Source organism: Aegilops tauschii, chromosome 6 (genome assembly GCF_002575655.3).
Source record: "Aegilops tauschii subsp. strangulata cultivar AL8/78 chromosome 6, Aet v6.0, whole genome shotgun sequence".
NCBI lineage: Eukaryota > Viridiplantae > Streptophyta > Magnoliopsida > Poales > Poaceae > Aegilops > Aegilops tauschii.
Genome location: NC_053040.3, coordinates 18,102,325 through 18,246,503, shown reverse-complemented (window position 1 = coordinate 18,246,503; position 144,179 = coordinate 18,102,325). Strand labels below are relative to the sequence as shown.

Sequence of the window (144,179 nt, the reverse complement as noted above, 5' to 3'; positions counted from 1 at the left end):
GGAGGATCTTCAACATAACCAGGTTCCTAGTCACAAATCTCATCTCCTTGCAATTTACATTATTTTCCTCTCGTTTTCCACTCCCCCACTTCACAAAAAATTACCGTTTTACTCGCCTCTCATTTTCTGTTCGCCGTTTTCTTGCCGGATCTGTTTTTGCGTGCATCATTGTTTGCCGCTATGGATAGTTCTTCCTATATTGCTTGCACTCCTGAGGACGAGGTCCTCTACTTTAAACAAAGAGGAGGAGAAAATTTAAAAGATGCTTGGTATAGAATTTGCAATGCTCATAATAGATCCATCCGTAAGCAATCTACCGTTGTGCTTTTCCGTTGTTTTTATGTTCGCATCACCACTTGGTATAGATTTGTCCTTGATATGATTACTGGTGGAAATTTGTTAATGAGTCCTCCTTTTGACGCTCTTAATGCTATGGGAAACTTAGTAGGCTCACCACCTCTTATGTTCAATGAAACAATTTTGACTCTTGAGCATATTATGGAAAGACTTGATGCTATTGAAAACAAAATGCTCACCGAAGATCATGTGGAAATTATATACAAAAAGATGCATAATTTTGCTACTAATCTGGGGTCAAAAGCGGGCGATATTTTTAAGTTGTTAAAAGAGAGGGGTACCTTAATCCATGAAAGAATAGAAGAAAGTCCGTCTCAGATCGATAAATTGAAAGAAATCTTTAGTAATCTAAGCACGGCTTTTACTACCACTGAAATTGTTGAGGAAACTCCCGTAAAGAGTAATAAATCTAGGAACAAGGGTGCATCTTCTAGTAATAATGATAAAGGAGACCTTAAGATGATTAGCATCCATCCGGATTTTGTTGAAGTGATAAGAGATCCTTTTTGTAGGAATGAAATATTTAAATTTACTCCAAGGACTATTGCTATTGAAGGTCTTTATGCTAAATCTTTGAAGGATTCCAAGTGTTTGATTGAAGAGTCGGACAAAAATGACAAAACTTAGATCCTTGCTTTATGCCTAGCTAAGGGCGTAAAACGATAACGCTTGTTGGGAGGCAACCCAATGAATAAAATTTAGTTTTACTTTTTGCTTTCTGTTCTTGAGTGTTAGCACAATTATGCTACTGTTATGATTGTGTTTTTGTGTTTTAATTAGTGTTTGTGCCAAGTAAAGCCTTTAGGATCTTCCGGGGTGATAGTTGTTTGATCTTGCTGAAAGAGACAGAAACTTTGTGCTCACGAAAATAATTATCGTAAATCACAGAAAAGAGATTTTTCCCTGATTCTTTTTGCATAATATTAATATGCAAATTATGCTGGTCTTCCTAATTTGGTAGAAGTTTTGGAGTTACATAAGTATTCGAAAGTTCCATATTACTACAGACTGTTCTGTTTTGACAGATTCTGTTTTCTTTGTGTTGTGTGCTTATTTTGATGGCTCTATGGTTTTCTTTGATGCGTTTTTGCTATAGAAAAGTTGGAATACGGTAGATATAATACAAAACAAAATAAGAATTGGTTTGACACAGCACTTATAGTAGTGGTTTGCTTTCTTTTACTAATGGAACTCACAAGGGTTTTGTTGAGTTTTGTGTGATTGAAGTTTTCAAGTTTTGGGTTATCTTACGATGGATGAAAGAAGAATATAAGAGCCTAAGCCTGGGGATGCCCCGGCATCCCAAGCTATTATCCAAGAATGAGAAACCAACTAAGCTTGGGGATGCCGCCGAGTGGCATCCCCTCTTTCTTCTAAAGACCATCGGTATTTTACTCGAGACTATATTTTTATTCGTCACATGATATGTGTTTTGCTTGGAGCGTATTGTATGATATGTGTCTTTGCTTGTTTTTTTTTTGTGTTTTAAGTCATCAATCCGTGCTGGGCACACCTATTTGAGAGACCCAAAATTATGTCATGACTTGTTAGAATTGCTCTCTATGCTTCACTTAAATTTTTATGAGCAATGGACTTGCTCTAGTGCTTCACTTATATCTTTTTGAGCACGGTGTGCTTAGTATTTTGAAGAAATGCTCTCTTGCTTCACTTAGATTTATTTGAGATTTAATAAAACTTTGAAGAAATTCTCTCTTGCTTCACTTAAATTATTTTGAGAGAACTAAAAAATGTTATGCTCATGATCTTCACTTATATTTGTTTGAGCTTATGAAAAGCAACACATGAAAATTAGTCCCAAAGTGATAGATATCCGAGAAGGATAAAGAAAGAAGAAAATACATGTCATGAAGATCGTTGGACAAAATAAACTTGATTCTTAGTAATAGTTTTGAGATATGATGATGTGATATGTGAGTCATGTTGGTGTGTAATTGTGCTCTTGTAAGAATATTGGTGTTAAGGTTTGTGATTCCCTATGCATGCATGAAAGTCAATAATCATGCAATGAAAATTATATCCTACTTGTGGTGCATTATTCGGTGTTAATTATTCCTAATGCTTGCTTATGAGATTATTCGTTTCTTGGTTGGTCGCTTCTCACTCTTTTTGCTAGCCTTCATTTTGCACCAAGTATGACCTCTACTTGTGCATCAAAAATCCTTTAATCCAGTTTTGCCACGTGAGTCCACTATATCTACCTATATGCGGTATTCTTTGGCCGTTCTAAGCAAATTTGCATGTGCCATCTGTAATTTTCAAAATGAACTTCTCTTTTGTGTGTTTGTTTCGCTCGCGAAACGATAACGGGTAGCTAATATTTTCCATGCTAGATGTGTTATTCTCACGATGAGTGCTTATTCACTTGTCATTGCACGAGAGTAAGGCAAAGGTATTAGGGATGCCCAGTCCCGAAATACAAAAATGAATTTACTTTATGCTGTCAAATAATAAATTCCTTGGAAAATGTTGGTATGGAGGGCACCCGAGGATACGGCTAGCCATGGAAAGTGAAAGTTATGGTGGAAAAAGGAATAACCTTTATTTTCTGTTTGGGAACCGCCTATGATATATCTAGCATGGAAAGTGTTGGGATGCTCCAAGTCATTTTTGTTGGTGGGATGGATACACCTCCCAAAATGTTTTTATCTCTATTTTTTTCGCTTTGATCTCTGGGACCTCTACAAATCTCTACTTCCCTCCGCGAAGGGCCTTTCTTTTACTTTATGCAATTTTTATTTTTGAAATTGAGTCTCCATCCTCTCTTATAAAAGCACCAACTAGGGGACAATATGATCGTACTTAAGTATTGGGTGTAGCTAATATTCGAGTGTGTTTCATGAATGGATCAATGTTTGAGCATGATGGGCTAGGGATAACTTGTTTTAGCATTGATATTTTGAAAGACATGGTTGCTTGTTGATATGCTTGAGTATCTAAATTATTATGTCAAAACTAGACTATTGCTTTGAATCTCATAAAAGTCCAAATGTCCATGCTATGAAGAAAAGAATATGATATGACATGATAAATAGCACTCCACATCAAAAATTCTGTTTTATCACTTTCCTACTCGAGGACAAGCAGGAGTTAAGCTTGGGGATGCTAATACGTCTCCAACGTATCTATAATTTTTTATTATTCCATGTTGTTTTATTATCAATCTTGGATGTTTTATAATCATTATATAGTCATTTTATATCCTTTTTTGGTACTAACCTATTGACATAGTGCCAAGTGCCAATTGCTGTTTTCTGCATGTCTTTTACATCGCAGGAAATCAATATCAGACGGAGTCCAAATGCTACGCCAATTTACGATGATTTTTTATGGACTAGAAGGAACATGTTGGGCCCTGGTTGCACCTGGGGGGAGTCCCAAGGAGGGGACAACCCACCATGGCGCGCCAGGAGGCCCGGGCGCGCCCTGGTGGGTTGTGCCCACCTCGGGTGCCCCCTGGACCGACTCTTTGCTCTATAAATACCCCAATATTCCAAAAACCCTAGGTGAGTCGACGAAATTTGCATCCAGACGCGGTAGAGTCCAGAACCACGAGATCCAATCTAGACAGCATCACGGAGGGGTTCACCACTTCCATTGGTGTCTCTCCGATGATGCGTGAGTAGTTCTTTGTAGACCTTCGGGTCCATAGTTAGTAGCTAGATAGCTTCCTTTCTCTCTCTTGATTATCAATACAATGGTCTCTTGGAAATCCATATGATGTAAGTCTTTTGGCAGTGTGTTTGTTGGGATCTGATGAACTTCGAGTTTATGATCATTTATATCTTTTTATATCCATGAAAGTTATTTGAGTTCTTTGTTCTCTTATATGCGTGATCTCTTATAGCCTCGTATTTCTTCTCCGATATTTGGTTTTTGTTTGGCCAACTTGATCTATTTATCTTGCTATGGAAGAGGTGCCCGGTAGTGGGTTCGATCTTACGGTGCTTGATCCCAGTGACAGAAAGGGAACCGACACGTATCTATCGTTGCTACTAAGGATATAAATACGGGATCCATATCTGCCGCAATAGATAAACGGATCTTGTCTACATCATGTCATCATTCTTATTGCATTACTCCATTTTTCCATGAACTTAATACACTAGACGCATGCTGGATAGCGGTCGATGAGTGGAGTAATAGTAGTAGATGCAGGCAGAAGTCGGTCTACTAATCTTGGACGTGATGACTATGTAATGATCATTGCCTGGATATCGTCATGATTATTTGAAGTTCTATCAATTGCCCAATAGTAATTTGTTCACCCACCGTTTGCTATTTTTCTTGAGAGAAGCCACTAGTGAAACCTACGACCCCGGGGTCTTCTTTCTCATATATTTGCCTTCCGATCTACTTTTTTCTTGCGTTTATTTTTAGATCTATTAAACCAAAAAATACAAAAATACCTTGCTGCAATTTATTTGTTCCGCAATCTATTTATCCCATCTACAAATTTACCTCACGTCCTTTGCCTATCTTGAGGCACCGTACCCCGAAAGGGATTGACAACCCCTTCAACACGTCGGGTTGCGAGGTGTTGTTCTTTGTGTGTAGGGATTGTTTACGTTGTGTTGCTTGGTTCTCCTACTGGTTCGATAACCTTGGTTTCATATCTGAGGGAAATACCTACCACCGCTGTGCTGCATCATCCCTTCCTCCTTGGGGAAATACCGACGTAGCTTCAAGCAACTTCAACGAGCGATGGTCTTTTCCTACCAAGCTATCCCCCTAGGAGCATGTGTGTAGTACTTTGTTTTGATAGCTAATAGATTTTTGAAATAAGTATGTGAGTTCTTTATGATTCATGTTGAGTCCATGGATTACACGCACTCTCACCCTTCCACCATTGCTAGCCTCTCTAGTACCACGCAACTCTCGGCGGTGCATTACACCCACCATATACCTTCCTCAAATCAGCCACCATACCTACCTATTATGACATTTCATAGCCATTCCGAGATATATTGCCTTGTATCTTCCACCGTTCCATCAAATCTTTGTTCTAAGTATCGAGTTGTAATTCTTGAGTTGTAAGTAAATAAAAGTGTGATGATCATCATTATTAGAGCATTGTCCCATGTGAGGAAAGGATGATGGAAGCTATGATTCCCTCACAAGTTGTCATGAGTCTCCGGACTTTACAAAAAAAGAGAGGCCAAAGATCCCAAACAAAAAAATGAAAGAAAAGAGAGAAAGGACAATCCTACTATCCTTTTACCACACTTGTGCTTCAAAGTAGAACCATGATCTTCATGATATAGAATCTCCTATGTTGTCACTTTCATATACTAGTGGGAATTTTTCATTATAGAACATGGCTTGTCTATTCCAATGATGGGCTTCCTCAAATTGCCGTAGGTCTTCGTGAGCAAGCAAGTTGGATGCACACCCTCTTAGTTTATTTTTGAGCTTTCATACACTTATAGCTCTAGTGCATCCATTGCATGGCAATTCCTACTCACTCACATTGATATCTATTGATGGGCATCTCCATAGCCCGTTGATACACCTAGTTGATGTGAAACTATCTCCTTCTTTTTTGTCTTCTCCACAACCACCTTATTCTATTCCACCTATAGTTCTGTATACATGGCTCACGCTCATGTATTGCGTGAAAGTTGAAAAAGTTTGAGATCAAAAGTATGAAACAATTGCTTGGCTTGTCATCGGGGTTGTGCATGATTTAATACTTCGTGTGATGAAGATGGAGCATAGCCAGACTTTATGATTTTGTAGGGATAACTTTCTTTGGCCATGTTATTTTGAGAAGACATGATTGCTTTATTAGTATGCTTGAAGTATTATTGTTTTTGTGTCAATATTAAACTTTTGTTTTGAATCTTATGGATCTGAATATTCATGCCACAATAAAGTAAATTACATGGATAAATATGTTAGGTAGCATTTCACATCAAAAATTATGTTTTATCATTTACCTACTCGAGGACGAGTAGGAATTAAGCTTGGGGATGCTTGGTACATCTCCAACATATTTATAATTTTTGATTGTTCCATGCTATTATATTATCTATTTTGGATGTTTTATATGCATTAATATGCTATTTTATATTATTTTTGGGACTAACCTATTAACCTAGAGCCTAGTGCCAGTTTCTATTTTTTCCCTTGTTTTTGAGTTTTGCAAAAAAGGAATATCAAACGGAGTCCAAACGGAATAAAACTGCCACGATGATTTTTCTTGGACTAGAAGATACCCGTAGGACTTGGAGATGAAGTCAGAGGAATTCCGAGGCGGCCACAATCCTTAGGGGCGCGCCCTAGGGGGTGGTGCCAGGAGGGCTTGTGGGCCCCTCGGAGCTCCTCCAACCCTAATTCTTGGCCTGTAAATTCACAAATATTCTCAAACAACCAGAGGCATCCACCAAAATACTTTTCCGCCCCTTTAACCTTCTGCACCCATGAGATTCCATCTAGGGGCCTTTTTTGGCAACCTGCCGGAGGGGGATTCAATCATGGAGGGCTTCTACATCAACTCTATTGCCCTTCCGATGAAGCGTGAGTAGTTTACCTCAGACCTACGGGTCCATAGCTAGTAGCTAGATGGCTTCTTCTCTCTCTTTGACCTTCAATACAATGTTCTCCTCGACGTTCTTGGAGATCAATCCGATGTAATATTTTTTTGCGGTGTGTTTGTCAAGATCCGATGAATTGTGGATTTATAATCAGATTATTTATGGATATTGTTTGAATCTTCTCTGAATTATTATATGCATGATTTGATATCTTTGTATTTCTCTTCGAATTATCGGTTTGGTTTGGCCAACTAGATTGGTTCTTCGTGCAATGGGAGAGGTGCTTAGTTTTGGGTTCAATCTTGTGGTGTCCTCACCCAGTGACATAGTAGGGGTAGCGAGGCATGTATTGTATTGTTGTCATCAAGGGTAAAAAGTTGGGGTTTTCATCATATTGCTTGAGTTTATCCCTCTATATCATGTCATCTTACTTAAGGCGTTACTCCGTTCTTATGAACTTAATACTCTAGATGCGTGTTGGATAACCACTATTAGGGAAAACCTTATACACAGAATCTTAGCGGTAGCGCGGCACAAAAAGAAGTGCTACTGCTAATTAGCAGTACCGCGGGTACAGAAAACTCGCTACTGATACAAATATAGCAGTAGCGCGTGCGGGCTAAACCGCGCTGCTACAAACATCGACCGACAGTACCCACCAACCTACATTTAGTAGCAGCCCGGTGTCACGACACGCGCTACTGCGAATGCAATAGTAGTAGCGCGCTTTTCACTCCGGTCGCTGCTGCTAATTTTGAAATTGGCCACACGGTTGGCCCCGCTTAGCAGTAGCGCGTGTGAGAAAAGCGCGCTGCTGCTACGCTTTTATCAGTAGCGCGTTTTTCCTCCCGCGCTACTGCTAAGACGCAGCACACCACCACCTTTTCCCACCCGTCCTCCCCTCCCCCATCTCCTCTCTCCCCTTTCCCCTACCTCCCACATCCTCCTTCTCTCACTATTCTTCTTCCTCAATACTTCTCCCCCCATTACTCTCCCTCTTCTACCTACCTTTCTCTCTCTTCATTACTCGTAGCTAACTACACCACCTCCATTAATGCATCTCCTTTCTATTTTTCCTTCCCCTCCACTAGTTGAAGTTGTCTCCTCCCAAATTAGCTAGCTAGGTAGATGTAGCATTTAGTTAAGTGACCTATTTGCCCCTTAACTAGATCTATCTTTGTCAAGAAGAGCTTTGTGCACTTTTGATCTCCCTACATCATCATCTCCACCGTGTGCTCGATCTCGAGATAGAGGTGATTAAAATTTCATGCTTTCGCAAAATGGAAATATGTGTATGTGCGTGTGATATGATAATTGGGCGATAAGATGGAAATTGTGTGTGTGGCATGAGTTGAAGCCAAATTATGCTTTTGAGTTGCCTATGTTTTGCAAAAATGTCGATTTATTTCTGTTTCAGCGAATTCCGGGCAAACTCTAGATCTATATGTCCTATTTTTAGGGAAGGTCATCCCGATTTTTTGTATGACTTTGATGCATGCACGCATTTTTATAATCAATTTGTTTATTATTACCGTTTAGACGTTCATGATGGTCAGTGGAACGATGGTGGACAGGTGGTTGCGGTCGGCAGTGCAGGACATGAAAGAAAATAACCGGACAGAGGTTTTATGTCCGTGTCAAAAATGCAAAGGAATAGTTTGGCTCGACCGCTATGACGATGGTCGTGTCGAAGCACACCTGCTCATGACGGGTTTCATGGATGGCTATACTCGGTGGATAATTGAAGATGAGGATGACGATGTTGAGGACGCCGATGGGGCAGGCAATGACGAAACGAGGCAAGACGAAGAGATGATCGATAATGGCGCGGGGAAGAGGCCAGACATGGCGACGGAGAAGGGGCCAGACATGGCGGAGGATAAGTGGCCGGACATGGTGGCGGAGAGAACGTGGACTCCACGCAACAGAGTTCGTTGGTACTAAGTTCAATCGTGCGGGACCCTCATGTTCAAGCACTGCTTCGCAAGGAGACGAGTACTGAGAGAGCTTCTTCTAGAGAGGAGGCTAAGCTGGAGCAACTGGTGGTAGACTCGAACACTCCATTGTATGATGGTTGCAATCCTGAGGTGACCCGCTTGAGTTTCACGCTCCAACTCCTGAAGACGAAGGCTAAAAACAAATGGACCGACACTAGCCTCGATGAGCATCTCAAGTACCTAAAGGATGTTCTTCCCGCGGGGAATCTATGTCCTACTAGTGTTGATGAGGCCAAGAAGATCGTGTGCCCTCTTGATCTGCCACACGTTAGATACCATGCATGCATCAACGATTGCATAATTTATAGGAAGGAGCACGCGGAAAAAACAAGCTGTCCGGTGTGCAATGCTTCTCAATAAAGAAGGCCGGGAAGAAATGTCCCCAGAAATTTGTATGGTACTTACCGATCACTCCCCGTCTCCAGCGGTATTTCATAGATCCCAAGGAAGCAAAGCTAATGCACTGGCACGCGGAGAGGAAGAAGCCCGACGATGGAGATGATCCGAAGCTGAGACACGTCAAGGATGGAAGCCAGTGGAGAGCGTTGAACATCTTCTATTAGTATTTCAAATGTGATGCAAGGAACATCGTGCTCGGCGCGTGTACCGATGGCATGAATCCGTTTGGCAACCAGAACACCAACCATAGCACATGGCCCATGTTTGTATGGATGTACAACCTCCCCCTGGTTGTGCATGAAGTCGAACTACATTCACATGAGCATGCTGATTCAAGGGCCGAAACAACCAGGAAATAATATTAATTTGTATCTGGGGCTACTTCAAGAGGAGTTAGACACGTTATGGAAAACACCGGCCAAGACATGGGACACCAGCAAAGGCGAGTATTTCTACATGATAGCCGCGCTGATCACGATGGTGCACGACTATCTTGGTTACGGATATGTCACAGGCCAGGTGTGCCATGGATATTGCAGATGCACGCGGTGCATGGATGATACGATGTCTCAGCAGCCAACGTCAAGGAAAGATGGCGGGTCCGGGAAAATCGTGTACATGGGGCATTGATGATGGCTTGAACAGGACGACCGGTGGAGAAACTATGGAGATCTATTCAATGGTCACGCTGAGCATCGAGGACCTCCACGTAAGCGGAGCGGCGCCAAAATCGATGAGCTGTTGAAAAACTGGAAGGAGTGCCCCGCGCGGGGAAAGACGATGAAAAAGGCGCCGGAGCCGCTGCTGAAGGTATGGAAGACGATGTCTGTGTTCTGGGACATGGAGTACTGGCACAAACTTGATACACCTCATTGCCTTGATCAAATGCATATATGTAAGAATGTCCTTGAGATCTTACTCGCGACACTGATGAACATGCCGGATAAGACCAAGGATGGGCCGAAGGCAAGAAAAGACTTGCAAGATTTGAATATCAGGGAAGATCTGCACATGCCGCCCCATAAAAAGTCAGACGAGACGGAGATAGAGGTGCGGGAGAAGAAGGGCAAGAAAATAAAGAAAGAGGATTATTGCCCCCCTGCTTGCTTCATCTTAAGTCAGGCTGAGATCGATCAATTCTTTAAGTGCCTTACCGGAGTCAAAGTTAGTTCCGGTTACTGTGGCAAGATAAGAATATATCTAGACACGGACAAGAAAAGGTTCAGCGGGATGAAGACCCATGATTGTCATGTGATGATGACGCAGATACTACATGTTGCCCTTAGAGGGATAATGGACAAGCACGTCCGTGACATGCTTATTAATTGGTCTCTGCAACTTTTTCGAAGTCATCTCTCGAAAGTCGATCAGTGTGAAGCAGCTCCGAAGGCTACATGAAGAGATCGTTGTGATACTGAATGAGCTTGAGATGTACTTCCCGCCCACGTTCTTTGACGTGATGGTGCATCTGTGTGTCCATATTGTGGACAACATAATAAACCTGGGGCCGTCATTCCTGCACAACATGATGCCGTTTGAGAGGATGAATGGGATCATCAAAGGATTCGTTCGTAACATGTCCTCTCCGGATGGAAGCATCGTCCAGGGCTATCTGACACAAGAGTGCATCTCTTTCTGCGAGAATTTTCTATATGGCGCCGACCAGCCACCTGGTGTTAGTGTTGGTTTGCCCGTTAACAAGCATGATGGGAGGCTCGAAGGAGAAGGTCACTCCAATGGTCGCAGGGAACTGCACGTGGCATACTCAGATCGACGCAGCGACTTTGACAGAGCAAACTTGGCAGTGCTACAACACCTAGACGAGGTAGATCCTTTCGTGGAACTGCACAAAGAAATTATCGCAAAGAAGTATCGTGACTGGGGGGTATGCAGGACGGACGCCGAAGTTACTAGAGAGCACAACTCCACTTTCCTGCATTGGTTCAAAGAGCATATTATTGCTAATCCCCCGGAGGAGGGCTCTAAGGACGGATTGCTCATATACGCCATAGCACATGGCCCCTCGCCCAACCTCCTAACCTGTCAGGCATACGATATCAACGGATACACGTTCTACACGGAGGCCAAAGATATGGACAGTGATGATCAGAACTCAGGGGTGACGATGGAATGCATGACCGGCAGCGACAACGGCGCAACTGAAAGATTTTACGGAACGGTCGAGGTGATCCGGGAGCTTGACTACTCTGGACTGCACAACACGACGATGTTCCGTGTCAGATGGGCTAAGAATGTCGAAAGACAAAACCGGAATTTCACTACCATGACTATACCCGACTCCAAGAGCGCTACCGTGAACACTATCGCAAAAAACGAGCCATGGGTACACGCTAAGCACGTGACACAATGCTTCTTCATAACGGACCCGCGCAATCCCAGCCGTGTTGCCGTGAGGAGAGGCAAAAGGAACATCATTGGAATGGATGGAGTCGCCAACGAGGAAGACTACGATCAGTATGGCAACCCAATGAGGGAAGATGACGACGATGATGAAGTATATGTCAAAATAAGAATCAGTACTACATTACCTAAGAAAAATTGTACTCCATAGAAAAGGCAAAGTCACAATGAGGGGCTCAATTATTCTTCAACGAACAGGAAGGGAAAGAAGCTGACTCAAAAAACAAAAACGTCAACACCGAGGAACCGTATGTTATCGGTCAAATGATGTAATATATATGTTCCTATTTTGTATACACACTTAGCAATTATTATGCATGGGTCCAATGATGTAATATATATGTTCCTATTTTGTATACATATTTAACCATCAAATGATGCAATATATATCGCCTTCCCTTCATTCACTGCTCTCGAAAAAAAAAGTGAGAGAAAATAAAGGAAAAGAAAATAGAAGGAAACAAACAGGAAAACTGCTATATAGGTACTGGTTATAGCAGCAGCGCTTCTGTGAGAAAAGAGCTACAACTAGTCAAGATAGCAGTAGCGGTTTCTACATAAAACCGCTATAGCTACCTGGAGTAGCTATAGCGCGTTTTGTCTAAACGCGCTACTGCTATTCCCACTTAATCCCCAAAATCCCCACTCCACTCTTCATCCCGCCTGTTTTCCCCAAAATCCCCACACTCTCTCTTCCCCCGTCGAGCCACCGGAGCCCTGCCCTCGCCGCGCCCCTGCGCTCGCCCCCGGCCCCGACCCCGACCCCAGCGCCTGCTCCGGCCCCGGCCCCGACCCCGGCGCCGGCCCCGGCGCTCGCCCACGGCTCCGGCCCCGACCCCGACCCGACCCCTCCCTACCTCGGCCGTCGTCGGGCCTGCACCCTCTGTAAGCCTCCCACCGCTCCTCCTCTCTCTGGTAGCTAGGTTCTTTGGTTAATTTACTTAGTTTTTAGTTAGGGCAGATGGTTAATTAGGTTATACTAGGTTTTTTCTTCAAGTTCTATATTTTTCTTCCTTTTATATGCAAATTTGAAGTGGACATGTGATATGTGGACATGTGATGTTTTGGACATGTCATATTTGGAATTTGGACATGTCATTTGGACATGGTGATTATGTGCAGGGTAAATGATCCGAGTGGCCTATGTTACGCCGGAATGTTGATTCATTTCCGTACCGGTGAATTTCAGGCGCTCGATATGTCCATTTTTTAGCAAAGGTCATGCCGAAATTTTCCGTGAATTTTGGCATGATTTGTGCTATGCCGCTACCGAAAAGAAGAAGCAGAGGATACGAAAACCTAACAAACTAGGGATTGGACGACTGGTGATCACAAAGATGGCACCTAGCAAGTTTAAGCCATTAGAGCCGGAAGAACCTCGCAAGTGCTATGGGAACCAAGTAGGATGCATCCTACGAGAATGCGCGAGCATCAACGGCGATGACTTAAGGAGTAAAGAACATTTGACACAGTTGCTCCTGACGAAGTTGCATAAGAGATTCAAGTTCCCCGACCAGGATGATAACATAGAACAACCATGGGATGATCCGAAGATGAAAAAGATTAACAATCACGCCATGGGCATGTTCAGCAATGATTTCGCCTCCTAGAAAGGGAGGGTGAAACGAGCTATTGAGGCTGAGGAACCCCTGTCCAAGATTTTGGAGGAAATCCGACACTTACGGAAGAGGAGTTTGAAAAGTTCAAGGACACTTGCGCTACCGAGGCAGCCAAGCCTAAGGCTGCGAAATTCAAGAGCCTTCAGCAAAGGAACACGGGGAAGCATCGCCTCGGAAGCCGTGGCTACCTCGGTAAAAGGCCCATATGGGATAAGGAGGACGCGGAACGTGAAGCCGCGGGTATCCCAGACCCCTTCGCGAAGTTCACCAACCCCTTGGAGCGTGACTTCATCAGGGCCCGCTACAAGTGGGACAAGGAAAAGAAGGTTTTTTATACGGACTAGATCACGAGGAGATTGATTAGACTACTGGTAATTATTATTTTACCACCTTACACTACTAGGGAAAAGCCTATACACAGAATCTTACCAGCAGCGCGCTTTAAAATAAGGCGCTGCTGCTACGTAGCAGTAGCGCGCGCAAACAAAACTCGCTACTGAAATAAATATAGCAGTAGCGCGCCCCGCTCTAAGACACGCTACTGCTATAATTCCCACGACGCCGCCGCGAGGCTAGTTCTGGCAGCAGCGCGTTATCACGAAGAGCGCTACTGCTACGGATCATAGCAGCAGCGCATTTCACCAATAAGCGCTACTGCTAAGTTTACTAAAAAAATAGTCCCACCTCGCTCCGTGAAGAGAGTTTGTACCACCTTAAATATGTTACTTCTCAAACTTCCACAAGCACTTGGTCTTCATTGAACTGTATGTGTAGACTTTGTGGCCGCAATATGAGTCTTCACCAGTTCCTAAACTGGTGAGGACTCATATTGACAAATCAGATTGTGCACAAAAAGATCATTGATGATCAATGTATTTTTGATGTCTATTTTTACATCCTGACACATAGCAGTAGAGCGTTCTTTGTGAAAGGCGCTACTGCTAGGTCGTTTAGCAGTAGCGCCTTTTGGTATAGCGCGCTACTGCTAAGCCATTCCATCTCCCCCTAGATCTATCCGATCCACTCACACTCACTCGATCTCCCCCTGAACCCCCACGCCGGTCCTTCCCCGTCGCCCCTCGTCTGATCTGCGCCGCCGTCACCTCCTCCTCCTCGCTGGACTCGGTACCGGCCTCCTCCTTCGTCCTCCCTCCACTCGCCGCCGGCCGGCCCCTCCTCGCTCCGCCTTCCTCCTCCGTCCTCCCTCCACTCGCCGCCGGACGGCCCCTCCTCGCTCCGTCTTCCTCCTCCGTCCTACTCTCTTCTCCCTCCTCGAGTCGCCCCTCCTTCTCCCTCCTCCCTCCTCCATCGACAACCCCTCATCCCTGCTACATTTTAATTTAGTAGGCTAGTTGATTTAGTAGGTTAGTTCATTTAGTTGATTTAGAACATTTTGATTTAGTTGATTTAGTAGGCTAGTTGATTTAGTTTATTTAGAACATTTTGATTTAGCTGATTTAGTATGCTAGTGGATTTAGTAGGCTAGTTGATTTAGTTGATTTAGTATGCACCATTTTATTGTTATTTTTTCTGTACATGGATAGGTAGGTGCCAATTTAGTTAAATTTGCCACTTGTTTTTTTAATCAATTATCTTAGGCAATAGGGGACAAATGAGATGAAATGTCTTGGTAGGTGGTACCCTTATTTGGTAGATATTTGTGAAAAGTTTTTTCGGCAATAGGTGCCACCGAAATGCTTTGTCCATAAAATTGCTTCTCGCGGAAGAACCAAAAATATCACATGCTACTGTTTTTCTTTCCTGTGAAGTGAATCGTTAATCCTTTGCTCATATTGCTTTAGGAAAATGGCGCCACCACCACCACCACTATGTCGACTGTGCAAGTCAAGGTGCGCCAGCAGCCTTGCAACTAGCAAGCTGTTCGGCATCTCCTTCCAGCCGAGTTTTCGTCATGCGGCGGTAAGAAATTAGATGAAATGTAACAACTATTTTATTTTTAGTGTTGGCATTACTGCATTGTGTCATTTTGCTTTTTTACACAGATCGTCCCATGCAGTGTGAGGTTGAAATTCAACAAGCTGACAGGAGACACTGTGACATTTGAGGCTCCTGGGGGGCCGTACACTATGGAGGTCGAGAAAGGACGCAATATGTCGCAGATTTGAGGAGATGGATGGGCCCGTTTCCTTGCCCGCATGCGTCTTACTGGTGGTGAGTTGATCAGCTTCTCCTTCAGAGCAGAAATACCCAAGTTGGCTGTCATTTATCTCAACCTGGTGGAAGATGATGAAGATGACGAAGATGATGAAGATGATGAAGATAATGAGGACCCACTCGATGAAGATGATGAGAACTCACTTCATGAAGCCATCATAGCTCAATGAATGAGGCTGAGCGAGGAGAAGGTGTGCAACCTATGGGACATAATTCCGCCACGTAATGACTTTGTCGGGGTGCCATTCGTGACCCGCTTGACAAGTACCATGGTCGATCGGCATGAAATGGTATGTTATACGTACTCACTGTAGTAATTTGATGATATATATATGCTTTATTGTTATACTTACAAATGCAAATTATCCGATGATATGCTTAGTGAATCCGATGATATGCTTAGTGTAGAGTCCAATGATATGCTTCGTGGAATCTAGTCGATGATATGCTTTAATGTAGAGTCTGATCACATGCTTATTAGTGTAGAATCCAAGGAACTATTACTAGGGTAGATAATCCATATATACTTATTAGTCGAATTCATGATTAGCTAGTACAAATGCGTAGTACTGTGTCTTTTGATAGTGTAGAAATCTAGACTTAATAGAAATATATTTGCAAGAGTATGTGCGAGGCTATTTATTAATTGATATGTTTTTCTTATTCAGAAATTGCCAAAGAACCTCTCTGTGAGTTGTGGTATCGAGCCTGATGAAGAAGGCTCAGCTGGACTACGCCTTACCGCAAGGGGCTCCGTCACCACCTGTACTTACCGCAAGGACACAGACGGTCGCACACACTTAAACTCGGTTGGGTGGAAGAGATTCCTCGTTGGCAAGAATCTTCGTGTTGGACAGGCCATCCTAATTACTATCAAGAACACCCACCGCCCAGGCTCGAGGATGATGATCGTCGTCGATATCATCTAGAACTACATATGTGTGTGTGGCTATATCATCTAGAACTACATATGATGATCGTCATCGATATCATGTAGAACTACATATGATGATCGTCGTCGATATCATCTAGAACTACATTTGATGATCACCTTGTACTGCTTGAGGATGCATGTTGAGTATATATATGAAATTGTTATCTAGTACTCCCTCCGTTCCAAATTACTCGTCGTGATTTTAGTTCAAATTTGAACTAAAACCACGACGAGTAATTTGGAACCGAGGGAGTACTACCTAGTACCTATAATCCTTTATGAAATTCATATCTAGTAGTACCTAGTATCTGGAAATTGCAGTTTGTTGAAGCTGAAACGGGGTAGGAAGCGGGGGCAAATGATGGAAGATATAGCAGTAGCGCGGGGCCAGGAAATCGCTACAGCTAATTAATAGTAGCGCACTACGGAAACGCGCTGCTGATATAGTCCATAGTAGTAGCGCGGGTACAAACCGCGCTACTACTAACAGTTAGCTGTAGCGCCTTATTGGTAGCGCGGCTGCCCACGCTGCTGATAGCCTCAAAACCCGCGCTACTGCTAGGGTTTTCCCTAGTAGTGCTACATTTAGCTCCAGATCTAGTCGACTACACATTCCTAAACGGTTCACGTTTCTTCTGCAGGAGAAGCAACACGAGCTTGCAGCCGAAAGCCCTACTTCTCCGATGAGGCCCAAGTGGGACACCCCTCTCAACCGGGCCTTGAACGAACTTAAGGGACTCCCTTTGGGCCAGCGGCCGCAATATGGTCGTGTGCACGGCGCTGGAGACGGCGCCACATGGAAGGTGTTTTACAACGAGGGCCCGGAGGCCAAGAAGCAGAAAAAGAAGTTTAGTCAGGCGGACATCGATGAGAAGGTGAAGCTTGCGGTCGAGAAAAAAACAGCCGAGGACGCGAAAAAATAGCTGAGGAAATAATTGAGTTGCTACAGCAGGCAGTCAATGCAGCTGTAACTGCCTGCAGAAATGATTTTGCTACTAACTTGGTTCCAGCTATCATCAACTGGACGAAGGAAAATCCAAAGAAGACGGTACATGATTTCCCGTTGCCCAGTTTCATCGCGAGCAACTCCGTGAACAACAACGCCACCGCACCATCACTTGCTCACGCAACCGGGCCTCCTCTCGCACTCGCTCCTGCTCATAGCAGCCCGTCCTCAGTCTCTGGCGCGCTAGGTGGGCCTTTGTCTTTGGCTGAGCTCGACGCCATCACGGTAATTACATGTCGCACCAACATATATATATATATATATATATATATATATATATATATATATAGAATATTCCATTTTTGTTGCCTTTCGGATGTTTTACGCCACAGACATGTGTTTGCAGGCTGAGGAAACCCCGTGCACCATACTCTAGTTGATCAAAGGCCAGAAGGTGCACGTGGGAAAGGGGGTGATAATGAACCCCTTGCAACCCACGTTCCACAACAAGCCGATCCCCGCTGGGCACTTCAGGGTTAACATGTCTAGTGCGAAATCGGGGCACGAGGATTTGCCTCCTCTAGTATAGCATGTGGGAGAGGATGACGAGACACCCCCCCCCCCCCCCCCCCCCCCGCGGATTGGAAGCTGCAAGGGTTGGGTGTTGCTATGGCCGAAGAATCTTCTTCGTCTGGAGCCGGCCGAGAGCACACCAATAACCACACATCAACAAGCATGTGCGGAGACCACCACCCCGCCTATGTAATTACCAGCTCCTGTAGTGCCGGGTGAGAGCAGCGGACGACATGATGAAGGGGGTGCAATAGTACTGGCTGATGTAATCCGTCCTGTAGAACAGAGAATGGATGATGAGACGGAGGTCGACCCGATGGCTTTCCTCAATACAAACGCGTATGAGTGTGACTTAGATATGATGAGTCAACCATATGACGAATTGGGCTATCAGCATGCTAATGAGGATATGGATGATCTGCCCGGGCAGGAAGGTCGTAGCAGGGATTGCAAGAAGTCTCTCTTCATGAAATCCTCACAGGACACGCCTGAAGATACCGCCTCAACACTGGCTCAACTAGCCGGGGTCGTACAGTGCTTAGCCTGGCAACACTGGGGCAGGGGTTAATGAAGGGTCTGGAAGGTGTGCCCAAGTAAAAGGAGAGGAAGAGATCGGGGAAGATAGCTGCCTCCAAACAAGCCTGAGCACATAGCAGGCAGACGATGGATTCTGAAGAGCGTGTACCCGGAAAGGTGCGGCCATGTTCCATCTCACGGGCCAGCCGATGCTACCACCGAAACCGCTGGAGGCACTATCAGGGGATCTCAGGAGACTGCACGACCATGTGCTGTTGACTGAGAAAAGCCTACTAGCCTTGAAGGATCCAGGATATCCGACATACGCGGCTCGTGTGCCTGAGGGGAAGTGCTACGTCGACACACGGCCCGCGGAGGTGTTCTTCCTGCGGTTTGACCATATCTTTGAGATGTTTCTGACAAGGCGGCTCGATTTTACAATCGTCTGCCTTTTTGCGCTACATATGAGCTCCGTCATGAAGAGAGAAGAAGTCTCGCAAATCTGTGTGGCGGATCCGTACTACATGCACGAGTCTTTCTTGAGTCTCAGCAACTTTGAGCGTGAAACTGCTAGGGCCTACCTCCAAAACTTTATGGTACAGAATAAGGACCAGGAAATTGTCCTCCTGCCTTATCATCCAAAGTAAGTCAGTTCCGGACAACCCTTTCGTATATTTCAATCATTCCTTCTCGCTGATATGGAGAATAATTTGAGGTGTCTTTTCCCCACAGCAACGGGCGCGCCGTCCTTATCGGTCTTTACCTGCGAGTCTCCCACGCCGTGTATTTCGACCCTTCCAGAGACTACGAGAAGAAGGACTACACCCACATAATGAATATTCTAGATGATGCTCTCCAAGGCTTCAGCATTAGAGGTGGCCACGTGCAGATCAGGAAACAAAGGAACAAGAAGATGGGTTTCGCGCATAAAACTAACTTCTGCTGCATCCATGTCCCAAAACCAAGCAAGAAAGATGGATTCTACATCCTCCATCTCATGATTGAGTTCAGCACGGATCACCAAAAACTTTGCATGACAAGCAGAAATGATGATCATATCCACAAGTGGGTAGAATCTCATGGAGAAGTGGATTATAAACTTAGAGATGACTTCTTTCGCATCCAAAGGGACATTGCGACGATCATCATGAAAGAAGTCGTCGATGAGAAGGGGATGTTCCACCACGGCCCTATATCGCGAGTTGACGTCCGAACTCGCATAGGCATGCAACGTCATGACCTCACGTCGTTCAAGAAGCTAGGGTCCATCCTCGATGATATTGAAGGATGGAACTTCTAGTGATTTACGATGCCGATGATGATGATATGTGTCGGTTGAACTTGTATACTTTCTGTAGCGATGAAACTTTATGATGTCCACGGTCCCTGCCGAACTTACGTAACGCTACTTTGTTAGTTTGGGTACGATGACCTGCATACCTCTAGTTAATTAGTTTGCGTACTGTATGTTGCATCCAGTTGCTAACCCTTTCCTTTTCGTGTTGCTCTAGTATATTTTGTTGCATATGATTGTAGATCCTCTTGATGAAGATGCATCTCTAACAGGTACCTAGCTTCTTGATGGCGAGATGGCAGTGCTATGTCGTGTACAAAGGGAAGGTTCCGGGGGTGTACAACGAGTGGCTGGAGTGTCAGGCGCAAGTGAATGGGGTCTCGGGCGCCAGCCATAAAGGCTTCAAAAGCAGACAAGGAGGAGAAGCTAGTTACTTGAGGTTCACGCTAGCGCGAGAGAGGACTCGTAACCGCTGCCTCATGTACTGCATAGTTCCGCTCTCACTCGTAGTGATAGCTCTTCTCGCGTATATCATTGTTTAGATGGATGACGTTGTAGTTGCAAGTATTCGAGACTTGCATGTATCACTATTTTCGAGATGATGACGAGATACCACTTTGTGTTGGATGATGATTATGATGAGACTATTTGTATGTATATAATATGATTACATTTGTGGTCTTGCAGCCATTTGTATGTGTATCATGATGACATTTGCATGTGCTAAAGATTCTTGTATAAAGCATGTTCAAATACAAAACAAATATGCAGAAAAAAATCAAAAACTACTAAAATTAGCACTAGCGAGTGGAGAAAAGTTAGCAGCAGCGTGACAGTAGCAGTAGCGTGTCCAGGCAAAGCGCGCTAGAGCTATTAGCAGTAGCGAGCTTCCATGCAGCACGCTGCTGCTGCACTTGTATAGCAGTAGTGCGGGCGTGCACGCGCTGCTGCTACGGGTTAGCTGTAGCGCCTTATTAGTAGCGTCGGACCCCGTGCTACTGATATACCTAGAACCCGTGCTGCTGCTAGGCTTTTCCCTAGTAGTGAATGGTCGATGTGTGGAGTAATAGTAGTAGATGCAGAATCGTTTCTGTCTAATTGACACGGACGTGATTCCTATATTCATAATCATTGCCTTGGATATTGTCATAACTTTGCGCTTTTCTATCAATTGCTCGACAGTAATTTGTTCAGTCACTATATGCTTTCTTTCAAGAGAGAAGCCTCTAGTGAAACCTATGGGCCCCAGGTCTATTTTCCATCATATATTTTCAGATCTATAAACCAAAAAACCCAAAAATACCTTGCTGCAATTTACTTGTTTTTTTACTTTGTTTTACGTTTTACTAATCTTTTATATCTATCTCTATCAGATTTCACCTTTGCAAGTGAGCGTGAAGGGATTGACAACCCCTTTATCGCGTTGGGTGCAAGTGTTTGATTGTTTGTGCAGGTGCATAGATTGGAGACTTGCTTGTACCTCCTACTGGATTGATACATTGGTTCTCAAACTGAAGGAAATACTTATCTCTACTATGCTGCATCACGTTTTCCTCTTCAAGGGAAAAACCAACGCAAGCTCAAGAAGTAGCAATGTATCCATCAGATTTTCTTTTAATTCTAAAGACCCACTTGCAATCAATCGCGTATTTACCTTGACATGCCGGAACTAGGTGCCAAGTTTTATTTTTCTGAAGCGCCATGTACTCCTCTTTCATAGCCTTCTTCCACCATGTATCACTCAAGGATTCTGCAATACTAGTTGGTTCATTTGTGGTACAAGCAAGACCAAATTTTACTATGCTTTCATAATTTTTGGGTTGAGTTACTCCCCTTTGAAGCCTTGTCCGTAATGGTGAAGAAGCTGGCACATAGGATCCAGATCCCACAGCAGAGACAGCCGCGGACCCCGAAGGAGATCTGTTGGGCTGGGGCGACACAACCTGATCTTCTGTGGGTGCAGCAGGCGCTGCACGAGAGGAGCCGGCGCAGAGGATCCCGCACCAACCTCCACATCCGCAACAGACTCATGATGGGCGGATGATGGGGTGGCCCCAACTGGATCAGCGCAGGACCCCATGCCTTAGACTAGCCACAGTGGGAGTAACTTCAGCAGTAACTTCAAGTCCAACTCAGCAAATTTGTCTATGTGGCAATGAGTTAATGAAGAGAGATGTAGTTCTAGTAACTTAGCTAGTTACTGTAACATCACACATACCAAAGCAAGATGAGTCTATAGCATAATAAATGAAGTATTGCATGTTACCACACATATGTTACTTCCCATTATAGAGGTAGTAACATAGAGTAGTAACATGCCCATGTTACTACTCTATGTTACTACCCATTGTGGCTAGTCTTATATACCATCTAAACGGGCAATGAACGTCGTACCTCGTTGGAGGCGACGGTTTCGTGTTATATACGCAGGGGCGTATCCCTGAGATACGCATACAGGCAGTTTAGGTTACATCTTGAGAATCAAGTAAAGAGAGAAGATAAAGATGAAAGATTTTACAACAATATTGTCTAACTCTATCTCTAACTAAACTAGTTCGGCCCATGTGGGACCATTGCGCCTACCATATCATGTTTAACATGCGTGTACAGTAAGGTTCCCATTTTCAGTATGTTAGCTGCGAGAATCTTGTCATGGAGTAGAAGCCAACATGAGTGAGGACGTGGTAGATTGTTGGGAACTTCCAGACACCTCCCATGCTTAAGATAAAGTGATTGATAAGCCAAGAACACGAGGTGGAGATGCAACATGTTGCTTGGGCAAGGACGACAGTTGTATGTGAGCGCAACTCTTGATAAGTGATGCAGAAGATGAGGTATATATGGCATCTATGTACAAAGTTAAGGATATCTCTCTTATAATGGGCAGTAAGGGAGGCAGGTGACCAGATGAATCTTTCATAAATAAAGATAAATAGATAGATCGGATAAACACAAACCATCCTATATATTAAGACTCCTATTGCGACGAATCTTATTAAGAACCCAAGATTTCAATGTTGATAGAAAAGATATGCTAATATATGTAAATAATGTGTAGTGTGGGAGGCAGGTGACCAAATGAATGTTTCATAAATAAAGATAGACCGCGGACAATCTTTTTTGCTATGTGTTACTCCTTTAGAAATGAATGAATTTGCAATGATCAAATTGTGTGTCCGTGTGCACATATAGCTAGTTGTCATGGTCATGGCAAATTTACAGGAGCACAAACATAAAACTGGAAGCATATGCCTGATAAAGGACCTAAATCACACAACGGATTCATATGCCACACAAGGGACCTTAATTCAGAAATAGTATTAACACAAATCATCATCAACATTTATACAGAAGTGCGAGTAATAGTTTAATTATTATTACAATAAGCAGCCCATAGCATACAAATCACACGCCACAACATTACACAGTACGAACATGCATGTAAGCAGCATGAACACGCATGGTGCTCTTTATTCATTTCTCTATTCTCTCAAAGCATTTAATCCATCTCAATACCTGAACTGGCACATGTGTATGTGTGCAGAACAAAATATGAAAACAAAAACTAAAGGATGCTGCAAAATAAAATCAATACATCGATAGATTGATATAGTGTCCAGACAGAGCTAATATATACTCCCTCCCTCCCAAAATAAGTGTCGCTGATTTAGTCCAAAGTATCCCTCTTTGTACTAAATCAGCGACACTTATTTTGGCACAAAGGTAGTAATTAGTATTAGCTCATAGTAATTTGCTCAATCTCTCTTGTAGGAAATCAATACATGCACACTCGCTCGTTCTTGATGGCTCGTCATCAGCACACATGTAGAGTGACACCGGATACATTCATGGAGGCACTTTATTCCTTTTGAGTAAGGAATTGTAGCATGGGCAGGCAATCTTTTCGATTCAAGTAATGCTGTTAGATTGGATAATGCTGGCATGGGCACACCAGCAGGATAATTGGTGCAGTTAACAGCACGCACAAAAACAGCACGCCAGAAGGATAAAACCCGAACAGTAACACATATAGGAGGCAGAGTGATGAGCTCGCCAGTCGCCACGGCGCCGCTCGGCTTCAACGTGGCCCTTCACATCAGGCCTGGAACTCAAGGAATGACTAAAGAATGCCACCATGTGATGAAAACGCCTGGGGGATACGATCGTGGCTTTCCAGTTGCTTCACACCTTCATGTGCCCTTTCTTTCTTTTTCTTCCTTCTCTTCTACTGGGAGACATCAGAGTTCATACAACGCACGGCTGCCAGAAACACAACTCAGTGTGTCAGCTAAATTGCTTGAATAATTATAGCATGAAAAAAAATTGTAAGAAAAAAAGAGGCGAGAAAACCATCAGGCAGGCAATGTTTTGCAAAATAAAATGGGAGCCTAAAACATTTAACTAACATTAAGTATGAATATCATGAAAATGAGTTACCAACTTCTCTGAACAGCAGAGGCCGGGATATTCCTCCTTTTCGAAAAAAAAACTTCTCTGAACAGCTAGGTATAGCAGGGATGCTCATAATTGGGTTGCGATTACAATGAATTCACGAATATGTACAGATTTACTTAACAAACACTCCCACATCTAAACAGGAATTGGCTTTGACTTGATTCCAACTAGCAATTACTGCTTCAGATCCTCTCAAGTTAGCAGCTATCATGTTCTGGTGAACCTGATGGTACAAACACGATTAATCTTCTAAAGATGAAACGTCATCATAGCGTTACTTTCCGTGGATAAGTATCCTGTCTGACGGTTTCTTGTCTTTTGCTTTCCAGTGGTGTTGTCATTAGGAAGGCCAATCAGGATAATGTGTTAGACTCTACCGGCATGCTGTTAACTACGGCAATCAAGAGGATAATGCTGTTAGCTGCAGCGAGGGACTGCTGTTAGATCTTACCGGCATGCTGAAGCATGGCTTTTCTTTTCAAGTCTTGTACTATGTGCGCACGCCTCATTTTGACTCTGGTAAGAGTATGTGCTCTAAAATGAACTTCACGGGCATTGCGACCGCCTGGCAGACCTACCGAGCCAGCCGGATACAGGATGGCTTGCCGACGAGCTGTCTGGAGGGCAGCGACGCGGACGAGCCAATGGACGACAAGCCGGCACCACCGTCCTTGCTGTGCTAGGTCGGCATCACCATGGGTGAGGCACAGGTGCACTTCACCGACATGGCAATGGAAGAGCGGGAGGTGGTGTACCGGCAGGTGCATGTCAACCAGATGTACAACCTCTGGCTCCTCGGTGAGCACCGGCTCGCGGAGGATCAAATCGCCGGCATGGGCATCATGGCGGATGTGGATGACTAGAAGGTGCTGCTCCTGTCCTACCGCATAGCCCGGAACTCCGTTGTGAGCAATGGCGACTCTGCGTCTGACAAGACGAGAGAGAAGCTATGTTCGCAAAGATCGATGTGGCGGAGGAATTTGACGATGGCACCGATGACATCATCTGCTTTGTGTCGGCCACGCGCCGCTGCCACAACGATGAGACTCGGACGTCCACGGCCGCCACCGATAGCGAAGATGAGTATAACATGGTAGGACGCCGACCCTTGAGTCCTAAGAAGGCCACTGCAACCGTCTTGTCGGGCCTCACAGTCGGTGAGCTTGCCCGCTTCATGGAGGCAGAGGCCACTACTCTTCCCCTTCTGCTGAAGCTAAACTTGGTGGGCTCATCGCCGGCCAGTGAGCTTGCCCACTTCGTGGAGGCAGATGCTATTCTTCCCTTCCTGCTGAAGCTTCACTTCCGAAGACTTGTGGCCGGCCGGAGAGCTTTCTGTCAGGCATGGGGAAGGCATGTCATGGAAAACAGGCAGCTCCGATCATTTAGACTAGGTGAGAATAGGGTTTAGTTGAAATATGGTGAAAATGTAATGAATGTGCTCCGGTATAGATAAAAATCATCCGGTTTATGTAAAAAAAATCTAAGTTTGAAAAACAGTTGTCCAGTTTGTTTAAATTTGCATCAAATGTGACCTGACGTTTGCAGTGACCTTTGGATGGCCGGCTCCGTATCAGTGTCCGAACCCTGACTGGATAGGTTCGCGGACGGATGTTGTGTCAATTTTAGGGGTCTGTGTTGGAGATGCTCTAACTGCTAGATAGATTATTATGTAGAATATTCTAATATAATCCTAACAGTCATCATAGCCTAAATATGACGTTAATATTTTCTAACTATAAATCAAGGAATGGATGTAGCTGAAGCGCGAGATGCGTCCTCGACTGTGCCATCTCAGCCACACCAACACGGTGTCTAGGTGCAGTAGGCCACAAATATGTGTCATGTATAAAGATCAATCAGCCTGCATCAGAGGAACCAACACCATATCGGTTTTAAGCATAAGGATATATAACTAGCAATTGCTGTATTTTGTTCTACATTTACAAAGCTGGTCTATCTCACTTTACTGATTCTATCCTTGTAACGAGTAGCAGTGACCGATCTTGATCATCCATGTAGGCAAAGGGAGCCTCAAGATTGATAGCCACGGTTGAGGCATTAGGTGCGCGTGCCAGAAGATCCTTGCTACCTCAACATGTTAGGTATGAGGATCCGTTTGTGGATGAGATAGATCGTTGGGAGCTTCCTGGCACCTCCCATGCTTAGGATACAGTAATTGATAAGCCAATAACACGAGGAGGAGATGTAATGTGTTGTTTAGGCCAGGAGGAGAGTTGTATGTTGTGAGCGTAACACTTCACTAGTGGCATGGATAGAGGAAGTATATATGGTATCCACATACCCAAGGATATGTATCGTTTCTCTCTTTATAATGGGCACTTGGGCAGTACAAGGTAGGCAGGTGGCTGGATGAACCTTTCATAAATAAAGATAGACTTGGATAATGTCGAATGTGGTGTCAGCACAGACCTTAGGGATTACATGTCCAAGATTTCAATTTTGATAAAAAAAACCTAAAATACGTACATAATAATCACGAATAACATATATGAATGCTGGCATACAGAATGTTGATTTTGTTAATGCTTTGGTACAGTTTATTTCTCTCTCCATCATGAGCCAGAATGTTGCATTTCGTTGGGGCAGAGTGCAGATAACTCAGCAGTCGACAACGATTACATCACGTCAGGAAACATTGTCGTGATAGCTAACGAATGAACGGCGCGATCTCCTGTGATTTCCTGAACCATGAAAATCATGCGGCAGTTTTGTTATAGCTAACGAATTAACGCAACTTTTTTTTTTAGAACGAAGGCTCAAGTCGAGCCCGACTTTGAATTAACAAAGCCATCAACCGGCCAGGATTACAGCAGCAACCCAGTAACAGGAACAGAAGAACAAAACAGCTAAGAGATACATAGTGCTCTGCAACAGCTAGCTAGCTTCATACAACCCACAAGCAAAGATGAAGAAACTAAAGCCCGAGAGCAGCTTGGAGAGGATGAAGCACTCCACCGATCGCAATCCAACTCTCAGTGACACCAAGAAGGCCTTGAGGAGACACAACTAGCAGATTGAAAGTAACATAGTCAGCTCCAAGGGCTGCGGCCAAAACGGATACGACCTCCTCCATCTCTGAAAGGGGCTCCCTGCCCCCTCGCCTGGCACGAGGCGCCGATCCGTCAAAATATATAGACGCTCTCCCTAGAGCTAAGATGAGTAACCGCCACCGTTGCCACCGGGAAGACCAAACCAGAGCACCGCCAACATGCAGCTCTGAGCTCAACAAAGGGGAACCTGGGCACTGAGAGGGGACTGCACACGAGGAGAAGCAAATGCACGGCGAGACTGTTGATGACAAAGCTGCAATGAAGGAAGCCCATTGCGGAGCAAAACACCGCCGACTCCAACCCAGCAGCCGCCAAACACCTACCAACGAAGCGAGCTCGCCAACGCCCCAAAACTCACCAAAGGCGGCACCTTCATGAAGGTGACGACGCCACGGGCGTCGCTGCCGCCCAATCCAGAAGGATTTTCGCTTTCGCCCGATAACGAGCAGGGCAGTAAGGCAAAAAGGGGGAGGGGAGTACCAAAACGGCGCCTACAGGTAGGGGATGGCGCCCGCGGGCGTCGCCGCCGTCGTGGCCGGCTGGATCGGCCTGGATTTCTCCGGGCACTACACCGCCCCCATCCCCATCTTCAAACCCGGCGCCGACAGCCAGGGACGACCGAAGACCGGATCTGGAGGGGGGCCCGCGCGTTGGAGGCGAAGGCGTCAGATATGGACGAGCGCACCCACGGCCCGGCGTCCAGCAGCCTCAACCCGCCTCCGCCTTGCCGCCCGCGCGGCCAAGGCAGCCGGCCAGCACCCGCGACCGCCGTTGGCCGAGGACGGCGCCGCGCCACCACCCGAGGCCGCCGCCTCGGCTCCGGAGGCCCCCGCGCGCGACGGAGCGGGCAGATCCCTGCCGCCACCTTCCCCGGCGGCCGCGCGGCGTGCCGGCGACCCCCTCCGGTGGCGACGAGGTAGAGGAGAAGGGGGAGGGAGGCCGGCGGCGGGCTAGGGTTGTCGCCACCCGAGTCACCCCTGCGGGAGCGACGCGGGGGGCCAAGGGGAAGTCTGTATCTACCGAATTAACGCAACTCAGAGTGCAGATAACTCAAGGAAGGAATAAAGAATGCCGTCACGTGATGAAAGCACCAGTAGGATACGATCCCTATATTAAGACTCTGGCTTTCAGTGGCTTCACACCTTCATGTGTCTTTTCTTTCTTTATCTACCTTCTCTTCCAGTGGGAGACATCAGAGGTCATACAATGCACAGCTCCCTGAAAAAGAACTCAACACGTCAGCTAAATTTCTTGAATAGCTATAGCAGGAAAATAAAATTTGTAAAAAAGAAAGAGAGGAGAAAACCTTCAGGCAGGCAATGTTTTGCAAAATAAAATGGGAGCCTAAAACATTTATAACCAATATTATGTATGAATATCATGAAAATGAGTTACCAACTTCTCTGAACAGCTAGGTATAGTAGGAAAGCTCATAATCGGGTTGTGATTATTATGACTTCGCGAATATGTACAGATTTACTTAACAAACGCTCCACATCCAAACAGGTATTGGAATTGGCTTTTACTTGATTCCAACTAGAAATTACTGCTTCAGATCCTCTCAAGTTAGCAGATATCATGTTCTGGTACGCGAACCTGATGGCACAAACACGATTAACTCTTCTAAAGATGAAACTTCACCATAGCATTACTCTCCGAGGATAAGTATCCTGTTTGGCGGACGATTTCTTGTCTTTTGCTTTCCAGTGATGTTGTCGTTAGGAAGGCCAATCAGGATAATGCTGTTAGATTTTACCGGCATGCTGAAGCATGCCTTTTTTTTTTTCAAGTCTTGTACTAGGCGTCCACACGTCAATTTGACTGTGGTAAGATTATGTGGTCGAAAACGAAATCCACTCGTATGGCTATATGAAATAATGATATATACAAGTATACATAACTTAAACTACTTTAATACTCTTTCTCATGTGAGATTTATTATTATTCATGACCTTTACAAGGGAATGGTAGCCTCATACATAAGTTGGTTATCTAACGGGATGACATGACAGACAACAAAGCAAACTACGCAGATTTATCTTTTCCTTTATATCCCTGTGACCACTGAATGCAGCAAGCAAAGAACCTGATGTGCAGAAGCAAAGAATTCACAGCTTTAGCTTTTGAGAGGGAAAGCAAAGAGAAAAAGCAAAGCATACGCATGGAAAGCAGGTAATGTATATGCATAGGCATGGGCCGATGTTTCCCATGCTATCTAGCTAAGCTTGTATCCATTCCTCAATACGCGAGGGCGTGCGACTTTCAGTTTGCTTCTGTGGCGTGTGAAGGCTTGTGCCACCGCAGCAATTAACCAAGGTAACTACATCAATCCTCTGTATATATTAGCATATCTTCCGATTGATTAATTTACACCTTCCTTTGAACAAAGCATCATGTTATAACTTCTCCAAATGCTGGCGTCCATCTCTTGTGCTTTATTTAGGAAAGGAAGGAAATTGGATCCCGAGAATGCTGTAGACTGATCTATGGGTTAATTAGAGATTCCAAACGGAGCTGCTGATGTTTGAAGGATTGATTTGATTCATCATGCCTGCACCGGAGGTGGTCCATCACTCACCTAGAACTTCAATGATTTATGATGCTGATTTGTAACTTGGTTTCATTAGCTAGCTACTGAGTAGTGAGCTAGAACTTCATTAGTAGTATTCATTCCTAGGAACTTTTCCATTTTTGGTCATGCTGCGCCTTGTAGTTTGAAATGAAAGAATTAAAGAAAGAAGGCTAAAGTGATAAACCTCATTTTGATATCTTTATTGTTGATTGAACATTGCAGGAGATCAAGATCCACGCAAAAAACATCGATGCTGCAGCAAGAGAGATAATTGGCATTTTGGAGGATACAAGCATAGGAAATGTGATCTTCGTCCGTGGTTGGCGTGGATTTGGGGCATCAGCGGCACTCAAGGCAGTAGCACAACGCCTGAAATCATCAAAATCAACGTTTGGCAGGGTTGTTCACGTGGACTGCTCGTTGTGGAAAAGCATGAGGGCCCTGCAGAAGGCAGTCGCGGACGAGCTGGAGCTTCCGCCGTCGGTGATGGCCATCTTCGATCGGCAGGACGAGGAGGATGATTTCAGTGGGATAGACGAAGGCTCTCGAGGGGTGATACCAGATATCAGAACAGAAATCTTCAGAAAGCTTGCTATCAGTAAATTTGTGGTGATATTTCACAATGGGATTGACAAATACATTGATCTGTACGAGTGTGGTGTTCCAGTAATACCAATTTTGAATAATAAGGTGCTGTGGACCTGGCATGGGAGGTTTCGACCCGATTTTTGTCTCGAATACACAATGGAGCAGCATACTGATGTTGTTGTCAATTATTCTCATAATGATTGGATCTGTGGCAAAGCATTACTGGAAGAGGCCAAAGAGGTTGTTACTTATATGGGTATTCCAGAGCCTTACATGAACCAAGTGATAGTTGAGAAGTGCTTCCAGTACATATATGCACTGGGATCTGGCAGGAGCCCCTACTTTGGAGAGTGGCGGAACCATGCTTCAAACTACTTGGTATACGATGGGATTATACAAGGGCAAGGTGATACATCAGCATGGGGAGCTGCCGATGCTCTACAAAGGAACATGCATTTAGATTGGTTGTTTCTGATGTCCATTGGTGATGACATTCGTCGCCACCTTCAGTGCAGGCTTCATGACCGTTTGGTTTTGTGGGAACACAAGGATGACGTGCTACCTGATGAGACTGGCTTGTTGCATTCTGAGGCGACAACCTTTTTCATTGTACCAGCTAATAGATACGGCACGAGGATGACAACATTACGAGAAGGCATATTCCAACACTCACACAGCAGCAAGCTGCGCGTGTTACATCTCTCTTGGTGCGGCTTTAGTTTTGAATCCCCTCCCTTCCTTTGCTGCAGCCAGCTAAGATTCCTGCAGCTAAATGAATGCAGAAATATCCCATCTAATAAGCATCCAAGCCACAACGAAGACCTGTCATGCTTCCAGAAGCTATGGGTGCTGCACCTGAGGTATACAAACTGGTATCGATTACTATCAGAAGAGATGATGAACTTTATGGCTGACCTCAGGGAGTTGTATGTACAGAGAGTCAAGGGTTGGAGCATAAGTGATTTACGTGGCAGGGGACCTTCCCTTGTCAAGGTCCATGTACAATCTGACTACTCAGAAAGAGTGCCTGACCTGCGAAAGGAATACTACTTGCCTGACCTGTCTACAAGCTTCCTTAAGACAGTCATCCTTGTCGATTGTGTTATTGTGCAACAGGTTGTCTCCGGCATGCTTCCCCCATCACTCGAGTCATTCACCTTCGTATGTGATTATCATTCACCTTCCCCCATCATATCTAGATTTTCCTTCCAGGGCTGTTCTCAGTTGAAGAGTATACTACTGAAAGGGTATCTAGTGTCACTCAAGGAGCTGGACCTCTCAGGCACAGCAGTGAAAACCTTCGACCTCAGAGAAGTGAAAGCTCCAAACCTCCAGCGTCTCATCTTGCTGGGCTGCAAGAAGCTCTGTGCAATATTATGGCCACTAGAGAACAGAAGGACAAATGTCTTGAAGGTACTGCACATCGACACCACACGATCTACATCACCTGGCCAAGCTAATTGGGAAGAAAAACCCAAGGACCAAGCGATCTTCTTGTTGCTACTGCTACTGAACTGGGCATCAGTCGACATGCGTCCTTTGATTTTAAATGGTACATCTCTCCAAGGGATACAAGGATCCTTAGGTCGCTTGAACCGGTTAAAAATATTGAGCACAGTCATGTATATATGGAAATGGGTTCATCTACTACAAGTAGTGCTACTGTTGGTGACAATGAAGCTGCTCAAGGAATCCGGAGTCTGCGCAAGCCTGATAATTATTTATATGCAAGTGATGCCTTCATTCAGAGCGACCTACAAGCTGGCACCGATAATGAAGGTGTAATCAGCTGGATGTGGGATTGCCCAGCTATTCCTACTCCAACGGCTCAGGACTTGTATGTTCACTTACAAGATAATCAGGGGATGAAGAGGGGATTACTGCAGCAACAACAGAGCAACATCAAAAGAATTAATATTAGTGCTGATTCACCCTCTCGCCGCGTATTTAATAATGCTTGCATGCTTCACGTGCATGATAGTTTGTCCATCACTTGCATCACATGCCCACAAGGTTCATACTGGAGGAGCCTTGAATGGTGCCGAGTCGAGAGGTGCCCCGAGCTGCTTACTGTCTTTCGTACTGCCCAACAAAGCAAGGGCGATAGCTTCTGTCATCAGTTGAGCACATTCTGGGCATCTCAACTCTTGAAGGCACGCTACATCTGGTATTGGAGTGCAATGCGTGTGTTCTCCTCTGTAAACATAGTATTGTTGCACCTGGACTACTGCCCTAGGCTCAGACATGTGCTTCCCTTGTCCGAGTCTGTGGACACTTTGCCTTGCCTGGATACCCTGGAAATTGTGTGTTGTGGAGATCTTAGGGAGGTCTTCGCTTTTTTCCCTAAGCAAAAGGAGCAGAAAGTTATACAGTTTCCCAAGCTAAGGCGCATCCACCTGTATGAGCTTCCCAGCCTGCGGCGCATCTGTGGGAGCAAGATGTCCGCGCCCAACTTGGAGACCATCAAGATTAGGGGCTGCTGGAGCCTCAAGTGCCTTCCTGCTGTCAGCGGAAACAACGAGAAGCTGCCTAGTGTGGACTGTGAGAAGGAATGGTGGGATAACCTGGAGTGGGACGGGGTGAAGGCGAACCACCACTCTTCACTGTATGAGCATAGCCACTCATCATACTACAAGGCCCAGCTGCCAAGAGGCACAGTTTTAAGGTGACATACATATGGCCCATCTCTCCTTTCATTGATAACTCGATTATAGTGCCAGCCAACATAATTTACCGTCCAATCTACACTATTCTAGTTCTGATATTATGTGTCTGTGGTGAATCAATCATCTCATTGACGATTTGTTTTTGCTGCATCGTAGGTAATCAGTTCCTTCCATGGGTCGATCTCTATGCGAGTGTCGATCCTGTCATCCTGTGGGCTTCCTGGACATCAAATGTCTTTGTTGCGATGTATGGTTCATGTTGTTTTCCCTATTTCATGTTGTTTTGGTTGGTTTGGTTTGTGCTTTGCGTATGCCCTGCCGAGGTGGAGCACCTCTGCAGCAGCGTGGATCTGCATTGCCGTGGTGTGGTGGTGCATGAACAAGTTTGGTTTGATTTGATTTGATTGGTTTGGTCAGCTCTGCTCAACTGAGCCACTGCGCATCAAAGTAAGCATACATCATCTGGTTGGATAGATGATGTATGTTACAAGCTTTGAGCAAGATAGAAATGAATAAGAGAGTGCATTCAGCCTGGGCAGTGTGACTATGAGCACTCTGCCTGCTCAAGCTGCTTAGATGCTGTGGTGCGGTGTGTGGGATGATGTGGTGTGTGATTTTCAGCCTGTGTGGCGTTGTGCTGTGGTGTGTGATTTTTCAGCTACGGGCTGATTACTGTAATAACAATTGAGAATTATTGCTCCAACTTGCGCATAAATGTTCGTGATGATTTGTGTTAATCCACTACTTGATTAAGGTCCCATATGCAGCATATTATATTAATACATTGCTTGATTAAGGTTTCTTCTCTCGCAGATGTTTGCATTTTTGTTCAGTTCGGCGTGATGTTTTTGTGACCTTGTTATGGTTAGGATAATGGGGTTTCCTACTTTTCTGCTAGTGTGAACTGCCTGCAAATTTTACATGATCATTACAACTATATGCACACATAGTTTATCATTGCACTCTCATCTGCATGGTGATCCGCGCCTTTGGGTCGATAGGTTCATTCACATTTTATATTCTGTATTTCTTATGCTAGTTATTCGACTATGTAGATAACACTTATTTGAATTAGCTTCTATACTAAATCTGACACATCATTTTAATAAATAAATTTTATCCAAAAATTACATCCTAAAAGAATGGTTGAACTTTGATAAAAAAAATTATATAGATGAACTAATTAATGTTATCTATAAACAGCATGCAAATGAGTTACCAACCTCTATAAGCAGCTGAAGGAAATATGCCCTAGAGGCAATAATAAAGTTATTATTTATTTCCTTATTTCATGATAAATGTTTATTATTCATGCTAGAATTGTATTAACCGGAAACATAATACATGTGTGAATACATAGACAAACATAGTGTAACTAGTACGCCTCTACTTGACTAGCTCGTTAATCAAAGATGGTTAAGTTTCCTAACCATAGAATGAGTTGTCATTTGATTAACGGGATCACATCATTAGGAGAATGATGTGATTGACTTGACCCATTCCGTTAGCTTAGCACTTGATCGTTTAGTATGTTGCTATTGCTTTCTTCATGACTTATACATGTTCCTATGACTATGAGATTATGCAACTCCCGTTTACCGGAGGAACACTTTGTGTGCTACCAAACGTCACAACGTAACTGGGTGATTATAAAGGTGCTCTACAGGTGTCTCCGAAGGTACTTGTTGGGTTGGCATATTTCGAGATTAGGATTTGTCACTCCGATTGTCGGAGAGGTATCTCTGGGCCCACTCGGTAATGCACATTACTTAAGCCTTGCAAGCGTTGCAACTACTGAGTTAGTTGCGGGATGATGTATTACGGAACGAGTAAAGAGACTTGTCGGTAACGAGATTGAACTAGGTATTGAGATACCGACGATCGAATCTCGGGCAAGTAACATACCGATGACAAAGGGAACAACGTATGTTGTTATGCGGTCTGACCGATAAAGATCTTCGTAGAACATGTGGGAGCCACTATGAGCATCCAGGTTCCGCTGTTGGTTATTGACCGGAGACATGTCTCGGTCATGTCTACATAGTTCTTGAACCCGTAGGGTCCGCACGCTTAACGTTTCGATGACAGTTATATTATGAGTTTATGTTTTGATGTACCGAAGGTTGTTCGGAGTCCCGGATGTGATCACGGACATGACGAGGAGTCTCGAAATGGTCGAGACATGAATATTGATATATTGGAAGCCAATATTTGGATATCGGAAGTGTTCCGGGTGAAATCGGGATTTTACCGGAGTACCGGAGGGGTTACCGGAACCCCCCGAGGGTTAATGGGCCATAGTGCGACTTAGTGGAGAAGAGGAGAGGCGGCCAGGGCAAGGGCCGCCCCCCCCCCTTCCTTCTTCTCCTCCACCTCTTTCCCCCTCTTCTCCTAATCCAACAAGGAAAAGGGAGGGAGTCCAACTCCCGGTGGGAGTAGGACTCCTCCTGGCGCGCCCCCTCCTGGAAGGCCGCACCTCCCCCCTTGCTCCTTTATATACGGGGGCAGGGGGCACCCTAGAGACACAACAATTGATCGTTTGATCTTTTAGCCGTGTGCGGTGCCCCCCTCCACTATAGTCCACCTCGATAAAACTGTAGCGGTGCTTAGGCGAAGCCCTGCGTCGGTAGAACATCATCATCGTCACCACGCCGTAGTGCTGACGAAACTCTCCCTCAACACTCGGCTGGATCGGAGTTCGAGGGACGTCATCAGGCTGAACGTGCGCTAAACTCGGAGGTGCCGTGCGTTCGGTACTTGATCGGTCGGATCGTGAAGACGTACGATTACATCAACCGCGTTGTGCTAGCGCTTCCGCTTTCAGTCTACGAGGGTACGTAGACAACACTCTCCCCTCTCGTTGCTATGCATCACCATGATCTTGCGTGTGCGTAGGAAATTTTTGAAATTACTACGTTCCCCAACAGTGGCATCCGAGCCAGGTTTTATGCGTAGATGTTATATGCACGAGTAGAACACAAGTGAGTTGTGGGCGATACAAGTCATACTTCTTTTCAGCATGTCATACTTTGGTTCGGCGGTATTGTTGGATGAAGCGGCCCGGACCGACATTACGCGTACGCTTACGCGAGACTGGTTCTACGGACGTGCTTTGCACACAGGTGGCTGGCGGGTGTCAGTTTCTCCAACTTTAGTTGAACCGAGTGTGGCTACGCCCGGTCCTTGCGAAGGTTAAAACAGCACCAACTTGACAAACTATCGTTGTGGTTTTGATGCGTAGGTAAGAATGGTTCTTGCTAAGCCCGTAGCAGCCACGTAAAACTTGCAACAACAAAGTAGAGGACGTCTAACTTGTTTTTGCAGGGCATGTTGTGATGTGATATGGTCAAGACATGATGCTAAATTTTATTGTATGAGATGATCATGTTTTGTAACCGAGTTATCGGCAACTGGCAGGAGCCATATGGTTGTCGCTTTATTGTATGCAATGCAATCGCCCTGTAATGCTTTACTTTATCACTAAGCGGTAGCGATAGTCATATATGCATAAGATTGGCGAGACAACAACGATGCTACGATGGTGATCATGACGGTGCTTCGGAGATGGAGATCACAAGCACAAGATGATGATGGCCATATCATATCACTTATATTGATTGCATGTGATGTTTATCTTTTATGCATCTTATTTTGCTTTGATTGACGGTAGCATTATAAGATGATCTCTCACTAAATTTCAAGATAAAAGTGTTCTCCCTGAGTATGCACCGTTGCCAAAGTTCATCGTGCCCACACACCACGTGATGATCGGGTGTGATAAGCTCTACGTCCATCTACAACGGGTGCAAGCCAGTTTTGCACACGCAGAATACTCAGGTTAAACTTGACGAGCCTAGCATATGCAGATATGGCCTCGGAACACTGAGACCGAAAGGTCGAGCGTGAATCATATAGTAGATATGATCAACATAGTGATGTTCACCATTGAAAACTACTCCATTTCACGTGATGATCGGTTATGGTTTAGTTGATTTGGATCACGTGATCACTTAGATGATTAGAGGGATGTCTATCTAAGTGGGAGTTCTTAAGTAATATGATTAATTGAACTTTAATTTATCATGAACTTAGTCCTGGTAGTATTAGCATATCTATGTTGTAGATCAATAGCTCGCGTTTAGCTCCCCTGTTTTATTTTTGATATGTTCCTAGAGAAAACTAAGTTGAAATATGTTAGTAGCAATGATGCGGATTGGATCCGTGATCTGAGGATTATCCTCATTGCTGCACAGAAGAATTATGTCCTTGATGCACCGCTAGGTGTGACAGACCTATTGCAGGAGCAGATGCAGACGTTATGAACGTTTGGCTAGCTCAATATGATGACTACTTGATAGTTTAGTGCACCATGCTTAACAGCTTAGAATCGGGACTTCAAAGACGTTTTAAACGTCATGGACCATATGAGATGTTCCAAGAGTTGAAGTTAATATTTCAAGCAAATACCCGAGTTGAGAGATATGAAGTCTCCAACAAGTTCTATAGCTAAAAGATGGAGGAGAATAGCTCAAGCAGTGAGCATGTGCTCAGATTGTCTGGGTACTACAATCGCTTGAATCAAGTGGGAGTTAATCTTCCAGATAAAATAGTGATTGACAGAATTCTCTAGTCACCATCACCAAGTTAGTAGAACTTCGTGATGAACTATAATATGCAAGGGATAACGGAAACAATCCCCAAGCTCTTCACGATGCTAAAATCGGCGAAGGTAGAATTCAAGAAAAACATCAAGTGTTGATGGTTGACAAGACCACTAGTTTCAAGAAAAGGGGCAAAGGGAAGAAGGGGAACTTCAAGAAGAATGGCAAGCAAGTTGCTGCTCGAGTGAAGAAGCCCAAGTCTGTACCTAAGCCTGAGACTAAGTGCATCTACTGCAAAGGGACTGGTCACTGGAAGCGGAACTACCCCAAGTGATTGGCGGATAAGAAGGATGGCAAAGTGAATATAAGTATATTTGATATACATGTTATTGGTGTGTACTTTACTAGTGTTTATAGCAACCCCTCAGTATTTGATACTAGTTCAGTTGCTAAGATTGGTAACTCGAAACGGGAGTTGCAGAATGAACAGAGACTAGTTAAGGGTGAAATGAGGATGTGTGTTGGAAGTGGTTCCAAGATTGATATGATCATCATCGCACACTCCCTATACTTTCGGGATTAGTGTTGAACCTAAATAAGTGTTATTCGGTGTTTGCGTTGAGCATGAATATGATTCGATCATGTTTATTGCAATACGGTTATTCATTTAAGATAGAGAATAATTGTTGTTTTGTATACATGAATAAAACCTTATATGGTTACACACCCAATGAAAATGGTTCGTTGGATCTCGATCATAGTGATACACATATTCATAATATTGAAACCAAAAGATGCAAAGTTAATTATGATAGTGCAACTTATTTGTGGCACTGCCGTTTAGGTCATATTGGTGTAAAGCGCATGAAGAAACTCCATGCTGATGGGCTTTTGGAATCACTTGACTATGAATCACTTGATGCTTGCGAACCATGCCTTATGGGCAAGATGACTAAGACTCCGTTCTCCGGAACAATGGAGCGAGCAACTGACTTATTGGAAATAATGCGATCCGATGAGTGTTGAGGCTCGCGGCAGGTATCGTTATTTTCTCACCTTCACAGATGATTTAAGCAGATATGGGTATATCTACTTAATGAAACATAAGTCTGAAACGTTTGAAAAGTTCAAAGAATTTCAGAGTGAAGTTGAAAATCATCGTAACAAGAAAATAAAGTTTCTACGATCTGATTGTGGAGGAGAATATTTGAGTTACGAGTTTGGTCTACATTTAAAACAATGCGGAATAGTTTCGCAACTCATGCCACCCGGAACACCACAGCGTAATGGTGTGTCCGAACGTCGTAATCGTACTTTACTAGATATGGTGCGATCTATGATGTCTCTTACCGATTTACCACTATCGTTTCGGGGTGATGCATTAGAGACAGCTGCATTCACGTAAAAAGGGCACCATCTAAATTCGTTTGAGACGACACCGTATGAACTGTGGTTTGCCAAGAAACCAAAGTTGTTGTTTCTTAAAGTTTGGGGTTGCGATGCTTATAAGAAAAGGTTTCATCCTGATAAGCTCAAACCCAAATCGGAGAAATGTTTCTTCATAGAATACCCAAAGGAGACAGTTGGGTACACCACTACTGAAATTAGCTTATTTGTCGACTGCCAGTTCTTTGTCGTCTGCTAGCTGACGGCAAAGAAGGTCTTTGCCGTCCGCTTACAAAAAACGGACGGCAAAGAACTAGCTGATGGCAAAGAAGGATTTTGCCATCAGCCAGTTCTTTGTCATCCGCTAGCTGACGGCAAAGATTCTTTGCCGTCAGCTGGCTGACGGCAAAGAGAGAGGTGGCCCCACTTACGAGCTGATTAGATAAAACTTAACGGCTCCCCTCTTTGCCGTCCGCTAGCGGACGACAAAGAGAGAAAAATAGCGGACGGCAAAGCACGGCGGACGGCAAAGACCTAACTTAACTAACCTAACTAACGGAAATAGATATGTGTTAGTGTTCAATTGTTTGTGTTAGATTTAGGTCTAGATATGTGTTAGTGTTAGTGTTAGATTTAGTGCTAGATATGTGTTAGTGTTAGATTTAGTGCATGGGTTTTAGATAATTAGTTATATTATTAAAAGAAGTAGAAAACAGATGAAAAAAGAAGAAGAAGAAGAAAAGAAGAATATGTAGAAGGGGAAGAAGAAGAGAAGGAAAGAAGAAGAAGAAGAAGAAGAAGAAGAAGAAGAAGAAGAAGAAGAAGAAGAAGAAGAAAAAGAAGAAGAAGAAAGGAAAGAAGAAGAAGGATAGAAGGAAACACCCCGACCCCCTGACCCCGACACCCCGACCCCGACACGACACCCCGACACCCTGACCCCCTGACCCCGACACCCCGACCCCCTGACCCCCTGACCCCGACACCACACCCCGACACCCTGACCCCGACACGACACCCCGACCCCGAAACAGCACCCCGACCCCGACGCGGCACCCCGACACCGACACGACACCCCGACCCCCGACACCTCCCGAAAAGGTGCTCTTTGGCCTTCCAGAGGCCAACGGGGTCATATATTTGTTATGAAAAACATCATATATAATTGTGTTGATCAGGTAGATTTAAATGTGCGGTTGTTTCATCGCTGCGAGGTTTGGTGTTCGACGACCTCCCCGTGCGTTTGACGAGCTCTGCCCCTTCGTTCGTGGGTGAGCACAAATGACATGTCCTCCTCCCCCCTTAATTATTTGCTCTATTCCGGTGTTCGTGCGGATGAAACTTGATAGCTAGCTATATATCTGTCTTGAATCATCAGTATGCGTAACCAATATGTGTCTCCCGTTCGAAAGCGTTATAGTTATAAATATGCATGCATTTGCATATTTATAACCGTGATTCTTTCGAATTGTCCAACGCTATCCATGGACAGCCCGAGTATGTGTAGATTGGGTTCGTTTTCCCATATGCTTTGCTCCGAATCCGACGCATAAATTTCGTTAGTGCCTCCCCTGTTGTTCTCCGGGTACACATCCTCTCTGTTTATTGCAGAGACGTGTATCAGGAGAATAGCGGGGAGGTGCTGCCGAAATTTTGCGTCGGATCCGGAGCATAGCATGGGAAAATGAACCCAATCTACACATACTCGGGTGGGATTAGAACCTATCATTACCTATTAGAGTGTAGGTTGCATGGACGTAATAAAATTGACAAAGTAGATCAACTAGTGAATATATACATGGTGAATTATATATATATATATATATTTGTTGTGTGTCCAGTAGCTCTGAAAGTCAAGATGAGTGATCGTGCGTGGATGTACACCGGTCACACTGGTCAGAACAAATGGAGCACTGAATGGTTCACAAAAACCAAGGGGTTTGTGCAAGCCGCATTTGCAAATGGCCAGAGGAAAACCTGGTGCCCCTGTTTACGGTGTGGCAATTGGGAAAAGAGGACAGAGGCTGAAATGGGCAAACACCTGCAGAAGAGTGGTTTTACGCCCGATTATACTGTGTGGACATATCATGGTGAGTCTGCCCAACGTGACCGAGCTGAGGTGGATCGTCGTCGCACCGACGAGCATGGTAATGATGCTCGGGATTCGGACGAGGAGATGGAGGAATCTGCAAAGGCCTTCAATGAAATGTTGGAGTCTTCAAAACGTCCGCTCCACGAGCACACTGAGCTTTGTCAGTTGGATGCCATCTCACAAGTAATGGCTCTGAAGGCTCAGTTCAACTTGGGCAGAGAATGCTACGACGCAATGATGACAGTATTTGGACGCTTTCTACCCAAAGGCCATGTAATGCCTGCAAACCTGTACCAGTCGGACAAAATCCTCCGTGCACTGAAGATGCCCTATGAGAAGATACATGCCTGTGAGAAAGGATGTGTCTTATTTAGGCTTGACTATGCGGACTTGAACTATTGTCCCATTTGCAAGTCTTCCAGGTATGTTGTGGTAGACAACGGTATGGGTGAGAAGACACAGACCAAAATCCCCGTTAGTGTTCTTCGGTATATGCCAATCATACCAAGACTTCAACGTCTTTTCATGGTCGAAGAGACGGCCAGACAGATGACATGGCACAAAACGGGCAAAAGAACCGAACTAGATGCATATGGGAATCTGATGATCGTACACACATCGGATGGTGTTGCGTGGAAAAAGTTTGATGAATTACATGCTGACAAAGCGGCAGATCCAAGGCATCCTCGAGTCGGCATCAGCACAGATGGGTTCAGTGTGTTTGGTCTGACGGCAGCCCAATACAGTTGTTGGCCCGTATTTGTCTTTCCACTCAATCTCCCCCCCCCCTCCCCCGGACAGATTATGCAAAGAAAGAACATTTTCCTGGCGTTGATAATTCCAGGGCCCAACTATCCAGGGAAAAATATGAATGTATACATGCAGCCGCTTAAGGACGAATTGCAAGAAGCCTGGGATAATGGGTTCAAGACATACGACGCCTATAGCAAACGGAACTTCATAATGCGTGTCTGGTACATGTACTCGACGCATGACTTGTCGGCGTATGCGCTATTCGTTGGCTGGTGTGTGCATGGAAGGTTCCCGTGCCCCACATGCAAGGGAGCTCTTGAGTTTCGTTGGCTTCAGGCCGGTCGCAAGTTTTCTTGCTTCGACATGCATAGACAGTTCCTGGATCCTCGCCATAAGTTCAAGAAAGACAAGAAGAACTTCATCAGAGGTAGAGTTGTCAAAAACTCTGCACCACCTGCGTTGACAGGCCAACAGACCCTGGATCAGTTAAACGCTCTCGAGCCAGATCCAGAGCGTTCAGGGTACTTCAAGGGGTATAATTCTAAGCACGCCTGGACTCACAAGACATGCTTATGGGATCTGCCTTACTTCAAAGACCTCCTTTTGCCCACACAACATCGACGTGATGCACACTGAGAAGAATATCGCCGAGGCACTTTTTGGTACATTGTTGGGATAGATGGGAAGTCAAAGGATAATACTAAGGCTAGAGTCGATCTGGAGGCGCTATGTGATAGGCCGTTACAAAACATGAAAGAACCGAAAGGAAAGCAGAACTGGACGAAGCCAAAGGCATGGTTCAATCTTGGAAGGCCAGCTATGAGGGAAATTATCTTGTGGGTGAAAATGCAGTTGATGTTCCCCGATGGGTATGCAGCGAATCTAAAGAGGGGAGCGAGTCTTGATAAACTGAAGATATTTGGTCTCAAGAGTCATGATTGGCACATATGGATTGAGCGGGTAATGCCGGTGATGTTGCGTGGCTTCATCCATGAGGATGAATGGCTAGTACTGGCAGAATTCAGCTATTTCTTCCGTGTTCTTATTGCGAAAGAACTATCGCCTGGCGTGCTAGAAGAAATGGAAGAGTTGGCGCCGGAGTTGATCTGCAAGTTAGTGAAGATCTTTCCACCGGGCTTCTTTAATCCAATGCAGCATTGGATTTTGCATCTCCCGACCGAGGCAAGATTGGGGGGGCATGCAAAATCGTTGGTGCTACCCAACTGAGAGGATGCAGAAGACGCTTCGAGAAAAATGTAAAAATAAACGTAGAATTGAAGCATCGATGGCTGAGGCATTCATCACTGAGGAGGCGGCAAACTTCGTGACAGCACACTACGAAGCCAAAAATCGTCATTTGCATAATCTGAAGCCTCGGTACAATGCTGACGAACCTCAAAAGGGTGGATCCAACCTCAGCATATTCAAAGGGAATCTCGCACCAGCCAATGGTTGGAAACCAGTATCTTTGGATAACAAAGAATGGCGGACCATTACGTTGTATATCTTCAACAACCTGACAGAAGTGCGGTCGTACATCGAGTAAGTTCTCGGTACATTGTTTCGCAACTTCTATTTCCTTTGAACTGCTCTTATTCCTGGATATTTCATACAGTCGATACGTCGCCATATTCTCGTATGGAGCGGTGATCCAAAAGGACTCCGTCGACGAGTATGAGCTTCTCGCAAAGCAAGGAGGCGGCTATCCCGGTTTCATCTCTTGGTTCAAACAAACGGTAATTTCTATTAGACCATTTCATTTCATTCGCTAATTTCTGCCTAATGCAACAATCCTTTCGTATTAAACTTGTAGGCTAATTCAGAGTCTATGGACGCCGAATTGAGACAAGTCGCTAATGGTTTTGACTATAAGGTCCGTTCATTTGACAAATACGACATCAACGGGTATCGCTTTCGTACCTATGGCAAAGAGCTATCTATGGCCGACCGAAAGTCTACAAATTGTTGTGTATCTGCTATCGGCGAAGGAGGTACCGAGTATTATGGGAGAGTTGAAGCAATTTATGAACTTCTATTCTATGGTGACAACCCACCGAATGTCGTACTCTTCAAATGTTATTGGTTTCAGCCGAAGGAGACTAGAAGGACTCATGAACATATAGGGCTAGTTGAAATCAAACAAAGCACCCATTTAGATGTTCCTGATGTCTATATTACGGCTCAACAGGCGACCCAAGTATTCTATCTACCGTGGGCCTGCCAAACTAATCCAAATCTGAAAGGTTGGGATGTTGTTTATGAAGTGCCGCCACGTGCTAGACTATCTCCCCCAAAGGAAGAGGATTATGAACCTCACATTAACCAAACACATATGAAGGAGAATTCTTCCAAGAGACACGTCTTTCCAAAAAGCGTTTCAAGAACCACTACACTTCACCCCAAAACATTGAAGTAGACAGCGACAGTGAATCCGACATCAACCCAGAGGAGGAACAAGAAGAGCCGGAACAAGAAGAGGTTACTGCTGCGGATGACCTGTCAATGCTTGACCGATTACGTCAAGATGGCCTTCCACATGTTGATGCCACTGAACCCTATGAGCCCGTCATTGATTATAGTGATGATGATGATTATGCATTTATTGATGATAGTGATCGAGATTATTAGTAGTGTCAGGTATTCAATTTTTTTATGTTGTACTTGATGATGGTACACTTAAGTGATATACATATTATTATTCATGTCGGTATTTTGTTATGTTGTACCAATTTCGTTTACTCTTTGTCATGGCAGGTGTTGAAAGATGGTGGGCGCTGGTCGGGAGCGCTCCGAGGCCCCTTCTTCGTCGGCGCGTGGTGGGAGGTCTTCCATTCCACACGCACCCATTTTACCTTAGTTAGCTCATAAATGATCCATTTTACCCAAGTTAGCTCTAAAATAACCCATTTTACCTAGACTAGCTCCAAAATGATCCATTTTACCTATGTTAGCTCTAAAATGACCCATTTTACCTAGGTTAGCTCCAAAATGACCCATCTTACCTAGGTTAGCTCCAAAATGATGCATTTTATCCAAGTTAGCTCTAAAATGACCCATTTTACCTAAATTAGCTCATAAACGATCCATTTCACCTAGGTTAGCTCACAAACGATCCATTTTACCTAGTTTAGCTCCAAAATGACCCATCACACCTAGGTTAGCTCTAAAATGATGCATTTTACCTAAGTTAGTTCATAAAACGATCTATTTCACCTAAGTTAGCTCATAAATGATCCATTTCACATAAGTTAGCTTATAAATGGCATATACTTCTTCTTCTAGTCACCTTTTTCTAACTTTCTTATTTGCCATTTTGCAGATTTCATTCACTTCACGGAAGCTAGCTTGCTATGATGGAGTGCTTGTTTTTTCTTTCATTCTCCTCTAGTATTCTTCTAGCTTGCTATGATGAAACTTGCTATCTTGACGAAACTTTATATGTATGCACGATGAAACTTATGTGCTGGATATGTCATATGTTTGCTGTTAAATAGCCCTGTGAAATATATATATGTCATATATTTGCTATGAAAATTGATGGATTAAAAAAAACAGAAAAAAAGAGGCACCTTTGCGTCAGCCGCTGATGGCAAAGGCTCCTTTGCCGTCTGCCGCGGACGGCAAAGAAGCCACGCGGCGGCCACCTGTGCTCCCTGGGAGCTGACCCATTTGGTCAGTTTGCCTACAGCGGCGGACGGCAAAGGCTTTGCCTACAGTGGCAGACGGCAAAGGCTTGTCCCGCAGTGACGTCCAGCTGACGTCATTCGGCGGACGGCAAAGGCCGGATGCTCTTTGCCGTCAGCGGCGGACGGCAAAGGCTGCCGTTAGCCGCCTAACGGACTAACAGCGTATTTATTGCCGTCGGCTTTCTTTGCCGTCAGCCACTGATAGCAAAGGCCCCTTTGCCGTCCGCTTCAAAAAGCAGACGGCAAAGAAGCTCTTTACCGATGCCTACTTTGCCGGAGCCTTTTGCCGTCCGCGGCAGACGGCAAAGGCCTTTGCCGTCCGCAATCCTTGCCTTTGCCGTCTGCCGTGGCAGACGGCAAAGTAGCTGATTCCTGTAGTGCACCTTCTATCACAGATCCGAAGGCAAGATATTCTTTGCTAAGAATGGATCCTTTCTAGAGAAGGAGTTTCTCTTGAAAGAAGTGAGTGGGAGGAAAGTAGAACTTGATGAGGTAACTGTACCTGCTCCCTTATTGGAAAGTAGTTCATCACAGAAATCTGTTCCTGTGACTACTGCACCAATTAGTGAGGAAGCTAATGATGATGATCATGTAACTTCAGATCAAGTTACTACCGAAGCTCGTAGGTAAACCAGAGTGAGATCCGCACCAGAGTGGTACGGTAATCCTGTTCTGGAGGTCATGTTACTTGACCATGAAGAACCTACGAACTATGAGGAAGCGATGATGAGCCCAGATTCTGCGAAATGGTTTGAGGCCATGAAATCTGAGATGGGATCCATGTATGAGAACAAAGTATGGACTTTGGTTGACTTGCCCGATGATCGGCAAGTCACAGAAAATAAATGGATCTTCAAGAGGAAGACGGACGCTGATAATAGTGTTACTATCTACAAAGCTAGAGTTGTCGAAAAAAGGTTTTTGACGAAGTTCAAGGTGTTGACTACGATGAGATTTTCTCACTCGTAGCGATGCTTAAGTCTGTCCGAATCATGTTAGCAAATTGCCACATTTTATGAAATCTGCCAAATGGATGTCAAAACTACATTCCTTAATGGATTTCTTAAAGAAGAGTTGTATATGATGCAACCAGAAGGTTTTGTCGATCCTAAATGTGCTAACAAAATGTGCAAGCTCCAGCGATCCATCTATGGACTAGGTGCAAGCATCTCGGAGTTGGAATATACGCTTTGATGAGTTGATCAAAGCATATAGTTTTATACAGACTTGCGGTGAAGCATGTATTTACAAGAAAGTGAGTGGGAGTACTACAACATTTCTGATAAATATATGTGAATGACATATTGTTGATCGGAAATAATGTAGAATTTTCTGTAAAAGCATAAAGGAGTATTTGAAAGGAGTTTTTCAAAGAAAAACCTCGGTGAACCTGCTTACATATTGAGCATCAAGATCTATAGAGGTAGATCAAGACGCTTGATAAGTTTTTTCAATGAGTACATACCTTGACAAGTTTTTGAAATAGTTCAAAATGGAACAGTCGAAGAAAGAGTTCTTGCCTGTGTTACAAAGGTGTGAAATTGAGTAAGACTCAAAGCCCGACCACGGCAGAAGATAGAAAGAGAATGAAAGTCATTCCCTATGCCTCAGCCATAGGTTCTATAAAGTATGCCATGCTGTGTTCCAGATCTATTGTATACCCTACCACTGAGTTTGGCAAGGGAGTACAATAGTGATCTAGGAGTAGATCACTGGACAGCGGTCAAAATTATCCTTAGTGGAATAAGGATATGTTTCTCGATTATGAAAGTGACAAAAGGTTCGTCGTAAAGGGTTACGTCAACGCAAGTTTTGACACTGATCCAGATGACTCTAAGTCTCAATATGGATACATATTGAAAGTGGGAGCTATTAGCTAGAGTAGCTCCTTGCAGAGCATTGTAGACATAGAAATTTGCAAAATATTTACGGATCTGAATGTGACAGACCCGTTGACTAAAATAATCTCACAAGCAAAACATGATCACACCTTAGTACTCTTTGGGTGTTAATCACATAGCGATGTGAACTAGATTACTGAATCTAGTAAACCCTTTGGGTGTTGGTCACATATCGATGTGAACTATGGGTGTTAACCACATAAAGATGTGAACTATTGATGTTAAATCACATGGCGATGTGAACTAGATTATTGACTCTAGTGCAAGTGGGAGACTGAAGGAAATATGCCCTAGAGGCAATAATAAAGTTATTATTTATTTCCTTATTTCATGATAAATGTTTATTATTCATACTAGAATTGTATTAACCGGAAACATAATACATGTGTGAATACATAGACAAACATACTGTCACTAGTATGCCTCTACTTGACTAGCTCGTTAATCAAAGATGGTTAAGTTTCCTAACCATAGACATGAGTTGTCATTTTATTAACGGGATCACATCATTAGGAGAATGATGTGATTGACTTGACCCGTTCCATTAGCTTAGCACTTGATCGTTTAGTATGTTGCTATTGCTTTCTTCATGACTTATACATGTTCCTATGACTATGAGATTATGCAACTCCCGTTTACTGGAGGAACACTTTGTGTGCTACCAAACGTCACAACGTAACTGGGTGGTTATAAAGGTGCTCTACATGTGTCTCCGAAGGTACTTGTTGGGTTGGCGTATTTTGAGATTAGGATTTGTCACTCCGATTGTCGGAGAGGTATCTCTGGGCCCACTCGGTAATGCACATCACTTAAGCCTTGCAAGCATTGCAACTAATGAGTTAGTTGCGGGATGATGTATTACGGAACGAGTAAAGAGACTTGTCGGTAACGAGATTGAACTAGGTATTGAGATACCGACGATCGAATCTCGGGCAAGTAACATACCGATGACAAAGGGAACAACATATGTTGTTATACGGTCTGACCGATAAAGATCTTCGTAGAATATGTGGGAGCCAATATGAGCATCCAGGTTCCGCTATTGGTTATTGACTGGAGACGTGTCTCGGTCATGTCTACATAGTTCTCGAACCCGTAGGGTCCGCACGCTTAACGTTTCGATGACAGTTATATTATGAGTTTATGTTTTGATGTACCGAGGTTGTTCGGAGTCCCGGATGTGATCACGGACATGACGAGGAGTCTCGAAATGGTCGAGACATGAAGATTGATATATTGGAAGCCTATATTTGGATATCGGAAGTGTTCCGGGTGAAATCGGGATTTTACCGGAGTACCGGAGGGGTTACCGGAACCCCCCGGGGGTTAATGGGACATAGTGGGCCTTAGTGGAGAAGAGAAGAGGCGGCCAGGGCAAGGGCCGCGCGCCCCTCCCCCCTAGTCCGAATAGGACAAGGAGAGGGGGGCGCCCCCCCTCCTTTCCTTCTTCTCCTCCACCTCTTTCCCCCTCTTCTCCTAATCCAACAAGGAAAAGGGAGGGAGTCCTACTCCCGGTGGGAGTAGGACTCCTCCTGGCGCGCCCCCTCCTGGCCGGCCGCACCTCCCCCCTTGCTCCTTTATATACGGGGGCAGGGGGCACCCTAGAGACACGACAATTGATCGTTTGATCTTTTAGCCGTGTGCGGTGCCCCCCTCCACCATAGTCCACCTCGATAATATTGTAGCAGTTCTTAGGCGAAGCCCTGTGTCGGTAGAACATCATCATCGTCACCACGCCGTCGTGCTGACGAAACTCTCCCTCAACACTCGGCTGGATCGGAGTTCGAGGGATGTCATCGGGCTGAACGTGTGCTGAACTCGGAGGTGCCGTGCGTTCGGTACTTGATCGGTCGGATCGTGAAGACGTACGACTACATCAACCGCGTTGTGCTAACGCTTCCGCTTTCGGTTTACGAGCGTACGTAGACAACACTCTCCCCTCTCGTTGCTATGCATCATCATGATCTTGCGTGTGCGTAGGAAATTTTTGAAATTACTACGTTCCCCAACAGCAGCTAGGTAGGAAATTAATTAAGATCATAGTCTGTCTGTAATTAGCATGAATTCATGAATATGTACAGATTTACTTAATAAGCACTCCACTTCTGGAGTGCATATAATCCAGGATGCAACATTTCGGATTTCAGTGTATGAACCGGCTGCTTCATAGGAAAAAGGCCAACGATTTAAAGATTTACCTGACAGGCTTGTCACTTCACATGTACATCCATATGCTCCAGAATGCAACACTTTCTATTTCAGCGATAAATTATGTGGACTTACAATAAGTAACAATAAGTAGCCAACTATTTCAGTGTGTAAGTAACAATAAGTGTTTGTGTGGTTGTTAATCGCCTTGAATCTCCTTGCATAGTTAAAATGACAAAAAATTCACAACCCAAGTAGCCAACTAGCCTAGTATCTTCTTTCTCAGGCAGTGACCATACCAAAAGACTAGCAGGTTGCTACAACTAAGTAAATGAATACACACATGCATCAGAAATTGCTAAGTAAATGAACACATTAATGAAAAAAGATCAAGCACAGACCTAATGGAACAGGCACAGGTATAGTTGCAAGACGGGGCGTGTGCCAACAAGCCTTCACTTCCGCACTCCACACTGCCAGAGCAGTCCACATTGGCGGGTCGAGCTCCGGTCCGCTGCTGTGGAGCCAGCGCCCCCGGGAGACGGCCGCGCGCAGAGAGAGACTTCTCTGTTCTCTCGCCTGATGCATCGCCTCCTTGATTTCAAGCCACCTCCGCCTAACCGACACCGCCGGCTCGCCTCCCCCACCTCCAGCAACATTTGGCCTGGATCGGCCAGCTGCAGCTATTAGGCGGTAGCGGCATCAACTCCAGGGCAGCGGCGAGGGCGATAGGAGAAAGGCGGATCCAAGAGTGACGACAGAGCAACGGCTTCGTGTTCAGTCAACAAATCCATCTGATCTGAATAGACTCATAGTTTCTTTGATTCGTGGGATAGAAAAACACACGAATAGAAGCAAAAAAAAAAACCGCAGAATTGCCCTGAATTACACAAAAACGTTGCAGAGACCAAAACATAAAACTGCGAGCGCCCGCCAGAAAAGGGACCTTAGTAATCAAGCAATCGATTAACACAAATCATCATCGATATTCATGCAAGAAATCGGACTAATAGTTCAATTATTATTACAACAATCAGTCCATAGCTGACAAATCACGCACCACAACACAAATCACACAGGAGTAGCATGCATGTATGTAAGCAACATGAGCAGGCGGGTTGCTCATACTGCCCAGGCTGAATGCACTCTCATTTATTTCTCCATCTCGCTCAAAGCTTGCAACATGCATCATCTATCAAACCAGATGATGGATTCTTATTTGACGCGTACGTGGCGAGCTGCCCAAACCAACCAAATCAAATCAAATCAAATCAAACCAAACCAAACTCTGAGGGTGGCACCGCCAAACCATGGCAATGCAGATCCATGAAGCTGCTGCAGAGGCTCGGCACCTTGGCTTTGCAGATGCAAAAGCGCAACCAAACCAATCAAAACAACATGAAGTAGCTAGGGAAAGCAACATGAAACGATACACTGCAGCAAAGACATCCGCTGCGTAGGGAGCACCACAGGATGACAGGATCAACGTTCATGTCCCATGGAAGGAACTGATTACCTAAGGTGCAGCAAAAACAAATCGCCAGTGAGATGATTGGTTTACTACACATAGTAGATAGCATCGGAACTAGAGTAGTATAAATTAGAATACTGAAACATGCTGGCTGGCAGTGGCTCTCTAAGAGAGCTAGCGATGAAAAGAGAGATAGGTCATATGTATCTTACCTTAGTACGGTGCCTCTTTGTTGTTGGGCCTTGTAGTATGACGAGTGGTTATGCTCATAGAGTGAAGGATGGTGGTTCGCTTCCACCCCATCCCACTCCAGGTTATCCCACCAATCCTTCTCGCAGTCCACACTAGGCAGCTTCTCATTGTTTCTGCTGACGGCTGGTAGGCTCCTGAGGCTCCAGCAGCCCCTGATCTTGACGGTCTCCAAGTTGGGCGCGGACATCCTGCTCCCACTGATGTGCTGCAGGCTGGGGAGCTCATACAGGTGAATGCGCCTTAGCTTGGGGCATCCTATAATTCTCTGCTGCTTTTGCTTAGTGTCCAAAGCGAAAACCTCCCTTAGATCACCGCAACACACAATCTCCAGGGTATCCAAATGAGGCAAAGTGTCCACAGACTCGGACAAGGGTAGCGCATGTATGAGCCTAGGGCAATAGTCCAGGTGCAATAGTACTATTTGTACAAAGGAAAATGTACGTATTGCACTCCAATCACAGATGTAGCATGCCTTTGGGAGTTCAGATGCCCAGAATGTGGCCAACTCATAACAGAAGCTATCACCCTCACTTGGTTGGGGGTATAAAAGACAGTACTTAGCTTGGGGCACCTCTCGACTCGGCACCATTCAAGCCACCTCCAGCATGAACCTTGTGGTTGTGGGCATCTGATGCAAATGACGGATGAGCTATCATGCAGGTGAAGCATGCGAGCATTGTTAACTATGAAACCAGGGAAAACAGCGCTAACATTAATTCCTTCAGTGTTGCTCTGTTTTTGCTGTAGTAGTCCCCTCTTCACCTCCTGCTTATCATGTATGTGAAGATACAAGTCTTGGGCCCTTGGAGTAGGACTAGCTGGGCAATCCCACATCCAGCTGATTGCACCTTCATTATCAGCGCCAGCCTGTAGGTCGCTCTGACAGAAGAGATCCCTTGCATATAAATAATTATCAGGCTTGCGCAGACTCCGGATTCCTTGAGCAGCTTCACCGTCACCAACAGTAGCAGCAGTTGTAGGAGATGAACCCATTTCCATATATACATGACTGTGCTCAATATATCTTTTAACCGGTTCAAGCGACCTAAGGATCCTTGTATCCCTTGTGCAGATATACCACTTAAAGTCAAAGGACGCATATCGACGGATGCCCTGTTCTTTAGCAGTAGCAACAGGACTAGATGATGATCCCATAGCTGCAATAGGTTTCTGGGGTTTTTCTTCCAAACTAGCTTGGCCAGGTGATGTAGATTGTATGGTGCTGGTGTGCAGCACCTCCAAAACCTTTGTCCTTTTGTTTTTCGGCGGCCATAATATTGCATAAAGCTTCTCACAGCCCAACAAGATGAGGGATTTGATATTGTTAATTTCCAACTCTCTGAGGTCGAGGGTTTTCACTGCTGTGCCTGAGAGGTCCAGCTCCTCGAGTTTCTCTAGATCTCCTTGCCATAGTATACTCTTCAACTGAGAACAACCCCGGAAGGAAATTCTAGATATCCTAGGGTAGTCATGATGAGTATAAGAATCACGCAAGAAGGTGAATGACTCAACCGATGGGGGCATCATGCCGGGGACAACCTGTTCCACATGAACACAATTGATAAGGATGACTGTCTTAAGGAAGCTTGCGCTAGATAGGTCAGGCAAGTTGTGGTCCTTGGTTGGTAAGTAGCAGCCTTGTTCCTCTACGTGGACCTTGACAAGGGAAGGTCCCCTGCCACGTAAATCACTTATGCTCCAATCCTTGACTTCTTCTACAGTCAACTCCCTGAGGTCAGCCATAAAGTTCTTCATCTCTGCTGATAGTAATCGATACCAGCTTGTAGACCTCAGGTGCAGCACCCATAGCTTCTGGAAGCATGACATGTCTTCGTTGTGGCTTGGATGCTTATCAGATGGGATATTTCTGCAGTTGTTCAGCTGGAGGAGTCTTAGCTGGCTGCAACACAGGAAGGGAGGCGATTCAAAACTGAATCTGCAATGAGAGAGATGTAACACACGCAGCTTGCTGCTGTGCGAATGTTGGAATATTCCATTTTGTAATGTCGCCGTTCGGACAAGGTATGTAGTATCTGGTACGGCGAAGAAGGATGTCACTTCAGAAAGCACTATGCCAACCTCATCAGGTCGCAGGTCCCAGCGGTCATGAAGCAGGTGACGACGAAGAACGTCATCATCAGTGCGGAAACGAAGCCAATCCATAGACATGTTTCTCTGTAGAGCATCGGCAATTACCCATGCTGATGTATCGCCTTGCCCTTGTATAATCCCATCGCATACCAAGTAGATTGAAGCATGGTTCTCCCAGTTCACCCACTTGAACCCGGGAGATCGAGATCCCAATGCACAGGCGTACTGGAAGCACTTCTCAACAATCATATGGTTCATGTCAGGCTCTGAAATACCCATATAAGCGACAATCTCCTTGGCCTCTTCCAATAATGCTTCGTCACGGATGCAATCGTCATGAGAATAATTGACAACAACATCAGTATGCAGCTCCATCTTTTCACGTTCCTCGAAATCTATGTATTTGGATTGAAACCTCCCGTGCCAGGTCCACAACACCTTATTACTCAAAACTGATATTGCTGGGGCACCACAAGACTCGTACAGATCAATGTATTTCATGCTCCCATTGTGAAATATCACCACAAATCTGCTACTAATGAGATTTCTGAAGATTTCTGATCTCATATCTGCTATGACCCCTCGAGACCCTTCATCTATCCCACTAAAATCATCCTCCTCATCGCACCAATCGAAGATGGCCATCACCGACGGTGGAAGCTCCAGCTCCTCTGCGACTGCCTTTTGCAGAGCCCTCATGCTTTTCCACACTGAGCAATCGACATGGATAACCCTGTCAAACTTTGATTTTGATGATTTCATACGTTGTGCTAGTACCTTCAGTGCCGCTGATGCCCCAAATCCATGCCAACCATGGACGAGGATAACATTTCCTTTGCTTGTACCCTCCAAAACGCCAATCATCTCTCCTGCTGCAGCATCGATATTTTTTGCTTGGATCTTGATCTCCTGCAATGTTCAACAATAACAATATCAAATGAGGTTCATCACTTTATCCTTGTTTCTTTAATTCATTCATCTCAAACTACAAGGTGCATCATAACAAAAAATGCATGAAAAAGCTCCTACGGAGGAACACAACTAATTAATGAAGATCCTGGTCGGATGAGCTCAATATCTAGAGGAACCAAGTAAGTCACAAATATGCAGCATTAGACACTGAAAATTGAAGTGCATGCATGCGTGATGAACTACATACCTCTGGTTTAGGCATGATGAATCGAATCAATCCTTCAAATGTCAGCAGTTCTGTTCGGAATATCTAACCCATAGAACAGTCTACAGCAATATCCAGATCCAATTTCCTTCCTTTCCAAAATAAAGCACAAGAGATTGACAAAATCATTTGGAGAAGTTATAACATGATGCTTTGTTCAAGGAAGGTATAAATTTCGAGAAGCAATTAAACAATCTGCAGATTGCAAAGGATTGATGTAGTTACCTTATCACTGTTTTGGTTACCAGTCAAAATTTCAAGATTTCCCATGATTACCGCATATTTCCATGCCCCTCGGTAAATCGCCATACCGAGCAAAAAGTACGTAGGATCTAATTAATGCCATGAGAGTTGTTTCTGGCGTGTTGGTAGCAACCTAGTTCCTGTTTTGAGAGGTCTCTGGTTCGAATATTCGTTCATTCACTTATTTGAATTCAAAATTCAACTACAAAATTCGCTCGAAATATTCTTGGTTTTTCTTGGTATTTCTCGGTAACCGTGGTAACCACATTTACCAGTCCCCCTCAGTAAAATTGCCTCATTCGGTAACCATAACCTTGACCTTGATTAACTCCTGCAACGACCTCACGTAGTGATGATAAATATAAGCTCAACTAGCTAGCATGGGAAACGGCCCATGCATATGCAATGCATACACATTAGCTGCTTTCCTTGTGCTTGCTTTGCTTTCTCTCTCAAAAGCAAAAGCTGTGAATTCTTTGCTCCTACACACCACATCCATCATCAGATTCTTTGCTTGCTGCTTTAAAGGTCACAGGGATATAAAGGTAAAGACAAATCTGGGTTGTTTGCTTTGTTTGACCAACTTATGTATGAGGCTACGATTCCCTTGTGTAACAGGCAGTGTGGTTTTCGGCATAGAGGCTGCACCTAAAACATGATCCTAAATACTTCCTTTTTCATATAGATACTTCCATGAATACCAATAATAAACTCGTGTGAGAAAGAGTTTTAAAGTAGATCAAGTTATATAATTTTATTTATATAGCCATAAGAGTAAATTACATTTTGGACCACATAATCTTATGGTCTTGCCACAATCACAACTACTTGAAAAGAAAAGGCATGGTTCAGCGCGCCGGTAAAATCTAACAGCAGTACCTTGCTGCACGTATATCTTTATTGGCCTTCCCTAACGACAACATAGATTATCACTGGAAAGGAAAACACAAGAAATGGTCCGTCAGGCAGGATACTAATCCTCGGGAAGTAACGCTGTGCTGAAGTTGCATCTTCACAAGAGTTAATCCTGTCTGCACCATCAAATTCACCGGGAGATGATATATGCTAGCTAAAGAGGATCTGAAGCAAATACAGACAGGGTGCCAGAATCATCGGTCGGCATTGTCACACAATTATTCCCCAATTCTTCTCCTAACAAGCCTGCGTTATATTAGGAAAGTGCAAGCTTTGTCAAACGCTGGACAAAATTAAGCGCTACACATAGCTAGCTGCAATAGCAGTAGTACGTAGCTAGCTATTAGCTAATGTGCATTACGACGCCAAGGAAGCATTTACTAAAAAAAGCTGATTATAATGTATGAAGGCAAATTTATGGAAGGAAAATCAGTTTTTTGTTCTTGGAAGCAGGAGTAGATTTTAAGAGGAAACCTTGACTACTACTTCCTTCAGCTCAGCATGAGGGTGAGAACCTGCATCTTAGTACAGGAAGGAAGCCATGCCTTTTGGGAACTGTTGGAACAAGTGATAGCATGCTGAGCCAGAGGTCCTGCTGGTGTTGTTTGTTACCTTATAGGGGCGGATCCAGTGGGGGTGGCACCTAAAATGCAAAAATTATTTGACTGTATACTCCTAGTTAGGCTAATCTGGGTGTATTACATACAAGTGCTCAAATGTGGGAGTGTCACGCTTGTCACCCCCTGCTATGAAATTCCAAATCCACCACTTTTGAGATGGAAAACTTTGGATATGTAATATCTAGCAAGTTGTGTTGGTCACATCTGAAGGAAGTCAAGAAGACAGTATCTTGTTTGTTATATTGATAGAAGATGGCTCCAATATGAGGATGGAGTGGACTCAGATATTCTACTGGAAACAGCAAGTGTAGTTTCATCACTTCCAGCTTACAGAACCGAATTACACACCGAGCACCATTGTAGGCAGTCATGATCAGAATTAACAACAACCCATTCAGCCTAAAAATTTTACCTGCAGAACAAGGACAAGGAAGATGCCAGCTTTGCAACACTAACGCAATGCAATTATATCCCCTGTTTCGACGCCGGTATTGAGCCGAAGTAAACTTGAATCGAGTGGCAACATGCACCAAGACAACTGACGAATTGCAAGTTTGCAACGAACCACAGAATGTAAGCAAGGCGCTAACATGGTGACATGTGCAGGATCTGAATGCTGACTGCACAGGATAGATACTGTGCGTTTGGGAGTGCAGGAATTTTACAGAGCATGGTGGTGGTAGCACAGGGAATTTCAGAGAACATGGTAGGGCTGCATACAGAATCACAGAGAAGGTGGTTACGCAGGTTGCTGGCTCGAATTAATCTGCAACAAGAAATAAGGGTGAGGATTTGAGACCTTGTTGCTGCTCTAGGGCTCAGGAGGGGGAGGGGGAGGGGGAGGCGGCACGGCCGTGGGAGATTGGGAGGCGCGATGAGCGGGTTCGGGATGGAGGGTCGCTGCAGCGAGGGGGAGGTAGGCCATTGGGAGGAGAGAGGGTGGGGTGAGGGAGGCCGCCATCGGAGACTGGGATGAGGAGTGGGGATGCGCCATGGGACGGAGGGGAGGGGAGCTGGAATACGAGGAGGAGCGGGGCCGTGGAGAAGACGGCGGGTTGAATCGTTCGCCGTGGTGGGCTTCTCTGGTGGCCGCCGCCCGTCGGCCTCCCCTCGCGCCGCGGAGGCGGAGCTTGTCGAGTCGGGAGGAAGAAAGGGGGAAGAGATACAAAGACCTTGCTAAAATGCACGATTAAGGGCTCGTTTGATTCAAATAAATTCTATATGATTTTTGGAGGATTAAAATCCTTTGGAATTTTTTCTACTATATTTTGTCCTTTAAATCCCATAAAAAAAATTCCAACAAAATCTTTTGTACTATATTTCATAGGAAATCTAACACCCACTCCAACCTTTTTTTTAAGTTCCTTTACTTTTCTCGTGAAATCAAACACTCATTGCTAATCCTATAGGATTCAAGTGGGCATGGCACTTCAATCCTATAATTTTCCTATTCCTGCGTTTTCAAAATCCTGTGAATCAAAGAGGCCCTAACGGTTAACCTCCGAAAAAGGGTTTCCCCGCTTTGTATTACAAAAGCAACCACACACCGATACTCAAAAGCGAACAACGGCGGATCAACAAAAACGAAGAAGCCTCTCGACCGTTGCGCCCACTGGAGATCTCCCATCAAGCTCCTAGACTCCCAAGCGCCGGTACCAATCAACACCTCCAAGAAGGGACGTGACGATGACGACGCTACTGCCATGGGTTTCTCTCGGTAAGCAGCAAGGAGAAAGGAAGGGTAGCCCCCGACGCCCTCCAGGAAGGTCCGGTGCCACCCTCAGGCGCCACTGCGTCGGCGTCAGATAGGCCGACAGGGATTTCTCCCGATCCCAACCATCACCCAGGGCGCTCCGGAGCACTCCACCATACCGCCCACCACCCTGCGCAAGCACGATCTTGAAGCCATCCCCGTCGTCTCACCATGGCACCGCGAAGGGGAGGCCTGCACAGTGAATAAGAAGAGTCGGGATGCGGGGCAGCAGTACCGTCGGCCTGCGGGAGGGCTCGACCTCCACTGTCAATGACGGTACCCGACCGGACGCGTCAGCAGGAGCAAACTAGGCCCATGAGCCCACAGGCCCGACCGGGCTCTGAAATGCCCCTGAAGCCCCCGCTGGTGCGCCGCAAAAGAGCATGCAGTTGGCGTCGCCACCCCCTATCCGAGCTTCCCCTCCATACCGCGCAGGAGACAACAAGGACGCGTCGGAGCTGGCCCGCTAGAACCCAGATGGGGCCCTACGGGCCTAGATCTGGGGCGGGGACGCACCGCCAGCCATCCTGTGACGCCCGACCGGACCCGCCGCCAAGGGAAGCGCCACCACCACACTGGCCGCCGGGCTGCCGTCAACCGAGCTGTCGCCCCATGCCCCGGGAAGAGGAGCTGCACGTGGGTAAAGGAGGACCTGCCGCCGCCAACACCACCCGGGCCAGATCCGGGGGCGGCCGCCGACAACGGTGGGAGGAGAGTGAGGCGGAAGGGGGGTGAAGGGAAGGGTCCGTGCGCCTCCCAGGCCGCCCCCGAGGAGGCGGCGCTCAAGCATGGAAGGGAGAGGGGGGAGCGTCCGGGATTCGATTAACGGTTAACCTCCCTGGTTTAGCTATCAAAATCAGCTGTGTTAATTCATGCTTAAACTGGGTTGAACGCATGTCTTCTCATCGAACCCAAGAATAGGCATCCTGAGCATCAACATAAGAAAATTCACTTGCACACGCTACGTGATATGGTTATATGCAGGCCAAAGGTTGAGCAAAAGAACCATCAATTTGAGAAAAGCCATAAAAAAAGGTCTTGATGGACATGGATCTAGCTTGGTGTCAGTTGTTCATGGAGTAGAATGGTGGGCACTGGATGATAAGATCGCACACCGTGAGAAGGCCTTGTGCTCTAGCTATGTCTAGCGTAAAAAAGCGTGTTACATTAATTTTATGGAGGGAGTAAGAAAACGGTCAAGAGTCACAATCAAGCCCCCATACAATCCGAGTTAACAAAGCGAGCAGGAGCAAGGTCATGCCTTGGTCTACAACTTTAAGCTCCCAGAGTTTGAGCCCTGACGTTAACGAGGTTCTGAAAGCACGAGACTCTGGGAGAGGTGGCGGAGTTTGAGCGAAATGTAAGAGGGGGGCCAAGACTTGAAGTGGGACAAATTAGAAGGAAAGGAGGGGCTAATCTCTAGTTTTTTTTTTTAGGGAAAGCAGAGCTTTATAAATTAAGGCATATCGCCTGAGACACAAACAGCCACTTGGGGCGGTACATCAGAGTTCCAACTAATGCTGTTATCGGGTAAACACAAGCGACCTATAACTGCTAGTTCATGGGCTACAGAGTTTGCTTCTCTTTTACAATGATGGACTCTTTGCTTGGAGAACCACATTTTGAGCTGGAATTTGATATCCTCAATGACAGCGGCATATGATGATGACTCCACTTTCCGTAGATCAAGGGCTTCCACAAGCTGAAGGAAATATGCCTTAGAGGCAATAATAAAGTTATTATTTATTTTCTTATTTCATGATAAATGTTTATTATTCATGCTAGAATTATATTAACCGGAAACTTGATACATGTGTGAATACATAGACAAACATAGTGTCACTAGTATGCCTCTACTTGACTAGCTCGTTAATCAAAGATGGTTGAGTTTCCTAGCCATAGACATGAGTTGTCATTTGATTAACGGGATCACATCATTAGGAGAATGATGTGATTGACTTGACCCATTCCGTTGGCTTAGCACTTGATCGTTTAGTATGTTGCTATTGCTTTCTTCATGACTTATACATGTTCCTATGACTATGAGATTATGCAACTCCTGTTTACCGGAGGAACACTTTGTGTGCTACCAAACGTCACAACGTAACTGGGTGATTATAAAGGTGCTCTACAAGTGTCTCCGAAGGTACTTGTTGGGTTGGCGTATTTCGAGATTAGGATTTGTCACTCTGATTGTTGGAGAGGTATCTCTGGGCCCTCTCGGTAATGCACATCACTTAAGCCTTGCAAGCATTGCAACTAATGAGTTAGTTGTGGGATGATGTATTACGGAACGAGTAAAGAGACTTGCCGGTAACGAGATTGAACTAGGTATTGAGATACCGACGATCGAATCTCGGGCAAGTAACATACCGATGACAAAGGGAACAACGTATGTTGTTATGCGGTCTGACCGATAAAGATCTTCGTAGAATATGTGGGAGCCACTATGAGCATCCAGGTTCTGTTATTGGTTATTGACCGGAGACGTGTCTCGGTCATGTCTACATAGTTCTCAAACCCGTAGGGTCCGCACGCTTAACGTTTCGATGACATTATATTATGAGTTTATATGTTTTGATGTACCGAAGGTTGTTCGGAGTCCAGGATGTGATCACGGACATGACGAGGAGTCTCGAAATGGTCGAGACATGAAGATTGATATATTGGAAGCCTATATTTGGATATCGGAAGTGTTCCGGGTGAAATCGGGATTTTACCGGAGTACCGAGGGGTTACCGGAACCCCCCGGGGGCTTAATGGGCCATAGTGGGCCTTTGTGGAGAAGATGAGAGGCGGCCAGGGCAGGGCCGCGCGCCCCTCACCCCTGGTCCGAATAGGACAAGGAGAGGGGGGGCGGCGCCCCCCCCCCCTTTCCTTCCTCTCTCCCTCCTCTTTCCCCCTCCACTCCTAATCCAACTAGGAAAAGGGAGGGAGTCCTACTCCCGGTGGGAGTAGGACTCCACCTGGCGCGCCCCTCCTAGCCGGCCGCACCTCCGCCCTTTCTCCTTTATATACGGGGGCAAGGGGGCACCCTAGAGACACAACAATTGATCGTTTGATCTTTTAGCCGTGTGCGGTGCTCCCCTCCACCATAGTCCACCTCGATAATATTGTAGCGGTGCTTAGGCGAAGCCCTGCGTCGGTAGAACATCATCATCATCACCATGCCGTCGTGCTGGCGAAACTCTCCCTCAACACTCGGCTGGATCAAAGTTCGAGGGACGTCATCGGGTTGAACGTGTGCGGAACTCGGAGGTGCCGTGCGTTTGGTACTTGATCGGTCGGATCGTGAAGACGTACGACTACATCAACCGCGTTGTGCTACCATTTCCGCTTTCGGTCTACGAGGGTAGGTGGACGACACTCTCCCCTCCCGTTGCTATGCATCACCATGATCCTGCGTGTGCATAGGAAATTTTTTGAAATTACTGTGTTCCCCAACAGTGGCATCAAAGCCTGGTTTTATGCGTTCATGTTATATGCACGAGTAGAACACAAGTGAGTTGTGGGCGATATAAGTCATACTGCTTACCAGCATGTCATACTTTGGTTCGGCGGTATTGTTGGATGAAGCGGCCCGGACCGACATTACGCGTACGCTTACGCGAGACTGGTTCTACAGACGTGCTTTGCACACAGGTGGCTGGCGGGTGTCAGTTTCTCCAACTTTAGCTGAACCGAGTGTGGCTACGCCCGGTCCTTGCGAAGGTTAAAACAGCACCAACTTGACAAACTATCGTTGTGGTTTTGATGCGTAGGTAAGAACGGTTCTTGCTAAGCCCGTAGCAGCCACGTAAAATTTGCAACAACCAAGTAGAGGATGTCTAACTTGTTTTTGCAGGGCATGTTGTGATGTGATATGGTCAAGACATGATGCTAAATTTTATTGTATGAGATGATCATGTTTTGTAACCGAGTTATCGGCAACTGGCAGGAGCCATATGATTGTCGCTTTATTGTATGCAATGCAATCGCCCTGTAATGCTTTACTTTATCACTAAGCGGTAGCGATAGTCGTAGAAGCATAAGATTGGTGAGACGACAACGATGCTACGATGAAGATCAAGGTGTCACGCCAGTGACGATGGTGATCATGACGGTGCTTCGGAGATGGAGATCACAAGCACAAGATGATGATGGTCATATCATATCAGTTATATTGATTGCATGTGATGTTTATCTTTTATGCATCTTATCTTGCTTTGATTGACGGTAGCATTATAAGATGATCTCTCACTAAATTATCAAGGTATAAGTGTTCTCCCTGAGTATGCACCGTTGCGAAAGTTCTTCGTGCTGAGACACCACGTGATGATCGGGTGTGATAGGCTCTACGTTCAAATACAACGGGTGCAAAACAGTTGCACACGCGGAATACCCAGGTTAAACTTGACGAGCCTAGCATATAACAGATATGGCCTCGGAACACTAAGACCGAAAGGTCAAGCATGAATCATATAGTAGATATGATCAACATAGTGATGTTCACCATTGAAACTACTCCATCTCACGTGATGACCGGACATGGTTTAGTTGATTTGGATCACGTGATCACTTAGAGGATTAGAGGGATGTCTATCTAAGTGGGAGTTCTTAAGTAATATGATTAATTGAACTTTAATTTATCATGAACTTAGTCCTGGTAGTATTAGCATATCTATGTTGTAGATCAATAGCTCGCGTTTAGCTCCCCTGTTTTGTTTTGATATGTTCCTAGAGAAAACTGAGTGGAAAGATGTTAGTAGCAATGATGCGGATTTGATCCGTGATCTGAGGATTATCTTCATTGCTGCACAAAAGAACTATGTCCTTGATGCACCGCTAGGTGACGGACCTATTGCAGGAGCAGATGCAGACGTTATGAACGTTTGACAAAAGCTCGGTATGATGACTACTTGATAGTTTAGTGCACCATGCTTTACGGCTTAGAACCGGAACTTCAAAAAATGTTTTGAAATGCCACGGAACATATAAGATGTTCCAAGAGTTGAAATTGGTATTTCATACTCATGCCCGTGTCGAGAGGTATTTGACCTCTGACAATATTTTGCCTACAAGATGGAGGAGAATTGCTCAGCTAGTGAGCATGTGCTCAGAATGTCTGAGTACTACAATCACTTGAATCAAGTGGGAGTTAATCTTCCAGATAAGATAGTGATTGACAGAGTTCTCTAGTCACTATCACCAAGTTACTAGAACTTCGTGATGAACTATAATATGCAAGGGATAACGGAAACGATTCCCAAGCTCTTCGTGATGCTGAAATCGATGAAGGTAGAAATCAAGAAAAACATCAAGTGTTGATGGTTGACAAGACCACTCGTTTCAAGAAAAGGGCAAAGGGAAGAAGGGGAACTTCAAGAAGAACGGCAAGCAAGTGGCTGCTCAAGTGAACAAGCCCAAGTCTGGACCAAAGCCTGAGACTGAGTGCTTCTACTACAAAGGAACTGGTCACTGGAAGCGGAACTGCCCCACGTATTTGGCGGATAAGAAGGATGGCAAAGTGAACAAAGGTATATTTGATATACATGTTATTGATGTGTACTTTACTAGTGTTTATAGCAACCCCCAAGTATTTGATACTAGTTCAGTTGCTATGATTAGTAACTCGAAACGGGAGTTGCAGAATAAACAGAGACTAGTTAAGGGTGAAGTGACGATGTGTGTTGGAAGTGGTTCCAAGATTGATATGATCATCATCGCAGACTCCCTATACTTTCGGGATTAGTGTTGAACCTAAATAAGTGTTATTTGGTGTTTGCGTTGAGCATGAATATGATTTGATCATGTTTATTGCAATACGGTTATTCATTTAAGTTAGAGAACAATTGTTGTTCTGTTTACATGAATAAAACCTTCTATGGTCATACACACCAACGAAAAGGGTTTGTTGGATCTCAATCGTAGTGATACACATATTCATAATATTGAAGCCAAAAAGATGCAAAGTTAATAATGATAGTGCAACTTATTTGTGGCACTGCCATTTAGGTCATATTGGTGTAAAACGCATGAAGAAACTCCATGCTGATGGGATTTTGGAATCACTTGATGCTTGTGAACCATGCCTCTTGGGCAAGATGACTAAAACGCCGTTCTCCGGAACAATGAAGCAAGCAACAGATTTGTTGGAAATCATGCATACTGATGTATGTGGTCCGATGCGTGTTGAGGCTCGCGGCGGGTACCGTTATTTTCTGACCTTCACAGATGATTTGAGCAGATATGGGAATATCTACTTGATGAAACATAAGACTGAAACATTTGAAAAGTTCAAAGAATTTCAGAGTGAAGTGGAAAATCATCGTGACAAGAAAATAAGGTTTCTACGATCTGATCGCGGAGACGAATATTTGAGTTACGAGTTTGGTCTTCAATTAAAAAAATGTGGAATAGTTTCACAAATTCGTGCCACCTGGAACACCACATCATAATGGTGTGTCCGAACATCATAACCGTACTTTATTGGATATAGTGCAATCTATGATGTCTCTTACCGATTTACCACTATCGTTTTGGGGTGATGCATTAGAGACAGCTGCATTCACGTTAAATAGGGCACCATCTAAATCCGTCGAAACGACGCCATATGAACTGTGGTTTGGCAAGAAACCAAAGTTGTCGTTTCTTAAAGTTTGGGATTGCAATGCTTATAAGAAAAAGTTTCATCCTGATAAGCTCAAACCCAAATCGGAGAAATGTGTCTTCATAGGATACCCAAAGGAGACAGTTGGGTACACCTTCTATCACAGATCCGAAGGCAAGATATTCGTTGCTAAATTTGGATCCTTTCTAGAGAAGGAGTTTCTCTCGAAAGAAGTGAGTGGGAGGAAAGTAGAACTTGATGAGGTAACTGTACCTGCTCCCTTATTGGAAAGTAGTTCATCACAGAAACCGGTTCCTGTGACTCCTACACCAATTAGTGAGGAAGCTAATGATGATGATCATGTAACTTCAGATCAAGTTACTACCAAACCTCGTAGGTCAACCAAAGTGAGATCCACACCAGAGTGGTACGGTAATTCTATTCTGGAGGTCATGTTACTTGACCATGACGAACCTACGAACTATGAGGAAGCGATGATGAGCCCAGATTCCGCGAAATGGTTTGAGGCCATGAAATCTGAGATGGGATCCTGTATGAGAACAAAGTATGGACTTTGATTGACTTGCCCAAATGATCGGCGAGCCATTGAGATTAAGTGGATCTTTAAGAGGAAGACGGACGCTGATAGTAGTGTTACTATCTACAAAGCTAGAATTGTCGCAAAAGGTTTTCGACAAGTTCAAGGTGTTGACTACGATGAGAGTTTCTCACTCATATCTATGCTTAAGTCTGTCCGAATCATGTTAGCAATTGCCGCATTTTATGAAATCTGGCAAATGGATAAACAAAACTGCATTCCTTAATGGATTTATTAAAGAAGAGTTGTATATGATGCAACACTACAAAAAAAAGACACATCCGTGACATTTTGGGCCGAACGAAAAAAAATTCTGTCATACATATGACACTTCTACGACGATAATTGTGACAAAACCCGGTATCATCATAGATGTGGTGGGCTCCTACTTCTATGACAAAAAATCATGATAGAAAATGGGCTTTTCGTCCTGGGCGGGCCGGAGACGCAGCTGCATGACATTCTTTGGGCCGTCCATGACGGAAAAAACCGTGGTAGAAGCGAGGGGGAGGAAAATTTCGGGGAGTTCCCGGTTACGGTGGGAGGTCGGGGGCCGAGTGATGCGCGTTTCTCTTGTACACATACGCGCGTGTGTGCGAGGCGTTGGCTCTAACTGAACCCGAGCAAGGCGTTGGGCTCTAACTGAACCCGAGCGATTGCACTGCAGGCTACGCGTTACTGAACCCAAGCGATCGATCGATGGCTCTTAAATGAACCCGATCGAGCGATTCCTTCGCTACTGCTGCTAACTGAAGCCGGTCGATTGGATGAACAGTGAGCGTTGCGGGGGGGGGGGGGGTTGCATGAACAGTGAGCGGTGGCGTTGTCTCTGGATGAACAGGACCCCGTGGTGTGGAGGGCTGGATGAACAGTAGACGGTGGAGGGGTGCCCGTGGAGGGGTGGTTGAACAGTAGCCGGTGGAGTAGCGCGCGGTGGAGGCTGGATGAACAGGAGCCCGTCGAGGCTGGAGGAGGTCGACGGTGGAGATCAACAGTATCCCGCGGAGTCCCGTTTTGCGGTACGCCACACCCCTCCCGATGAACAGGACCCCCGTTTCGACCGTAGGAGGTCCGTTTCATCCGTTTTGCGATACGCCACACCCCTCCCGATCAACAGGACCCCCGTTTCGACCGTAGGAGGTCCGTTTCGTCTGTTTTGCGGTACGCCACACCCCTCCCGATCAACAGGACCCCCGTTTCGACCGTAGGAGGTCCGTTTCCTCCGTTTTGCGGTAGGCCACACTTCTCCCGATTAACAGGACCCCCGTTTCGATCGTAGGAGGTCCGTTTCCTCCGTTTTGGGGTACGCCACACCCCTCCCCATGAACACGACGCATTCCGTTGCCTCCCCATGAACACGACGCATTCCGTTGCCTCCCCATGAACACAACGACGACGCTGTTTCTCCGTTCCGACCCAGCCATGTACACGAGCCCTCGCCGTACGTATGCGCGAGTAGGCGTTCGAGACCCTGCCCGTATGTACGTATGTGGCCGTATTTTCTTTCTTGCACCCTGGCCGCTGTACGTACATGTACATGCTACGTGCGCGCCTCTACTACGACACGTGCGCGCCTCTACATCGACCAGTATATATGTACGTACATGTTCGCGACCAGAATGACAACGCTACGTACGCTTTGACCAGGTGGGTCCCGACTGTCAGGCACTTCCTTGCCTGCGAAGATGTAGCTGGTGGGTCCCAGCAGTCAGGGGGGCGAATCGTTTTGGGTTTTTTTTGCCCGGAGGCACTTCCTTGTGTGCGAAGATGTAGCTGGTGGGTCCCAGCAGTCAGGGGGGTGAATCGTTTTTTTTTGCCCGGACGCACTTCCTTGAGTGCGAAGGTGTAGCTGGTGGGTCCCAGCAGTCAGGGGGAAATGTTTTTTTCGCGAAATACGGTGGCCCGTCCGGTGGGTCCCTGCTGTCAGGTGGAGGATTCATTATTTTCCGCGTAATAAGGAGGCACTTCCTTGCTGCCGCCGTGGACCCAGCTGTCAGCCTCTCCACGTATAGTCCACGTCCGATGGAAGTCGTTCCTTGACCACGTTGACCACGCCGCGCCGAGAGCACCAGGGCGGTGGACGACGGCGAGGCCTAGGAAGGGGACGACGCGGAGCCGGTGAAGACGCGGCAGTGGATGCCCACGCATAGAGGAGTATGAGAGTTCACTCGTTCGGCTGCGGTGTGAGGCTGCCGTCGCCGCAGGGCCTGGCCAGCGGTGGGAATAGTAGGGGGCGGTGAGGCCTCCGCGGCAGCACAGCCGTCCACGGGAGGCAGGAGCAGGCGGCACGACCGGAGCTGCTTTGGGCGGCTGGAGCAAGAAGAACAGAGGTTGAAGAAGCACTACGGCCGTTGGATGGAGATCGTACGGTCACTGGAGCTAGAATCGTTCATATTGACTAAGTTGACAAAGCCCTCCGTCCCCGTCAACTTAGTAGGCCCACAAGTCAGCCTCCCACCAAGGTGGGTTCCAGCTAGCAGGGGGAGTATTCATTTTTTTGTGCGTAATAGGGAGGCACTTCCGGTGGGTCCGAGCTGACAGCGGGGAGGGGGCGTTTTTTTCAGGAAATACGGTGGCCCGTCCGGTGGGTCCCAGCAGTCAGGGGGGAAACATTTTTTTCGCGAAATAAGGTGGTGCGTCCAGTGGGTCCCCACTGTCAGGTGGAGGAATAATTATTTTGCGCGTAATAAGGAGGCACTTCCTTGCGGCCGCCGTGGACCCAGCTATCAGCCTCCCCACGTACAGTACTCTTCTGATCGAAGTCGGTCGTTGACCACGTTGACCACGCCGCGCCGAGAGCACCAGGGCGGTGGATGACGGCGAGGCCTAGGAAGGGGACGACGCGGAGCCGGGGAAGACGCAACAGTGGAAGCCCGCGCGGAGAGGAGTACGAGGGTTCACTGGTTCGGCTGCGGTGTGAGGCTCCCGTCGCCGCAGAATAACAGGGGGTGTGGGTGAGTGGAGGGATGGCCTGGCCAGCGGTGGGAGTAGTATGGGGGCGGTGAGGCCTCCGCGGCAGCACAGCTGGTCACGGGAGGCAGGAGCAGGCGGCACAACCGGCGCTGCTTTGGGCGGCTGGACCAAGAAGACCAGAGGTTGAAGAAGCACTACGGCCGTTGGATGGACATCATACGGTCACTGAAGCTAGAATCATTTATATTGACTAATTTGACAAAGCCCTTGGTACGCTCCAACTTAGTAGGCCCACATGTCAGCCTCCGAAACGGCGCGTCCCAGATGTCAGGGGGAGGAATCATTTTTTGGGCGGCCGAAGCTAAGAATATCCGAGATTGAAGAAGAAGCACGGCATCCGTTGGATAGACATCCAACGGCCACTGCTGCTAGAACCGTGTGTTGACTATAATAAGTTGACAAAGCCTTCCATACGCGTCAACTTATTTTTTTAGGGGACGCGTCACTTAGTAGGCCCACAAGTGTGTGGCAGAGAACTTATAGCCCATTTGCATTTTGTAAGAATGTACAACCCATTTTTGAATTCTAATGGAATTTACAACAGCCCATTTACAGTTTGTTAAAAGTACAGCCCATTTTCTAGCTAGGACAACGATTAATAATTCCAACCAACCGTTGAAGACAGAATTCAATAAAATTTCCCACATTTTGATGGGATCCAAAATATTTTTAACCCGAAATTTCTAGTCAGATTAAATATAAATTTGTATTACATAAAAATCCAACGAAACATTGCGCGCGCAACAATGAAAATTTAAGATTTTCAAAATCCATAAATAATATTTTATAAACTAATTTTGTGTTTGGTGCATTTTTTTATAGTTACTGCCCAGTTTTTATAATTACATCCTATTTATTATTTTTTAAACCCATTTTCCTGTTAAGCCTCATGCATCCCTCCTAGGAAAGATTTGCAGCCCAGCGGGGCGGAGAATAACAAGTTGACCTTGCCTGGGTATTCCTCAAAAAGACGTATAGCTGGGCTAGCCATTTTCATCTTGAAAAAATTAGTATCTGGGCTGGATATTTGGCTTGGGCTAGACGGGCCACAGCCCGCCAAGTTAATACCCTGCTCTCCTCTGAACAACAACGAAATCATCGCCAAGAAAAACTCTGCAGTGCTCACGCCTCAAAAACACAAATACTACTCGAGCTGCTTGGTCCCAGCTGTCGGCCGCACCTTGTGCAATTCTCTTGTTTATATTGACTACATAGGTTGACAATGGTGTGGGACCGTGATGTCAGGAAACCAGGAGAAAGCAAAAAAAATATAGTTGTACATAATAAGGAGGCACTTGCGTACGTACGGCTATGGCCCTAGTGGGTCCCTAGTGTCATCCAGTCAAAATAAAGTCATCTCCTGAATCCTCATGTTCGTTGACGATGTTAACAATGCTCGGCGCCACGGCGAGTGCAACAACTTGAAGGACAACGGAGAGGGCCTCGCGGGCCCTACGGATGGTCTGATACAGCGCCCGCTGCTCATTCAGGAAGCCAGGATCATCGGACACCTATGAGCACCTTCGAGAAACTGAGACGGCATGAAATGGTAAGGCCGCGCTTGGGAGCTCTGGTTTATTTCAAACCTGTATTAACATACAAGTGTAATTTACTCGTCATCGGAAACAGCGCGTAAAATACAGGCGTAATGAAACCGAGGGCCCGAGGTCTGTAAGTAAAACCGACGGGTTACGCGTGTAATTTGAGAGACCAGTGTATATTTTACGAGCACTGCTATATGGACGACATTACCAGACGATACATGCACAACGTGCGTATCATGCCATCCATGGGCAAGCCTGAAACAGCAGCTAACGGCTGGATTAGCAATCGTCCGTGTGTCGTTCAGCGTTTTTATCGTGTGTGAAGTACTTCCGATATTTTACTAGTCGAAATCGACCAACCAAGCGCCTTCGCCCGAGACCATCTGCTTTAATTTACAAGCGTCAGTTTTACAAGCGATTTTGGTTGGAAAACGACGATCCAATCATGGCCTAATATCATGAGTTGGTCAGAAGATCATATGGTTTCACGTCTAACCTACCCGACTTGTCGTATAGGCTATGAATGAAATATCAGACGATGAACTTCTTAAGCACGGAAACAACAGAAGAGGATGATCTTCTTAACAAGCAAATCACTGGCATTAGATCGACATGCAAAACAATACGAAACATTATTCGCAGGAGGCACGGTGAACAGCTCGTGATGCCGCATGCCACAACATTCCAAGCTCAACTTTGCAATCAAACACAAGGCCTGGCATTACATAGACAATATTCAGAACAAACTCTTAACACAGGAATATCTCAGCAGAGTAACTATTTACTTCTAAACTGAACACAGGAATAGGAAAAAACACTCGATGGTGCTCACAGCAAGGGCGTCCCACTCAAAAATATCAAATGCATGTCTTCTGGCTAACATCAATGAGCAAATTTTGACAAGGTTTTCCAATTCCAATATATTAAACTAACGTCTTCTTACTAACATCAATGATTAAACTTTGACAAGCTTTTCCCATTCAAAATATGTAATGCCTATGATCGTGGAGTCATGTCGTAGCTTCTTGTACTTGTTTGGGCACTTTTTGCCCAGGGCACTCCACGTGTTGTTAAATTGCCAATGGTCTCTGCAGACTAGTCATGTCACCGGTGTCTAATAATACTCTGTAAAGCTTCTCGGTCATTCCTTCTGTAATGTAGCACAAACAGTGACTGCTTCTTTCTGCAAAGTGGAAGGACCAACTGGACCCAGTAATGCAGCAGTTTGCCTTGGACACATTGGCTCCTTTTGTGCAGTTCAACTAAAATCGAAGTCGGAATAAAACCGAGCTTTAATTTTGATATCCCTGTAAGCAACAATAGGTATAAGAGAAACAATTACTGAGAAATAACGGTTGATGACTTGTACCCCCAGAAGAAAAGCATCTACTGATCTACTTTATCTTAATGGGAAACAAAGCAGGAGAGTAGCAATTCTCCATCAGTGTGATTCATTCATATTGACTGAGACATTATCTTAACAATGCCTTGTTTCAACATGTATAAAGAACGACAAAGCAGAAAAGTACCATTCCTAAAACAATGCAACTGATTCATTTTAACAGAGACATTATCTTAACAATACCTTGGTTAAACATGTAGAAAGAACTACAAAGCAGGATAGTACCATTCCTAACAAGTGTTGCAGTTTTGAACTAAGATTCAGTAGTTAATTAATTCTGAGAGTGGCATTGCTTAATTTTACCAGCGGCAATAGATTAACGAAAAGCATAAACAGTTCCAGGGGAGAGTGAGCGCAACAACAGTATGTGCTTCCATCTACTTATAAAGGGGGTGATGCAGAGTTTGTTGTAACAAAGCAACAAGCATCATGTCTGGGTTGGTCCCATTTTTGTTCACTACTTAATGGGAAAAGACAGCAATACAATAGCTTCAATTCAACATTTATTTAAAACAGTACCAATACAAGTAGCACAACATCTCAAAGCACACTGCACAATCATGTGGTGAAGGCCTGTACTGACCTTTCATGAGACGGACAAGATAAAATACGAATCTGCCAACACGAATAGGAAATCCAATCTCGTTTTGTGCAGTTGCACTGAAATCAAGCAAAGTGTTTCGCGTAGCGAAGCAAAATGTCGCAATAGCAACAAGTTGAATAGAAATCCCTGTTTAAACAAAGGCAAAAAAGGAATCAATTACTAGCTAATAAAGGAGGATGCGGCCACAAAAATGGTAATCCCGCCAATCCCTAACAAGTGTTGCGGTTTTGAAATAAGATTCAGTAGTTAATTCTGAGAGTAGCATCAATTACTGGCTTATAAAGGGGGTGATGCTGAATTTGTTGTAACAAAGCAACAAGCATCATGTTTGGGTTGGTCCCATTTTTGTTCACTACTTAATGGGAAAAGACAGCAATACAATAGCTTCAATTCAACATTTATTTAAAACAGTACCAAAACAAGTAGCACAACATCTCAAAGCACACTGCACATCATGTGGTTGAGACCAAGATTTGAAACAACTCGCCACGAAGACTGTAAACAAATCTCGATCTCCTTTTGTGCAGTTCCACCATAATTAAGCAAAGTCACCGGTGTGACATTCAAGTTGAACTGCACAAAACACTCTTAAAACATAAGTGTTTCGAGTAGCGAAGCAAAATGTCGCAATAGCAACAAGTTGAATCGATAGCCCTGTTTTAACAGAGGCAAAAAAGGAAACAATTACTTGCCGATAAAGGAGGATGAAACAAACGATGACAGAAAGAAGCATCTAACTTATCTGGGATGGAAAACAAAGTAGGACAGTAGCATTTCTAAAACGGTTGCATTGATTCATATTAACAGAGACATTCTCTTGAAACAATATTCATTAAAAATGTAATTTACTCAGTTGCATTGCTTCAATTTTCCGGCGGCATTCTTAGATTAACAACAGCAAAATAGCTGTATGGGACATGCCAGCACCATGTGCGTCCACACGTATAAATGGGTGATGCAGAGTATGTAGCCAAGCAGCATATATGCGCTGGTCCCATATTTGTTCTCTTTGAACCTTCTTTCTATGTGAGGGCAGCAAATCTAGTCCTGCACAAACTACCCGACCCCCCAGTTTCTTTCCCTTTTCAACAAAGAGATTGGTTCCTTACAGATGTGTGTACTGGGTTACCCCCTTTTTCCCTTTTCGACCTACAAAGCGGCTGGATAGCCAGTCTATACTACTTCCGCCCCTCCTTTCCTCATTGAACCACGTCCTAGATTCTTGCTCCTGCCCACCGCACCCTTCTTTCCTCTTTGAACCAAGACCTAGATTCGACTACAGATCGAAAAAGATCCACATGCAGCTAGAGCAACGACGGTTTCAAAGAAACTTATACCTTAGGGTCGTCGGGATGTGGCAAGGCGTGCGGCGGGAGGCCGGATCTGCCCACACTACGTACGGCAGCGAGGAAGAAGGGGTCGGTGGCCCTCCCGCACAGGCGCTGGGTGAAAGAGAACAGCGCAGCCGGCAGTGGATTGCCTCCCTCGCCGAAGGTGATAGAGTGAAATCTGCACCTCCTCCCCTTCCCGGTGCGACCGGATACGGACGCCTCCTTCACCAGCTGTGAGGGCGGAGAGAGAGACAAGAGGCCGATGCAGTCTTGTTTAGATCTGGTGAAGAGAGGGTGAGAGACTGTGAATATAGCAAACCCTAGCAAATGAACGCTGAGCCTCCAGCGTGTAACATATATGGAGAGGGTGAGAGAGCGAGACGCGAGAAACTCTATCAAACAAGAGGCTATAATGGAGTAAAAAAATCTCTCCATAGCAGTGGTTTTAAATAGAATACGCGCGTTCTCCGAAAAAAGAAACGAAAACTGGCGGACAATTTTTTAAGGGTCTGTCTAGGACACATCTAGATGTGACATAGTTATGTCACATCTAAGTTGATGTCCACTCTGTTTGTGGTCTATTTTTTTTCCTAGTTTTTTTTTGTTTCTTGTTGCTACATTATATACTTGTGGGAGCTTAGATGTGATATCCTTAAATAACATCTAGATGTGAATTAGACAAACTGATTTTCTAATGTACCAAGAAAGAAAACTCGATCAAAAACACGCCCCCGCTTCCAGGTCGCGAGAGTTGTCGCGCACACACACATAGACATAGACATGCATATCCGTGTTTACGTAAAGTTCCATTTCCATCTCCATCTCCAATCATATTTGTCCAACTGGCACATTATTTACGTTGTTAATTATATACGCAACAATATTAACGTACAACATCTCTTGTTTGCGCACGTCCGGACCGCTGCCACGGCCGGTCCTGACCAACCCGAACCCTCTTCATCACCCGCGCGTGCTTCCCGCCCGAAACGGTCAGTGCCGCATTCATGCCCGGCTAGAGCGGACGCGACCTCTCACTGGCAACGGCATTGAAGCGGCGCGCCGGCCGAGAGAGCGTCGCCCGCGCCGCTTCCGGGTGCACGCGGCTGCTCCGCGTTCAAAGGTCGCAATAGCTGGCTACAACATGCATGTAAAAAGTTCTTGGGAGTCCGTGCTACAGCTAGCTGTCCTCCCCCAACTCGTCAATCTCTTCCAGTAGTGCTAGTACTCCATGGCGCGATCCATCGACAAGCAGGCGGGAAAGTTATCGTATACTCGGTTTGCGGTGAGTGGCATGCCGAGCGACCGTGTGGGGTCGAGCCGTGGAGGAGGGTGAGACACGAACACGACAGACGTGATTTAAACGTTGGTTTTGCTCGATGGCGCGATCCAACGAAACGAAACGTTGGTTTATCTCCGTTTCCATTTTTTCTCCGGAAAAACGGAAACTTTCCACTCCATTTTCATTCCTATTCCAAGGTTGCCCCGTTACAACATTCCATCAAATACAAAGGAAAACTAACACGCATGCTGATGCATCTCAATGATTCACAGATCATAGCCAATATTTACTTCACAACTAAAGAAAAAAGTTGTGAGAGCGTGTACGAAAGAAAAACAACTGATGGGGTCACTACGACTTAAACCCTAAACCCTAAACATGATTTAATTTCCTGGCCAGGTAGAACCTGTCGAAGGAAAGACGGCTGGCACCCTCGGATCATACGATGCTTTTGTGCAGTTCCACTAAAATCGACCTAAGCATCCCTGATGGCAAAGATATTGAAGAAGTGTGATTAGAATTATAGTACTGGCACTAGTTCATGAGACATAAACTCATCACAAGTAGAAGCCGGTAGAAGTAGAGAAAGATCGACATGGAGATGGAGCTACGGCAGTGGAGCAAGCCGGCTCCAAAAGGAAGATGGACTACCTGGGACGTCGGGCTGTAGCTAGAAGGGCGGTTGGGATGCGGCGTCGACCCATACCGCGGTGACCCCCGATTGGGACGCACCGACTGTGGGTTTTCTCCCTCGCCGATGTTGACCGCGTCTACGCAGAACATTGTTCCCTTCCCCCAGTTGCGGGATCAGGCCCGTCGTTCTATGCTTGTGAAGAGAGCAACCTAAGCAAGCAGGCTTGTAGCTTAGGCTCCTGCTAGTGTATATATAGTGGTTTTCTTTTTCTCTCCATATCAACCATTTTATATTGCGTACGTGTTATTCAAGAGTGAAATGATGGTTGCTTCTTCCGACTAACTTACTGTGTGATTTGACTGCTCCTTAGTGGCCCCTACACGTACTCCCCCTACGTTTATGCAACAGTCACACGTACACATGGACGCGAAAAGCGCGCGACGCCCTAATGCATGCATGTCCGAGCACACGACGGAACACACACGGTCACGCTCAAGTGCTCAACCTACACGTGCATGCACACACACATACTCAGTCAGGGTGAGCTAGTGACCGTATAAACACCGGAAAATATATATATTGTGCGCAATGAGCATATTATGAAGTCCACTGACCGTATTTTTACAAATATAAAGTGACAGACAGTGTATTTATCTCGTTTGAAATTAAGCCATATTAACCGGAGAGGAGGCAGTATGAACTAGCATTACTTTGTTGTGTCCCGTCAACTTGCCGAACGAGGAGAAGGTTGCAGGACGGGAGAAGCTTGCGCGCGGTGGCTCGCAGGACAAGGAGAAACTTTTGACTAATGCAAGCTCTCCCTCGCTCAGGCGGTGGACGTGCAACAGTTAATTCGGTGTCGGATCGCCAGAAGCATACACTATACTACTAGTGCTATTATTGTCCGACTTTCCGAATAGGCGAACAGCCAAGCGCAAAGTTTACTAGTACTACTACTATAGTCTATAAAGGTATGTACTATACTAGTACTAGGAACCAGATGGAGGAGCGTCTGCACTCTTACTATAATTTTAAAATGTGATAAAGCAATCTTCAACACATTTGGTTCTCTTCGAGGGTTCTTGCATGTGATAATGGAAGTTGATTGCATGGAACACTTGCCACAATTCTCGCTTAATTCTGGCTCATATCCTGTTACAAATAGTAGCGCTCGGTAATATTTCCTCTTTTTTTGTTATTCAGCATGTAAACAGGTCAGCAAACCTTGCGGCGCATCTTCGTGCGAACCGTGCTTGCTGCACTTTGAATGTGGCCGAGAGCTGGCTTGATGAAACACCTCGCTTCCTACTTCTTTTTTTGCGGGGTACCTCGCTTCCTAGTGACCAGTGTCTTGGCGGATCGTCCTAAGAATGCTTATATATGAATAAAGCTCTCTCATTTACCCGTAAAAAAGATTAAGCCATATTAACCGGAATGGAGGGAGTATGGACTAGCACTACTTTTTGGTGTGTCCCGTCAACTCGCAGAACGAGGAGAAGCTTGCAGGACAAGGTGAAGCTCGCTTACGCCTTTTGACTAATGCAACCTACCCTCGGTGGACATGCATCAGTCCATTCGGTGTCAGATTGTCAGAGGCATACACTGTAGTACCCAACATGCGGAGTACCATCATTGTTCGACTTCACGAAGAGGCGAAGAGCCAAGCGCAGTAGTACGAGTAGTACTACTACTAGAACCGCATGGTGGAGCGTCTGTACTCTTATTTTTTTATCTCTGATAAAGTACACGTTTATTCCGGAGAAGGGCGGAAAACGGCAGCCCAACATGTAATGAATGATATCGATCAACCAACCATGCTCGAATATATCTTGGCCTCCGTGCGAGCCCGTCTATGTGTTCTCACTCCTCGTCTCTCTCAAGGAACGGCGGGTTGGCTCTTTGCCGTCAATTGAGATCGGTTTGCTCACACTCCTGTCCCACATGTCAGTGATATGCCAAGAGGAGGTGTGTTGACCGACTGGCCATACGCGTACTTGGTTTTGCACCTTCATACTACTCCCTCCGTCACAGTTTACAGGGCGCGCTTCATTATGATGCATTTCTCTCAATGCATTTCCACCACCAGAGAGACTTTAGACGCGTTTGGTTTAATGCTCAATTAATTAGGGCGTGGTAACCGCAATCAAGTCCACAATTTTCTCTCCATGTAATGTACTACTACGGAGTGGAGTAAGTGCATGCATGTGTGTACCCGGGGTGGAAGCACTGCATGCATGTGTGTACGCATTATTCCCTCTAGAAATAGACGCCGTGCTATAACTACCAATGCTATTTTTCAGGCCGATCGCTAGTCGCCTTGGTCCCATAGATTTTTTTTTCTTTTTTCTAAAGCGCGTTGTATAAACAGTGACGGATGGAGTAGTATGAGCGGATTCAAAGAAGAGCGTATTGATGGTTGCTTCTTCAGAGCAACTTACAGTGGGAAAGGTGGGGCTTATGATTTGACTGCTCATTACTCACTATTAATGCGGCGCAACCACCGGGCTGAGTCTCCCATGCGGTTGTGCACTACCCCCTCGGTTCTTAAATATACTCCGGAGTATTTGTCTTTCTAGAGATTTCAACGAGTGACTACTCAAATATTTGTTTTTAGAGATTTCAAATGGACTGGCACATACAGATGTATATAGACATATTTTAGAGTGTAGATTCACTCATTTTGCTCCGTATGTAGTCACTTGTTGAAATCTCTAGAAAGACGAATAGAATATTTAGGAACGGAGGGAATACACATACGAAGCAAAATGAGTGAATCTACACTCTAAAATATGCCCGTTTGAAATTTGTAAAAAGATAAATATTTAGGAACAAAGGAGTATAATTTTGTGCATGGCACATGGACCCGGATGATGAAGAGGCTTCTGGTAATGCTATCAAGCTTCCATCATTTGTTTACATAATTGACGTACTATACAAATAATTTTCGAGCGACATGAAAGTGTACAATGGTGTGAGCTTTCAGCTTTTGTTTCGCGTGTCTTGCCATCGATGCTCTTTCGGAAACAATGAAAAACTAACTTCCTTGCTAATGCATGTCAATTATTAGCAGATCAGAGCTAATAATTACATCACAACTGAAGACAGAGTTGTGAGAAGGTGTTAAATTAAAATTGATCCATGCTTTCATTGGCAGCAACGTCCCCCAGCTCTGTCTAAATCAACAAGGCATGTTGGGAAAAAAGTAGCTGTCTGGAGCATGCAACATTCCGATCATTTTGTGCAGTTCCACTAAAATAGAGCTAAGCGTCCCTGTTCCAAAGATATTAAGTGTGATTACGATAATAGAGGACTGCTGATGAAACAATAAACACACAAATAGAAGCCGGTCACCTTTGCAGTCTCTCTTAAGACTAACTAGTTGGAGAAGATTAGGCTCGGAGTTGGATGAGGAGGATAGAGCAAAACCAATCTCCCTTTGTGCAGTCGCACTGAAATGTAGAGACGTTGCCCGTGTGACATTTTAGTACAACTGCACAAAACACTCTTAAGAAAAAAGTGATTTGTGCAGTTCACCAAAAGGTCGCAATAGCAACGAGTAGAAAGGAAACAATTACTGGCCAATAACAGTTGATGACACATGCGACGACAAAAAAGAAGCATATTTCTTGTCCTAAGGGAAGATAACAACACGGTTGTGTTTGTCTAAAACGGTGTGAGGACGAGAATGCAATATGGAAAGCACGCCGGACGAGCTACGTTTTGGGCAAAGAACTATGGAAGATCCACATGCGGCGACGTGGGAAGACGGGCAGTGGAGCAAGGCCGGAGGGGATACCTGGAGGTCGTCGGGATGTAACTAGGTGAGCGGCGGTGGGCGGAATCTGCGAGCAGGTGGCGTAGGCCCTGCCGCGCCGGAGCTTGGTCAGAGAGAACGGCGTGTACCGCAGATCGGGACGTGCTGCCTCGACGCCGTCAAACGGAGAAACGATGCACTTCCTCCCTTTCCCCCGGTGGACGGGATGCGGCCGGATCAGTGACCAACGGTGAGAGAGAGAGGCCACCGCACTCCCTTTCCCCCGGCAGACGGGATGCGGCCGGATCAGTGACCAACGGTGAGAGAGAGAGAGGCCACCGCAGCCTTGTGTGAGATACTCTGAAGAGCGACAAACCAAGCAGGCAGGCTCCATTGTATATAGTGAGCGGACTACCTTTTTCTCCATAAAAATCGTTTTATATTCTGTGTACGTGCCATTGAGTGCTATAACTTTATTTAAAAAAATAACGCGGCAACGCGTCAAGTCGAACTTTGTTTCGTGCACGCATGGTACACGACCTCCCTAGGTAAACAACCGCTACAGGCGTTCAAATTAGCACGTGGGCTGCCATTTCGTAAAGAAATGAGCTCCACCGTGTACCCGCGCGGGTGTGGCTGGGCACGAAGCGTGAGTACGTGCACGGTGCACCTATTCTCTTCTTGTATATGTACACCACCTACTGGGGTTGTGTGAGAGAGATACAAACCTAGAGAGATATGGTTTGTGGGTTCTTGAGAGTTTTTTAGGGGGGGTCAATCAAAACATGTAACATATGCAATGTGTGTGAAATAGAGTCCTGGATATAACATATATATAGAGGGGGCGATCCACGAGAAGAGAGTGGAGGTATCATCGGCTTGAGGTGTCCATAGAATCGAAGAGAGGGATGATGTGTGTGTGTGCCCGCGCGATCGATAAAGAGTGCCATCGAATTTGTGTGTGCCCACATCAAAGATATAGAGTGGCTGGCCTACTGGAACGTGAGATGGGACATGTGCAGTTTGTCTCTGTGGCATGGATACCTACCTGCAGCGCTCGACTATCGGTGTGTGGTGGGCGAAGAGGGAGGCCCAATTAACTATAGAGGTACAATGGCTGGTATATGTGTGGAGGAGGAGAGAGGCCTACCTCATGTATTATGGAGATCGATCTGCCTCATGTATTAAGGGAGATCGATCGGCATCCATGCATATGTGCAGGAGAGGAATAAGGTTGGGAGAGAGACAGAGCTAGAGTGTTGGAGGGGGTGGTAGTGGAGTTGCTTCTAACAAATGGTGGGATAGGCTTGCTAGACAAACGGAGGGCACGCCCGCAATATCAATAAGAGAGGAGATGGCTGCTTGTTGTCTGTGCACGTGCGTGTGAGAGACGGGTCAGGAGGCATGCACGGATGATGAGGGGGGACGATGTGGCTGTGGTAAGCAGACGTAACTACATAGGAAGATTAATCGCCCTTTGTTAGAGAAAGGAGAGACATAACTTGTGAGGTACGTCGATCGATGGGGGGGTAGTTAAAGTCGATCTAGGTATATGTTGGGAGATCGATCGGTATACATGCATGTGTGTGTTAGAAGCAAATGAGGCACGAGGAGAAGGATAGAGAGAGGGGGATGCATGTAGGAGGTGGTACGAGAGGCATACTATATCGAGGGGGGAGGAGTGTGCGAGTATGAGGACGATGAAAAGAGTGGTGGGAGTGAGGCATGGACGGTGACAAGAGAAGAGGGGAAGCTTGTGTTTGTGCTAGGCAAACCTGGCTAGAGAGGCATATCGATCGATGTGTGCCGTAAAGAAGGAGCTGGGGGCCTACACACACCGTGGGTGAACGACCTAAAGTGAAAAGACGAATTTGCGCGATGGAGCTAGAGAATGCTGAGGGAGGGTGAGAGGGATGCGGGCGTGTGCATGCACAAGGGAAAGTTAGCGCTAGCTACAAAGATAAGATGGTTGTGTGGGTGTAAAAGACGAATAGAGATCATATCTACTTCATTATAAAAAGCGAATTCGGATATTTGAAGAATTTATCATAGTGTTTCAAACCGACGCATGTCTGAATATATATAACGGTGATACACATGGTGCGGTTATGAACATGTTATACTACATTTAATATATTTTATCTCTACTCTTATAAAAAATGGAGTTGTTGATGATAGTGTGCCTGCCATCCTGCATTATAGGCCGTCCGATTTATATCTGGCGGATAGCAAGGAAACTATGATGGTTGAAGTTGGCAACAATCATGATTGTAGATTCTTATTGAAATAGAGAAACGAATTCAAATTTAGTTCGAATTGCAGCGGTAGTATAGACATTTGGAATGCACTAAAATGTTGGTATGAGTAGGTTACATGCATTATACAGCAAGCGAAAAAATTTAATCGGACATAACATGGATTCATACTCCCTCCTTCCATCTATATAGGGCGTAATGAGATTTTTAAGACCGCCTTTGACTATTGACAAGATTAATAGTACATGACATGCACAATGTGAAAATTATATCATTGAAAGAACCTTTCACAGACGAATTTCACGGTGTGCTTTGTGTAAGTTGCATGTCATATATCATTGCTCTAATATTTGGTCAAAGTTAGCATCGAAAAACGCATTAGGCCCTATATATATGGAAGGAGGGAGTAGCTTTGAATAGCATTTGTATAGTAAAACGGGGCAAGACTCTCTCTTTGTGTGGTGTGAATAGTTTTTTTTCGTTTTATTTTTGGTTGAGGGAAGTGCGAATTGATTTGGTACGTACAAGTACAATATTACTACATGTTAGGCTTGTCCCTAAAATTCAACCCGCGTCTTTTTATATCCCGAAAATTCATATATCGTGCTCCCAAAACTAGCGCCTTCACAACCCGCGCATTGCTATCCCGAAATTACAACGCGCGCGGAAACTCCCTCCAGCTGCCAAATCCCGGCACGCAAAATCCCCCTTCTAACCCTGAGCCGAAAGGGCCGCTAGTTCAAATCGGTGGGGGTACTTTTGTAACACACCCTACATTTTGGACAAGCGCGTCCCTAAGTCATGCTTCACCCCCTCCCATCGCCCCCTTTTCGCCATTCGAAATCCCAGGCCGCCATAACCTCTCCGCTCCAGCCGCGAAACCCCACCCTCCTCCGTCCGCCACGTCACCGCTGCCCAGCCGGAGCCTCTTCCCCGACAACATCGTCCACCGCAACAGCTCGACGTCCCTCGTCCACCTCCCCGGATGAGTATCCGTCGTCCATCTCGCCGTCCCGCCGGTTCAGCCGCCCCGTCCTCCACCTCCAAGGAGCTGCTCCGACGATCGCCTCGTCTATCGCGGCTGCTCCATCCCCATAGCGCCGCCTTAACCTGCTCCACCGGAACCGCAGCATCCTCACCGACTCCTCGGACAAAGCCGAGGCCTACTCGGCGCCACCAAAGAGGTTGTACACTCATCGCATCGCAGCTTCTCCTTAACTCGACCTCCCGGCGCCGATGGTGCTCCATCCCGCACCCCCATGGAGCGGCTACCTTGAAGTCGGCGCCGCGGGCGACATCTCCATGGGGGATCTCCCCCAGTACAAGGCCGCTTCGGCGGCGGCGTCCATACCAGCCGAATCTGCTGCTGCTGCTCCGGCTCTCGCTCGCTCGCTCGGGCTGCTGCTGCTGCTCCGGCTCTCGCTCGATCGCTCGCTCGCCCAGCTACTGCTGCTGCTCTCCCCCTCGCTCGTGCTGCTGCTCTGCTCCGATTAAGCCACACTTCAGTCGACTGAATCGACTTTTGGGTCAGTCGATTTTCAGGGGTTGGGGGGGGGCTCGCCGGAGTTAAGGAAGAACCACCCGCAGCGGGGACGGGGGCTTGCCGGAGAGGTACCCCACTATCTATCTTAGGGTTCAGGGTGGGGGCGGGGGCCTAGAGGGCTGGCCGGGGCAGCGGTGGCGAGTTGTTTCGGGGCGGCGAGGCGGCGCTGGGGCCGGCGGTTCGGCCGGTGGTGGCTGGCGGCTCAGGGGGGTGCAGGTTGAAGATGAACTGCAGGCCCTCCCTAACCTACATGTCAAGTGCCTCTCTGCTACCATTGCGTTCAGTTTCGACAGTAGCATTCAGATTCCACAGTAAATTTCAGTTTCGACAATTAAGTTCAGAGTCAACAGTTTTTACCTCATCTGTTGTAGTCATGTGGTTTTTGGTTATGTTAATTTTACATCCATTTTACATCATCTATTGGAGATGCTATTAGAATCCCACTTGAGATTGACGATGTCTGTCTTGTGCTGCTTCAGCCTTGACGTCTTACGGCTCACCGGAGATGCTCCGACGACAGAACGATCCATCACAACAGAGCAGTGCCCTGGACGCCGTCTACAAATTCCTCAGATCTTCCTCCACACCTCCGACAGCCACCTCTGCCTCAACTGCTTCAGTGACCAACCCAATGATGTTGAGGTCGACACGGCTACGACAAAGAGGTTGTACACTTGTTGCATCACTTATTACTATACATTCACGTCGATCCATTAAGGCTATTTTGGTTCAACGGAAAAACGTTGATCCACTGGTTGTTACCATCACTCTAAATTTCTGCATGCTCTCCTTACATAATCTCACCATATTTTTTCCGTATGCATGTCAGATATTGTACACAGTGATGCTGAACATGTAGAGAAAAAGAGAAGAGTTTTGCGCGGCAATACAATGTCATGCAGACATCGCTCCATGGTGGGTTCAATGGCAAACCCTCCCCACCCCTCTCCAGATTGTAATCCAGAGGAAGATATCTGTTCTGAGGCAGATTCAGACGCCGCTGACCACTCCTATTTACCCCCCAAGGTGTTTGTTCTACCTTGGCATGATAACGTTAGTCATATCATGCATATGTTGCCTTGCAGTGCCTACTTTTGACATCATATATGTCATCTTCTTAGTTTAGACATGTTCTGTAATGCCACCTGTTTAGTTTCTATATCATATATGGGAATTATGCAGTCTCATGTCTTTTAGCCAGCCATAATATATGTGAAATGTGCAATGCCATCCTGTTTAACCAGGCATCATATATTTGAATGATATCTTGCCCATCCTTTTCTTCATTACATTTCCATTTGTCGACAATGTTTGTACATTAAACTACTCTTCCTGTGAATCAGCCATTTGGGTGGGAGATGGAAAAATCTGGAGTGAAAACAAGGCCTTCGGAGCAGACAGTGCTACCTGTCGAAGCAGATCTCTTGTTGGGTCCCGATAGCTCCTCAGAGATGGATTCAGAGACAGATGACCAGTCCTATTCCCCCACTGAGGTGTATGCTCTAACTTGGCACGGTTATACTGCCCATATCATGCATACGGTGTCTTGCATTGCATAGTTTAGACATCATATACACAATAATCAACACCATGTTCTTAGTTCAGACATCATATCGAATGCCCTCTGTTTAGCATATAAATCACATATGTGAATTAAATGATGCGGTCCTAATTACTTAGATAACATGTAGGTGAATTATGTCATGCGATCCTGTTTAGTTATTCATCATATCTTTGAATTATGTTATGCTATGCTATCCAGTTTACATAGACATCATGTATGTGAAATTATGTCATGCTATCCGTTTTAGTTAAACAATATACATGTCAACTATTTCATGCCCTCTTTTTTCCACACTATCTATTGCATATGTCTCTCATACAATATCTGTACATTCAACTATGTTTCCTGTTTATCAGCCATTTGAATTGGAGCGGGTGATGCCAGTATCTAGCGGACTAAAAACACGGTCTTCAAATAAAATAGTGCTACCTCTTGGTGGAGATAGCACCCCGGTTGTACATGCACAAGAACCAGCCCTACCACACATAACCCAAACTCTCGCAGATTGTACCCCTACTGCGATGGACAGAGAACCAGCTTCACCCAATCTAACCCCAACCCCAGCCGATAGTAACCCAATTTCTGTTGACACAGCACCATCTCCACCATAGAGCTCCCAAACAAGAGCAGTTAGTAAGGCAGCTCCAGTGCCCAAAGGGCCAGTACTATCACGCCGAACCCCAACTCCACCAGTTAGTACGCCTATTCCTGTGGAGGAAGCACAACCAGCTAGTCGTAGTTTAGCATCTATCGCATTTGATGTTGTTAAATCGTATGTGCGTATCTTCCCATCTTGGAAATATTATACTGAAGATGAAGAAAAATTCCAGTTGCAGGTGTTTGTCCAGGAGTTATGTGTAAGTAATGTTATTCATGGCAATTACTTTGCTTCGTCCCATACATCCTACCTCCATGATGGTTATAATACAGCAAATTTTCCCATTTTTCTCTATAGAGAAGGACCGATTTGGAAACTCAGGATGAGGTAACATGTGCTAATACCTCTGCTATCTTCAAGAATGCTTGGTGGCAGTATCAGAATTTCCTGAAGAAAACGTACTTCACCGGCAAAGAAACTCATCAAATTCCCTTACGTTCTCCTGAGACACATTTACCGGACGATGACTGGGAACGCCTTGTTCTGTACTGGTCCCGAACCAAGAGTGTGGTAAGGTCTATGAGCTCATTTTCTATTTTTAAGTATTATATTCTTGCATCTTACTGTACTCTGTTCATGTAGAACAAGTGCCTAAACCTGAAGAACAACTGTTCTAATTTAAGATTCCATTGCTATCATAGTTCAAAAAAGCGCTAGGCGTTAATTGTGCGTTTTGCCACCGCCTTGCACTTTACTAACCAAAGCGCATGCTTATGCGCAGTTATGCACAGATTATGCGTAGTTATGCGCAATGCGTTTTGCCAACGCCTAGAGCCTAGGCGCGCTTAAGCGCTCGCTTAGGCGCGCCTTTTATAACTATGATGTCTTTGCTCTTGTATCACTGTATTTAATCATACAAACTTATTTTTAAATTGAAGGATCCAATCGAAACTCCAATGGCATAGCAGGTATGTTCACGCATGTTTCTTTAACAGGTTTTCTCTTATCAATAGCTCTGTTGATTTCAATTTCAATTGTGTATACAGTTGACTTTCATATCATGCACATTACTAGTATCACAACAGAGCCAATAGTGTTGTTGTACATGTAGACCCGTGGTACCCATCTGAAATCTTGTTGTGCCGTGTAGTTTCCCACGCTTTGTATTCTTTCACTGCTGCTTTGTCTTGAACTGATATGATTTGAACCGTGTCTCTATTTTGATTTGGCAAGACAATGCAGTGACCATAGGACATAGATATATGTTTGTTTGATGCTTTTACTATGTACTAGTACTTGGCAATAGAAGACTTGGTAGTTTAATCCTGTCCACCTTACTAATGAACTGGTTCACCGAAATGAGTTTCATATACTAGTACATGCTAAACTTGTTATGTGTCTGCGTGTTTCTTCTTTTAGAATGCTGACAGAATATTGGGGAAGAGTGCCTTATTAAGCAATGGTAAAGGAAGTAATGCAGATAAGGTTCAGGATAGTGACACATCCTTGTTGGTCTCCAACAAAGCTGATAAAACAGCTAAGGAAGACTATCTTGAAGACAGCGAGACAACCCCAAAGTCCTGTCTTGGTTTAGTGTTCAAGTTACTGGCCACTACCGCTTGCACAAGCTATTCAAACTCACTGTCTGAATCAGTTCGGTTTCTTGAGTCTCAACTACAAGCTGAAAGACATCGATCAGCTGTGCTGCGACAAGAAGCGGAAGGACTGCGGAAGTCCCTGGAGCATTCAGATGCATACTTTCTGGTGCAACAGCAAGCGTTGGAGGATTTTAGCGCCAAACAGGACAAAGCTAATCAGCTTGCTAAGCTTATTGCCAGCATGGTGGATACCCAGGATAACGTTTCTTGAGCTCTTCTGAAGTTGTTTCAGTTATGCTCTTGTTTTGCTGCCGTGTTTATTTGCACTGGTGGCCAATTTTGACGGCTAGTGTATGTAATGTGCTGATTTGTTCCCTATATTTGCACTGGTGGCGAACTTTGATGCCCAGTGGATGTAATATGTGTAATAGCGGTAATAGGCTAGCATTAATTGCTTGCTTATTTATTTCCTTATTGTCTTGTTTAGTTGTTTGCTTGTAGTCACTGCAGTTCTTTTTCTGTTTTTTTCTAGTGGCCACAATAGCCTATTTTTGGTAACTAGGCCAAAATAATCATGGCAACACACGGACTGTTGTAACCATGGGCCTCCTGCAGGCCGTATGATCCATGGGCCTTCGTCCGGCCGTAGGATCCATTGGCCTTCTATACGGGCCTTAGGGTCCATGGGCCTTCTATGGGCCGTAGGGTCCATGGGCCTTCTACGGGCCGTACGATCCATGGGCCATCTACGGGCCGTACTATCCATGGGCCTCATACGGGCCGTACGGTCCATGGGCCTTCTACGGGGCGTATCATCATTTCGCCAATCATGCGCCGTACTATTCGTGGACCATAACGGGCCGTTAATAGGCCGTATTTGATAACTCTATGAAAACAGCCCAACGGGTTTTTTGACATGAAAACGGCCCAACGTATTAACGGTCCGCAAACGGGCCGACTGTAACGACGGGCTGAATTTGGCCCACAAGCAGAAAATGACAGTAACGGGCCGTATGTAACTGAATGCTGCAAATGAGCCCAAGAATCAATGGGCCCTGAGAAGGCCGAAAGATAACTTGGGCTAGAAACGGGCCAATGGAATAACGGGCCGTTAATGGGTATAAAGTGATACACTGTTCATTACGGGCCAGTTTCACCATGGGTCGTTAATGGGCCAAGAGTTACAAAGGTCCTCAAATGGGCCGAAAGAAGTCATGGGCCACACATGGGCCAGAAGTTAAAACGGGCTAAATCATATTGGATGGCCCAGATGACGCTACTGGGCCTAACTCGGACAGGGCATAACGGGCCCTGGGTTAGCGGGCTGTAAATGGGCTATATGCGAACAGGCCGTTAACAGGCTTTCCGTGGGCCGGCCCGCCACCTGTTGACCAAGTCAAACGGGCCGGCCTTTTCACAGGAATGGGCCTCTGTTGGGCCATGCCACGTGTCGCCGTATCATAGGCGCCTTCGGTCCAATGAGCGGATGACATCTGTCCCAACGGTGAGCCGACACGTGTTTCCTCCAGCCAATGATGATTTTACATGTGGAAAATCCCCATTGGTCGGGGCTGTTAACGGGTTATCGGATCCAAAACCCGACTCGATAGCTTAACGGCGTTCCGTTACGGTGGATGCTACGTGTCGGTCACCCTTGATGAAAGCACTTCTGTGACGCGCGATTTATCGTCATGGAAGTGGACACTTCCGTGATGATAATTTTGGCAATGTCATGGAACACTTCTACGACAGCACACGTATGACTATCTTGATTCTATCATAAATTTGTCATGGATATACATGCATGACAGAAAACGCGACCGACTGTGACAAACACGTATCATCACGGAAGTGTATTTTTTTGTAGTGCAACCAGAAGGTTTTGTCGATCCTAAAGGTGTTAACAAAATGTGCAAGCTCCAGCAATCCATCTATGGACTGGTGCAAGCATCTCGGAGTTGGAATATACGCTTTGATGAGTTGATCAAAGCATATAGTTTTATACAGACTTGCGGTGAAGCCTGTATTTACAAGAAAGTGAGTGGGAGCACTACAACATTTCTGATAAGTATATGTGAATGACATATTGTTGATCGGAAATAATGTAGAATTATTCTGCAAAGCATAAAGGAGTGTTTGAAAGGAGTTTTTTCAAAGAAAGACCTCGGTGAAGCTGCTTACATATTGAGCATCAAGATCTACAGAGATAGATCAAAACGCTTGATAAGTTTTTTCAATGAGTACATACCTTGACAAGATTTTGAAGTAGTTCAAAATGGAACAGTCAAAGAAAGAGTTCTTGCCAGTGTTACAAGGTGTGAAATTGAGTAAGACTCAAAGCCCGACCACGGCAGAAGATAGAAAGAGAATGAAAGTCATTCCCTATGCCTCAGCCATAGGTTCTATAAAGTATGCCATGCTGTGTACTAGATCTATTGTATACCCTACACTGTGTTTTGCAAGGGAGTACAATAGTGATCTAGGAGTAGATCACTGGACAGCGGTCAAAATTATCCTTAGTGGAATAAGGATATGTTTCTCGATTATGGAGGTGATAAAAGGTTCGTCGTAAAGGGTACGTCGATGCAAGTTTTGACACTGATCCAGATGACTCTAAGTCTCAATCTGGATACATATTGAAAGTGGGAGCAATTAGCTAGAGTAGCTCCATGCAGAGTATTGTAGACATAGAATATTTGCAAAATACATACGGCTCTGAATGTGGCAGACCCGTTGATTAAACTTCTATCACAAGCAAAACATGATCACACCTTAGTACTCTTTGGGTGTTAATCACATAGCAATGTGAACTAGATTATTGACTCTAGTAAATCCTTTGGGTGTTAGTCACATGACAATGTGAACTATGGGTGTTAATCACATGGTGATGTGAATTATTGGTGTTAAATCACATGGCGATGTGAACTAGATTATTGACTCTAGTGCAAGTGGGAGACTGAAGGAAATATGCCCTAGAGGCAATAATAAAGTTATTATTTATTTCCTTATTTCATGATAAATGTTTATTATTCATGCTAGAATTGTATTAACCGGAAACTTGATACATGTGTGAAAACATAGACAAACATAGTGTCACTAGTATGCCTCTACTTGACTAGCTCGTTATGTAGGAGATATGCCCTAGAGGCAATAATAAATGATATTATTTATCTCCGAGTTCATAATTATGTTTATGTTCCATGCTATAACTGCTATGGTTCTCGAGTCTGCAATAACCACGAGGCTCGGAGGAAGACTCATATGCACGTGTGGAATAATAAACGGTAAAATGTATTCCTAGTCTGGCCTCTAAGACTAGCTCAAGTGTTGCATGATGGTTATGTTTTCCTGATCATGGGCATGTCTATGTCAGCAACCTTGAGGGCATAATGTTAAGAGAACATTTGTGTTGAATCGACCCGGCATGATGTTATGCTATAAGATTCATTCGTCACAAGTTTATTGGTACATAACATAGAGATGGTTAACGTTTGCATGATTCCTTAGACCATGAGAGTATCGAGTTTCTTCATGCTTGCTTCATGAACTTTGGGGTTTGTTAAACGTCATCCGTAAATGGGTGGCTATTACGGCGGCTTACGGGTTCATGGAAAAGTGTGTCAAGTAACTTGATAGCTCAAGATTGGGATTTGCTCCTCCGACGATGGAGAGATATCTCTGGGCCCTCTCGGTGTTATGGTATCCATCATCGTCTGGCCAGACACTTTGTGATTTGATCACGGGGATGCCGGAACACGATAACGAGAAAAGAGAACAATACCGGTAACGAGGTAACTAGCATAGTGGACAAGTTGTTGATCCACGGGAATGCCAACATGTCTCACCTCGGGTATTTGTAACATATCGCGAAGCAACAGGAATAGCACACGGCAACTGGAGGTTCACTCGAATATTTATTCGTGTGGGTATAGGGGTCAATATGGGTGTCCACGGCTCCGATGTTGATCATTGATCGGAAGGGGTTCCGGGTCATGTCTATACTTCACCGAACCTATAGGGTCACACACTTAAGGGTCATCTATCTGCTGAATACTAGACAGGGAGTCTGAGAGAAAATCACCGAAAAAGTTTCGGACACCGAAAAGTTTCGGACAGCGGAATCGTACCGCAGAGAGAGGTCATCGGATAAGTTTCGATGATACCGAAAAGTTGTTTCGGGATACACCATTAAGTCAAATTGGTTTCGGCACATGCCTGATAATTCTTGGAGGATGCCAGAATCATTCTGGAAGCTTTTTGGAATTTTCTGAGATAAAAACCGGAAATGTTCTGGAGCTGCCGGAGCCACTTCAGATGCGTTTCGCAGATGAAAATCACTAAAACCGGAATTGTTTCAGAACGCGTTGAAAATCATTTTAGTGGGTACTGGAAATGTTCTTAGCCCACATAAATATTTTCAGTTCGATCAGACGCTGAAAAATGTCGTCGTGAATAGTGAAAATCAGCTTTATGGTTACTTTATGGAAAGCCACCTTTTGGGGCTTTGCTCCAAAAGATCTTGGGGATGACATGGATGGATAGGAGCCATTTTTGGGGCCCCTCATGAGGGTGTGGCCGGCCACATGGGGTATCCCCCCTTGGGGACCCTCTTGTTCCTTGGTTTCACTCCTAGGTCCTTGTGGAAGGACTTCATTCATGTGCATTTTGGGTTTTTTGTGAAACTACCCTACCCCCTTGGGATTTCCTATAAATAGAGGTGGAGGGGCAGCCCTCCACACTCATCCCTTGCTCTCATACACATGCCATGCATTATCTGGCTTCTTCTCTCCCTCCCACGAAAAGAGTTTCGTAGAGCCGTAAGGCTGTCTGGGTTCCGGCAGGAACTAGTTCTGGACGGCGAAGCCCTGCCGGATAGATGACACCGTATGTGTGCAACTCTGTAGAGAGATCGTAGTTTCGGTCTTAGTTCGTGAGTGCCTCCCGAAGGGCTGTCCGCGTGACCGTCCGAGTTTCGAAGGTCCTCCCGAAGGGCTGTCCGAGTGACCGTTCGAGTTTCGAAGGTCCTCCCGAAGGGCTGTCCGCGACACCGTCCGGGGGGCTGTTCGACCGCCTCCTGGAGGGCTGTCTGAGGAGCAGATGAGGGTATACATCCTCGCGGTTGGGAGGTTGTAAATCCTAGCTGCGGGGATCTGCACCGCCGATCGTCATCGACTCTACTTCCCGCTGCGCTACGAGTCGGTAACGAAAAAGATCAAACCATGTATGCAGTCTCCATAGTGGTCCTGGGCTGGTGCGTAGGTCGGAAAATTTTTGTTTTCTGCTGCGTTCCCCTACAGTGGCATCAAGAGCCGTGCTATGCGTAGATGCAGGTTTCGATCTAGAATACATGGAGATGTATGGGTATTGCATAATATAATTAGGTAGTAGATGAGATCTATTGCTGAAAATTATTTATGCGGGTGACAGATGAAATCTATTACCCGAGGTTCTTGTTGCTTCCCTAGAATTTGCGTTTGCTCAATCTCGAGACAGCATGGTGGAATTTGACAAAGTTCTGGCAATCCGTGATCCTGATTGATCATGGAAGTGCTATCAGTTCTTTGGGTTCTGCCGTAGTCAAAAGAAAGATGAAATTCGCAGATGAAAGGGCATTGCAGATATGATCTGCATGGGGGTCATGCGTATGATGAAGTTTAGTATGGGGCTCGAGATTTAATTATCCCGTGTTTCATACACCCCGAGATGTTAATCTAGCAACCTGAATAATCATACTTGATGATAAAACGTTGGTAGCTGCGGTTTAAGTCAAAACCTTAGAAGCCACGTAAAATAAAATTTTGCATAAACCTATTAGAGGCGTCTAACTTGGTTTTGCAGGATGTGCATGTGATGTGGTATAGCAGTGCTCATACTAATTCGATTATGTATGAGATGACTATATGATGTAATTTGATTAACATGACCTGCGTGTCATGATTCGGCATGATGGCTGGAGCCATATGATTGCATTTTAATGACATGCGTGTCAACCTTGTTGTAATGCATTATTTTGTTAGCTATAGAGATAGCAATATTATCTGGTGCATCGACAAGGTGGTGGCAATCTTCGTGAAGGTGACCACCGACGCGAATGCCGAAGACGAAGAAATGAAATACTTCTCCGTCAGAAAGGGCTATACCATATCATGCTATTATGAATTGCCTGAGATGTTTATCCCTTATGATGCACCCTTCTTGATTGCGCGGTAGTCGCTTTTATTAGGGTGATCTCTCACTTAAAATATCAAGTAGTTAGTGTTCTCCCAAGTGTAGCACCGTCACGGCACCTATCTTTTCGGGGTGCGCCATGGATGCATGGGTACGAACGATTAGAGAAGTGTGAGGCGGGTGAGGTCAGACCTCGCAGCAAGATCACTTGGTTGTCTTGACGTTCATGGCAGGATCATCCTGAGCTCGGAACACACGCATCGAAAGATGAGCAAGAGTCACATAGAGATGTGATCGGCAAGTTGGCCTACCGATTAAAATTCCCGTTATGAGATGATGATTCTATGGCGATGAATTGAAGTCTGGATCTTGTATCACTCAAAATTAATTGTGAGAGATATTGATTTGAGTGGGAGCGCACTGTTGAATTAACATGTTTAATTCTCAGTGCAATTAATTATGAACATTGTCTAAGTGTTTCTTGCAAAATAGTTGTAGAATAATGGTTCGCGTTTCCACCTTCCCTATTAAAATTGAATAACTGTTAAATATCTGGTTAAAACTTTACGATTGGTAACGTAATATGAGGATTGTCCTCAAATGTGCCGAGAAGGACTTTGTCCTATCGCATGCTTTCCGTATCCTCCCGCTAAAGCTATGGATCATGTGACTCTCGTCCTTCGATCCAAAAGCTATAATTCCGTTTCAGTCAAGTGCAATATGTTTGCTTCCATGAAACCCAAACTTCGAAAGTTGGGATAGTTATATGATATTCATGGAACTGAAAATTATTTTCAGATACAAACAAAGCAATGTTTGTTTGCAAGTATTAGTAAAAGTGTTTACTATGCATTTGACTGTTGGGAAAGGGATCCAGAAGAACGCCTGTCATATAATGAAAGGTGAATAAAACAACAACTTAAAGAGAAAGGAAGTGTCCAAAGGGTGTTAGTATGACTTACACGCCTAGGAAGTCCGGGGCTAACGCCACTCTTAAGTTGGGTGCTTCTTTTGCGAGTAGGAGAAATACTAAAAGTTAAACTGTTAGAAGTAAAAAGGCAGAAAGAAAGATGACTGGAATATCCAGCTCATGTATGAATGTCATACAAGTTTTTGTTGTATAGTAGGCTGGTCAAAGATATAGTTCTTGGGAATTATGGTTAAACATGTTAATCACTAATTCTTGGGTATTGTGAGTTAATCACAAAGATACCCGCTCGATTGCATTCAATTGCGAATCACTGTAAGAGCTACTGTGGCCTAAAAGGACTAGCCAGAAATGAGGTTAAGGTATACACAGGGAACATAGTAAATGTTACTATACCTTCCATCGGTGTATTGCCGTCTGTATTTATTTTCATAATTCATTTAGAGTTTTACAAACTCTAGCCCATTGCATAAGGTATCTTGCAAGAAGGTTGTTCATAAGAGAACCTTTTATGTTCGATGTTATGAATAACACAAGGGCCATACTTTCATTATGAATGAGATGTATGTTATGAATATTGATAATAATACAATACCTCTGGGTTTACTTTCATAATTCATTTTAGAGTTTCATACACTCTAGCCCATTGCACAATGTATGTTGCAAAAGAGTTGTTCATAAAAACAACAATTGTTGTTAAGTATTATGAATAAAATGAAGGGCCATGCTTCCATCCAAGATGGGACGTATGTTATGAATATTGAGGGTAATATGATACATCCATAACACTGACGCTAAATGTCGCAAGACTAAAAGAATACCACACAAGTGTGGCACTACATTTGGTCACATTGGAGAAACCCGCATGGAAAATTCCATTATGATGGATTTTGAAGTCTTTTTGATTTTGAATCATCTGACACTTGCAACTTTCCTCCGAAAAGTGAAGTGACTAAAATACCGTTAACAGGCAATAAGGAACGAACAACAAACTTATTAGTGATCATACATTTGATGTGTGTAGTCCGATAAGTGTTGTTAGTGGTGGATTTATTTATCTTCAGAAATGACTCAAGTAGATATATGGATATTTACTTGATGAGACGTAAGTCTGGATCTTTTGAAATCATTCGAAAGGTTTTCAAAAATGAAGTAGAAGTTATTGTAACAAGAAAATTATGTTTCTGCAAACTGATTGCACAAAGGAATATTTGAGTTACATGTTTAGCGAATGTCTGATGAGTTGTGAAAGGGGTTTCATAACTTGCACCTCCCGGAACACCACTGCAAGTGAAAAGTCCGTCGAGATGTAATCTAACCATTTATGACATGGTAAGGTCAAAGATGACATAAATAAATTTGCCATTATCCTTTTTAAAGTGATGCTTTAGAGACTGCGGCTTTTACACTGAAAAGAGCTACATCGGGTCTGTTGAAATGAAGCCATGGTATGGTACGCCCAACCATGTTATATCTTTTCTTAACATTTGGAATATGGGGCTTGTGTAAAAGGTTACAAACCTATTCCAAATCAGACCAGTGCTACTTTGTAGGTTATAACAAAATGTTGGGTATTCCTCCCTCACTATACCGAGGCAAATAGTTTTGCCGTGAAACGGTGTGCTTTTAAAGAGAATGGTTCTTTCAAAAAGGTGAGTGGGAGAATAGTGCAACTCGACGAGATAAACAGTATCTAAGTCATCAGATCAAAGGAAAGAGACCTTCGAAGTAATTCCAGAGTTTCCTACTGCGACTAATACGGAAGTCTCTACAATAAAATGTATGAACTTCGGTCGAACTTGCAGCTGAACCACGTAGGCAAGGCTCGTGCAAACCTCTCAGGTGCGCAAACGAGATATTGTTGTTAGACAACATTATACCTACGATACACAAGGAAGCGTTGATGGGCCCTGACTCCGGAATTGGCTAAATGCCAATACAACCCAAGTTAGTTTCCATATAAGTGATTCAAGATTAAAACCTTGATACACCTTTCGGAAGACTTAGAGTCTAACGAATATTTATGGAACTTAAAACTGATATGGATAAAAAGTTTTATCCATAAAGCTCGACTTGTTGAAATAACTAGTTCAAGAGTTGACTACGATGAGGTTGTTTTCATCGTAGCGATGCTTAAAGTCGGTTCGGGTTGAACTAGCAATTAATACATATTTCAATCATGAGATATGAAACATGGATGATAAAAGGATTTCCATCTGATGGAAATGAAAGCTAGGACTTGTATATGATACAGTCCAAAGTAATTTGTCGATCTAGAGGATGCTAGTAGGTATGCAAACTTCAGAGTTCCAGCAATGGACAGAAGAGAGCAAAATGGAGTTGGAATCTTCGTGTTTTGATGAAATGGTCAAAGGGGTTTTGACTTCATCAATGGGTAACGAAGATGCTTGTAATTCAAGAAAGTAAGTGGGAGCGTAATAATATTTCTAAAAACCTTATGTGCTTGGCACATTGGTAATTGGAAATAAATTTCTTGACACGAATTAGGACTTCATTTGAAAATAGTTTTTCGATGAAGTGCTTAGGCTAAATAGCCTCAATATTAGGCATGATGATCTATGGAGATAGATTTACCTAATGGGGCTAAGCAATGAATACATATTGACAAGATGCTAAAACCTTTTAGCATTTAAAACGCCAAGGAGTGATTCTTGCCAAAGTCACATGGAAGGAGTTTTTGCAAGACTCGGTGTCCCAAAACACTGATGAGTAAAATACATGATGCAGATTCCACACACTTTTGTGTTTGGATTAATCATGTATTCCATGGTATGTAAAACAACCAGATATGTCCGATACTCCCAAGGTGTTGCGAGTATGGATACTAAAGTGATCAAAGTACTGATCGTGGGGCAACAGTGAAAGATGTCATTGAGTACTAGAGTAAGTACTGATGATATGTTTTCTTGCAAGCGGAGATCATGAAGAGTTCGTTGTAAAATGTTACATCGATAGTCTTCATCTTTTCACCGTGCGATTTTCGATTTAAGTTAAGGGTTTTGTGTAACACACAATGTGGTGGCACAGTTAGTTGGAATTTGTTCAAACTAGTTACTGTGGCGAATTCTATAACAAGGGCTAAGTATGTTGACGCTTTAGAAGCGACAAAGAAGATGTTGAATCATATAGTTCATTCATTCCAAGATGGCTTTTGACAATGGGACACTACTGCAGGTAGTTGCTCCATAACTCAGTCTGAGGAATCCAGGTTCAACCTGTGATTCACATACATACAAAGCCAAGTCCACACAAAATATGATTTTTTGTGAAAACGTGAAAACGCGAGGACATGCAAAGATACACACGGAACTGAAGTCGTCAGATCCGTTGGACATCAGGCTATACCACAAGAGAAGCATATTTACACCGGTGTGCCACAGGTGTAAAGTGCATTAGCATTAACTAGATTATTGACTCTAGTGCAAGTGGGAGTCTGTAGGAGATATGCCCTAGAGGCAATAATAAATGATATTATTTATCTCCGAGTTCATAATTATGTTTATGTTCCATGCTATAACTGCTATGGTTCTCGAGTCTGCAATAACCACGAGGCTCGGAGGAAGACTCATATGCACGTGTGGAATAATAAACGGTAAAATGTATTCCTAGTCTGGCCTCTAAGACTAGCTCAAGTGTTGCATGATGGTTATGTTTTCCTGATCATGGGCATGTCTATGTCAGCAACCTTGAGGGCATAATGTTAAGAGAACATTTGTGTTGAATCGACCCGGCATGATGTTATGCTATAAGATTCATTCGTCACAAGTTTATTGGTACATAACACAGAGATGGTTAACGTTTGCATGATTCCTTAGACCATGAGAGTATCGAGTTTCTTCATGCTTGCTTCATGAACTTTGGGGTTTGTTAAACGTCATCCGTAAATGGGTGGCTATTACGGCGGCTTACGGGTTCATGGAAAAGTGTGTCAAGTAACTTGATAGCTCAAGATTGGGATTTGCTCCTCCGACGATGGAGAGATATCTCTGGGCCCTCTCGGTGTTATGGTATCCATCATCGTCTGGCCAGACACTTTGTGATTTGATCACGGGGATGCCGGAACACGATAACGAGAAAAGAGAACAATACCGGTAACGAGGTAACTAGCATAGTGGACAAGTTGTTGATCCACGGGAATGCCAACATGTCTCACCTCGGGTATTTGTAACATATCGCGAAGCAACAGGAATAGCACACGGCAACTGGAGGTTCACTCGAATATTTATTCGTGTGGGTATAGGGGTCAATATGGGTGTCCACGGCTCCGATGTTGATCATTGATCGGAAGGGGTTCCGGGTCATGTCTATACTTCACCGAACCTATAGGGTCACACACTTAAGGGTCATCTATCTGCTGAATACTAGACAGGGAGTCTGAGAAAAAATCACCGAAAAAGTTTCGGACACCGAAAAGTTTCGGACAGCGGAATCGTACCGCAGAGAGAGGTCATCGGATAAGTTTCGATGATACCGAAAAGTTGTTTCGGGATACACCATTAAGTCAAATTGGTTTCGGCACATGCCTGATAATTCTTGGAGGATGCCAGAATCATTCTAGAAGCTTTTTGGAATTTTCTGAGATAAAAACCGGAAATGTTCTGGAGCTGCCGGAGCCACTTCAGATGCGTTTCGCAGATGAAAATCACTAAAACCGGAATTGTTTCAGAACGCGTTGAAAATCATTTTAGTGGGTACTGGAAATGTTCTTAGCCCACATAAATATTTTCAGTTCGATCAGACGCTGAAAAATGTCGTCGTGAATAGTGAAAATCAGCTTTATGGTTACTTTATGGAAAGCCACCTTTTGGGGCTTTGCTCCAAAAGATCTTGGGGATGACATGGATGGATAGGAGCCATTTTTTGGGCCCCTCATGAGGGTGTGGCCGGCCACATGGGGTATCCCCCCTTGGGGACCCTCTTGTTCCTTGGTTTCACTCCTAGGTCCTTGTGGAAGGACTTCATTCATGTGCATTTTGGGTTTTTTGTGAAACTACCCTACCCCCTTGGGATTTCCTATAAATAGAGGTGGAGGGGCAGCCCTCCACACTCATCCCTTGCTCTCATACACATGCCATGCATTATCTGGCTTCTTCTCTCCCTCCCACGAAAAGAGTTTCGTAGAGCCGTAAGGCTGTCTGGGTTCCGGCAGGAACTAGTTCTGGACGGCGAAGCCCTGCCGGATAGATGACACCGTATGTGTGCAATTCTGTAGAGAGATCGTAGTTTCGGTCTTAGTTCGTGAGTGCCTCCCGAAGGGCTGTCCGCGTGACCGTCCGAGTTTCGAAGGTCCTCCCGAAGGGCTGTCCGAGTGACCGTTCGAGTTTCGAAGGTCCTCCCGAAGGGCTGTCCGCGACACCGTCCGGGGGGCTGTTCGACCGCCTCCTGGAGGGCTGTCTGAGGAGCAGATGAGGGTATACATCCTCGCGGTTGGGAGGTTGTAAATCCTAGCTGCGGGGATTTGCACCGCCGATCGTCATCGACTCTACTTCCCGCTGCGCTATGAGTCGGTAACGAAAAAGATCAAACCATGTATGCAGTCTCCATAGTGGTCCTGGGCTGGTGCGTAGGTCGGAAAATTTTTGTTTTCTGCTGCGTTCCCCTACACGTTAATCAAAGATGGTTGAGTTTCCTAGCCATTGACATGAGTTGTCATTTGATTAACGGGATCACATCATTAGGAGAATGATGTGATTGACTTGACCCATTCCGTTAGCTTAGCACTTGATCGTTTAGTATGTTGCTATTGCTTTGTTCATGACTTATACATGTTCCTATGACTATGAGATTATGCAACTCCTGTTTACCGGAGGAACACTTTGTGTGCTACCAAACGTCACAACGTAACTGGGTGATTATAAAGGTGCTCTACAGGTGTCTCTGAAGGTACTTGTTGGGTTGGCGTATTTCGAGATTAGGATTTGTCAATCCGATTGTCGGAGAGGTATCTCTGGGCCCTCTCGGTAATGCACATCACTTAAGCCTTGCAAGCATTGCAACTAATGAGTTAGTTGTGGGATGATGTATTACGGAACGAGTAAAGAGACTTGCCGATAACGAGATTGAACTAGGTATTGAGATACCGACGATCGAATCTCGGGCAAGTAACATACCGATGACAAAGGGAACAACGTATGTTGTTATGCGGTCTGACCGATAAAGATCTTTGTAGAATATGTGGGAGCCAATATGAGCATCCAGGTTCCGTTATTGGTTATTGACCGGAGACGTGTCTCGGTCATGTCTACATAGTTCTCGAACCCGTAGGGTCCGCACGCTTAACGTTTCGATGACAGTTATATTATGAGTTTATATGTTTTGATGTACCGAAGGTTGTTCGGAGTCCCGGATGTGATCACGGACATGAGGAGGAGTCTCGAAATGGTTGAGACATGAAGATTGATATATTGGAAGCCTATATTTGGATATCGGAAGTGTTCCGGGTGAAATCGGGATTTTACCGGAGTACCGAGGGGTTACCGGAACCCCCCGGGGGCTTAATGGGCCATAGTGGGCCTTTGTGGAGTAGAGGAGAGGCGACCAGGGCAGGGCCGCGCGCCCCTCCCCCCTAGTCCGAATAGGACAAGGAGAGGGGGGCGGCGCCCCCCCCCCCCTTTCCTTCCTCTTTCCCCCTCCACTCCTAATCCAACTAGGAAAAGGGAGGGAGTCCTACTCCCACCGGGAGTAGGACTCCACCTGGTGCGCCCCTCCTGGCCAGCCGCACCTCCCCCCTTGCTCCTTTATATACGGGGGCAATGGGGCACCCTAGAGACACAACAATTGATCGTTTGATCTTTTAGCCGTGTGCGGTGCCCCCCTCCACCATAGTCCACCTCGATAATACTATAGCGGTGCTTAGGCGAAGCCCTGCGTCGGTAGAACATCATCATCGTCACCACGCCGTCGTGCTGACGAAACTCTCCCTCAACACTCGGCTGGATCGGAGTTCGAGGGACGTCATCGGGCTGAACGTGTGCTGAACTCGGAGGTGCCGTGCGTTCGGTACTTGATCGGTCGGATCGTGAAGACGTACGACTACATCAACCGCGTTGTGCTAACGCTTCCGCTTTCGGTCTACGAGGGTACGTGGACAACACTCTCCCCTCTCGTTGCTATGCATCACCATGATCCTGCGTGTGCGTTGGAAATTTTTTGAAATTACTTCGTTCCCCAACACAAGCAGCTGACAATCAGTTTCACAAATCACTCTGATGGCTCCTAGCTCAGTTACTAATTCCACTGATGTTGACATGGCTTTCACCTCTGCACCAAACGCATCATACACATTTTCATTGCGTCCCGCCTGTGCAACTAACACCTCCCCAGCAGCGTCTCGTACTACAACTCCCCATCCTCCATGGGATTGCCCCGGGATTAGCGAGCCATTAAAGTTGACCTTCACTGTATCCTCCTCAGGTGGCTGCCATTTTGCTTTGCCTGGTGTCTTCCCTTTGGTAGTGAAGTACTCTATATATTACAGAACATTGCACTGCGTACGCCGCACCACTTCGGGGACTTGCAACGGTAGTTCTCCTTCTCGGATTTTATTTCTATTACTCCACCAATGCCACCAAAAGGTTATGATTAGCAGCCTTTTCCTCTCATCAAGCGCCCATAAGTTGTCCAGCATTGCGTGCACGTTAGTGAATTTCTCCATCTCTGCACGTTCATTTTCCAGGTTCAGTGCGCGCCAAACCTCCTTGACTGCTTTGCATTTGACGAACAGATGTCCACCATCTTCTGTTGCACGGCTGCAGTAATAGCATTTGTTGTTATCCAGGACCATCCCTCTCCTCTCCAGGTTCGTACAGAGTGCCAAGGCTTCGTGTTTCATCCGCCAAATAAACATCTGCAGTTTCTTTGGGCAGGGTAATTTCCATATTAATTTCCACATGTCATCCTCCTGCCTATCAAATTGGTCGGCCACTTCTAAACTACTGTTTGGTGCTCCATTGCGCGCTTTGTTTTACTAACTGGGTTTGGAGTTTGTACGCACTTTTAACTGAGTGTGTTCCCCTTCCATCATAATGCCATGCAACAAAATCTTCCACACCATCCCTTAATGGGATTTGCAAGATATATCGAGCATCCTCCGGGCAGAAGGTGTCCCTGACTAATCTCTCATCCCATCCACCAGTGATTGGGCACATGAGTTCGTTTACATGAGTCATCAGGTTTGCACCCTTAGGCGTGATCACTCGTCGAGACCAAGCACGGGGAATCCATGGATCTGTCCAGATTTTCACATTCATACCATCCCCGATTCGCCAAATGTAGCCCTGCTTGATCAACTCTAGTCCTTGAATAATACTCCTCCACGAATAGGAAATCCCCTCTTTTGGTTCAGCGTCAAGCACATGGCAGTGGGGGAAGTATCTGGCCTTCAAAACCTTCGCGCATAGGCTGTTCGGGTTCTGTACGAGGCGCCACCCCTGTCTGGACAGCATTGCAATGTTGAAGCTGTGCATATCCCGGAAACCAAGCCCCCCCCCTTCGCCTTTGGCAGTGTCAACTTATGCCAGCTGACCCAATGCAAGTTATTGTCCTTATCTTGCTGACTACACCAAAACTTCCCAAGCAGGCTGTTTATCTCTGTGCAAAGGGATTTTGTGAGGTCAAAGCAAGACATAGCATATGTAGGAATGGCTTGTGCGACTCCTTTTACCAACCCCTCTTTACTCTCCTTTGCAAGGAGTTTCTCTTGCCATCCATACACTCTACCACAGATGCTACCTTTAATATATGCAAATGTTTTCCTTCTTGATCTTCCAACATGAATCAGGAGACCGAGGTACCTCTCGTTCCAATTCTCGCTGTGAATCGCAAGTGCATCTTTCACTGCGTTTTTTCCTCTTCCGACGTGTTCGGACTGAACATAATGGCTGATTTTTCCACGTTTATACACTGCCTAGAGCAGTTCTCATAAAGGGCCAGCGCCTCATGCAGAGCCACTGCTTCCGCCTGATTTGCTTTAAGCAACAGCATGGAGTCATCTGCAAAGACAAGTGCGACACACGTGGGGATGCGGTGCAGATTTTCACTCCATGAATTGTTCCTTTTTCCTCTGCCTCATGCAGCAAAGTTGAGAGCCCTTCTGCACATATCACAAAGAGATACGGCGAAAGTGAGTCTCCTTGCCGGAGCCCTCTTGAAGGCCCGAATTGTACTGTGCGTGTTCCATTCACTTTAATCTGGTATCTCACCATGGATACACACTTCATGATCAGGTTCACCCACGGCCTTCGAAACCCAAGCTTGATCATCATAGCCTCAAGGAACCCCCATTCAACTCTATCATATGCCTTGCTCATGTTCGCCTTTACTGCAGCATATCCTTCTTTGCCATTTCTCTTATTCATCAAGTAATGCGAAACCTCATATGCAATCAAGACATTGTCAGTTATTAGTCTCCCGGGTACAAATGCACTCTGGTTGTCGGAGATGATCTCGGGTAGCACCACTTTAAGCCGATTTGCAAGGACTTTGGAGATAAGTTTGTATAGCACATTACACAGACTAATCGGCCGGAGATCTTTTATTCTTTGCGGGTTGTTGACTTTCGGGATGAGCACTACTAAGGTGTCGTTCCATACTGTAGGAATGTCACCTCCATTCAAAACCCCAAGGACGTCCTCCACCACTTGATCTCCCATGAATTCCCAATGGTACTTCAACACAATTGATGGCATTCCATCCGGCCCCGGGGCCTTTAGATCACCTATATGATCGAGAGCTGCTTTCACCTCTTCCCGGGTGAATTCTGCTTCCAGGACGGCCTGCATAGCATTTGTAACACGGGGCTTCACTTTTTCAATGAGTTCTGGTATTTTGTCGCCCGAGCATGAGGTGAAGAGTTCCTGAAAAATGAACACACATAATTGGTTAGTTCTCCTTCTTCCTTCATTACTTCCCCATTCTCCTTCCTAAGCTCCTTAATTCTGTTTACTTTCTTTCTTGCTGACGCAACAGCCTTCAAATACCCCGCATTTCTGTTTCTATCTCGTAACCACCACATATGTGCTCGCTGTTTATAGTGAATGTATTGTTTTTCTTCTAGCTCCTCCACCTTCGGACGCAAAGCTGTCTCCTCAGTGATTTTTTTTGCAGAAACAAGATCACACATGCACCTCTCGAGCACGCGCCGAGCTTGCTTTAAACGGCCCTCTACCTCCCCCACAACCTCTTTGTTCCACTTGGTAAGTCGCCCAGCTACAGAGCGCAGCTTTTGTGCTACTCCTCCCCCCTCCATGCTACGACTCTCCTCCCAGGCCCCTCGGATTACCTCCGTACATCCATCCTCCTTCAGCCACCTCGCTTCAAAACGGAAACCCCCATCCCCCCTGCTCCAGCCATGGTCATTCCCCTCCGTGTGCACGATAACAGGACGGTGGTCAGAGTGTCTCGGGTCACCATTGATGACTGCATACTTGGGGAACTTCTCACACCATTGTGCATTTGCCGTGCCCTGTCCAATCTTTCGTAGATATAACTTTGCAGCTCCTTATTGTGATTTCTCTAGGTAAAAACGTCCCCTTCAAAGCCCAGATCTCGTAATTCACACAGGTTCAAAGCATCCCTGAAGCAATCCATGCATGCTTGTGGTCGGTCTGCACCCCCCACTTTCTCCGAACTGGCCAAGATCTCATTAAAGTCCCCAACGCATAGCCATGGACGGCTATCCTGGTGTTGTTGGTTCAACAGACCCAAGGTTCGCCATGTTTCTTTCTTCCTGGCCGCTTCAGATTCCCCGTAGATTCAACTGCCATTTCCATCCATCTTCCTGTGTTACATCCACGTCCACATGCCTTCTCCCATATGATCTCAGTGTCACATCCACTCCACGCTTCCAGAATAACGCCACCCCCCATTCAAAACCCCAAGGACGTCCTCCACCACTTGATCTCCCATGAACTCCCAATGGTACTTCAACACAATTGATGGCATTCCATCCGGCCCCGGGGCCTTTAGATCACCTATATGATCGAGAGCTGCTTTCACCACTACCCGGGTGAATTCTGCTTCCAGGACGGCCTGCATAGCATCTGTAACACGAGGCTTCACTTTTTCAATGAGTTCTGGTATTTTGTCGCCCGAGCATGAGGTGAAGAGTTCCTGAAAAATGAACACACATAATTGGTTAGTTCTCCTTCTTCCTTCATTACTTCCCCATTCTCCTTCCTAAGCTCCTTAATTCTGTTTACTTTCTTTCTTGCTGACGCAACAGCCTTCAAATACCCCGCATTTCTGTTTCTATCTCGTAACCACCACATATGTGCTCACTGTTTATAGTGAATGTATTGTTTTTCTTCTAGCTCCTCCACCTTCGGACGCAAAGCTGTCTCCTCAGTGATTTTTTGTGCAGAAACAAGATCACACATGCACCTCTCGAGCACGCGCCGAGCTTGCTTTAAACGGCCCTCTACCTCCCCCACAACCTCTTTGTTCCACTTGGTAAGTCGCCCAGCTACAGAGCGCAGCTTTTGTGCTACTCCTCCCCCCTCCATGCTACGACTCTCCTCCCAGGCCCCTCGGATTACCTCCGTACATCCATCCTCCTTCAGCCACCTCGCTTCAAAACGGAAACCCACATCCCCCCTGCTCCAGCCTTGGTCATTCCCCTCCGTGTGCACGATAACAGGACGGTGGTCAGAGTGTCTCGGGTCACCATTGATGACTGCATACTTGGGGAACTTCTCACACCATTGTGCATTTGCCGTGCCCTGTCCAATCTTTCGTAGATATAACTTTGCAGCTCCTTATTGTGATTTCTCTAGGTAAAAACGTCCCCTTCAAAGCCCAGATCTCGTAATTCACACAGGTTCAAAGCATCCCTGAAGCAATCCATGCATGCTTGTGGTCGGTCTGCACCCCCCCCACTTTCTCCGAACTGGCCAAGATCTCATTAAAGTCCCCAACGCATAGCCATGGACGGCCATCCTGGTGTTGTTGGTTCAACAGACCCAAGGTTCGCCATGTTTCTTTCTTCCTGGCCGCTTCAGATTCCCCGTAGATTCAACTGCCATTTCCATCCATCTTCCTATGTTACATCCACGTCCACATGCCTTCTCCCATATGATCTCAGTGTCACATCCACTCCACGCTTCCAGAATAACGCCACCCCCCATTCAAAACCCCAAGGACGTCCTCCACCACTCGATCTCCCATGAACTCCCAATGGTACTTCAACACAATTGATGGCATTCCATCCGGCCCCGGTGCCTTTAGATCACCTATATGATCGAGAGCTGCTTTCACCTCTTCCCGGGTGAATTCTGCTTCCAGGACGGCCTGCATAGCATCTGTAACACGAGGCTTCACTTTTTCAATGAGTTCTGGTATTTTGTCGCCCGAGCATGAGGTGAAGAGTTCCTGAAAAATGAACACACATAATTGGTTAGTTCTCCTTCTTCCTTCATTACTTCCCCATTCTCCTTCCTAAGCTCCTTAATTCTGTTTACTTTCTTTCTTGCTGACGCAACAGCCTTCAAATACCCCGCATTTCTGTTTCTATCTCGTAACCACCACATATGTGCTCGCTGTTTATAGTGAATGTATTGTTTTTCTTCTAGCTCCTCCACCTTCGGACGCAAAGCTGTCTCCTCAGTGATTTTTTTTGCAGAAACAAGATCACACATGCACCTCCCGAGCACGCGCCGAGCTTGCTTTAAACGGCCCTCTACCTCCCCCACAACCTCTTTGTTCCACTTGGTAAGTCGCCCAGCTACAGAGCGCAGCTTTTGTGCTACTCCTCCCCCCTCCATGCTACGACTCTCCTCCCAGGCCCCTCGGATTACCTCCGTACATCCATCCTCCTTCAGCCACCTCGCTTCAAAACGGAAACCCCCATCCCCCCTGCTCCAGCCTTGGTCATTCCCCTCCGTGTGCACGATAACAGGACGGTGGTCAGAGTGTCTCGGGTCACCATTGATGACTGCATACTTGGGGAACTTCTCACACCATTGTGCATTTGCCGTGCCCTGTCCAATCTTTCGTAGATATAACTTTGCAGCTCCTTATTGTGATTTCTCTAGGTAAAAACGTCCCCTTCAAAGCCCAGATCTCGTAATTCACACAGGTTCAAAGCATCCCTGAAGCAATCCATGCATGCTTGTGGTCGGTCTGCACCCCCCACTTTCTCCGAACTGGCCAAGATCTCATTAAAGTCCCCAACGCATAGCCATGGACGGCCATCTTGGTGTTGTTGGTTGAACAGACCCAAGGTTCGCCATGTTTCTTTCTTCCTGGCCGCTTCAGATTCCCCATAGATTCAACTGCCATTTCCATCCATCTTCCTGTGTTACATCCACGTCCACATGCCTTCTCCCATATGATCTCAGTGTCACATCCACTCCACGCTTCCAGAATAACGCCACCCCCTACTCCTACCTTCAGACTTCCATGCAATCATATTAGTTAACCCAAGCAGCCACCTAAATCTGCCCAATTCCTTCTCTGTCAGCTTGGTCTCACAAAGAAATAAAATGTCGGGATCCTCCGCTCTTCCCATTTCGAGAAGAGACCGAACTGTCGGGCCGTTCCCGAGTCCCCGGCAGTTCCAGCTGATGATCCTCATTGCTCCCGGCGGGGCTTCTCCTGCAGCCCGGCCGATATGCTTTTGTTTTTGTCGGATGCCACGTCCACTCCCTCTCCCTTCAAACCTGCCATTGCATTCTCTGCATTCTCCTCCCCTTCCCCGGTTCGTCCTTCTTCGCCTTCCATCCGTCCTTTCTTTGCTGGGGCTGGTTCATCAATGTCCATTTGCTCACTTGCCCGTTTACCTCCCGACTGTAACTTTCCTGTGGCTAAGATTTCTGCACTTGTCGTTACTCGATGTTTCCTTCTGAACTTCTTCCCCGTCCCTTCCATACCACCATCCACCTTTTTGTTGTTACTTGAGTCTTTTGTCTCCAAGCCAACACTTTTTTCCTTGCGTACTCCTATGCCACCATCAGGCTTATCTACTGCATGGGTGGGCACATCGACAAGCATGTTTCTCATACTATTCCCTTCCTTGGGACTGCCCCTATCCCCCGGGTTTAGTTCTAACTTCCTTTGGACGGAGTTTATTGTGGCATCATTACCTTCCCCGTTTGCATTCTTCTTCAATGGACTAGTCACCTCATTGCCATCATCCCTCCCTTTTGTGCGCAGGTTCTTTGAAACTTGCGCTTCCTTTCGCCATGATGGCGCGTCACTACCTGCAGAACCTCCTCCTCTCCCAAAATTGTAGTTCCTCCTGTTTCCGTAGTCAGAGTTTGCACTTCCTCCTCTCCCTCCACTCTAGCTCCTACTACCACCACTCCCCCTACCCTCCTCCCATCTCCCTCTACCTCCTTCCTCCGTCCCCCTACCATTCTCCTCCGCTCTTAACCAGGGCCCAAACTGAGGTGATTCCCCTTTCAGAGTCTTGTTCATGCATTCTTTCTCACAATGCCCTACAATCCCGCAGGTGTAGCAGAAATCCGGTAGATACTCCTATTCAAACCTGCACCAGAGAACTTTCTTCTTCTTCTTACTTGGTGCCGGACCATCCATTACTGCGTCAACATCTCCTTTCTCTTTCTCTCTGTCCAACAAGAAACCCCGCATCAGAGGCTGCTCAATATTGACCTTAACCTTTATTCTCAGGAATTTTCCCACAGCCTTCCCATCATGACCAACATCCACTTCTAGCAGCTCGTGGAAGTCCCTCCCAATCAATTCACCTGTTTGCCTGTTCATGGAGCCAAGTGGCAGTCCAAAGACCCGAACCCACATGGGGATCAGATTAAAGTCGTACGCGTCCACTGTTTTATTAGGGTCAAAGTCTTCCATTACCAACAGCTCCTTACCGAACCACCATTGTCCATCCTCCAAAGCCCTTCTCCACCCCGCCGATTGCCGGGACGTGAACAAGAAAACATTTTCTTCGATCTCCTTACACCCTAGCCCCTTGACCGGGCACCAAATCTTACCCAACGTGTTCCCAATCACACTCGCATGTGCTAGTTTCTCCGAGAACAGCTTCCCCACCGCTTGTGGTTCCTCCACCGCCCAGTCTAGCACCTTCTCCGGCTCCACTTCCGACAGCTTCAGCCCCTTCTTCTCTGCCGCTGACAACTTAAGGCCCCTCATCATCACCTCCACATCCTCCATCTCACCCTCAAGACTCTCCCTCACGCCTCCTGCCAGTCTAGGTCAATTTGTGTGTACGGCCGTGAGCCCTAGAAACCCACGAACGGCTTTGAGCGGTGGGACGGGGAGATCCAGGCGAGTCGCCTTCTCAGGAGGGAGAAAGGACACGCTGGATTTTGGTGGTGACGGTGACGGCGGTCGGACGATCGCAGATGAACCCTAGGCCGACCGGATCGTCTCCCGATCGCCACGGCGTAAATTACAGAACCGTCACTCGGGACGGACACGTTGAAGTCTCAGCTTTACGGCTAATCTCTAGTTGAAACACTCGTTACTCCTAAAGTCTAGCATTTTCTTCAATGAATGCACAAACCCCTGTTGGTCTACGCTGAGCTCCCAAAGTTTGGATACAAAGAGAATGACAAAACATTGGCTTTTGAAACAAAAATGATGAAAAGAAATGAACACCTGGTCAGAAAGTGACCGCCGGATGACCCCGAGCTAAGTCAGTGCCCCGTTGACATATCTTACTACTAGAAGAGTAAAAAAAAAATCACGTTGGTACCGTGAAAAAGAGGCCACGTTTGTACCCTGGATTTGATCCGGAGCCGGACGTGTCCCTTCGCCAAGCTTCGGAACGTGCACCCAACCGGCGGAGACCGCGAGTCGGTAGTAAAGTCTTTCCCGAGTTTGCCCCTGGCACCGGCAATTATTTATCCGCCCCGTGCCATCGGCACCCCCCACAGATCCAGCCCGGGCGGAACCCGCTCCCCCAATACACACCTCCCCCCACCTCTCCCGATTAGGGTTTCCGCCGCCGCGCCGCCCGTCCCGCCCGCCAGCCCGCCGGCCAGTCCTCCTCCCTCCCCTACAAATCGCCGGTCGCCGCCGCCATGTACGGGCACCGCGGGTAAGCCCCCCTTCCTCCCCTGGAACCCTCGTTTATTGATTGATTCCCCTCGGTACGGGGGCGGTTTCTCTCTTAGCTCCGCCCGCGGGTTTGCGATTGGCGTGCCTAGACTGTTCAGGATGTTATTTTACTCGTAGATTTTGGCGCAGTGGTTCCTTAATCGCCGTGTCCGATAAAAACTGCATGCTTAGCCTCTCCGTCATGGGATTTAGAATCTGTATACAGTTTGTTTTGGTTTGGATCCCGTCTGCTGTGTTAGTTTTGTCTGCAAATCCGCGCGACCTGCCATGCTGTTGCCGGTGTGATAGTCTGTCCAAGGCCAGTTCGAATTTTTAGCCCAGTCCGTTTGGGTTAGCATTTGTACTAGCCGTCCCTGTTTCCTGCTTTTACATGTACAAACTCGAACCTAAGTTAGGCCGTTGCATTGCCATGGTGGTCTCAGTGTGTAATTCCGCATGGTAATGCTGATGCATAAAACTTGGTTAGTTTACTTGTGGATTTTGACATAGTGTTCCCTTAATCCTCGTAGAGCATTTTTGCTTGTTCTGAACCTGTCTGTTATGTCAGTTTTCATGTGTTAGTTTTGCTGCAAAGCTTGTGGTTGTGATAACCTTAGTCCGACTCATTTAGGTTGTGTATCAGTTATTAATAATGTTGCAACAGTAGCTGCTTATCATTTGGAAGAAATAAAAACCTGTTTCTTGGGTGCACTTGTCCAAACCTGGTGCTACTGTAGGCCTTTACATCGTATGCATTAAACTTAGCTGGTAGTATGGATAGCTCAGACTATACAACATTATTAAAAGGGGAAGTATGCTCTGTTTATAATCCGCATGCAGGACAAAGTTTGCCCCCAGTGAATTATGTTTTCAAGCACCAGCTTTTAAATTTATGAATAATGTTGATAATAATTACTGAAACTTGATCTGTTTTATCTTTTTGCCCACTTGAGACTCGGATTAGGTAGGAATTATTGGATGTACTTTGCTGCTCGATTTTTAAGCACGGCATAATATTCTGCTACCCGTGTTATCACCTTTTTACTTGCGTTCAAGTAATGAATGTCGTCGCATTTCACTTCTGTTTACCTGCCATGCATAAATACCTTCTGTAGATTATTTCATTTATGCGCAATTACTTTTCTTTATATGTTTGGGTTATTTTTTATGAAAATGGGATTGAGAGATGGGGGGATATTCTCCTTTTTCTTTTTGGGATTGGATTATTTGAAGGGCAATGATGGGAAGCGGGGGGGTTTCGGATGGGTACGAGGGATCAAAGAGGCCACGAATGATGGAATCGAATCCATACTTCGCAGTGAACGCAGGGAGCCCGTTGGACGTCTCAAAGCGGGCCAGGATGATGGAGCCAGGCCCCCCATATTTTGCAGGCATGGGAAGCAGCGCTGGCGGCAGCGGCAGCGGCTTCTACCCTACCTATGGCGGCAACATGGCTGGTGCTGCAGGGGTTAACAGTGGCATCCAAAACTTTCCAGCGGTCCGTCTGCGAGGGCTCCCTTTTGACTGCGAGGATGTTGACATCAGCAAGTTTTTCGCTGGGCTGGACATAGTGGACTGCCTCCTGGTCCACAAGAATGGGCGCTTCTCTGGCGAGGCCTTTGTTGTCTTCCCTTCATCAATGCAAGCGGAGTTTGCGCTGCACCGCAACAGGCAGAACATGGGCAGGAGGTACGTGGAGGTTTTCAGATGCAAGAAGCAGGATTACTACAGCGCAATAGCCGCCGAGGTGAACCAGGGTGGTGGTGCCCTCCTTGAGCCGGAGCACCGGCACTCGTCGCCTCCTCTGCGGTCCAGGAGGCTGTCTGAAGACAAGAGCAGCATGGAGTACACTGAGGTGCTGAAGCTGCGCGGGCTCCCCTACTCCGCCACCATCGAGGACATCATCAAGTTCTTTGTGGAGTACGAGCTGACGGAGGAGAACGTGCACATCGCGTACCGCGGGGACGGCAGGGCCACTGGCGAAGCCTTTGTTGAGTTCCCGACGGCCGAGGTTGCCAAGACTGCCATGTGCAAGGATAAGATGACCATCGGGACGAGGTACGTGGAGCTGTTCCCGTCGACCCCGGAGGAGGCGAGCAGGGCGAAGCCGCGAGGCAGGCAGTGATGGGTGCCCTGCCGGATGCTGAGCCCTGGGTGTGAGAACAGCTGCTGCATCTCGTTCCAGTTTCAGCCTTTTCGCTCTTCATGCTTTATAATTGTATCATCATGTCGGATTGTGTTTAGTTTGCGCTCGTGTTTCTAGCTGTGTGGAGACATTTTCTGATGCGACTTGTCTCGAACTGCCTCTTGTGGGAAAAAGTGGTGTATGAGATACTTTGCCGAGTTTGTAACTGTTACCATCCTTCTTTCCAAGAAAGCACTTGTACCTCATGTTATTCTTTTTTGTTAATTGTGTGGGAGAGGTGACGCATGGATGTTTTATTGTTACCTTTTTCGATGTGGTTTTTAGATTACTCATCATTTCAAAATAGGTGCAGATGCATAGCGCGCCATCCAAAAATCATGTTATTCTTTTTGCGATTGTTGTAACTGTACCTCTGATTCTATTACTATTTCTTTTGCGATTGTTGCAACTGCACGATTTATACCCCTGGTTCTAATCTAAAGGCCTTGCTATTGCTTAAACTATAATTACAGTTGGGACTCCTTTTATGAATCCATCCCTACCTCTTACCACTGGTTCTTGTCAATATTTTACAACTTGTGAACTAGTAAAATATAGAACTAGATTAGGCTTGAATTCCACTGTAGAGGGTGTTCTCATGTATGATGATGATGTACCAGCTGAACTCTGGATGTGATTGTAGCGGGCGAGGGTGCCCATGTCGGTGCGTAATAAAGCAAAGTTGTTGCTTAAAAAAAAGTAAAATGTAGAACTAATGCGTCGACTGGCCCACCCCTGCTTTAGAGCAACTCTAGCAGACCCCGCATCCGTCCGGCCCGCAAAACGTGTTTGCAGTTCGCGGAAAATCGCGTTTGTGGGCCAGCGCGCATGGCCGTAGATATAGACCCGCATAACGGACCCGTAAAAAAAGATATTCGCGGAATATGCTTTTTTGCGGGTCGGCTTTGCGGGGTCTAATCTGGCGTAGCTTCTCCTGGCGCGGAAAATCTAAATTTGCACCTTAATTTGATCTAGCATAATGTATTTTTTTGCTTTTTCAACAACATTGGATACATAAGACATCACTGTCCATGCACTCATTGTTGATCTGCGAATTCTTGATCTTGCATTCTTCATTCTTCATTTTTGGTTCGAAAGAACTAGACGTTGCTTTCCCTCTAGTTGCACATGCAGCCGCATCATTGCCTTCGATTATACTAAGGAGTGCATCAACATCTATTATATTTCTTTCTATCAATAAATCAATGTATTGGCCTTCCCGATTCTACTAAGGAGTGCATCAACATCTATTATATTTCTTTCTATCAATAAATCAATGTATTGGCCTTCCCAAAACCAAAATGAGCATCCATCTTCCTACACAAGAATGACCATGTTCAAAATGAGGATCCTCTAGTTGAACCAAAGAATGAGCTATCAAAATGAGCTACCGCAAGTGCACGTACCCCGTCGTTTTCGCATTTGAAGAACACCCATCCGGGATGCTTCGGCGTGCCCGAAGTTTGACGTAGCACTGTCCGCAGGCACTCGTCGCACTGTATGAGCGGCAACAGCGAGCCACAGAGCCGCTGCGCAAGCGCCGAGCCCGGTGGACGGCCGAACGAATCCATGCCCGCAAATCGTCGGCGGCGCCGGGAGGACGAAACCGTACCTGCATGCGGCGATGCGCCCTTGCCGGGGCTGCGGGAGATGCTCCCCGACCACTCCATCGCTTGGCGCAGCCACCGGCGGCCGGAAAAGCCAAATCCGGTGGCCCCGCAGTGAAGGTCCGCAGATCCGCAAATCCGGCGGCCCGCCGACATAGGGGGAGGGGAGAGTGGAGGCCTCGTGCGTGTGGCGGCCTTTCGGCGAGCTCCTGCCAGCTGCTTTCGCCGGAATCTTGGGCGGCGAAGTGGCGGCCGCGCGAGGGGGGAGGGGAGGTGGTTGGTGGGGGAAAGCGCGGGCTGAAATGTCCCCCCCGCCAACCGCTTCCGCTTATATGCAGGGCACCGCAGCCGCGAGGGGGAAACCCGCGTTTTCCCGGGTTGGGGTCGGGATTTTGCCGCGTCCCTCAAATTTTTTTGCGGGCCGGGGCGGGATGGAGGGTTTGATCGGCATGTTTTTCAGCCCCACCCCGCATTTTGGCGGTTATTTTCCGGGTCGGGGCGGGATGCGGAGTCTGCTAGAGTTGCTCTTAAGATCCGACAACAACGGCGTACATACAACTATAACAATTTTCCTTGTGAGGCATATGTACTTGAAGTTAATTACATCTGTAGTACAAGAACTTGCAGTGAATTAACAGAATCATACATAAACTAAAAAACCCCAGAAAAATGATACACTAATTTATCTAACAGCACATTTTTATACAATTTCCGTCAACTCTAACAGCGCACCGTCTGCCGCTGTTAACTGCGTGTACGAGGCCCTAGCGTTTTCTCTGTACCCTTTGTCAGTCGGGTAGCGTTTTCTCTCCCAATTGTCAGTCGGGTAGGGAAATAAAAACAACGAAAAAACTATGCGCACATCCGTGAATCGAAACCGAGACGAAACCTCATGCAGTCAGGTGCGCGTTAAGCAGCAGACCAGAACACCATTCCGTTCCTACGTATAGCGAAGAGGCGAATATATTTATATACATTTAGCTTAGACACGTGTTGATTTTTTCTGACTGGTTCGTCTTTTTTGTACGTGTTTTTTTTCGGATTTTTTATATTTTTTTACAGATCTAGGTATTCTTCGGTTTTTCCTGAGTTTTGCACATTTCTTTTCTATATAGGTTTTGCAATGTATGATGAACTTTTATTCAATACGGTCGAAGGATTAGTTAAGCGATGTAAAAAGGTTTTCCTTGGGGCTAATCACCGTGGCAGCATACACCTAAAATTCAATTTGGTCTGTTAGAGCATCTCTAGTAGGCTCCTTAAAAGGGGGTGGCCCGTCAAATTCTGGCGATTATACGAGTTTGGCCTTTCTTTAGGCCAGACCAGAGTACGTGTAGTCGCCCGGCCCATAAATATTTTTTACAGTGGCCCGCAAACCGCCCCCCCCCTCGGCAGGTTTGCGGCTGGAATATGGGTCGAAACCCTATCGGTGCGCCGCCGCATTTCCCAATCCCCCCTCTCGATTTCTTGCCGCCGGCGACTTCAATTCCCCCTCTCTCCTCTTGATGTGGCGCGGAATGTGGTCGCCCGGCCATGGCGCCAGCGGTGGTGACGACCCCGAGCGGAGGCGATGCATCGCCGCAAACGGCGCAAGGAAAAGGGCTGCCCGTAGGTACACCAACCACAGGTTGTCGCCGCCGCCGCCGCTCCTCCGCCACGAGATGGAGGAGTACGACCGTAGGCAGGCGCTCCTCCGCCGCGGGCAGCTCCGTTGCTGGTGCCTCGAGCTCGCGGACACCGCTTATGCCGGTCAAGAGGGAGTCGGAGGAGCTCCTGCCGCTCCATGTGGTGAAGAGGGACTCGGAGCCGGCGCAGGAGTTCGACGACAACTTGGAAGCATGGCGTCGTGAAGCCAACGCGCATGACGACATCTACATCGACCTCGTCATAGATAATAGCAATTTAATTGGATAACATGATACTGTTTTTTAGTATTTGTTTTCGCCCAGAATCCTGCTTTTGTTTTTTTGGAAACTATATATTAAAATAGAAATATATATATATATATATATTTTAGAAATATTTCTAATATGTGTTTTTATAAAAAGTTCAGTACATGTTAAAAAATTCATCGTATATTAAAAATGTTCAATGTATATAACAAAATTGTTCATTGTATATTATACAATAATGTTCAGTGTGTATTTATAAAATAATTTTCAGTGTGTATTTACAAAATATTTATTGTATAGTAAAAAGTTCAGCGTGTATTTGAAAAAAAAATTCACCATATATTGAAAGAAAATCAACAGTATTAAAAAAAGTACACCATTTATTACAAAACCTATATTAAAAAGAAATGTGCAAGAAAAAAATGGAAAAGCTGAAGAATACCCAAGATCTGGAAAAAGATTATAGAAATCAGAAACGGAAAAACACACACGCAAAAAAAAAACGAAACGGTCAAAAAAGGTCAGCATACATCTAGGCCAAACGTATAGAAATGAACCTGCCTTCAGTACGACAAAAGCAAGACTGTGGCGTAGTGGTCAGCGCGCATTTGCAGGAGTACTGTGGTAGCTCGCGTGTACGAATCACGAATGTGATGTGTCTGTTAGACAAGTTAGTGTACCATTTTTCTGGGGTTTTTTAGTTTATGTAGGATTTTGTTACTTCGCTGCAAGTCCTCGTACTGCAGATGTAATCACCACTATGTACTTCTCGCCTAACTTGAGTACTTGACAATTGTGCTGTAACAACAATCACGGCCCTCCAGCCTGTAATGCAGGTTTCAACTCCACCTTGGACTTCCGAAGAGAACGAGTGGCAGATCTGAAGTCACCACAGACACCTTATAGTCGACGGACGCGTCGTCTTTCACTAAAAGAACAACGCTGAAGAAACCAGATTAAATCTAGACAAAATGCAAGCACATGTGCAAAGTTTAGAAATTGAACTTAGGTGGTCAAGTTTCACCACAAGGAATCTAACCAATTGAGCACAACTCGCATAGGTCTAACTTTGAGTGCAGACAATACGTATAACTTAATTAGTGCTCTAGGCTCTCGAAATATGCTTTCACCTTGCTTTATATATAAAGCAACCACCGCGTTCATACAACAAGTTCAAGTGTAACATGGGGAATAAAATAATCAGCTAGGGCATCAGCATAAACACGCCCAAGATACATGGGAGAAATAAGAAAAAAGACCCGGTGGCTATGGCTCAGGGGGCCTACAGCGAGGCACGTCGACGTGCGGCAGTATTCACCGCGTCCATCATGTGACCTAGCATGACGGCGTGGTGACGGTTGGTGATGAAGAATAATCTCCGCAGGGCTTCATCAAGTACTACAGAAACTAGACGGAGGATAAACTACACTAGTGCAGAACAGGGCTTTAGCGCCGGTTCGTAAGGGCCTTTAGTGCCGGTTCTGCAACCGGCACTAAAGAGTGGAGACTAAAGCCCCCCCCCCCTTTTAGTACCGGTTCGGCACGAACCGGCGCTAACGTGCCACCACATGGCACGAGCCAGGCCCGGATGCGTGTAGGACATTAGTACCGGTTGGTGTTACCAACCGGTACTAAATGTTTGGGTGTGTTTTGGTTTTAATTTTTATTTTTCCTTTAGTTTTGTGTTTTTAATTTAATTTAGTGATTGTTTTATATTATAATGAGTTGTTAAATCATTAGGTGAAAGTCCCGCAGATTAGTTTCGACTGGATGCATGTGGATCCTAGCTAAGTGATCAAGTATATGCCATATCCATATTACTTGATCACTATCTAAGTGATCAAGTAATATGGATATGGCATATACTTGATCACTTAGCTAGGATCCATCCAGTTGAAACTAATATGCGGTTCCTTTCATAAATGATATAATAACTCATCATCATCATCATTATATTAATATAAAAACTCTTGCATCATATCATCACCAACAACAGTATATACTAGCTAGCAAAGATATCATCGAGTTCAACATGGTCATGATATTATAAGCGTTCATAACACCACAAAAGCAAATCACTCTTTGAGATTAAGTTCAGAACGAAGAACACGGACACGCATGAGAGGACAACAAGTACTAAGAGCATGATAACTAGCTAAATCACTCCTGCTGCTCTCTCTCAGGTAAAATAGCATAGAACATATATAGCTCTCCTGATTCATCATATTGGAGCATGCAGATGAACCTGTCTCCTAATCGTGGGCTGCGCTTCTGATTGCTGCCCCCTAGTACTTCTCTGCGATCGTTAACAATTTTGCTCCAATCTTTCACTATTAAGCATTCATCGCTTTCAGAAATCCTGAATGCACTCATGTGCACTGTAGGATATCTTGGCCGTAAGCTAACAATTGACATGCGACCTTTAGTCTCGATCCACTAAGGCACAACTGTCATCGGGAGTCCCTGTTGAAGAACATCGTATAGTAATTAATATACTTAGCAATGAAAGTTTAGCTTGAAAAATAATGTATGCAAAAGATGCACTGAGGACTAACAGTAAAAATCTTACCATCTTTCCTAAATACATGTGACCGTAGTTCAATACGATCACTATTGGTTGCACGCTTTGAGTACTAAGATTTTCAAATTCAGGAAAATGATTTCTCTTAACAGCATCAAGATCCTCAAGCCATGAAACATAATGACTTATCTCCTCGCAGTTTAGTTCAGCTCCGAGACAGTAGTAGGTCCTGTCTACCAAGCGCCGGACATGTTTGCTTGAATGGAAATAACTGTCAATAGAAATTAGTTGTCAACTATTTTTGAATAAACAATATCAAAGACATAAATATGGTTGAGAAACTCACATAATGGTAGAACTGGAGGCGTCTGCACATCGACCCAGATGTCTCCATTACCTTCAATATCATCTTCCAGACGAATATCAAAGGTGATAACCATATCAGGCTCAAATGCATAAGCCTTGCATAGTGCTTGCCAAGTTTTGCATTCAAAATAGGTGTACGTGTCTGCATTGTATAATTTGACGTTGAAAGTATAACCATACTCGGTCTTCAGGTAAACTCTCTTTACCTCCATAGTTTCCATAGCACTTAAACCTATCTTATCCAAGACAAAAATTCTTGCATGGCAGGGGATGCGCTAGTAGAATAGTGAAAATTTAAAATTATAAGTCATGCTTAATTACGAAAAAAGACTTGTCGTTGTGACTTACTGTATCCACTTCGAAGATCTCATCCAGCTTGATGCTGAAGCGCCTATCATCAACAAGGAAATTTCTGTCGCACAGGCCGCGCTGGTCTTCACAGAATTCGCACTTAATGAAATCTTTTTCATCGTCAGACGACATTTCCTATGTTCATATAGGTGAAACATTAAACACTTACTAGTTCTATTAATTCAACTAATTCAACTACTTCTATTAGTTTAACTAGTTCTATTAATTCAACTAATTCAACTAAGCATTTAATAAAAATAAATTTGTTCTATTAATTTTCTTACTAAAATAAAGCAACTAGTTCTATATAGTAATATTTAAATTAGATCATCAAATCTCAGATATCTAAATTTTCTTACTAAAAATAGACTAGTTCTATTAATTCAACTAATTCAACTAAGAATTTACTAAAAATAAACTAGTTCTATTAATTTTCTTACTAAAATATATAAAGTATATATATATAGTAATATTTTAATTAGATCATCAAATCTCATATACCTAAATTTTCTTACTAAAAATAAACTAGTTCTACTAATTCAACTAGTTCAACTAAGCATTTACTAAAAATAAACTAGTTACATTAATTCAACTAGTTCAAATAATCTCATATACCTAAATTTTCTTACTAAAAATAAACTAGTTTTTTAATTCAACTAGTTCAACTAAGCATTTACTAAAAATAAACTAGTTATGACTAGTTCAAATAATCTCATATACCTAAATTTTCTTACTAAAAATAAACTTGTTATATTAATTCAACTAGTTCAAATCTCATATATATACCTAATTAATATCTAGCTAATTCATCTAAAATTGACATTAATATTTAACATCTTTTCCATATAATTCATCTAACATTAACATTCTAACATTCTTATCTACGTAATTTATCTAACATTAATCTAAACAACAGAAAATAGAAAATAAGTAAAAACAATATGTGTGTGTGTGTGTCTGTGTGTGTGTATGTGTGTGTGTATGTGTGTGTGTGTACGAGCGGGGGGCGGCGGCGCGAGACGGCGATGCGACGGGGACGGCGCGACGACGAGCGGCAGGCCGGGGGCGACGGCGCGATCGAGACGGCGACGTGGTACGGGGCGGCGGCGACGGGCGGCGGGGGCGACGGCGGTGACAACGACGACGGGCGGCGGGGGCGACGTCGTGCGGCAGGGCCTGCGAGGGCGGCGCGCGATGGGCGACGGCGCGGCGGCGGCGGCGGCGATGTCGCGCGAAGTAGTTGGAGAAGAAGTGGTGGTCGATAAAACTGAATTTTTCGGAAGTGCCATATATATAGGACGGGCCTTTAGTACCGGTTGGAGCCACCAACCGGTACTAAAGGCCAATTTTCGCCAGGCCAAGGGGCGGGAAACTGCCCCTTTAGTACCGGTTCGTGGATCCAACCGGTACTAAAGGCCCCCCTTTAGTACCGGTTGGAGCCACGACCCGGTACTAAAGGGGTGCGCTGGCGCAGGAGCGGTGCGGGCAAGTTTAGTCCCACCTCGCTAGCCGAGGGGCGCCCGCACCAGTTTAAAAGCCCCGGCGCGGCTGCTGTCTCGAACTCCTCTCTATAGCAGGCTTCTGGGCCTAACTTCCGCGCGCTGCGCTGTGAGCCTGCTGGCCCTTGTGGGCCTGTATTTGCAAACCCTATGTCTGGCACGCCCACTGGGCAGCGCCCCAACAATTTTTTATATAATTTTCTTCTATTTATTTCCGAGTAATTTTTTTTGCTGTATTTAGTTTCTTTGTGAATATAAAAAAAATTATATATTTTTTTTCCTTTTCTGCTATTTATTTTTGAGTAATTTTTTATATAGTTTTTGTCTTTTCTATTGTATTTATTTTCTGTTTTATTATGATGCATACTGAACGCAAAAATAGGCAGGAGTTCAAATAAGTTTAAAAAACATTAAAGTGCCCATGTAACAGATGAGTTCTCGTCTGAAACCCTGATACTCCGAAAGAGATTGTCCAGTTTGTACACGAGGTGCATCCAGTTTTCGCCGTGACCCTCTCTACTCTTTTGCACATGCTATGTGGGTGAAACGATGATACTATGCCAAGTTTCGACATTTTCAGAGTTCATTTTGTAGTGATTTTCAATTTCACGGTCATTTAGCTCTCTAAAAAAATCGGTAAATGACTGAAAAATAGCAAATGATGTCAAAAAGTTTTGAAAATTGATGACGTCGCTATGAATGGTGTGTACGAAACGCAAAAAAGTCTGGAGTTGTAATAAGTTTAAAAAAATGAAGTGCCCATGTAACAGATGAGTTCTCGTCAGAAACCCTGATACTTCGAAGCAGATTGTCCGTTTTGTACACGAAGTGCATCCAGTTTTTGCCGTAACCCTCTCTACTTTCTTGCACATGCTATGTGGGTGAAATGATGATACCATGCCAACTTTTAACCTTTTCAGAGTTCATTTGAAATGCTTTTCAATTTCAGGGTCATTTACCTCGAAATAATCAGTAAATGCATGAAAAATAACAAATGAAGTCAGAAAGGGTTGAAAATTGATGATGTGGCTTTCAATGATGCATTTTGAACACAGAAAAATTCTGGAGTTCAAATAAGTTCAAAAAAATGAAATCCCTTTGTAACAGACGAGTTTCCGTATGAAACCCTGATACTTCGAAAGAGATTGTCTGTTTTGTACACGAAGTGCATCCAGTTTTCGCCGTAACACTCCCTACTTTCTTGCACATGCTATGTGGATGAAATGATGATACCATGCCAACTTTCAACCCTTTCAGAGTTCATTTGAAATGCTTTTCAATTTCAGGGTCATTTAGCTCACAAAAATCAGTAAATGCATGAAAAATAACAAATGAAGTCAGAAAGGGTTGAAAATTGATGATGTGGCTTTGAATGATGCATTTTGAACACAGAAAAACTCTGGAGTTCAAATAAGTTCAAAAAAAATGAAATCCCTTTGTAACAGATGAGTTCTCGCCCGAATCCCTGATACTCCGAAAGAGATTGTCCAGTTTGTACATGAAGTGCGTCGCCGTAACCCTCTCTACTTTCTTGCACATGCTATGTGGATGAAATGATGATACCATGCCAACTTTCCACCCTTTCAGAGTTCATTTGAAATGCTTTTCAATTTCAGGGTCGTTTAGCTCACAAAAATCAGTAAATGCATGAAAAATAACAAATGAAGTCAGAAAGGGTTGAAAATTGATGATGTGGCTTTGAATGATGCATTTTGAACACAGAAAAACTCTGGAGTTCAAATAAGTTCAAAAAATGAAATCCCTTTGTAACAGATGAGTTCTCGTCCGAACCCCTGATACTCCGAAAGAGATTGTCCAGTTTGTACATGAAGTGCGTCCAGTTTTTGCCGTAACCCTCTCTACTTTCTTGCACATGCTATGTGGGTGAAATGATGATACCATGCCAACTTTCAACCTTTTCGGAGTTCATTTGAAATGCTTTTCAATTTCAGGGTCTTATAGCTCCAAATAATCAGTAAATGCATGAAAAATAACAAATGAAGTCAGAAAGGATTGAGAATTGATGATGTGACTTTGAATGGTGCATTTTGAACACAGAAAAACTCTGGAGTTCAAATAAGTTCAAAAAAATGAAATCCCTTTGTAACAGACGAGTTTCCGTGTGAAACCCTGATACTTCGAAAGAGATTGTCTGTTTTGTACACGAAGTGCATCCAGTTTTTCCCGTAAACCTCTCAACTTTTTAGCACATGCTATGTCGGTGAAATGATGATATCGTGCCAATTTTCAACCTCTTCAGAGCTCATTTGAAGTGCTTTACAATTTCAGGGTCATTTAGCTCAAAAAATCAGTAAATGCATGAAAAATAACAAATGAAGTCAGAAAGGGTTGAAAATAGATGACGTGGATTTGTACATTTCGAACACAGAAAAACTCTGGAGTTCAAATAAGTTCAAAAAAAATGAAATCCCTTTGTAACAGACGAGTTTCCGTATGAAACCATGATACTTCGGAAGAGATTTTCTGTTTTGTACACGAAGTGCATCCAGTTTTCGCCGTAACCCTCCCTACTTTGTTGCACATGCTATGTGGATGAAATGATGATACCATGCCAACTTTCAACCCCTTCAGAGTTCATTTGAAATGCTTTTCAATTTCAGGATCATTTAGCTCAAAAAAATCAGTAAATGCATGAAAAATAACAAATGAAGTCAGAAAGGGTTGCAAATTGATGATGTGGATTTGAATGATGCATTGAACACAGAAAAACTCTGGAGTTCAAATAAGTTCAAAAAAATGAAATCCCTTTGTAACAGATGAGTTCTCGTCCGAATCCCTGATACTCCGAAAGAGATTGTCCAGTTTGTACATGAAGTGCGTCCAGTTTTTGCCGTAACCCTCTCTACTTTCTTGCACATGCTATGTGGGTGAAATGATGATACCATGCCAACTTTCAACATTTTCAGAGTTCATTTGAAATGCTTTTCAATTTCAGGGTCTTATAGCTCGAAATAATCAGTAAATGCATGAAAAATAACATATGAAGTCAGAAAGGATTGAAAATTGATGATGTGGCTTCGAATGGTGCATTCTGAACACAGAAAAACTCTGGAGTTCAAATAAGTTCAAAAAAATGATATCCCTTTGTTACAGACGAGTTTCCGTATGAAACCGTGATACTTCGAAAGAGATTGTCCGTTTTGTACACGAAGTGCATCCAGTTTTTGCCGTATCCTTCCCTACTTTCTTGCACTTGCTATGTGGATGAAATGATGATACCATGCCAACTTTCAACCTTTTCAGAGTTCATTTGAAATGCTTTTCAATTTCAGGGTCATTTAGCTCACAAAAATCAGTAAATGCATGAAAAATAACAAATGAAGACAGAAAGGGTTGAAAATTGATGATGTGGCTTTGAATGGTGCATTTTAAACATAGAAAAACTCTAGAGTTCAAATAAGTTCAAAAAAATGAAATCCCTTTGTAACAGACGAGTTTCCGTATGAAACCCTGATACTTCGAAAGAGATTGTCTGTTTTGTACACGAAGTGCATCCAGTTTTTCCCGTAAACCTCTCAACTTTTCAGCACATGCTATGTCGTTGAAATGATGATATTGTGCCAATTTTCAACCTCTTCAGAGCTCATTTGAAGTGCTTTACAATTTCAGGGTCATTTAGCTCAAAAAAACAGTAAATGCATGAAAAATAACAAATGAAGTCAGAAAGGGTTGAAAATAGATGACATGGATTTGTGCATTTCGAACACACAAAAATTCTGGAGTTCAAATAAGTTCAAAAAAATGAAATCCCTTTTTAACAGACGAGTTTCGTATGAAACCCTGATACTTCGAAAGAGATTGTCTGTTTTGTACACGAAGTGCATCCAGTTTTCGCCGTAACACTCCCTACTTTCTTGCACATGCTATGTGGATGAAATGATGATACCATGCCAACTTTCAACCCTTTCAGAGTTCATTTGAAATGCTTTTCAATTTCAGGGTCATTTAGCTCACAAAAATCAGTAAATGCATGAAAAATAACAAATGAAGTCAGAAAGGGTTGAAAATTGATGATGTGGCTTTGAATGATGCATTTTGAACACAGAAAAACTCTGGAGTTCAAATAAGTTCAAAAAAAATGAAATCCCTTTGTAACAGATGAGTTCTCGCCCGAATCCCTGATACTCCGAAAGAGATTGTCCAGTTTGTACATGAAGTGCGTCGCCGTAACCCTCTCTACTTTCTTGCACATGCTATGTGGATGAAATGATGATACCATGCCAACTTTCCACCCTTTCAGAGTTCATTTGAAATGCTTTTCAATTTCAGGGTCGTTTAGCTCACAAAAATCAGTAAATGCATGAAAAATAACAAATGAAGTCAGAAAGGGTTGAAAATTGATGATGTGGCTTTGAATGATGCATTTTGAACACAGAAAAACTCTGGAGTTCAAATAAGTTCAAAAAATGAAATCCCTTTGTAACAGATGAGTTCTCGTCCGAACCCCTGATACTCCGAAAGAGATTGTCCAGTTTGTACATGAAGTGCGTCCAGTTTTTGCCGTAACCCTCTCTACTTTCTTGCACATGCTATGTGGGTGAAATGATGATACCATGCCAACTTTCAACCTTTTCGGAGTTCATTTGAAATGCGTTTCAATTTCAGGGTCTTATAGCTCCAAATAATCAGTAAATGCATGAAAAATAACAAATGAAGTCAGAAAGGATTGAGAATTGATGATGTGGCTTTGAATGGTGCATTTTGAACACAGAAAAACTCTGGAGTTCAAATAAGTTCAAAAAAAATGAAATCCCTTTGTAACAGACGAGTTTCCGTGTGAAACCCCGATACTTCGAAAGAGATTGTCTGTTTTGTACACGAAGTGCATCCAGTTTTTCCCGTAAACCTCTCAACTTTTTAGCACATGCTATGTCGGTGAAATGATGATATCGTGCCAATTTTCAACCTCTTCAGAGCTCATTTGAAGTGCTTTACAATTTCAGGGTCATTTAGCTCAAAAAATCAGTAAATGCATGAAAAATAACAAATGAAGTCAGAAAGGGTTGAAAATAGATGACGTGGATTTGTACATTTCGAACACAGAAAAACTCTGGAGTTCAAATAAGTTCAAAAAAAATGAAATCCCTTTGTAACAGACGAGTTTCCGTATGAAACCATGATACTTCGGAAGAGATTTTCTGTTTTGTACACGAAGTGCATCCAGTTTTCGCCGTAACCCTCCCTACTTTGTTGCACATGCTATGTGGATGAAATGATGATACCATGCCAACTTTCAACCCCTTCAGAGTTCATTTGAAATGCTTTTCAATTTCAGGATCATTTAGCTCAAAAAAATCAGTAAATGCATGAAAAATAACAAATGAAGTCAGAAAGGGTTGCAAATTGATGATGTGGATTTGAATGATGCATTGAACACAGAAAAACTCTGGAGTTCAAATAAGTTCAAAAAAATGAAATCCCTTTGTAACAGATGAGTTCTCGTCCGAATCCCTGATACTCCGAAAGAGATTGTCCAGTTTGTACATGAAGTGCGTCCAGTTTTTGCCGTAACCCTCTCTACTTTCTTGCACATGCTATGTGGGTGAAATGATGATACCATGCCAACTTTCAACATTTTCAGAGTTCATTTGAAATGCTTTTCAATTTCAGGGTCTTATAGCTCGAAATAATCAGTAAATGCATGAAAAATAACATATGAAGTCAGAAAGGATTGAAAATTGATGATGTGGCTTCGAATGGTGCATTCTGAACACAGAAAAACTCTGGAGTTCAAATAAGTTCAAAAAAATGATATCCCTTTGTAACAGACGAGTTTCCGTATGAAACCGTGATACTTCGAAAGAGATTGTCCGTTTTGTACACGAAGTGCATCCAGTTTTTGCCGTATCCTTCCCTACTTTCTTGCACATGCTATGTGGATGAAATGATGATACCATGCCAACTTTCAACCTTTTCAGAGTTCATTTGAAATGCTTTTCAATTTCAGGGTCATTTAGCTCACAAAAATCAGTAAATGCATGAAAAATAACAAATGAAGTCAGAAAGGGTTGAAAATTGATGATGTGGCTTTGAATGGTGCATTTTAAACATAGAAAAACTCTAGAGTTCAAATAAGTTCAAAAAAATGAAATCCCTTTGTAACAGACGAGTTTCCGTATGAATCCCTGATACTTCGAAAGAGATTGTCTGTTTTGTACACGAAGTGCATCCAGTTTTTCCCGTAAACCTCTCAACTTTTCAGCACATGCTATGTCGTTGAAATGATGATATTGTGGCAATTTTCAACCTCTTCAGAGCTCATTTGAAGTGCTTTACAATTTCAGGGTCATTTAGCTCAAAAAATCAGTAAATGCATGAAAAATAACAAATGAAGTCAGAAAGGGTTGAAAATAGATGACATGGATTTGTGCATTTCGAACACACAAAAATTCTGGAGTTCAAATAAGTTCAAAAAAATGAAATCCCTTTTTAACAGACGAGTTTCGTATGAAACCCTGATACTTCGAAAGAGATTGTCTGTTTTGTACACGAAGTGCATCCAGTTTTCGCCGTAACACTCCCTACTTTCTTGCACATGCTATGTGGATGAAATGATGATACCATGCCAACTTTCAACCCTTTCAGAGTTCATTTGAAACGCTTTTCAATTTCAGGGTCATTTAGCTCACAAAAATCAGTAAATGCATGAAAAATAACAAATGAAGTCAGAAAGGGTTGAAAATTGATGATGTGGCTTTGAATGATGCATTTTGAACACAGAAAAACTCTGGAGTTCAAATAAGTTCAAAAAAATGAAATCCCTTTGTAACAGATGAGTTCTCGCCCGAATCCCTGATACTCCGAAAGAGATTGTCCAGTTTGTACATGAAGTGCGTCGCCGTAACCCTCTCTACTTTCTTGCACATGCTATGTGGATGAAATGATGATACCATGCCAACTTTCAACCCTTTCAGAGTTCATTTGAAATGCTTTTCAATTTCAGGGTCATTTAGCTCACAAAAATCAGTAAATGCATGAAAAATAACAAATGAAGTCAGAAAGGGTTGAAAATTGATGATGTGGCTTTGAATGATGCATTTTGAACACAGAAAAACTCTGGAGTTCTAATAAGTTTAAAAAATGAAATCCCTTTGTAACAGATGAGTTCTCGTCCGAATCCCTGATACTCCGAAAGAGATTGTCCAGTTTGTACATGAAGTGCGTCCAGTTTTTGCCGTAACCCTCTCTACTTTCTTGCACATGCTATGTGGGTGAAATGATGATACCATGCTAACTTTCAACCTTTTCAGAGTTCATTTGAAATGCTTTTCAATTTCAGGGTCTTATAGCTCCAAATAATCAGTAAATGCATGAAAAATAACAAATGAAGTCAGAAAGGATTGAGAATTGATGATGTGGCTTTGAATGGTGCATTTTGAACACAGAAAAACTCTGGAGTTCAAATAATTTCAAAAAAATGAAATTCCTTTGTAACAGACGAGTTTCCGTATGAAACCCTGATACTTCGAAAGAGATTGTCTGTTTTGTACACGAAGTGCATCCAGTTTTCGCCGTAACCCTCCCTATTTTCTTGCACATGCTATGTGGATGAAATAATGATACCATGCCAACTTTCAACCCTTTCCGAGTTCATTTGAAATGCTTTTCAATTTCAGGGTCATTTAGCTCACAAAAATCAGTAAATGCATGAGAAATAACAAATGAAGTCAGAAAGGGTTGAAAATTGATGATGTGGCTTTGAATGATGCATTTTGAACACAGAAAAACTCTGGAGTTCAAATAAGTTCAAAAAAATGAAATACCTTTGTAACAGATGAGTTCTCGTCCGAAACCCTGATACTCCGAAAGAGATTGTCTAGTTTGTACACGAAGTGCGTCCAGTTTTTGCCGTAACCATCTCCACTCTTTTGCACATACTATGTGGGTGAAATGATGATACCATGCCAAGTTTCGACATTTTCAGAGTTAATTTTGTAGTGATTTTCAATTTCAAGGTCATTTAGCTCTCTAAACAAATCGGTAAATGACTAAAAAATAGCAAATGATGTCAGAAAGTTTTGAAAATTGATGACGTCTCTTTGAATGGTGTGTACGGAACGCAAAAAAGTCGGGAGTTGTAATAAGTTTAAAAAAATGAAGTGCCCATGTAACAGATGAGTTCTCGTCAGAAACCCCGATACTTCGAAAGAGATTGTCCAGTTTGTACACGAAGTGCGTCCAATTTTTGCCGTAACACAAGAAGTCCGGAGTTGTAATAAGTTATTAAATATTAAAAAGAGACACAATGCTCGTTAATTAGGTTCAAGCCTTTCGGAATAGTGCAAACTGCACTGCACATAGCTCCGTGCAGTCTACACTATTCCTCAAGGCTTAAAGCTAAGCAACGTGCAGATGAGCATTGCGCCTCTACTTCATCATCTCTGCACTCGGGGCTTATAAACCGCTCCTAGTGCCTCTCTCTTCGCGAGGTGGGACTAAAAAACAGCTTACTAAGAAACTATAGTACCGGTTCATGGCACGAACCGGTACTAAAGGTTCCCGTGGGGCCCCAGCCTGACCATAGCCTGACGCAGCCTCATTAGTACCGGTTCGTGATACAAACCGGTACTAAAGGTTGCTCATGAACCGGTACTAATGATCTCCATCCGCCTAGCCGTTGGAACCGGCACTAATGGACACATTAGTGCCGGCTCAAAATCAAACCGGCACTAATGTGCTTCACATTTGACCCTTTTTCTACTAGTGCTAGAGGGGACGGGGTTGCCGGCACACGACTTGGTGAATCTTGATGTGTCTTGGGTGCTAGCCCTGCCCCTCTATTTATATGTTGAGCCCTGGGGTCAAAACTTGGAGTAAAAGCCTCTTCAAAGTCGGTTTTGCCCGAAAGGCAAGAGTCCTTCTCGGACTCCAGGGCTAGACGCTAGGGTTCCCGGCGTCTATCCCCTAGACGCCAGGGTTCCTGGCGTCTTTCCTCTGGTCTCCGCAAAACTCCCTTTTGCACTTTCCAAAAGCCTCGAGGGCTTTCCCCTTTGGCCCAAATAAAGTGTTCTTGTACCCAAACATTTCGGGAAACATCTGAAACCCCTTCCGGTGAATTCCAGAACCTTTCCAGAGATCAAACACTATTATCTCATATATTACTCTTTACCTCCGGACCATTCAGGAGCTCCTCGTCATGTCCATGATCTCATCCGGGACTCCGAACAACATTCGGTCACCAACATACATAACTCATATAATACTATGTTGTCAAGGAACGTTAAGCGTGCGGACCCTACGGATTCGAGAACTATGTAGACATGACCGAGACACCTCTCTGGTCAATAACCAATAGCGGAGCCTGGATGCCCGTATGGGCTCCTACATATTCTACGAAGATCTTTATCGGTCCAACCGTAATGACAACATACACAATTCCCTTTGTTCGTCGGTATGTTACTTGCCCGAGATTCGATCGTCGATATCTCTATACCTAGTTCAATCTCGTTACCGGCAAGTCTCTTTACTCGTTCCGTAATGCATCACCTCGTGACTAACTCCTTAGTTGTTTGCTTGCAAGCTTATGATGTGTATTACCGAGAGGGCTCAGAGATACCTCTCCGATACTCGGAGTGACAATCCTAATCTCGATTCACGCCAACCCAACAAGACACCATTGGAGATACCTGTAGAGCATCTTTATGATCACCCAGTTACGTTGTGATGTTTGATAGCACACAAGGTACTCCTCTGGAATCCGAGAGTTGCATGATCTCATAGTTATAGGAATATGTATTTGACATACATGAAAGCAGTAGCAATAAACTGTACGATCATATGCTAAGCTAACGGACGAGTCTTGTCCATCACATCATTCTTGCAATGATGTGATCCCGTTATCAAATGACAACTCATGTCCTAACCTTAACCATCTTTGATTAACGAGCTAGTCTAGTAGAGGCTTACTAGGGATACGGTATTTGTTTATGTATTCACACATGTATTTAGGTTTCCGATCAATACAATTCTAGCATGAATAATAAACCTTTATCATGGATAAGGAAATATAAAATAACAACTTTATTATTGCCTCCAGGGCATATTTCCTTCACATCGATCGCCGGAAAGCCTAAAATAAATTCAGGAAAATGCGAGCAATAGTGTCAAGTCTAGGACTTCAAGCATGATGGGTTGGTTCCATCACAAGGAACCTAAACTAATTCTGAGCGACGTTGGTTAGTCAGATAGGGAAAAAAATATCGCTTGGTACAAACTCCTACACTTGGGAGCCCAACAAACAAACTTAGTCGTGAGCGAAGTTCATTGTCGCCTCTAGGCCTCCGTTTAAACAGAGCAATTGAAACACATGAGATTGTAGAATCTGCAACAAAGTTGTTAATGTAGACAAAAATCCGCTGACAGACGTGGTCAGCATAGAAAACCATCGCCTTGGAGAAGAAAATCGACGGAGATGGCCTAGATCTGAAATTATATATTGATGAAAATTCATACACGCATTTTTTTCTTGAAAATTTTAGAGGTGTAAAAACAAAATTCACCTCTTTGTTTTTCTAAATTAGCGCGTGTGATTTATTCTTTTCTTGAAGAGAAGAAACAAAGTGGTTGATGAGAAAATGGTTATTTCTGTTCTCTATTTTTCTTTAATAGCGTCTAGTTGGCTGCCGGATGTTTGCGGAAAGATCCTCTGAAGTTTCCATATTGCAGCAAGAAACGCCCTCCCTTCTTTTCCACTCAAATCCTCACGCTGTTGTGTTCACTCCCCGCTCACATCACATTCCAGACCATACTAGGGTAGGGTTTCCGAGCTGAGCCGGATGGCCGGCGGCGGGCGGACGAGCGCCAGATCTGCGTCGAGCAGGCCGCCCTCGAGCACATGCGCCAGTCCCCACCTCATCCGCTGCCACGGCGGGAAACTGCCTCGCCGCCGATCCCCGACGACCTACTGCTCGACATCTTCCGCCGCATCACCAGTCCAACAGACCTCGTCCTCACCTCCACCGCCTGCGTCACATTCCGCGGCCTCATCACCGACCGCTCCTTCCTCGGCAGTACCGCAAGCTCCACGCCCCGCCCCTCCTCGGCTTCCTCAATTTTCGCCGAGTCTTCCACCCCGCCGAGCCGCCTCACCCCTCCGCGTCTGCAGCCAAAGCCGTCGCCCTCGCCGTCGACTTCACCATTTCTTTCCTTCCCGCCCCGGCTTCCTCTCATCGTTGGGACGTCTGGGACGTTTGCGAGGGCCGCGTCCTCCTTGGGGGAACTCCCACGGAAAATATTGATGCAGCCATCTTTACAGAGATGGCGGTGTGCGACCCGTTGCACCTGCAGTACATCCTAATTCCCCCAATCCCTGACCACCTAGCAGCTACCGTGGAGCACCCAATCTGGCCTTTCTGAGAGATTTTCCTCGTTCCGCATTACGGCGATGAGGCAGCAACGTATGATGAGACGTCATTCAGAGTGGTCTGGATGACGGAGTGCTTAGCCAAGCTCGTGACCTTTGTCTTCTCTTCGAGCACCAGACAATGGCGAGCCATATCCTGGAGTTGGACCAATTTGTTTGCTGGTTTGGTAGGGAATCCACTCTTCACCCATCGGCAATATGCGTGTGGCTGTTTTTACTGGCTGCCAAACTGGCAGTACGAACTGAAAATGTTGGTGCTCGACACCCGGAGGATGGAGTTCTCCCTTGCTGAACCCCCATCTGAAGCCAAGAAAACATCCTATCTCTGTATAACTATGTTGGAATCCGGAGAAGGCAGGCCTAGAATGCTTGTCAGTGGGCCTGAAATATCTAGCCGTAGTTATACCATTTGGAGGAAAAATGGTGGGAGCTCCAGCCAGTGGCAGAAGGAGAAGATAATCTCACTCTCACTGATCTCTTGGAGCATGCTCAGACGTTCGGTAGGGAAGTATTTGCTCCTGGATCACCGCGGAAGCTCATCGCTCGAGCCAGGCTTATGCACAATGGACGTCGAAACATTACAGGTTAAGAGAGTCTGTGCTTCAGTGTGTGGCTACGCATATAGCAACTATCCACCATCGTTGTCGCCACCGAAAGTATCAAATGGTAAACTTTCTGTTGCTTGATAGTTATTCCCTGCCCTTCATTGTTATCGCGCAGCCTGTCTGATGCTTGATTGTTAGTTATTGTGATTGGATGATCGCTTTCTTGTTTACACATTTCATAGCTGTTATTTCTTTTGTGCTTGTGGCAAAGCTGATTAGGCTCACGAACATGATTCTGATTTATTTGTTAGTCTGTTCTAATTGTTACTTTAAGGTAAGCAGACAAGAGAGGATCTTGAGCACAATGAGTACTATTTGGGGGCATTGTGGATTCGTATAGAATATATCACAGTAATTATGTTGGTGAAATAGCTTTTTTTCGTCAAGCTAATGGAGAAGGAATACAAATTCGAAATTATGTTCATCTTTGAATTGTTTCACCTTGGAAACACTCATTCCTGGGTAGCACGAGTTGGTTTGGTGGTGTCTTTTGATACATTTAATGAGACAGGGAAGTCACCTTTTGTTCATCTTTACACCCATAAATTTATCTCATGATGTTTATTTCAGATAAGATACAAGGAGACATAGCTGGTAAGGATGCAAATTAAAATCCAAACGATTGCTACTACTAATGCATCTCCTATGTATATTGTGAGGATAATTCAAAGGGTTGAGCTTGATTAATTTTTCAAGGGAGTACTATCCCACTCGAAAATTGCTCGACAGTGTTGCCATTTAAGTAGTGAAAACAGCTTGTGCTTAGAAACGTTTTGCTTTATATACTTATATAGTTTAGTTTTGAACTTCTCATGTAGGAGTATTCTTTAAGGTGCATGCCAAATGTAAGTAGTTCGTTCATTCTCGCTACTGAGACCTGAGTTTCTTGCTTTGAGATGGAAAGTTGGTATGTTAAGAGGTAATCTATAAAGTCTTGCAACATGAAGATATAATTTCATATTTTGGCTTTTAGGTTCTTCTATGATCCATTTCTAAGTGGTCCTTTGTGTGGCTATGTATTTACTCATGTATTGCAAAGTACAATGGTAATGGTAAACAAACAATAGTGAGTGTTTGAATTAGACCATGGGGAGAAAAGTTCCAAAGGTTTATTTTCCATGTATTCTGCGTGTCGTCTCTTTTCAGCCCTAGTATTTATCACAACTATTTTGCTAGCTTCTTCATGTGTTTTCTCTCAAGCGGTTAGCCAAGTGTTATCCAATATAAAGATCCACCATTTGTTCTTTCGTACGTACTAGTTAACAACCTTATGAGTATCTACATTTTGGTTGTGCATAATTTTGAGATATTGGACAGAGGAGGAGGTGCTGGAAAAAGGCATGGAGGCGCTGCAAGTCGAAGGGCCCATAGATGGCCATCAAGATAATGATGTGAATGCTAAAGGTCAGGCTGATGTGTTGAGGATTGGAGATGGTGCTGAATAAGGTTGGGCTGCAACTTGACGATAGATTGGTGGTCTGTAATAGGGTGCTTTTGATTGTAATATGGTCATCTATATTTGACCTGGAGTTTATCTCGTCTGACAATCGTGGCGGTTCTGCATCATAATGTGACGTCAGCACCTTTGATGCTTAGTTTCTGTGTAATTAGTAAGCTAATGAAGACTCCGTATCAATTCAAAGAGATTATGATCTTGATTTATGCCTGCTAATATGGATGTTCCTGCAATTGCTGCAAGTACAAGTGTGTGGAATGAAATTAGTCAGGTATTTGGAACTAATGAGAAAAGCCAAGACGTTTCATTAAAAACCAGGTATCTGAAACTTGTCAATTTGCTGTGTTCTGCTAATTGTGCTGCATCAGATTACTATTTTACTACTTGAATGTCAGTCCATTGTTTGTTCATAAATCTGAGCCAGGTTCGATGACGGTAGTAGCGTGTGTTTAGAATGCTCATCCTATCTTAAAAAGAGATCATATTTCACCTAGTACCTTGTTTCAGAACACCCAGGCCGTGCTCTGCATTGTGACAGAAAGATTATGATAATTAAGCTTTGCTAGCATGCTTTTGCCTCTGGTTTCCCTGAATGTTGTGTTTTCCTTCATTCTTTGTGTTTAAACTAGCCTTTTATCACAGACTGTTTGATTTTAAATGAGCTTCTCGACATAAGTCAGACTGGGCACCCAATGTTTTATACAGTATGAACTCTGACGTGCCTCTGTCTCAGTCCTTCAAGGCACATGACCAATGCAAGAATCAGTTTTTGCATAATGACAGAGCACACACATGGTTTGTTGAGTGTTGCTACTGAGTCTTGTCTAGTTTGTTGCCTTCAGCGACCTGAGTTATAAATTTGTTGTCCTACCAGGCAAATAATGAAGTCCTGCAACATGAAGGTGCAATTTCATTTATGGCTCACAAGTGTGTGTGTGTGTGCGCGCGCGCGCGCGTTCGTGACATAAATTTCAGAGTGTAGATATATAAGTAATCTGGGAAAGTTTCAGCTTCCTTGGATCATTATTTTTAGAGATTCATGCTTCTGAACTTTCAGCTACAAATTTTGACTGAATTTGGTTAGAAACTTTAAAAAGTGATTGGTGCTTGTGGTGCAACTCGGCAGTTAACCACTAAGCTGGTGGCCTGTGATAGTGCGTTTTTGTCTCTATTTGGTTTGTAATAGAATGAACCTCAACGCACCTGCTGTTGTCTAGAATGAAGCTGGAGTTATCCTGTCTTGTCCGCCTTGATCAGAAAATGATTGGGGCTTTTGTTTGTCGGGTTAGCTAGCAAGAGCGTTCAATTTCAGTAGGCTAACTAAGAGTATGTGCACAGCCAATGTGATTGTGATCTACAGTAGTTGTGTGACTTCCAGTCTCTGTACCTGTTACTGCTACAACTACATGTTAAAAGCTAACAGTTGCAGCACTGATCCTTTTCTTCTTTTCCTTGATTTCTTCTTTTTCCTCTTGTTGAAGAGAAGAAGCAATCTGTATGTACCTACTTCCTGTCTACTGTATTTCTGCAATTCGACTGGCAACCGTCACAACAGTTTAAGCTCCACATTGCTGATTTCAGTTCAGCTCGCCTTGCAGTTGCAGTCTAGCTAAAGGCCAGCTGCTGCGGACAAACATCAGCGGAACTTGAATACTAGTATAACTTAATTAGTGCTCTACACTCTCGCAATAGGCTTACGCTCTGCTTGGCAACGATCTGCGCCGGCGCACCGGCCCAACTGTTGGGCCGGTCGCACAGCAGCCGTTGGATCCGACCGTCTGGCCCCCTTACCTTCTTCTTCCTTGCGCGAGGGAAAAAAGGAAATCTGCAGGTCAGCCTCCTCGTGCGCGTCCTTGGCCGCCCCGTCGCAGCTCGCCGGGCCAGCTCGACCACCTCGTCGCACCTCGCCGGGCCTGCTCGACGTCGCAGCTCACGGGGGCCGGTCGATGCCGCAGATCGCCGAGGCCGCCGCAGCTCGCCGGATGCAGCTCCGCCTTGCATCTCGACGTGTGTCACACCCCCTGATTGCAGCACCACCGGATGAGGGTTCCAGCGTCGCCACCGCCCTGCTGTCGTAGCTCGCCATGCGCCCATCGCAGCACCACCACGCAGCACCGTCGTCGCCGGTCGCCATTGTTATCTAGCTGTTTTCAGTTTGAGTTCGGCTGCGCGGTGGCCGACCTCCAGCTACCCCGTATCCAGTTGAAGCTTTTTTCATAATCGGATGTAGCTTTTTTGGTTGTCAGACGTAGCATTTTTCAGTATGGTTACAGCTATGACGCACGTCCGTCGAAGCCTATTCTTTCTCTGGTTGCAGCAAAAAATGCCACCGGTCGTAGCATTTTGGGTTGACGGTTGTAGCTCCGATGTGCACCGGCAGCTTGCAGTCGCGCGCCCCGCCGCTCGCAGTCCAGCGGCCCTGCCGGACCCCCTGATTAAAGGTTGTAGCAAAATTCATCAACGGTGGCAGCAAAAAACACCGCCGTTTGAAGCTTTTTTTTCCAACTGTTGATTCCGGTTGTAGCAAAACTCGAGGCCAATGGTAGCACGGCAAAATGCAGGTTGTAGCAAAACTGGACGCCGGTTGCAGCTCCTGGTCGTAGGTTGCAGCTATTTGCTGTCGCCGGCCACAAGTTTGCCGTCGTTGGTTGCAACACGTCAGTCCGATAGTTGTAGCTTTTTTTGTTGCCGGTCGTACCTTTTCGCGGCGTGGGTTGCAACTTTTCTGATCTCCCAGTAGTAGTTGTTTGTCGCCATCGGCCAAACTACACCGCCGAAAGATTGTAGCAAATAGAGACGCCGGATGTAGAAAAAAAATGATATAGTTGTAGCAAAAACCAGCTGTGTTTCCAACTCGCTTATCGGCTGCAGCAAAAAACAGTTGTGGTTCTAGCTATGGATTTCGCCAGTTGAAGCAAAACAAAATGATGGCTCCAGCATCGTTGTCCGCTCGTTGGCGACGCAACCTTCACCGTGGTCATCCATGGAGGCTCGTTGGCACGGCTCGGCATGGTTCCCCCAGCGCGGTCCCAGCACCTCCGTCGCGGCGCCCCGATACAGTCCATAGCAGCTTGTTGGAGCCCCAGTCGCAGTCCGCCCCGAGCTCGTAAGCCATGTCCGCCCTGACCTTGAGCTCGCAGGCCATGGCGCATGGGAGCAGCACTCCCCATGGAGGAGGTGCAGCTGTGAGGTGTGAAGGGAGGAGTGCTCGGAGCTGCCTGGTGTTATGGCGGAGGAGGCGAGGCGGAAAGCGAGGTCACGGCCGCGAGGAAGAAGAAGTGGATGCGGGCGTTGGGGAGAGGATAAGGTACACGTGTTCACTTCCTGGTGGCTAGCGCCAGCGTGGCGAAGTGACCGGCCAGAGCGTTCCGCCGGCGCATCGCGCGTAAATGTTTCCCTTATAATAAAGCAATCACCACGTCCATAAAACAGGTTAGGGAATAAACTATAGTCTGCTGGGCATCAGCACAAGCACACCCAGAAAAACGTGAGAGAAATGAAGAAAAAAGCCCACCAAGTGGCAGGTGGCTTAGGGGGTCTGCGGCGAGGCAAGTCGGCGTGCGGTAGTGGTCATCGCGTCCATCATGTAACCTAGCCCATCACGATTGCGCTGCAAAAAAGCAAGGAATTTAAAGATCGAGTCAAAGGCCCGCCGAAGAAAGAGCCGCTCAACAACCATCTTGTTGCGCGTCGTCCACGGGGTCCAAGCTAATGCCACAAACACTAGCCAGAAGAGGCGTGTCCTCCCCCGGTCTGGTTGCCACGGGTTTGAAGGAACCTAGCCAGGTCCAGTACCTCCTAATCAGGCCCTAGAGCCTCACAAATAAACCTCCAAAGTAATCTGGCTGCCGTGCAAGAGAAGAGGATGTTGGGTCCCGTCTCCGGGACACCACAAGGAGGACACAACGCATCCCCAAGGCCATGTCACTTGATCACCTTCGTCTCAGATGAGAGGCGATCCAGCAACCATTGGCCATGGTTAAGATCAATCCCAACCATGTCCATGTAGATGCAGGTATAACATTTGGAGCAGACGTACATGATACGGTAGGTCAAACATTTAGAGCAGACAACACACTACAACTTTATAACTCTATACTCGACTGTGGTCTAGATCAATCACAACCATGTCCGGTGGCTATACAATGGCCTATGCATCCTTGTGATTAAATGGGAGGCAAAGCAAATGCAAGGTGCTACAAAGAGCAGGAGGTTGGCATTTGGGTGCATATATATAGCATATTAGTAGTACCTCGTGCTATTCGATCATTTTGGTACTGAGTTCTTTCGTTGAAATCTCTAGCTTGGTAGATGATCAAGAAAGTAATATAGTGTTTACGGGTTATCTAGGAATGGTAGGTCTCGGGATGACAAGCACACAGGCCTTTGCACATGACATTTCTTGCATTCTCTGTTCCAGTCACCATTTAATGGTGATGACAGACGGAAGGTGTCTTGCAAGTTGTTGCACGACTAACTTAGCAACGCTGAAGTCATTCCCTTCCTTGAGGAGATGCAAGGAATCCCCAGCTTGACACACAAGTCCTGAAACATGGAGCTACTCGGCTACCCTGTAACAAAAGAGTGCCATCTCAACTACCATCTTTAGCTGCAAAAGCTCTTCAGCGTGTCCAGGCCAGGGTTTCCACTTCTGAGTCACGTATGAACAAAGTACCTAAAAATCAAAAGATGGTGGAGGAACATATCACACAACTTTGAACTATTGCTTTTACTTTTTATTCATTTCTTTTTGTCTATAGTAGTACAAGGACTACATGAAGGAGTAAATTGCAAAAAAATCATAATTGGCGACCCTAATTCAGAAAACCATCACCTTTAATTTTTTTCTCAAAATACCGTCACCATTGTGCCGGCAGTTATCAGAAAACTAATTGACCAATTAGAGCAGTTTGAGTGGAAACCTGATGTCTAGGGCCCGCATGTAAGTGATGACATGGCAAGAAAAGTCAACAACGTTTGCATGGACCGTTAAGTTGATATAGGCCCACTTGTTAGCAGTCTCTCTCCATCCCTTCTCTGGCACTCCGTCGAGCAGCTCAGGAGTTCATCGGAGAGCTCGCTGCCGGCAGCGTTGGAGCTACGCTATAGGGATGAGGGCTTCCATGGTAGGCACGCCTACCGCAGGAAGCTCGGCCTCACCGGAGCTGGCAGGGGCGCGAACGCTCTGGATCTCGGCCTTGACGGAGCAGGCACACGACAGCTCGGCCTTGCCGGAGTGGGCTCAGTCGTGGGCGCCCGGGATTTCGGCCTTGTACACCGAAGATTAGCTTGGATTTTGTCTTCGCTGGAGCGGGCTGGGCGCCTTGGCCGTGGGCGCGTGGGCGCACGACAGCTCGGCCTCGCCGGAGCGGGCTACGAGCACCGACATGCGTAGCTCCGTGTGTGCCCTTCCCTTGTCCGTCTACAGCAGCTGCCGTCGGCGGAAAGCAACACCCCGATTAGCTTGGACTTTTTATGGGGTGGAGAATGGGTTGCGACAGATGGACCTTGCTAGAGTTGGATACGAGGCTCTGCACCGCTGCACCGCCTCCTCTGCACCACCAGCGACCACACCGCCTGGTCCTTGTGTGTGCGCTATCTTGCGGAGGATGACCTCGAGGCGGCGTCACACTATGGTACCAGGTGGGTTGTGCGAGCTGGAGCTCCATGCCCTCGGGTGGCTCGGCAAGGAGGAGGTGGCGGCAGCGCGCCTCCTGGGAAAGGAGGCAGTGGCATCGGGTGCCTCGGCTCGCGCAGGAAGCGGTGGCGGCGGGTGGCTCGGCCAGGAGCAATGGTGGCGTCACGGTTAAGGGGAAGGTGTTTTTTTAGACCTAGGAAAACGGTCCGTGCGTTGCAAAGGAAAAAAAATCATAATCTCCAATGCCCACGACCACATTTTGCTGCATCATCGAAATACACTATCACTCTCATTTTTATGAAATCATGAACAATTTGTGAAAATCTTGAAGATTTTTTAAACTCGTGAACAAATCTGAAATCATGAATATTTTTCAAATTCGTGAACATTTTTGCAGATTTTTGAACCTTTTCTAAAATCATGATCATTTCTTGAATTCATGAACATTTTACACTATATGCAAATACTTTCTTAAAAATTATGAACATTTTTCAAACATTTTTCTTGAATACGCGAACATTTCTACAATCGATGAACATTTTAAAAAATGCATGATCATGTTTTGAATCAGCGAATATTTTATAAATGAATAAACTATTTTGAAAGTCAAGTCATGAATAGTTTTTTAACTTTTAGGACATTTTTTTATATGGAGAAATTTTGTTCAATTTCATAAACATTTTTAGTTCATGAACTTCTATAAAAGATCATGCACATTTTTGATTTGCCGAACATTTGTTTTCAAAATTGCTAACTTTTTAAAAATCACGAACATTTTCTGAATCCATGAACATTTATGAATTATTAAACATTTTGTTTCAAAATTATTATTTCTAAAATTTAGGAAACTGTTTTGAAGTCCCAAATTATTTAAAGTAGAACAAACAAAGAAAGAAAAGGAAAAAACAGGTCACCGGCACATAGAGGCCCAAACAGGCGCGATGTGTCTTCTCCCAGCGCGTAGAGTGCGGTATAGAAGGTTCCTCCTACGTGGGCCGGCCCAGGCCAGGATTCCCCTAGGTGAAACGTTTTTTTATCATTTACGGGTGAAATCAGTGGATAATACTTGGGCGCTGATAGGCGCCGGCGCGCCGGCCCAAATTTGGGCCGGTCAGCGCGTACCCGTTCGATAGCAATTCTCTGTACCGTCAGATCTGGTCCCCTTTCTTCTCTGATACATCATGTGGAAACAAAACAAAAAAGAAAATCTGTAGCAGATCTCGCCTCACTCACGCAGCCCACCATGGCTGCCCGTGCCGTTGACTTTGAAGCCTCGCCGGCTCGCCGTCCTCGCAGCACCGGTCCTCACCGGATCCAAGCTTTTCCCCAGTCTCTCTGGTTGGTGCTTTTTTTTTCGCGGTTGAAGCTTTCCCCATGCCGATTGTAGCAAAAATAAAATCAGCAACAAAAGCAAAACAAAAACTCCAGTAATTTGTTGGAGCAAAACAATCAGCCTGATGTAGCAAAAATAACACCGGTTCCAGCAGAAAAACCAAAAACTGTTCTAACAAGAAAAAAAAATGAAGGTTCCAGCAAAACTAAAAAGAATCTCGCCGGTTCAATCATTTCGTAGCTTCGTTGGAGCAAAAATGATTGTTGGTTCCAGCAAAAAGACCAATGCACCAAAGACCCATGGTAGCCAGTGTCCGTCACCGTCCCAACATCATCATAGCCTATGCAGCAAATTCGAATGCTAGTTCCAGCAAAAACCAAAGAGGTTCCAGCAAAAATATGATGCATCAAAAAATCATGGCAGTGACGGCGCCACCATCTTGTCAATTGCAGCAAAATCAAAAGAAGGTTCCAGCAAAGAAAAGAAGTGGTTCCAGCAAAAATCAAAAGAGGTTCCAGCAAAAAACAAAAAATGTTCATAAAAAATCGAACGGGGATGGTAGCAAAAAAACAGAGATTGTAGCAATAAAAATGGGTGGATCCAGCAAAAAAAACCTGGTTCGAGCGAAAAAACTGACGTCAATGGTTCCAGCACCGTCAAGCGCTCGTGACAACACCACCACCCCGCGGGGCGCCGAATCCACCCCTAGGCAGGAGATCTTGGAGCTCCCCGCAGCTCGTGATTTCCGGCGAGATGCGGCGGCGCCGTCTCCACCGCGCGCAGCACCGCGGATCCACTCTCTCCGCACGACACCTGGCCGGCATCGGCGACCACTAGCAACGAGACAAGCAGCAGTGCGGCAGCGCCACCGTCACCACCGAATCGAAGTAGCAGGTCAACGGCAGGGCTAGGCTGGGTAGGGAAGAGGAGCTCCGGTGAAAGCAACGAAGCAGAGAGAGAATGGGTGATGGGAACAGACGCGAGAGGATAAGTGGTGGGGAACAGACGTGAAAGGATAAGGTTAGCTGAGATATTTTTTAAGAAGAGCGGTGCGGGCTGCATCGTACGATCACACTTCATCACGACCGGCGCAAAAGCTTGGCCGGTCTGCCGGCGTAAAACGTTTCCCTAATACTTTACAACCTTGGGGGCGGTCCTTGCGTGACCAGTTAGCGTCGTTTTCTGAACATATAGGCCCACCTGTTAGATTTCGCATCAAACCACTCTAATCAATTAATCAATGTTTTCAGAAAACTGTAAGCACAATGGTGTCGATTTTTTGGAAAAAAGAATGAAAGGCGGTGGTTTTTTGAACTAGGTCCCTAATTACGGTGGTTTTTTGCAATTTTACATAATACGTACTTACTAGTATTTAAGGAATGACCCTCCTTACCCCCATATGACTGACTATCATGTAGGGTATGCCTCCCACCTACACCTACCCCCATGTTGTCAGTATGCTAATTGATTTTGACATAGTGGTTCCTTAACTCACGTGTCCGATGAAGGGCAGATGTTTAGATTGGCAACGGTGCCACGGCCTCCCTCTGGTCCTCCTCATGGTTGGGAGGCAGACAACTGTGCTAGGTTTTCTCAAAAAAAGAAAAAAAGACAACTGTGCTAGGCATATGCAATCCATCAGGAAGAACATATCAGTTCGGGAGGCGCCGCACGAGGACCGGTGGATCCTTGATCTTCGCCATGGTGAGTATGACAGCATCATGCACCTTGTGCTTCAACTGGCAAGGGAGATTCAAAGCGCTGGGATTACACTGGAAGAGGGGAGAGAGGACGTGATCAGATGGACCTTAGGCAGCTCCGGGCAGTACACCGCGCGCTCCGCATATGATGCACAGTTCGACAACAGCCCGGTAATCAACTTCAGAAGATCAATTTGGAAGGTTTGGGCACCCGGCAAGATCAAGATGTTCCTCTGGATGCTGCACCCGGACATGCTATGGTGCAACGACAGCCTGTAGCGTTGAGGATGGGACAACAACTACTTCTGTCAGCTGTGTGTGAGGAACCTAGAGACCTCGACGCACCTCTTCTGGGAGTGCCCTGTTGCCATTCGGGTGTGGAACAAAGTGGCCACCTGGGTTGGATGTAGCGCCTTGGAGCGCAACAGCTGGAGCACGGGGAAAACAACAGTCGAGCGTGTCCATATGAGCATCGACAAGGCGACCCCAGGCACCAGGAAGGGAACTAGATCGATGCTCGTCTTGGTCACCTGGCTGATATGGCTCGAGCGCAATGCGTGCGCATTAAGGGAGAAGATACCAAAGGAGTAAATCATCACCGAAGCCTGTCGCCGGGACATGGAGCAATGGAGGATCGCTGGAGCAAAATGTATGGAGCACCCCTTTGGGGACGTGCCATGAGAGATCACGCATAGGACCATTTGCCAGCGTAGGAGCACCCTAGCCTGGCCTGTAACTCATTTTCTCTCACTCCACCGATCACTTGATCAACTATTGTTTTCCGCTCTCTTTCTACTAATGAAATGAACGCCCGCAACAACTGGATCTTTCAAAAAAAGAGCAGATGTTCAGATTCTCTGTTGTGGGATGTAGAACTAGTTGTTTGTTCTGAAGAGTAAAATGCATCGTTGGACTTTAAACTTGGTGGCAATGTTCAGAACAGTCCTGGAACTTGCAAAGTGTCTCAGTCCTGGTTAAACTCCCTTCTCATTCAGTCATTCTCCAATCGCGCCCGAGGATCCTCGCCGTCAACTCCAACCACCATTATGGCCAAGCGCCGGCGCTGGCGGCCGAGTAGGCCAGTACAACGACCACCGCGGCAATCAGGAGGACCACGAGAGCAGAGAGCAGGACGGCTGTGCCGAAACGGCTGGAGGTTGTGCCAGACGTCGAGCACGCCGAGTCGCGTGAGCCCGGCGAACTCCTTCGGCATGGTAGACGGCACCCGACAGACCATTGCAGCTGAGGTCAAGAGTTAAGACCAGTATCCAAACCTGGAATCTTGCCGTTTCTCGCTGGTGCATGCCGGACAGCGAGTTGTCGCCGAGGTCGAGTAGCTGAAGCCGCGCACACGAGCCCATCTCCGGAGGTATCTGACTGGAGAGCCTGTTGCCACCAAGAACGAGCTTGTTGAGTGAACCGAGCATGCCGTCTGTATTCAGGTCTTTGCAGACGGCAAATTACCTGATTCCTGTAGCATGCTGACCGCCAATGGGAGCGAACCGCCAATTGACTTGTATGAGAATTGAGAGGTCGAGGTACAGCAACATTAGCATTCCTTGGAACCTTGCCGTGCAGGTTGACGGACGTGAGGTTCCGACTGCTGAAAATTTATCCATACTTCTACCGTATCCGTATTAGAGTTCGGGGACCGTACGAGCGACGTGCACTTGCCGATCTCCTGCGGTATCTCGCCGGAGATGAGATTGTCAACGAGCAGCTGCTTGGACAGCCGCAACAAACGGAACATAGACAGTAGGATGGACCCGGTGAGTGCGTCCTACCACAGGTCGAGCGACCCGGTGAGTGCTTATCTCCGGGTGCTCTTGGGGAATTGAGTTTGGGATTTTGTCCGGGCACAACCAAATCGTCTGACTGCGGGCCCTTCGCTGATGTGGCGATTGCGGTACACTGTGGCGTACGTGCTGGGTACGCGGATAGTAGTCCAGGACCGGCGTGACAAGTTTGAGAACCGTATGGATGCAGTATTGGTAACTTCCAGGACCGTATCTAGGCA

At 45.2% G+C, this 144,179-nt stretch overlaps 1 protein-coding gene and 2 pseudogenes across 2 annotated transcripts; 2 read left to right on the top strand and 1 right to left on the bottom strand.

The window, feature by feature from the left end:
* The first annotated feature begins 29,528 nt into the window (after positions 1-29,528).
* On the top strand, positions 29,529-33,140 carry LOC109764117 (uncharacterized; annotated as a pseudogene).
* Positions 33,141-51,380: 18,240 nt separating this feature from the next.
* On the bottom strand, positions 51,381-108,738 carry LOC109764116 (uncharacterized; annotated as a pseudogene).
* A 703-nt stretch (positions 108,739-109,441) lies between these two features.
* On the top strand, positions 109,442-112,022 carry LOC109732795 (uncharacterized). Of its 2 annotated transcripts, none has more exons than XM_020291985.4 (2): positions 109,442-109,627; positions 110,860-112,022. In XM_020291985.4, exons 1-2 carry the CDS (start codon positions 109,611-109,613, stop codon positions 111,749-111,751), a joined length of 909 nt encoding a protein of 302 aa, XP_020147574.1. In that variant the 5' UTR covers positions 109,442-109,610; the 3' UTR covers positions 111,752-112,022. The 2 variants fall into 2 exon arrangements, with proteins under 2 accessions (XP_020147574.1, XP_073356964.1); XM_073500863.1 differs by having other exon boundaries at positions 109,448-109,627; positions 110,946-112,022.
* The last annotated feature ends 32,157 nt before the right edge of the window (positions 112,023-144,179 follow it).